This window comes from Chiloscyllium punctatum, chromosome 10 (genome assembly GCF_047496795.1).
Source record: "Chiloscyllium punctatum isolate Juve2018m chromosome 10, sChiPun1.3, whole genome shotgun sequence".
NCBI classification, from domain to species: domain Eukaryota; kingdom Metazoa; phylum Chordata; class Chondrichthyes; order Orectolobiformes; family Hemiscylliidae; genus Chiloscyllium; species Chiloscyllium punctatum.
Genome location: NC_092748.1, coordinates 83,340,087 through 83,471,214, shown reverse-complemented (window position 1 = coordinate 83,471,214; position 131,128 = coordinate 83,340,087). Strand labels below are relative to the sequence as shown.

The window sequence follows — 131,128 nt, the reverse complement described above, 5'->3', positions numbered from 1 at the left end:
AGAACTAACACCTGGTGACTTATGTTGCAGGTAAATACATACAATCAATCAGAGCTCAAAGTTAGGCAGCTTGCCAGCAGCCAGACAGTGAGCTCTGTCAGGCTGAATACTAGCATTCAATCATGGCCAAAAGGATTCAGAACTCAAATCTTAATTAATCTGCAAAGCTAAGGATTGTGAAACTGATCGGTAATGATATAGCTGGATCACAGGTGGGAGTGATGCCGACTGTGGGTAAAAACCCAATAGAAAATCAGACAAATGAGATGTTATAGAACATACATCCTGGGAGTTCTCTTGACTATGTGGCAACAAGATCACAAAGCCGGAGAAGGAACAGGAGGAGAAATCAAGCAGTAAAGATAAGGAAGTTGAAACTCAAATACTGTTAGGGTTGCCCATGACAGAACAGCATAAAAAAATCCAATGAAAACCACAATTAACTTTGCAGTACATGTTTAACAGAAATTAGAAAGTGTATGAAAAACTAATGTTCTAAGCACAGAGAACAATAGCTGTCTGTAAGATTGGATGTGCAACATGAAACTGCTATCCTAAGATTAGAACATTTCACACCATTTTTTTTTCTTAATTTCTCTCTTATCATCAGTTATAATACTACAAATAGGTTTTAACTAAGATTCTTCAAGATAATCATAGATATTGTTTCCAAATAAATTATAGATTTAACACGTAAATGTCACTAAAAAAAAATTAGAAAGAAAATTGGTTAGAATCCTGCCATGGCAGATGGTGGAATTTGAATTCAATTTTAAAAATTAGGAATTAAGAGTAGACTGAAACTATTGTCAATTGTCAGAAAAATCTATCTGGTTCACTAATGTCCTTTAGGGAAGGTAATCTGCCATCCTTACCTGGTCTGGCCTACATGTGACTCCAGAACAACAGCGGTTGACTCTCACCTGCCCTCTGAAATGGCCTAGCAAGCCACTCAGCTGTATCAGTCACTAGAAAGTCACAACAGAGTAATGAAACCAGACGGACCACCTGGCATCGACCTTAGAGCTGGAAAAAGCAACAAAAAAAAACACAAACAGCCCTATTGACCATCCATCATCCTCCTTACCAACATCTGGGGGTTAGTGCTGAAATTGGAAGAGCTGTCTCACAGACTAGTCAAGCAACAGCCTGTCATAGTTGTTCTTACAGATAACACTCCAGACACCACTATTACCATCCCTGGATAGGTCCTGTCCCACGAGCAGGACAGACCCAGCAGAGGTCGTGGCAAAATGGTGGGGGAGGGAGTTGCCCCCGGAGTCCTTGACATCGACTCGGACCCCATGACGTCTCATGGCTTCAGGTTAAACATGGGCAAGGAAACCTCTTAGTGGTTACCACATATCGTCCTCCACATACCAGCTGATGAATCAGTACTCTTCCATGTTGAACAACACTTGGAGGAAGCACTGAGGGTGGCAATGGCACAAAATGTACTCTGGGTGGGGGATTTCACTGTCCACCACCAAGAGTGGCTTGGCAGCAGCATTACTGATTGAGCTGGTCCAGTCCTAAAGGATTTTGGCAGGTGGTGAAGGAACCAACAAGAGGAAGAAACATACTTGACCTCATCCTGACTAATTTGCTGGCTGCAGAAGCATCTGTCCATGACAGTATAGGTAAAAGTGACCACCACACTGTCATTATGGAGATGAAGTCCCGCCTTCACATTGACAATAACTTACATCATGTTGTGTGGCACTATCACAGTGCTAAATGGGACAGAGTTCAAACTGATCTCGCAGCTCCAGACTGGGCATCCATAAGGCATTGTGAGCCATCAACGGCAGCAGAACTGTACTCCAGCATAATCTGTAACCTCATGGCCTGGCAAATCCCCCACTCAACCATTACTATCAAGCTAGAGATCAACCCTGGTTCAATGTACAGCGCATGAGGGCATGCCAGGAACAGCACCAGGCATAGCTAAAAATGAGGTGTCAACCTGGTGAAGCTACCAAACAGGCCTACTTGCATGCCAAATGGCATAAACAGCAAGTGATAGACAGAGCTAAGCGATCCCACAACCAATGGATCAGATCGAGGCTCTGCAGTCCTTTCACATCCAATCATGAATGGTGGTGGACAATTAAACGACTCACTGGAGGAGGATGTTCCACAATTATCCCCATCCACAATGATGGAGGAGCCCAGCACATCTGTGCAAAGGATAAGACTGATGCATTCGCAACAATCTTCAGTCAGAAGTGCTGAGTGGATGATCCATCTCGAGCTCCAGTGGTCCCCAGCATCACAGATACTAGTCTCTAACCAATTCAACTCACTCCATGTGATGTAAAGAAATGGCTGGAGGCACTGAACATTGCAAAGGCAATGGGCCCTGATAACATTCCGGCAATAGTACTGAAGACGTGTGCTCCAGAACTTGTCACCTCCCTAGCTAAGCTCTTCCAGAACAGTTACAACACTGGCATCTACCCTACAGTGTGAAAAGTTGCCCAGGTATGTCCTGTGCACAAAATGCAGTGATGCTCAGTTTGGGTTCCGCTCCTGACCTCATTATAGCCTTGTTTCAAACACAGGCAAAAGAGCTGAATTCCAGAGATGAGGTGAGAGTGACAGCCCTTGACATCAAGTCCGCATTTGACTGAGTATGGCTTCAAGGAGCCCTGGCAAAACTGGAATCAATGAGTATCAGGGGCAAACACTCCACTGGTTCGAGTCATCACTGGGACAAAGGAAGGTGGTTGTGGTTGTGGGGGGTCAATCATCTCAGCTCCAGGACATTTCTGCAGGAGTCCCTCAGGGTAGTGTCCTGGGCCCAACAGTCTCCATCTGCTTCATCAATGACCTTCCCTCTGTCATAAGGTCAGAAGTGGGGATATTTGCTGTTGATTGCACAATGTTCAGCACGATTTGTGACTCCTCAGATACTGAAGCAGTCCGTGTTCAAATACAACAAGATCTTGGCAATATTCAGGCTTGAGCCAACAAGTGGCAAGTAACATTAGTGCCACACAAATGCCAGACAATGACCATCACCAATAACAGACACTCTAACCACAACCTCTTGACATTCAACTCTATTACCTTCACAGAATCTCCCACTGTCAACATCCTTGGGATTACCATTGACCAGAAACTCAACTGGACTCACCGCATAAACATAGTAGCTACAGGAGCAGGTGAGAGACTAGGGATACTGTGGCGAATAACACACTTCCTGGCACCCCAAAATCTATTGACCATTTCCACACTGTAAGTAATCTAATCTAATCTAATCTACAAGGCACAAGTCAGGAGTGTGATGGAATACTCCCCATTTGCCTGGATGGATGCAGATCCAACAACAGTCAAGAAGCTTGACACCATCCAGGACAAAGCAACCCACTTGATTGACACCACAACTACAAACATTCAATCTCTTCTCCACCTGCACTCAGTAGTAGCAGTGTGTACTATCTACAAGATGCACTGCAGAAATTCACCAAAGATCCTTAGACAGCACCTTCTAAACCCACACCCACTTCCATCTCGAAGGACAAGGGCAGCAGGTTCTTGGGAACACTACCACCTGGAAGTTCCCCTCCAAGCCACTCACCACCCTGACTTGAAAATACATCACCGTTCCTTCACGTCTGTCAGGTCAAAATCCTAGAATTCCTTCCCTAGTGGCATTATGGGTCAATCCACAGCAAGTTCACTGCAACAATTCAAGAAGGCAGCTCACTACCACCTTCTCAAGGGCAATGCCCAAGTCCCACAAATGAATAAAATAAAACTACAAGATATGGAAGGACTCTCCCTTATCTCTGAACAAGGACAACACTTAGAAGAATAAGCAGACACACACGTCATAGTTGAGAGATAAGGATCACTAGTAACCATTGTGATGATGCTGCTCCTTTAATAAGGTTTTGGCATTCTTGACTTTTTTTGTTCAGGAGGTCATAAAAGCCACAGACTCCAAAAAGTCTGGGCTTGGAAGAGTTTTAGGGCCATTTTGATTATAGCTAACAGATACACTTGTACAATGAAAGAGGAGTAGCCAATTCTCCTGGCTCAGCTTTTCTCTGGTTTGGTTTGGTTTCAGCAGAAGAGATTTTGAAGCTGCTGAACCCAAAGAAGCAGGTCCATGCTGATACTCTCTCACCCATCTCTCCTCTAAAGCCAAGTGTCTGATTTTTCCTTTTGTGCCAAGGGGCATTTATGGGGATTATTGCAAGTATTGAGAACAGCATCATTAAGTTGGGATAATCTGTTGGGGTTTTGGATTGGTTCAGTTATTCAGTATTCTGGTCTCTTTTGTTTGTGTTTCATTCAGTAATCTTGTAAATAAATTCTATTTTGTTTAAAACTAAGTGGGTTGACCAGCTACATCCCCTCCTGGAATATCTGCATTACACGTGCTTAAAACTAGCAAAGTTAGGATTTGGGACACTTTCTCAAAATGTTTTGAGGGGGTCTGGCTTGGTCCACAACACCATGAAAACTTCAACTTCTCACATCCTAAGATGACCCAATCAGATCACAGCCACAAGCAATTACTACTATAGACTGATGTACTAAAAGTCCAATATAGTTAGACAACCCAACACCAATTAACCAACAGTATACAGGGGAAAGAAGAATGTGCCTCCATTGTTAAAGTAACAAAAAAATGTATAAAATACAACTTGCTTGTATTAGAGTCAGAGAATCATTGATTTTCCTTCTGATCTGAGCCAAACATTAAGGAGGTGACTGAGACCTCAGGTGAAGGCCAGATTCAGGATGGTCTTTGACCTCTCCCTGCATTATACCAATGAATGCTTGAATTAATGACCACGTGTCTGAACTTTGCTGTCTCCTTAACTTTATTGATTACAAAAGGTCGGGTTCCTAAAATTATCAGAAATTATGAATGATCAAGTGATTAGGAAGAAAACAAGAAAGGTGAAGAGAAAATTGGATATTTTCAGTTCAGAGAAAGTAGCTGAATTACAACAGAAAGATGAAAAACTAAAGCAGTTATGTCAAAAAGCAAACACAGAAGAAGAATCCGAGTGTATTCCAGAATGTTACTATCTTAAAAATGAAGTCTTGATGAGAAAATGGAGTTCATCACATGTTCAGGTGGATGAATAATGGGCAGATGTTCATCAAGTTGTATTAATGGTGGGTTATAGAAAGGAGGTGTTGTGGGTAACATATCAATTACCAATAGGAATTTGGAAATAAGGAAAACTCAAGCCAAAATACAAAAACATTTTCATTGCCTAGACTGCATAAGAACAAAGAAAAAAGAACATTACAGCACAGGAACAGGCCTTCAGCCCTCCAAACCTGCACCAATCCAGATCGTCTATCTGAACCTGTCGTCTATTTTCTAAAGGCCTGTATCCCCATGCTCCCTGCCCATTCATGTATCTGTCGAGATACATCTTAAATGACATTATCCTGCCCGCCTCTACCACCTCTGCTAGCAATGCATTCCAGGCACCCACTACCCTCTGTGTAAAGAACTTTCCACGCATATCTCCCTTAAACTTTTCCCCTCTCACTTTGAACTTGTGACCACGAGTAATTGAGTTTCGCACTCTGTGAAAAAGCTTCTTGCTATCCACCCTGTCTATATCTCTCATGATTTTGTAGACCTCAATCAGGTCCCCTCTCAACCTCTGTCTTTCTAATCCTAATCTACTCAACCTCTCTTTATAGCTAGCACCCTCCATGCCAGGCAACATCCTGGTGAACCTCCTCTGCACCGTCTCCAAAGCATCCACATCCTTTTGGTAATGTAGCGACCAGAACTGTATGCACTATTCCAAATATTGCTGAACCAAAGTCCTATACAACTGTAACATGACCTGCCAACTCTTGTACTCAATACTCCATCAGATGAAGGAAAGCATGCCGTATGCCTTCTTGACCACTCTACTGACCTGCATCACCACCTTCAGGGAACAATGGACCTGAAAACCCGGATCCGTCAGTACATCAAATTTCTCCAGGGAGTTTCCATGTACTGTATACTTCACTCTTGAACTGGATCTTCCAATGTTCATCATCTCGCATTTGCCAGGATTGAATTCCATCTGCCATTTCTCTGCCCAACTCTCCACTCTATCTATATTCTGCTGCATTCTCTGACAGTCCCCTTCACAAACTGCTATTTCACTAATCTTGGTGTCATTTGCAAACTTGCTAATCAGACCACCTATACCTTCCTCCAGATCATTTATGTATATCATAAACAACAGTGGTACCAGTATAGATTCCTGTAGAATGCCACTGGTCACAGGTCTCCATTTTGAGAAACTCCCTTCCACCACTACTCTCTGTATCCTGTTGCCCATCCAGTTCTCTATCCATCTAGCTGGTACACCATAGACCCCATGCAACTTCACCTTTTCCATCAACATGGAGAACCTTATCAAACACTTTACTAAAGTCCATGTATATGACATTTACAGCCCTTCCCTTATCAATCAACTTTGTTACTTCCTCAAATGATTCTATTAAGTTGGTAAGACACAACCTTCTCTGCACAAAACCATGCTGCCTATCTCTGATAAGCCCATTTTTTTCCAAATTGGAATGGATCCTATCCCTCAGTATCTTGTCCAGCAGCTTCCCTACCACTGACGTCAGGCTCACAGGACTATAATAACCTGGATTATCCCTGCTACCTTTCTTAAACAAGGGGACAACGTTAACAATGTTCCAGTCCTGTGGGAACTCACCTGTGTTCAAGGATGCTGCAAAGGTATTTGTTAAGGCCCCAGCTATTACCTTTCTCACTTCTCTCAGTAATCTGGGATAAATCCCATCCAGACCTGGGGACTTGCTCACCCTAATGCCTTTTAGAATTCCTAACACTTCCTCCCTCCTTATGCCGACTTGACCTAAAGCAATCAAGCATCCATCCCTAACCTCAACATCTGTTATGTCTCTCTCTTTGTTGAATACCAATGCAAAGTACTCATTAAGAATTTCACCTATTTTCTCTGACTCCACGCCTAACTTCTCTCTTTTGTCCTTGAGTGGGCCAATCCTTTCTCTAGTTATCCACTTGCTGCTAATATATGAATAAAAGGCTTTGGGATTTTCCTTAACCCTGTTTGCTAAAGATATCTCATGACCCCTTTTAGCCCTCTTAATTCCTCATTTCAGATTGGTCCTATGTTTCCACTATTCTTCCAAAGCTTCATACGTCTTCAGTCACCTAGACCTTATGTACACTTCCTTTTTCCTCTTAGCTCATCTCACAATTTCACTTAAGGATTTGGTTTACCTTTGCTGGACATGTGTAAGTATCAGGTAACAGGAAAACTTCAGGCAGTGATAAAACCAGCAACTTTAATACCCTTTCCCGCATTTGATGAACCCTTTTACAATTACCTTTTAATTGACTGCTTAGGATCTTTAGATAGAACAAATGGTGGGAATCAGTATTTGCTGGCCACAGTGGATGTATCTACTTGATTTCCAGAGTGTGGAGGTGTTTTTGGCTCTGGCACCATTTTATATTTGATTTGTGTAATTATTTCTATGTCTTAAATAATAGAATCATACGTCATCTCTTCACTCGTTAATAAGCTGTCTAATACTTTTGATCAACTGCAAAGGCTTGTTATTCAGCCTGTTGACACTCCACTCACACCATTTGTACTATCTTTTGACACTCTTAATTACCTAGAAATATCTTGCAATGATCTCCCCGCCTATAAATTCTGTGCACGTGCACTTCCCTGTACTTCACCTGATGAAGGAGCAGCACTCCAGAAGAAATGTAACCTGGTGTCTTGTGGCTTTGACGGATTTTCAGAGACCATTCCATCATGGCCAAAAAGGATTGTAGAAGAGTTACTTAAAATTGTTACTAGATACAGATTACCCACAGGAGAAAGTAAGAACTGTAGATACTGGAGGTTAGATTTAAAAGTGTGATACTTTCTTGATGAAGGGCTTACGCCTGAAACGTCAATTCTCCTGCTCCTCCATGCTACTCAACCTGCTGTGCTTTTCCAGCACCATGCTCATCATGCAGATTACCTACAGAAATACAGTCAGACAAAGGGTAAATTTTACATCAAAGTTATTCAAAGAAGTTTTGGATAGTTTAGGAATAAAACAATTCAAATTCATTGTGTAGTGTCCAGAATTGCAGGAAGCATTACAATGATGACATCAAACTTTAAAGACCACACTGGGGACTTATAGTCAAGACTATCCTGAGGATTGAGATAAAGGAATTCCATTTGTAATTTTTACAATTAGGGATACACCTAATGAATCTATGAAATTCAGTCCATTTGAATTAGTTTTGGGCATGAGATGAGAGAACCACTGAAATTAGTTAAGGAGAAATTGGTGAATCAGAGTTCAGAGATTACATATTTGAACTATGTGTTAAATTTTAGAGAGAGACTAAATAGAGCAGGTGAGCTGGCTAGAGAGTAAAAGTAACAAAGCATGAGATGAAACAAGAAGCAGATAAGAAATCAAAAATTAACAATTTTGTTCTTAATGATAAAGTGTTAGTGTACATTAATCTTTGTAGGCAAGTTTAGTAGGCTTTATCAAATCAAAAGGAAATTGAGTGAGCTGAATTATTTGGTAAGAACACCAGATAGAAAGAAATTTCATAGTGTATCATTTGAATATGTTCAACATATATTTTGGTAGAGAAGGAGAGTAAAAGAAAATTGTGTTACTAGTTACAACACAGAGTGAAGAACCAAATTCTAAATTTCTAAATTTGGGGAATCCTCAAGTTAAATTGGACAATGTAGAAGTTCTCAAAAATTAAGATAAATTATTGAGTTACCTTTCAGATAAAATTGAATTGACCTGAAAGATGTGGGAATACATTGGGAAGTTCTAATCTAATTATGCATGATATCAATGTAGAAAACGTGGTTCTACTTAAGCAACATCCTTATACACTTAATCCTCTCAAGTTTGCACAGGTTCAAAAGCCATGAAATGAAATGACCATGGAAATAGTGGATGCATTGGTTGTCATCTTCCTAAATTCTGTAGATTCTGGAACAAATTCAGGAGTTTGGAGAGTGGAAAATTTAACCTCATTAACTAAAAAAGAGGAGGGAGAGAAGTAAACAGAATTACATGCCAGGTAGCCACTATCGATGTTAGCTTCTATAGGAAAGGATGTGATTCAAGGCACTTAGAAAATATCAAAAGGATTAAACAAAGCCAACATGGATATACGTAAAGAAAGTCATGATAGACAAGGATAGAACCTTTTGAGAATGTAAATAATGAATAGATAATGGACAGCCAATGGATACAGTATATTTGGATCTTCCCAAAAGCTTTTCCAAACTTGCTGATGACACAAAACTAGATGGGATTGTGAGTGGGTGAGGAGAATTAAAGAGGTTTCATGGTGATTAAGACAAGATGAGTGAATGGCCAAATTTGTGGCAGTTGCAGTGTAATGTGGATCTGTCTGAAGTTATCGAATTTGGTCAGAAAAAGAGAATGACAGTCTATTATTTAAATAACAATTGACTGGGAAATGTTGATGTACAAAGAAAGCGGGGTGCCCTTGTACACCAGTGACTAAAAGTAAGTGTAAAGATGCAGCAAATCCTTAGGAAGGCAAATAGTATATTGGTTTTTCTTGCAAAATGGCTTGAGTACAGGAAGTCCATTCAGTAAGGAAGTCTTACTGAAGCTGTGCAGGGCCTTAATGAGGATACATTGTGCACAGTTTTAGTTTCCATACCTAAGAACGAATATAATTACCATACGGGCAATATAGCAAAGTTTCACCAGATGATTCCTGAGAAGGCAGAATTTTCATATGAGGACAGACTTCAATCAACTAGAGTTGTATTCATTGGAGTTTAGAAGAATGAGAGGGGATCTCATGTATAACATACTGACAGGGTTGGTCAGATTGGGTGCAGGGATGATGTATCCCCTGGCTGGGATGCCTACAATATAAGGATGCCTACAATATCAGGTTAAGGAATTTTTTTACTCAGAGATTGGCAAATAAGTAGAATTGTCTATTGCATAAAGCTATGGAAAGTGAATCACTGAAAACAATTAAGAAAGATTTAGATAGATCTCTAGTCACTAAAAGGTGCACATGGGTATGGGGAGAGAGCATTGAGAATGCAACATGGCCTGATAGAGGATAGATGGATTTTTGAGTCCGGTGAGAAATGGAGGTTGAATGGGTCCTGAGCAAAGAAGGAGAATAGGAACACCTGGGGACCACAATGTTCCTCTAAGGTGCATGTACTACCACAACACAGTAATGTGTAATATTAAACACTGAAATCAACAAATTGCCCTTAACTTTGTGAAAGTTGACTTTTGAAATGTAACTTGTCCATGAACAGGAAAATAATGCTCTTTCAGAGGTTTGTAGTCCCAGGAAACTTAGAACAATGCTGGGTGGTACAACAATCACCTTTAAATAGGTTTCCAGAAGCAACTACCCAGCTTGTTAAAGCCTATGCATTTGGCCATGCTTTTGATCACCAAAGACCTGCTTTTTTTCGGTAAGTTGAGCCACTGAGAAGTGCTTTGGGATATTTTTCAGTTTGCTGCGCATACTCACTGAAACAATTATTGCCTGTTATAATTACTTCTATTGGTATTATACAGTATATTACAATTGTCAACAAGCAAAATGAAGTATTAGTTTTTTTAAAAGTCTGCCACAAATTGTTCATATGCTTAACTTAAGTGCATATCATTAAATTTTATCCTTGATCAGCATTTAAACTGAAAAGTACAACCCACAAATAATAATGGTCCATCAGATTAAGGTAATATAAAACATTCGAACTTTGTTCTTGCTTATTTAGGAATTGTAACATTAAAATAATTTCAAAGTAAACTTTGGAATATACAATTAACCCCATAACTACTTGTTAGTAGAGATTTTAAATATTGCTGAAAGAGACAAGAAGTCAAGATTTTCGTCTTGTCTCATCATCCCAAGAAACACACTTGAAGAAAGGGAAACTAGTTTATATAGCATGTCAAGTGGGTGCTCGATTAATAGGGGTGACACAGTGGCTCAGTGGTTGGACCTGCTGCCTCAGCGCCAGGCACCTGGGTTCAAATCCCACCTTGGGTGACTGTCTGTGTGGAGTTTGCACATTCTCCCCCACACCTGCGTGGGTTTCCTCCGAGTGCTCTGATTTCCTCCCACAATCCAAATGATGTGCAGGTTAGGTGAATTGGCCATGCTAAATTGCCCATAGTGATCAGGGATGTGTAGGTTAGGCGCATTAGTCAGGGGTAAATGTAGAGTAATAGGGTAGGGTGTGGGTGGGCTACTCTTCAGAGGATTGGTATGGGCTTGTTGGGCTGAATGGGCTGTTTCCACACTGTAATGATCACTCAGTCTATCACTGACATGGAGATACAACAAAAACAGTTAAATGTCAATCTTAAATCTCAGACAAGGTAGTCAGACTCTGATTGGTCAGCATGCTAATCTTGTGAATCTAGGTTCCCTCTAAACTGAGCATACACAGAACCACTGTTACATTCCACACTCTATGATCAGCACTCCAACATGGATAGCACCATTGACTTCTAGCTCTACAAGTAGCTGCCATGTGTGGACTTTTGGATGTTCACAGAGAAAGAAAAGTAGTTAGAAGGATTGCTATCCATGATCCCTTTTATGTTTCATGAAAAATTAATCATTTATGTACACATTCCTACCTACATAAATCAAGGAGTCTGTGTATTAAAATCCATAGCATCTAGCATGCAATTGTATATTATACTGCAAGCCCAACTGATGATCTGAAATTGGTCTCTTGTGTAATTTGTTGCGCAGTCCAGATTATTTAATGAATGATTTCCAATAGTAGAATCACATCTAATGGTGAAAATAATTTTCTGAGGCTTGCTAGTATGGGTTAGTTGAGCACATTCGGATTTCTGCTCACTATGGACAGTAAATGGAATGTCATTTGATGTGGCCAGCCAATTATGGGACATGTTGCCCCTATATGTGACATCACACTGGCACCAAAACTCATATCACAGATGGTTGGGCCAAATCACAAGGTTGCTAATAATGTTGATCTTGTAATGCATGAAGCTGAATTCCAATGCTATGTTGATGGGGAAACGTATTCTTTCAGCAGATAACAGCTTGATAAATATAGATTTAGATACCAATATTGCCCTGATATGCCATACAGTGCAAATGTCAGTGTGTTTGTCTTCTGAGAAATCTGCCACTTGGTTTTCTACTATTATGTATCAAAGCCTACATTGTCTGGTCAATGTACACTGAGATTCCTACCATTCCACAAGCAACACAATCAATCCTATTGACAACCTCATGAAGGGGCCTATGACCCCAACTCTTGATCCTGAATGGTACCAGTCTATCTCAGATGACCCTGAACGGGGAAGCATCTCAGAAATTTGACCAACAGGTGAAACTAGCCATCTTTCATCACTGCTTTGCAATAAACCCAAGTGGTTTTCTCCACTAAAGGAATAGTTCCATGAAATGGGAAAGGTATTTTTTTCTACAACAGTTGGGAAATGTGATATGTGAGTTTTAGTGCTAGTGTTATGTCAGGCATGTAGAGCACACATCCCAACAACTGGCAGGCAGCATCAAACAGCACGTTGTAGATCGGAAACAAAAATCAGAAAGTGGTGGAGAAACATAGCAGATCTGGCATCATTTGTGGAGAGAAACAGAGTTAACATTTTGAATCCAGTGACCCTTCATCCACGTGGTGTAAGTACTAACCTAAAATTTAATGGGTAAAGCAAAATGAAGTTAAACAAAATTAAGTGAATTGAGGAAAAACATATGGAGGCTGGTGATGAACTATTTGTTTGAAACATCAATGGTTTTAAAATGATTCTAAGTTTTGCTGAAGAAATGTGTACGTTTAGATTGAGTGCTGGAGCTCAGCAATAATGGATTGTCACAGTAACTCTGAAAAAGTTGAAGCTCTATTTAAAACGTACATGTGAATTAGATGTGATAATGTGAACTATTTAGTAACTGAGTTTGTGAGTGCTATAAAATGGTGCTGCGTAAATATAATGTAGACAATTGGATAACAAAGGTGGTATGCAGCCTGAACGAGTTGGCCTGAGGTTAAAGTTTGTTAAGTCCAAGAGATAAGCTTCTTTCCAGGGAGACACAAGCAGTTAATTGTTCTTGCTGCATCTCTATGTCAATGGTGGCTCAATCAATCACTACACCTTCTCATGCTGTATAAATGTGTGTTTCTTTTCACAAGTCTTGTGACCTAGTCCTGTGGAGTGCAAGCTGAGAAGCTTCAATTTCTTGTCTCCTTTTAGCAATTAATTCCATAATTGCAACATGCAAAATACACTTGCTATGCTTGTTTGTTAACATGGGAGTTGATTCATGGTTTTACTTGTCATAGCATTTTATAGAGTTTTTTAATCAATGTCACTCTCTAGCTATCAAAGTTTTGACAGTCCTCCCTAATGTCATTGCCCAAATCTTCCAGATTAGTTGATTGCAAGACAACGTTTCTATTTAATTATGTTATAGTTGATCTTCCATGACACTTCTCGCGATCAGTTGAAGGTTTAAAAGAACAAGAACATGTTAAATATTACCATCAGGAGCTGCCCTTGAATTTGGAAGTAGTGCGTAATCTGATAGGTTCAATTATTATAAAACTTTGTAGCACTGGGGACAGAGGGGAATTGAGAAGTTTTAGACAGAAACTGTCCTGACCCTTTTTAATTATTTAAGTCCAACATCCCTCCCTATGTTAACTTAATCAGTATTTTTTTATCCTGGCTGTCCTGCAGTTTCATTTTATCTCTCTGATAATGCTTCTTTATCTCCAGTCCCACTATGTATTATCTGTTGCTAGCTGGTTCCAATGTTTAGACATAGCGTCAGAGCGTCATGCAGCACGGAAACAGACCCTTCAGTCCAATCAGTCCATGCCGATCATATTCCCAAACTGAACTAGTGCCACCTGCCTGCACTTGGCTCATATCCTTTCAAACCTTTCCTACTCATGTACCTATCTAAATGTATTTTAAACATTGTAACTGTACTTGCATCCATCACTTTCTCAGGCAGTTTATTCGAGACGCAAACTATTTTTTGTGTAAAACAAGTTGCTGCTCATGTCCTTTTTAAACTTTTCTCCTCTCACCTTAAAAATATCCGCCCTGGTTTCTCCCCCACCCTAGGGAAAAGAACCTAGTCAATCACTTTACCTATACTCTTCATGAATGAAAACTACTTAAGTTTCTAAACAGTGCACATGTGTTTGGAGTAACAAATCCCTGCCACTAGATAGACTGAAAGACAAAGTCAAGTACTTGAGTATTCATACAGTTCACTTCCCTTACAGGATTGTATCATACAGGTAAAGGCGGGAAATGTTTCAGCAAGTTTTTGGGCTCCTAGTAAATAGGTATTTTATGATAAATACAGTGTAGAGAGTCCTAGGTTTAATATTCTTTCTATGGTCAATTAATCAAAATCTAACAAGACAGCAGTAGCAATATTAATTAAATTAATGGCACTTGGCTTTCATTTCAGATCATTGGAAAAATTTGAAGCTGTAAATTATAGGTAAAGTATCACAAGTTTGATTTTACCCCCACCAATGTTAACTAGGCGCATTGTTAATCACTATCACATGGAGAATACGTACTACTACTACTGGGCAGCATTGGAGAAAATAGCCCCTTTTCAATGGAGGAGGAGACCACACTGAGGAATAAAAATATTTGCTATGTGATGTTTAGACTTAGCTTCAGGTGGGGCCCTTTTTCTGTTAGGTAACTTTTATGATTTAGAATGTTATCACATAATATGTTGTAAACAGTCTAATTTAGATTGGCTGTCTTTTAACAGCTGAGGAGTTACAAAGTACCAATTTATACCCTGATATTTATGGTATAAATGCCTATCCCTTAAACACCACACACAACCTGTAAAATGGAATTATACAGGAGTACTGTATTCTTCATATTTTGTATAGGTTTGTCTGGTGCAGAAATAGAATTACCATCTGATTTTATGGTAATCGCTGGTCCATTGACAAATGTTCTGGTGAAGACTTTAGCAGAAGATGAAAAGAAGGATCAGAAGAACAACTTCAGTGTGGAAGACAAGACACATTATTCTTGCCAGGACCCTCTTTCAAGGCACCTAAAAGATTATCTTTCTATTCTGCATCGGAAAGGAGTTTCCCATTACAAAGTAATCCTTCCTTGGACTAGCATTCTGCCTGAAGGTACACCTGATAAGGTGAATCATGATTTAGTAAAATGCTATTCAAATCTCCTAAATGAGATAATAATCGCAAATCTCAAACCTTTGCTGGTTCTACATGACATTGGCATGCCGCAAGGACTGATTGAAAAGTATGGTGGCTGGGACAATGAAGCACTTGTTGATTCATTTGTGGACTATGTGCGGTTTGCATTTGCAACCTTTGGAGATAAAGTTGAAACCTGGATAACATTTGATAACCCTTCAGAAGTAATAAAATCCAAACATAAGCTACAGCACACTGGATCTTTGGCAATCAAGAATATAATCCGTGCCCATGAAAAGGCTTATAGAATTTATCACAATGAGATGCAGTACAGAGGTAAGGTTTTCTAAAATAAGAATTAGAAAAACAAAAATTCTGCTTTCTGCATGAAATAGATAATTCAAATAATGCAATCATTTAGTTTGTCATTTTGCTACTTATAAATATAGAGCTATTAAAACCAACCTCATTATCATTGTAGAAAGCATTCCACTTGATCAGTCTCACATCCATCAGCCTAGACATCTACAACCTATCCTAAAGAGCACAACTTGGTGTAGTGTGCATTCACTGGTAATTTATAGACACAAGGAGCCTCTCAGAAAGAATAACTACAAAACAATTGACCTCTATATTATGTTAGAAAGTGACATGGTTCAATTCAAAATTAGAGTCTTAAAATCTGGATGAAGGAAACTACAAAGGTATCGGGGTAAAGTGGCTGTAGTTGAATAGGAAACTACATTAAAAGACATGATATTCAAAGACATTCAAAGAATTCTAGCCATTTGGCAAATAGAATTAAGGAGAATCCAAAGGGTGTTTATAAATACATTAAGGACAAAAGGGTAACTACAGAGAGAATAGGACACTTCAAACATTAGCAAGGCAGCCTATATGTGGAGCCACAGGAGATGGGGAGATACTAACCGAGTATTTTGCATCAGTGTTTACTGTGCAGAAGAACATGGAAGATATAGAATTTGAAGAAAGAGATGGTGACATCTTGAAAAATGTCCATATTACAGAGGAGAGAGTGCTGGATGTCTTGAAACCCATAAAAGTGGATAAATTCCCAGGACTTGATCAGGTGTAACCTAGAACTCCGTGGGAAGGTAGGGAAGTGATTTCTAGGCCCCTTGCTGAGATATTTGTATCATCAATAGTCATAGGGGAGGTGACAGAAGACTGGTGTTTGGCTAATGGAGTGCCATTATTTAGGAAAGTTGTTAAGGAAAAGCCAGGGAACTATAGATCAGTGAACCTAACATCAGTGGTGGGCAGGTTGTTGGAAGGAATCCTGAGGGACCGAATTTACATGTATCGGGAAAGGTAGGGGCTGATCGCCAGCATGTCTTTGTGCATGGGAAATCATGTCTCACAAATTTGATTGAGTTTTAGGGGTGGCACGGTGGCTCAATGGTTAGCACTGCTGCCTCACAGCGCCAGGGTCCAAAGTTCGATTCCAGCCTCAGGCAACTGTCTGTGTGGAGTTTGCACATTCTCCCCATGTGGGTTTCCTCTGGATGCTCTGGTTTCCTCCCACAGTCCAAAGATGTGCAGATCAGGTGTATTGGCCATGCTAAATTGCCCATAGCAATAGGTGCATTAGTCAGAGGGTAGTGGATCTGGGAGGGTCGGTGTGGACTTGTTGGGCTGAAGGGCCTGTTTCCATACTGCAGGGAATCTAATCTAAAGTAACAAAGAGAATTGATAAGGGCCAGAATGGTAGATGTGATCTGTATGGACTTCAGTAAGGCATTTGACAAAGTTCCCCATGGGAGACTGGTTAGAAAGATTAGATCTCATGGAATACAGGGAGAACTAGCCATTTGGATACAGAACTGGCTCGAAGGTAGAAGACAGAGGGAAGTGGTGGAGGGTTTCTTTTCAATCTGGAGGCCTGTGACCAGTGGAACACCACAGAACCACTACTGTTTGTCATTTATATAAATGATTTGGATGTGAACATAGGAGGTATAGTTAGTAAGTTTGCAGATGACACCAAAATTGAAGGTGTAGTGGACAGCGAAGAAAGTAACTCAGAGTATAATAGGATCTTGATCAGATGGACTGATGGGCTGAGGGGTGGCAGATGGAGTTTAATTTAGATAAATGCAAGGTGCTACATTTTGGAAAGGCAAATCAGAGCAAGACTTATATCCTTAATGGTAAGGTCCTAGGGAGTAATGCTGAACAAAGAGACCTTGGTGTGCAGGTTCATAGTTCCTTGAAAGTAGAGTTGCAGGTAGATAGGATAGTGAAGAAGGCCTTTGGTATGCTTTCCTTAATTGGTCAGAGCATTGAGTGTAGGAGTTGGGAGGTCATGTTGCGGCTGTGCAGGACATTGGTTAGGCAACTTTTGACATATTGTGTGCAATTCTGCACTCTATCCAATTGGAATGATGTTGTGAAACTTGAAAGTGTTCAGAAAAGATTTACAAGATTCTGCCAGCGTTAGAGGATTTGAGCTATAGGGAGAGGCTGAATAGACAGGGGCTGTGTTCCTTGGAATGGCGGAGGCTGAGGGGTGATCTTACAGAGGTTTATAAAATCATGAGGGATTTATAGATAAATAGACAAAGTCTTTTCCCTGGGTTGGGGAGTCCAGAACTAGAGGGCATAGATTTAGGCTAAGAGGGTAAAGATATAAAAGGCATCTAAGGGGCAACATCTTCTTGAGTATTTTTTTAAATTAGTTTTTGGCTCTCCATTGCAAAATTCTAGAATGTTCCCAATCCTCAGATTTGGCAATTTTATAAGCTTCTTCCTTTAATCTAGATAAGGGATGTCAGCTTGCAAAATTCTAGATTTTGGACTGGTTACTGTGGTTTGGAGAGTAGCAAAGAAAACTTCACCATTTAAGGAAGGAGGAAGAGAGAAAATGAGGAACTACGGACTTGTTAGCTTCACATCAATAGAAGCGAAAATGCTACAATCAGTTGTAAAGAATGTGGAGGCTAGGCTCTTAGAAATTAGTAGTGGGATTTGGCAGAATCAGCATTGACAAATGAGGGGAAAATCTTGTTTGGCACAGGAACTGGAACGTTTTGAGGATGTAACTACAGAATAGATATAGGGAAACCAATAAGTATTTGAATTTTCAAATGCTTTTGATAAGATCCTACACCAGAGGTTAGTAAGCAAAATTAGAGCAGATGGATTGTGGGTAATATCTAGGCTATCCTCATTTAAAGTCAAGGTTGTGTTCCTACAAATTGCGACTTTAAGTTAAAAGATTAAGTGAAACTTTGATTTCCATAAGAATCAAAGCTAAGTCAGGAGTTAGAAAATTGTGAGCGTAACTCAAAAAGGGAGGGAGAAAGAAAACAGAAAACTATAGGGCAATTAGCTTACCATGTTATAGTTAAAATTTTTGAAGCTGTTATTAGGGACATTAACATTAGGGATATGGTAAGTAATAGGTAATCAGGCAGAATCAACATGGTTTTGGGAAATGGAAATCATATTTTACCAATTTATTGGAGACCTTTGAGAAAGTGACATGTGTTGTCAATAAAGGAAAACCAATTGGTATACTGTGTTTAGATTTCCAGAAGGCATTTAGTAACATGCCACACTAAAAGCATTCATGGATAATAAAATATTATGGTGTAAGGTATAGCATATGAGTCTGGATAGAATACGTCCAAGCTAACAGGAAGTAAGAATTAGTAAAACTGGGTCATTTTCTGTTGGCAAGATATGTTGAGTGGTTTGGCATATGGATCAGTGATGGGGCTTTGAAATCTTACAATTTATACACATAATTGAATAGCAGGATCAAAGATATGGTTATCAAATTTGCTGATGATCCAAAAATATATAAAGAAGTCAGTTTGAAGAAGACATAAAGGAGGTTACAAAAGGGTATAGATAGTTTAGGTGAGTGAGCAAAGATCTTACACATAGAGTATAATGCAGAAAACTGTGAAATTGCCCATTTTGGCAGGATGAATAAAAAGAAGCTCATTATCTGCATGGTGAGAGAATGCAGAGCTCTTACAATTCAGAAAGATCTGGCAGTCCTACTGCAAGAATGGAAAATTGTTAGTATGCAGATATAACTAGCAATTAGGAAAAGTAATAGAATGCTATTACTCATTGTGAGGAAAATAGACTAAAAAAGTAAGGAGGTTAAGCTTCAATTATATAGAATATTGATAAGACCACATCTGGAGCTGGAGACTCATATGCTATCCCTTATACCATAACATTTTATTATCCATGAATGCTTTTAGTGTGGCATGTCACTAAATGCCTTCTGGAAATCTAAATACAGCATGATCTTATTGAATGGTGGAGTAGGCTTGAGGTAGACAAGCAGGAGGCTGGAGGACCACAGCAAGCCAAGCAGCATTAGGAGGTGGAGAAGTTGATGTTTAAGGGTTATATCTGAAACGTTGACTTCTCTACCTCCAGGTGCTGGTTTGCAGTGTTCCTCCAGCCTCCTACCTCTCTACGTTGGATTCCAGCATCTGCAGTTTTTTTTTGTATCAGTGTAGGCTCAAGGGGCCAAGTCACTTACCTTTCCTAATTCATATGCCCTTATGTCAGTCTTCTGTCCTCCCCGTCCATCCCAAATGCATGTAACATTTTGCTTGTGGATTGGTGTTGGATGCTTCAAAACTTTGACCCAGGCAGAAGTACTACCAACTGACCCAAGTGAACATTATAATGTCAAGAAGCTGTTCAGGAAAAATGACCAATGCATGGAATTAAATATTAATTAACTGAAACCTTGGAATTATGCAGGATATAAAAAGTAAAAGCAAAACGCTGAATACTGTGTGTGCTGGAAGTCTGAAATGAAAACAGAAAATGCTGCAAATGCTCAACAGAAAGCGAAATAGAGTAAACACTTTAGTTGGGTTAAGAAATCTTTGCTCTCTCCTCAGATGTTGCCTGACCTGCTCAGTGTTCTTTGCATTTTCTATTTTTATTTAAGAAGTTATAGTTCTTCAAGATGGGAGAGATAGAACTAGCCAAATGATGTCCTTATCCATACATATCTTATCTTTTTGTGAAGGATCATAGCTGCAATACCTAATCCTGTTCATGACTATGGTCACGCAAATACAAGGCAATAATGATCACAGTCTGTATTGTCAAAGTCTAAGGTCAAGAATTCTGAAATATGGTAGTTTATTAAAGTTCAACAAAATAAAACTCCTTGTTCCTTCCACGATTCAGGCATGACAAAAGGTTTAGTTTTATGATTGATTAAAAGTGTACATTCTGAAATGTTTCTTGGGGCATTTTATTACAGTAAACTTAGAGTGGAAATGCAAGTTGTTGTAGAGCTGTATTAACAGCAATTTTGTTCTATCTTGTGGAAATTGTGAATGGTAAACTAGAAACAAATGTAAAATCCTTTACAGAATTGAATCCGGATTCACTGTTATTTTTATTTACAGAAGGAACATTGTCTATTGTTTTGAACATTAATGACGTCATTTCTACAGATGATATGTTCCAGCCATTTCGGCAAGTTATTGATAAGGTAAATTATCAAATCTAAAAGCTTATTTCTTTAGAAACCGCATCTATCAAAAATTGACCGTGTTACAATACATTTGTCAATGTCTTCCTGTTCCCAATGAATAATTGTCAACTGTAACAAGCAAAGTGAATAATGGGGATGCTGTAGATGTAGTTTATCTGGACTTCCAGAAGGCATTTGATAAAGTGCCACACAAAAGGTTAATTCACAAGGTTGGATCATATGGAATTGGGGGTAAATTATTAACTTGGTTGATGGACAGAAGACAGAGAGTGGGGATAAATGTTTTTTTTTCTGGATGACAAGATGTAACTAGTGGGGTTCCATGGTGTTCAGTCCTTGGACCCGAACAATTTGTAAACTACATTAATGACTTGGATACAGGGATTAAAGACTCAATAGCCAAATTTGCAGACAACACAAAAAGATGGGATGTTAAATTGCAATGAGGAAAAACAAATCTTCTAAATGGATATAGATTGGTTAGGGGAGTGGGCCAAAATGTGGCAGGTGGAGTTCAATGTTGACAAGTGCAGGGTTGTGCATTTGGGTCAAGAAAATGGGAAGGCGACCTATTATCTTATTGGGGAGAGACACCAGGGTGGGTTTCAGTGCAGTGGAATCTAGGTGTACTTGTTCATGAGTTACAGAAAACTAGCATGCAGGAACAGCAGATAACAAAGAAAGTGAATGGAATGTTTACTTTCATGGCTAAAGAAATAGAATATAAAGGTAAGGAAATATTGTAGCAACTATACAAGGTATTAGTGAGTCTGCATCTGGAGTATCGTGCACAGTTTTGGTCCCCTTATTTGAGGAAAGATGTAGTGGCATTGGAGGTAATTCAGAGGATGTTCAATAAATTCATCAGTTATCCATTTGTTAGATTTGGATGCTGTTGAAATATGATTTGCAATTAATGTAATTTCCACTTAAAATTCTTTGATTGTTTCTTCTTCTTTTGCTGATTTCAGCAAATCACACTTAAGAAAATATGCGAGCCAATGGAAACCCATGGCCTAGATTGAGAACGTCAATCAGTAAGGTGATGGTGAGGGAACAATCTATAACAGAATAATCATGCAAGGATGATGAATGATGCAGAACTTTTCAATCAAGTAATGTTTGCTTGCTCTGGGCTTGATAATGATTATTTCATTATCACTCTTTTTGGAAGAAGTTATAAAAAGTGTAGATGAGAGCTTCAGAAAGAGTTAAGTACATTTAGAAATTGGATAGTAACTTGCTTTGTTTCCACTTACAGGGAATAGTGGATTTGATTGCTGTTGCTGTATTAGATGATTGCTTATCAAATCATAAGGTAAGACGTAACGTGTCAGGCAGTACAAAAACTTATTGATACCTGAATATTTATTTAAAGGTAAAATGCCTTCTAAGGTAACAAATATATATTTCTATTTACAAATACTTGGATATTCATTAAGATGTAAAGAAGAATTAAAATTCATTTAAGATGTAATGAAGAAAATGACCTTATGGCAAATTTTATATAAATTTAGAATATGAGGATTATTTTAATTGAAAATAATTACAGCAATTTTTATTTCTCAAAAAGACAGGCTTCCAACTTTGGTCAAATATGTAGGGTGCTTCATATCATTGGCATTAACAGTAGGCATCAGTGTGGCTCCACTAAGCTAACTAGATGATTGTGTGATTCTGCATATGGCATTGACTGTGTTAGATTTTACATTCTTCCAAATGCAGTCAACCAGTCAAGCACCTCTCTCTATGCTCAAAGTCAGGCAAGAGTCACATAATGTTATGATCCCAGTTGATGGTTCTACCAGACAAATCAGATTATAGAATAAAATCTGTTTTTTTTATTCTAGTTAACGTGGTGAACAACCACGAAAACATGGTCACACAAAGTTGAAGAGACTTGTTAACAACAAAGCAGATGTTAACTACACAAAAGGGAAACCAAAAATAATCAAAATAACAAATTATAGAAATGAAATAATATGAGAAGGCTTAAAAACATATACCCAAACAAAGTTTCTTCCTGTTTTGCAACATTATTCATTAGAATTGAGATACTCAAATCCAAAGAAATTACTACTTTATAACAATATTTAGGTTTAATGTAATTGATTCTCACCAACCAATCCTTTTTTGTAAACTGTTAAGTTTTCCTAAATGGATGCCCACAAAGCTAAGAGCTTAGATGCTGTGTGCTTTTCATAAGCTAGATATTTCTAAGGAATACTCCTAGTTTGGAAGTTTCACAAAACAAAACTTTTACTGAGGTATTGTACTTTCCCTGAATTATCCTCTCCTCCTTTATCGGAGAGACTCCACTAAGGTCTCCTCCAAACTAAAAGACTTTCATTCTCCAAGTGTTCTAAGCTATAGCCAATTCTTGATTATAATAAATTTAAAAGAAAGATTGCCAATATTTACCCCACCTAACATAAACCATCATTAGTAAAAATAATTCTCCATTATCATGCCAGAATGTCCCTCTCTCTAACACATACTGAATTAGAGCACTATTCCAGAAGGATTGTCTGATCTTGTTTATTTGTAAAAAACCTTCACAAACATAACTCATCCATACGCCACTGTTATAAAATCCATGCATTATTAATTATACTTACATGTAAAAACACACCATTCTCATCACAGTGGAAATAAAAGAATCCAAAATCAGTTGAAATTTAGCTTTAAATTATAACCTTGAGATTTGAGATTATAAATTTGAGATTTGTAGTGTCTATCAAAACAAACTGTAAAAATAAATGGGTAGAACATTTTCTGCACATGGATCACACAAATTCTTGATACCTGGTGATTTTGCAATAGGACTTTTGGCTCCGTAACTGATCAGAAATCTTTGTTCTTTCAGATTGACTCCTTAGTGGATGAAATCTCAAAAGCAAATAAGGATTCCATACAGGAAAAGCTGACAAAAGTGAAGGTACTGTCCATTTGAAATAAAATATTGTTACGATGAGGTGAGGAGGGCTCACTGCTTTTTGATCACTTTGACTGGCTGTGAGAAAGATTGCACATTCGTTCCAGCACGCAGCTATACCTCTTTCTAATAAAAATGATGTTACTCAAAGTTTATTATATCAGGAAGAGCCAATTTCAAGATCTTGTTGAGTGAAAGGAAGAGTTATTTTATTATCTGCTAACCTTGACTGTATAAGTGGTTTAACTCAGACCGCTGTTGCTTAATTAATGTCTGCTATCTTCAGAAATAGCAAACATTGCAGATCTCGCTACTTTCTGAATGTCTGAATTATTTTCTAAGCTATGTCCTCAACACGTGCTTTATCCTCTAAGAGGCAGAGAGTGACAAAGAGGGAGTGCATGAAAAAAACAGAGAGATACATCTCCAGTTCTTCTGTCACAAATCTATCTTCCGAGCTCTACCAAAAAGCGACTCCATGACATGCAAACTGATGTGTGAATTTCTATGTCTGAGTTCAATGTTGATGATATCTTTCATCTTCAATTTGTGAAACTTATCATACAAGTTTAAATCAAAACAGCAGAAAGAGGGTTTCTTCATGAATTACTAATAGACCAGTTTTGGTATCTTCGAATACAATGTTAATCTCAGTTCAGATGATTTTCCTTATTCAACATTGATTTCCTGTATCGTGGCTTCTGTATAACCAGTAATTTGCTGTGGTCGTATTAAGTTAGCATTTGATCCTTTTTAAAAACCATTTAAGTCCATGAAAGCTTCAGATATTAAAATTAGATAATGGAATTCAAAAACGGTTATTCCATATTTTATCTCTGACAATATATGATTTCTTGTAAAGAAAGATATGCTAACGTTCTTGTAATCATTCTTAACATCAAATACACAATGGGTGATACTTGGAGAGTTGCAAAACAGCAGCTAAAAATTTGCAAAACTGAATATTTGATTTGAGTGCTCAATGTTCTTTTAAATGTGGCCCCAGTACTTGGTATAGCTAGTTTCTCTCAGGAAACCCTGGCAGAGTTGAGTCCTTCTGGCTACAGCAAGCAGAAGAATTGGTCTAGTATCTGATGAGAGGGCTACCATGAGGCTGTGGCAGCTGGTTAATAAGGTCAATTCAGGATGATAGTGCTAGAAAACAGATTAGGTCTCGCAAACAAACAATCCATGAAACTCAACAAGAATGACACTTTGCCAAAATATGGGAAGATTCAGCTGTTGGTATAAAAAAGCCTTGGAGCATTTTCCTGAAATGGGAAAGTATTTTTCATCACAAATAACATCACTTTATTAGTGGAAATTGATAAAAATTGGTTGTATGCATTCTAAGTGTACGAATATAAAACAAAAAGTACCGTCCAAACAAAATAATGTTCACAATCTATATTCTAAATTTAATCATATTAAATAAAATAACCAACTGCAAATTCTGAAGATCTGAAACAAAAACTAAAATTGCTGGTGAAACTCAACAGGTCTGGCAGCATTTATGAAAGAAAGCAGAGTTAACTTTTCCGTATCACAATACTTCTAAAGAAGGGTCAGTGGACTCAAAACATTAACTCTGCTTTCTCTCTATAGATATGGCCAGATCTGCTGAGTTTGTCCAGGAATTTCTGTTTTTGCTGTCTATATTTTAAAACGTAGTCTTCTTCATATAATATTTTAATCTCAAGGAACTAGGTAATCCAATTTATTTGAAGATCTCAACCAATTTCACTCAATACTACCCAATGATTTCAGTTGGTTAACCTACTCCTCTGAGAGGTTTTAAGGCTTTTGAGTTTAGTACCTGGTGCACCTAACTGAGCCAGTCACAGAGCAGATAGCTGTTGAAATTCTCTCAACTCTCATTCAAGCATTAGTGACCACTGGTAAAACCTTGCAGTAGTTGTGAATAAACCTGGGGGACATTTCTGGCTGTAATTGTTTTTTCAATCTCCACAGTCTTTGAATTTCCAAAGATTTCACCTGCTCAGAATAGCCATGATGTTTTGGTTCTGCATACCTATGTTTGCAGCCTGACTCTAATTGTGACCCCGGCCCATATTCCAAGATAATGATAGGACAATATTTTGGCAGGTGCCCATGCCATCTATGGTGCAACTGTCTGTTTCAGCATGGGCTAGGCACCAGTGCCAGTCCAAACGTTTTACAGAATTAGGAAGATTGTCAATTTTAAATTTCGTATTTCCCTGTTGCTATCCATCACTCTAGCAGAGATTGCAAAAGGCAACAATACACTCAGTTAAAACATAAACTGTATTCCCCTACTTAAGGCATTCAAAATTGCTGGTTGTTGGCAGCTGGAAGTTGCCCTGGCACTAATGCATCATAGAGACAGGTTTTACATAATGCAGGATATCTGACCCTTGTTAGTGGTGTCATAATGGATCTAACAAAATGTGGATAAATGCATTCAGCACTTCTTCACACTTTAAGTTGAAATTGTGATGTGCAGGAAATCTCTCATCACCATGAAGACGTTCTGTCCCTCTGACTGACAGATGTTCTGTCATAACTGTCCTGTTATACTGGCATTGATATCCCAGATAACATAACTTAAAATAGAACATAGAACATTACAGCGCAGCACAGGCCTTTCGGCCATCGATGTTGCACCACTCTGTGAAACCAATCCGAAGCCCATTTAACCTACACTATTCCATTCTCGTCCATATGCCTATCCAATGACCATTTAAAGGCCTGTAAAGTTGGTGAGTCTACAACTGTTGCAGGCAGTGTAATCCATGCCGCTACTGCTCTCTGAGTAAAGAAACTATCTCTGACATCTGTCCGATATCTATCACCCCTCAATTTGAAGCTGTACCCCCTCATGCTCGCCATCCAAGGAAAAAGGCTGTCACTCTCCACCTGATCTAACCCTCTGATTATCTTATATGTCTCAATTAAGTCACCTCTCAACCTTCTTCTCTCCAACAAAAACAGCCTCAAGTCCCTTCTTGTAAGACTTTCTGTCCATACCAGACAACATCCTAGTAAATCTCCTCTGCACCCTTTCCAAAGCTTCAAGCATTCCTTCTGATAATGCATGACCAGAATTGCACACAATACCCAAAGTCTGGCCACATCAGAGTTTTGTTCAGCTGCAGTATGACCTCATGGTTCTGAAACTTGATCCCTCTGCCAATAAAACCTAACACATTGTATGCCTTCTTAACAGCCCTTTCAACCTAGGTGGCAACTTTCAGGGATCTCTGTACCTGGATACCGAGGTCTCTCTGCTCAACTACACTACCAAGAATCTTACCATTTACCCAAGTACTCTGCATTCCTGTTACATCTTCCAAAGTGAATCACCTCACACTTTTTTCCATTTGCCACCTCTCAGCCCAGCTCTGCAGCTTATCTATGTTCCTCTGTAACCAACAACATCCTTTGGCATTATCCACAACTGTACCGACCTTAATGCCATCCGTACATTTACTAACCCATCCTTCTGCACCCTCATCCAGGTAATTTATAAAAATGACAAACAACAGTGGCCCCAAAACAGATCCTTGCAGTACACCATTAATAACTGAACTCCAGGATGAACATTTCCCACCAACCACCACCCACTTCAGCTTTCAGCTAGCCAATTTCTGATCCAAACCCTGAATCACCCTCAATCCTATGCCTCTGTGTTTTGTGCAGTAGCCTACCATGGGGAACCTTATCAAATGTCTTACTGAAATCCATATACACCACATCAATGGCTTTACCCTCATCCATCTGTTTGATCACTTTCTCTAAGAACTCAATAAGGTTTGTGAGGCATGAACTACCCTTCACAAAACTATGCAGACTATCCCTAATCAACTTGTTCCTATTGAGGTGATTATAAATCCTATCTCTTTTCAAACACTTTACTCACAACCGAAGTAAGGCTCACGGGTCTATAATTACCAGGATTGTCTCTGCTCCCCTTCTTGAACAAGGGAACAACATTTGCTATCCTCCAGTCTTCTGGTACTCTTCCTATAGATAATGACAATATAACGATCAAAGCCAAAGGCTCAGCAATCTCCTTCCTGGCTTCCCAGACAATCCTCGGATAAATCCCATCCGGCCCAGAGGATTTATCTATTTTCACACTTCCCAGAATTTCTAACACCTCCTCCTTGTGAACCTCAATCCCATCTAGTCTCGTAGCCTGTTTCTCAGTATTCTCCTCGACAACATTGTCTTTTTTCAGTGTGAATACTGACAAAAAATATTCATTTAGTGCTTCCCCTATCTCCTCTGACTCCACGCACAACTTCCCACTACTGTCCTTGATTGGCCCTAATCTTACTGTAGTCATTCTTTTATCCCTTATACACCTATAGAGAGTTTTAGGGTTTTCCTTGATCCTATCCGCCAACAAATTCTCATGGCCCTTCCTCGCTCACCTTCGCTCTCTCTTTAGGTCTTTCCTGGCTACCTTCTAACTCTCAAGCATCCAACTGAGCCTTTACATCTCATCCTAACACAAACCTTCTTCTTCCTCTCGACAACAGATTCAACTTCCTTAGTAAACCACAGCTCCTGCACTCGACAACTTCCTCCCTGTCTGACAGGTACATACTTAATAAGGTCACACAGTAGCTATTCCTTGAATAAGCTCCACATTTCTATTGTGCCCATCCCCTGCAGTTTCCTTCCCCATCCTATGCATCCTATATCTTGTCTAATCGCATCATCCCCCAGCTATAGCTCTTGCCCTCTGATGTATACCTATCCCTTTCCATTGCTAAAGTAAACATAACTGAATTGTGCTCACTATCACCAAAGTGCTCACCTACCTCCAAGTCTAACACCTGGCCGGGTTCATTACCCAGTACCAAATCTAATGTGGCTTCATCCCTTGTTGACCTGTCTATATACTGTGTCAGAAAACCCTCCTGCACACACTGGACAAAAACTGACCCATCTATAGTACTTGAACTATAGTATTCCAAATCAATATTTGGGAAGTTGAAGTCCCTCATGCCAACTACCCTGTCACTCTCGCTTCTATCAAGAATCATCTTCCTTCTAAATCTCTGGAACTATTCAGAGGCCTATATAAAACTCCCAACAGGGTGACCTCTCCTTTACTGTTTCTAACCTCAGCCCATAATACCTCAGTTGACAAGTCCTCAAATATCCTTTCTGCAGCCGTAATATTGTCCTTGACTAATAATGCCACACCCCCACCTCTTTTACCATCTTCTCTGTTCTTACTGAAACATCTAAACCCTGGAACTTGCAACAACCATTTATGTCCCTGCTCTACCCATGTCTCTGAAATGGCCACAACATCAAAATCCCAGGGACCGACCCATGCTGTAAGTTCATCCACCTTATTCTGGATGCTTCTGGTGTTGAAGTAGAAACACTTCAAACCAATGTTTTGCTTGCTGGTGCCCTCTTGCGATTGAATCCTTATTTTGAACCTCCCTACGCTCAATCTCCTCTACACTCGAACGACAATTTTGGTTCTCATCCTCCTGTTGAATTAATTTAAACCTACCCAAACAGCATTAGCAAATATTCCCCCCCCACCACCCCAGGATATTGGCACCCTCCGGTTCAGGTGAAGACCATCCTATTCGCAGAGGTCCCACCTACCCCAGAAAGAGTCCCAATTATCCAGGAATCCAAAACCCTCCGTCCTACACCATCCCTGTAGCCAACATGTTCAACTCCTCTCACTCCCTATTCCTTGCCTCATTAGCACATGGCACAGGCATCAAACCAGAAATATCAACTCTGTTTGTTCTAGCTCCCTAGCTCCCTGAATTTCTGCCTTAAATCCACATCTCTCTTCTTACCTATGTCATTGGTGCTTATGTGGACCACAACTTGGGGCTGCTCCCCTTCCCCTGCAAAGCTCCTGAAACCACGATCAGAGACATCATGAACCCTGGCACCTGGGAGGTAACACACCAACTGTGTGTGTCTCATTCCCACAGAACCTCCTGTCTGTCCCCCTAACTATGGAGTCCCCAATGACTAATGCTCTGCTCTTCTTCCCACTTCCCTTCTGAACAACAATGACAGACTCTGTGCCAGAGCCCTGTGCCCCATTGCTTACCCACTTGTAAGTCATACCCCACAACAGTATCTAAAACGGTATATTTATTGTTGAGGGGAACGACCACAGGAGATCCCTGCATTGCCTGCTGGTTCCCTTTCCATCCCCTGACGGCAACCCATCTACCTTCTTCCTGTACCTGAGGTGTGACTACCTACCTGTAACTCCTCTCAATAATCCCTTCCACCTCCCGAATGATCCAAAGTTCATCCAGCTCCAGCTCCAGTTCCCTAATACGGTTTGTAAGGAGCTGGAGTTGGGTGCACTTCCCACAGATGCAGTCAGCAGGGAGACTAGTGGTGACCCTTACCTCCCACATTCTGCAGGAGGAACATTTAACTGCCCTATCCTCCATTCCCACTATTCTAAATTCCCAACGAGCATACTGAAAACTAAAAGAGAGGGAGTAAAAGACTAGTTACCTTATCTATCCGGCACACAGAACTTTTTGTTTTGGTTAGAGGAGGAGGATGGGTGGGAGACACTGCTGAGTAGTGTTTTGGGCAAAGCAGTTGCCCAAATATGAAGCCTCATTTATCCAGCTCACTGAAATCTCCTGAGTTTAGAGCCTTTTATATACCTTGTGACCAAGTCCAGTCAGACTTAACAGTCAGATGAGTTTATATTGACACAAGTATCCATCATGAAATTTATTGTACACGGTGGCTCAGTGGTTAGCACTGCTGCCTCACAGCACCAGGGTCCCAGGTTCAATTCCAGCCTCGGGCAACTGTCTGTGTGGAGGTTGCACATTCTCCCCGTGTCTGCATGGGTTTCCTCCGGTTTCCTCCCACATCCAAAGTTGTGCAAGTCAGGTGAATTGGTCGTACTAAATTGCCCATAGTGTTAGGTACATTAGTCAGAGGGGAAATGGGTCTAGGTGGGTTACCCTTCAGAGGGTTGGTGTGGACTGGTTGCCATGAAGGGCCTATTTCCACGCTGTAGGGAATCTAATCTAATAATAATTGCTATTGACTTCTTGAAAAATATTTGGCAATTCAGATTTCAGTGGATCAGTTGCTAAGCAATGGGAAAGTAAATACAGTAATTGTAATTTTTTTTTACTTTTCAGAGCATCAACAAACATTTACAGATTTTGGTCTTTAGCTTAGACTTTTCACAATGTGCTGTGTCAGACGTAGGCAGCACAGTGTATTACAGAGCTACATTCATGAAAATTGCAAAAGGTAGGTGAAGATTCTTCAACTTCCTGGACATGATGGAAACTCAAGTCTCTTTTGCAACTATGCACAACCTGTACACCCCAACACCACTGCCTGCTCCACCCCGATTTACTTTAAGAAAGTAAATCATATCATATTGCTGTGGGCATACATTTAAATGCTTGTGCACACTTTTGTTGCTTTAAGGTGAGTTTTACTGGGGTCCTCTGGGCATGGGCATTTGACCTTTTGTGCACTAATGAGAATCCAATAAATAGAGTTATATAAAGTCCTAAACAGAGTTTTATTTTTGGCTTAGTAAGTATTGCGTATCACATTGTTCAAAGTGTTGAATGTTCAATTCTTAACTTTTTTTTCTCTCATTGACAGCTCTAAACAATAATGAAATGTCAATGATTGGCTGTGATGCCAAACACTTTCTGGACATTTTGCCATGTCATTACCAAAGAAGCAACTCAGATAATGAAAGGTAATTAAATTATAAAATACTTCAAGATCCCCATGATTGTAGTGGGAATTTATTTGTAAACGTGAAATAAGTTCATGAAATTGTGAAAAATCTTGTCGATGCTAATTGAAAATGTATTTAATTGTGCTTCGTACCTTAGCTAGGGGAAAGGTTTCTGTGACTGATTCATAGCATTCTAAGGAAATAAATTCTAGTTTTAAAAACGTATTTAAAAAGTGGTTGTTATAGAAATTGGTATATGCTTGAGTTAGTCCTTTTATCCCTATTTCAATCTTTCTGCAACTGAAACCCAAACCTCTGTCTTTGCGGCCTCTGGAGTTTCTGAATGTAGGTTTGCTCGCTGAGCTGAAAGGTTCATTTTCAGATGTTTCGTCACCATACTAGGTAACATCTTCAGGTGAGCCTCTGGATGAAATGCTGCTGATGTTTCCTGCTTTCCATTTATATGTTTGGGTTTCCTTTGGTTGGTGATTTCATATCCTGTGGTGATGCCATTTCCTATGGTAATGTTATTTCCTGTTCTTTTTCTCAGGGGGTGGTAAATGGGGTCCAAGTCAAGGTGTTTATTGATAGAGTTCCGGTTGGAATGTCATGCTTCTAGGAATTCTCCCCTTAACACCCCACTAGCCAAAAGAATAGCAGAGCAAAACAGCCACAGAATGCTTAGAGAAATGATTAATGATGCCCACAACAGACTCTATAAATACAAACAGGAAATTTGCACCAAAAATCTTTACTCACTCATGCAACAGACCATGAATAGACAGACACACTACAACAAGCCATAGATATTAGACAGCGACAAACACAGAAAAAGAACAAAACTAGACCTGCAGAAAAAAATTGATAAACTTACACAAAATAACAACACTGACAACACAGAAGCATGGATAAAACACTCATCTGAACGACCCTTAACAGACACTGAAAAAGGATTAAGAGGATTAAATTACAACTTCCAGGATGCAGATAAGAAAGATTTCTTAGCAGCATTAGAAACAACACTGAAAGACAACCAACTCACAGAAGAAACCCAACAAACTATCAGACAGGTAGTCACACCAATACTAAGCAGGAAAATGGAAGGAAACACACACAATACACAAGAAAGGAAAGCACTAGAAAGGCTAAAAAAGGATAAAAGCATTGTTAGGCAGCAGCCGAGGAGCAGGAAAGTCGACATTTTGGGCAAAAGCCCTTCATCAGAAATGGAGCTCTTTCATTCCTGATGAAGGGCTTTTGCCCAAAACGTCAATTTTCCTGCTCCTCAGATGCTGCCTGACTTGCTGTGTTTTTCAGCACAACTCTAATCTAGACTCTGGTTTCCAGCACTTGCAGCACTCACTTTCGCCTAAAAGCATTGTTATCCTACCTGCAAAGGATGCTTGATGGTCATTTTAAATCAAAGAGACTACATTGAAAAAGCGAATGCAGAACTTGCAGATACCAGCACTTACCAACGAGTGGCAATAGACCTGACCCCACAACTAGAGAACCAAATTACAGCCCTACTCAAAAAAACTTCAGAAATCTGGAGAAATAAATAAAACCGACTTCCAAAAAATATGAAACCAGACAGATCCAACACAACACGTTTCTATGGATTGCCCAAAGTTCACAGACCCATAATCTCACTACCTGGAACACAGATTGGAAAGGAGCTACACCAAAGATTAAAACACTTAGTAGAAGACTCACTCCAGTCCATCCACTCCACCCAAGAATTCCTGAGGACCATCAAAGACACTAAGATAGAAGAGGATGAAATAATGGTAACAGTCCTGTTCACATCAATCAGCATTAACCTGGTCAAGGAAACACTGACTACACTATTAGAAAACCCAGACACATATATCAGACACCATCAACTTCATCAGCAAGGACAGTACTGCCAATCTAGTGGACCTATGCCTTACCACCCACTTCACCTTCACCACCAAAACCTACAGACTAACCAATGGAACAGTCATGAGATCTCCAATATCAGGGTTCTTAGCAGAGGCAGTAATGCAGAGACTCGAACAAACAGCTCTGCCAACCATCCAACCCAAACTTTGGATCCGCTACGTGGATGACACTTTTGTCATCACTAAATGAAACAAATTAGGGGAAACCTTCAAGACCATCAATAATACCTTTACTGGCATAAAATTCACTAAAAAGGAGGAAAAAAACAACAAACTGCCATTCCTAGATGTCACAGTAGAGCGAACAGCCAATGGGCAACTTCAGACCAAATATTGAACTACAGAAGCAGTCATCCCAACATCCACAAATGAAGCTGCATCAGAACATCATTTCGATGAGCCACCACACACTGCAGCACAGAGGAACTATGCAGAGCAGAGGAAAATCACTTACACAGTGTATTGACAAAGAACGGGCACCCATTGAATACAGTTTGCTGATTACTCAGCAACAAACCCAAACAAGCAGACAAAACCTGTCCAAAAACCCTAGCCACTCTCTCCTATATCAAAGACATCTCGGAAATGACTGCCAGACTACTCAGACCCCTTGGCATCATGGTAGCCCATTAACCCAGCAACACATAAAACAGCAGCTAATGACCTATACAGACAACAAGCAAAACTAATCTCATTTACAAAATACTGTAATGTACTGCAACAAACACAACATTGGACAAAAGGCAGAAAATTAGCCACCATGATACATGAACATCAACTAGCCACAAAATAACATGATCCTCTCTCACGAGTGTCCTTATATACAGATAACGAAGGACACCACTTCGACTGGGACAACACATCCATCCTAGGATTGGCTAAACAGAGATATGCATGAGAATTCCTAGAAGCATGGCATTCCAACTGGAACTCTATCAACAACCACATTGACTTGGACCCCAGTTACCACCCCCTGAGAAAACAAACAGGAAATTACATTACCATAGGAAATGGCAACACCACAGGAAATTACATCATCAACCCAAAGAAACCCAGACATATAAATAGAAAGCAAGAAACATCAGCAATGCTTTGTCCGGAGGCTCACTGAAGATGTTACCTAGTGTGGTGATGAAACATCTAAAAATTAACCTTTCAGCTCAGTGAGCAAACCCACATCCAGAGCCTCAACCTGAGCTACAAATCTTCTCAAAATTCATTAACAATTTCTGTGTTCTCTTTCCACCACCTCATTCCCTAGTCTCCATAAACATTAGGCTATGTAAAACATTGATGTTCATATCTTAAGCCATAACACGTTTCACTCACATATCCCTCTTTCTGCTTTAGCTCAGCACACCAGCACTTAATGTTCAAAATCTCATCCTTACATTTAAGTCTTTCTGTACCCTCTTTGGTCCCTATCTCCATAAGCTCCTGCAACCCTACAACCATTCTACCAACTCTCATTTGATTTTGTCAACTTGGACTTCTTTCCTGACCTTCATCAGCTTTGGTGCAACTTCAACTTGATGTCACTTTTAACCCCCAGATGCTCTTCCAAGTACACTTTTGCAGCACCTATTTCCTGTTGTCCAATATTGTCCCTGCCTCAGTAACTGAATCCTTTATCTATCCCTTTGTTTCCCTGAGTCTTGAATATTCCAATGCACTCCTGACTAGCTTCCCACATTCTACTCGACAAAAATGTAAGGTCATCCAAGTTTCTGCTGCCTGTGTCTTAACTCATACAAATTCCAAATCACCCATCAATGCCTTAATTTTCAAAAATTCTCAATCTTATCTTCACATCGTTCTACAGTACCCTCCATACCCCTACCCACGATCCCCCCACGCCACCTTTTTAAAAATTTCTCAGTCTCACTACCCTAACTTCCAAAGAGTTTTGTTCCCGTAATTCTGGCTTCTTACTAAAGATAGCATGATGGCTCAGTGCTTAGAACTACTGTCTTACAGCACCAGGGATCCAGGTTCAATTCCAGCCTCAGGTGACTGTGTGGTGTTTGTACGTTCTCTCTGGGTCTGCATGGGTCCCCTCTGGTTTCCTCCCATAGTCCAAAGATGTGCAGGTTAGGTAGGTTGGCCAAGTTAAATTGCCGATAGTGTTAGGTGTGTTAGTCAGAGGGAAATGGGTCTGGTTGGGTTACTCTTCAGAGAGTTGGTGTGGACTTGTTGGGCTGAAGGGCCTGTTTCCACACTGTAGGATATCTAATCTTGAGCATTCCTAATTTTAATCATACTATCTTCAGTGACTTTGCCTTCAGCTGCTCAGGTCAATAACCTGCTAAACACCTTTGTTTTTCTTCACCTTATATTCCTCCTTTAAAACACATCTTAAAACCTATCTCTTTTATCAAACCTTTGACCATCTACCCTAATATTCTAAATGTGAGTCATGATCAAGTTTTCTTTATAATTCACCTGTGAAGCTAATGGTGAAATATTATTACATTCAAAATAGTATATAAACGAAATTTTCATTTGCTTGTTGTTGCTATATAGGCCCAAACCCATGTACTGGGGTTCCTTCACAAAAAAACCATCAGTTATCTATCTCTGAGTGCTGAGTAATTTCCTTCAAGCAACTCTGTTCTAACCTTTGGTCATTCTAATGGCTTGGTATTCATTTTTGTTATTGTACACCTCAGTAAATGATCTAGGGATCTTCTCTGTGACAAAGACACTTTATAAATTAAAGCTGTTGTTGCAAGAATCCTACCTATTAAGGACCTCCAACTTCCATCCTCAGATCTGCAGATTGAGTTCTGACTTTTCTGATGAGCAGTTGGGGCAGGATAACTGATATATTTGCCACTGGCTGCCCACTCAAACATTTAAATGTCACCTGCCCCTATCCCACTTGTGATTTGGGTTGCACAATGCTCCTACTTCTAATTGGGCAGTTATATAAAGAGGAGCCAATAGCTAAGTAAGTTGGGGTTGAAGTCTTTCATTCCTTCTGTTCCAAGTGTAGACATTATCTTCACTTTACTAAAGTAGTGAAGCTCAGTGCTTTGAGTTAACAGGATTTCTCAAGTGGTTTAACTTTTCTTTTATTTCACACTTTCAGCTATTTTTCTCCAATGGAAGAAACAAGTGAAGATGAGCTTGCAGAACCTAACCGTGAAATCCACCTTCATAGAGCATCTCAACTTTCATCTTATCAGACTGTATGGGAGAAGTTTTCTGTACAATCAGATGCACAGAGGGATGCCTTTCTGATTGGCACTTTCCCTAGTACTTTTCTATGGAGCACAGCAACTGCCTCATTTAAAATTGAGGGAGGCTGGGCAGAACAGGGGAAAGGAGAAAATATTTGGGACAGGTTTGCTCATGAGGGAAAAGTAGAAAAAAACCAGACGGCAGATATTGCCTGTGATAGCTTCCATAAGATTGATTATGATGTTTATTTAATGAGAGGTTTACAAACTAACTCTTATAAGTTCTCCTTATCATGGTCTAGAATTTTTCCTACAGGCAATCGGACTAAACAGAAACAAGATGGAATAGACTATTACAACAAATTAATTGACAATCTGCTGGAGTCCAACATTCAGCCAATGGTAACTCTATACCATTGGGATCTTCCCCAAGCTCTGCAAGATATTGGTGGATGGCAGAATGAGGACATCATACAAGCATTTAGTGATTATGCAGATTTTTGTTTTGCTACCTTTGGAGACCGTGTGAAGTACTGGATCACATTTAATGAGCCCTGGGTGGTTAGTTATGCTGGCTATGGCACAGGACAGCATGCACCTGGAATCAGTGATCCAGCTATTGCATCCTATAAGGTGGCCCATTCTATAATCAAGGCCCATGCCAATGCTTGGCACATTTATGACAAGAACTACCGTGCTCAGCAGCATGGTCAAGTAGGAATAGCATTGAATTCTGACTGGGCTGAACCTAGCTCCCCTAATAAGCCAGAAGATGTTCTAACAGCTGACCGATATCTGCAGTTTATGTTGGGCTGGTTTGCACATCCTATCTTCGTTAATGGTGACTATCCAGAAACCTTAAAAGCTCAGATAAAAAAATATAATCAGGAATGCCCTTCTGCTCCTGTCCATCTTCCATCATTTACAGAAAAAGAAAAACAATACATAAATGGAACTTCAGATTTTTTTGGACTCAGTCACTACACCTCTCGACTAATTAATTCTAGCACAAATAAAATATGTGTTTCAGATTACAACCGTTTTGGAGATTTTTCTCCACAGGTTGATAATTCATGGCCCTCAACTGTATCTCCATGGATATATATCGTGCCTTGGGGCTTACGAAGGTTATTAAATTTTGTTACCCATGAGTATACAGGTACCAACATTCCAATTTACATAACAGGACATGGAATTCCAACAGAATATGCTGGCCTTGATACCATAAATGATACCATTAGGATAGAAAGTATTGCTGCCTATATTAATGAGGCACTGAAGGGTAAGTTTATATTACTTCTATCATTATAGATAATTTAGAAATAAAGATATAAATAATATATAATGCTAAATGTCCATAAATTGCTCAACAAGTCATGTCTGACTATTGTATCACAAAATACCATCAACAATATATCATATTTTCTTAAATTAAAAAATGACGTTGTATTGCAATTACAGATTCAATATTGACATATGATATGTACAAAAAAAAATCTACTGGTACCTATTTATCTGTTTGTTCAGTATGAAAGCAGAATGTTCTCACTCATTGCAAAGGTATCATAAACCTAAAATATTATTCAATTAACCTGCTACCTTCCACATTATGGTGCATTGATCTCATGATCAACACTGCAACCTATAATCTCATCTACCCCAGTTCTTTGTCTGTTGTCTGGTCAGGCAAAGTTCAACTATCGTGCCCTGGTACACTTATCACGGTACCACGGCATAGCCAAAGGAAAAACAGCCACCCATGGCCTTCTTAATGTGCCCTCAATCAAAATGCTAAATCTGACATAATTTAATAATTTTACTGCTAATGCCAATTGAAGATTCCATTCAGTCTCTATTATGTTTCATATTATATTGATAAATACTCAAAAAGTCTACATTGTGGTTTGTTGATTTGATATTTATCCTGTTACACACCTTAGCTACTATTCCTACCATAATACAATTTTGTTAAGCTCTTTTAATTAATGTAAAAAAATTTATACTTTAAGCACACTAAAGCTGAAGCAAATAGGAAATTGCTACATCTAATACATATTGAGAGAAATTGCTGAAAACACATTTTATTAGCTGTACTGCAGAAATGCTGTATGATTACATATTTTTGCATAATTAATGAAGAATATAAAGGTAAAACGTGTTGATAGTGTCACATGATTTGCTGGTTGTATATATTTGCTGCAAACATATTTAACATCACTTTAATTTTGCATCCCACCAGCTTCCATCATAGATAACGTCAATGTGAAAGCATTTACACTTTGGTCACTAATGGATAACTTTGAAGGTCCACAAGGATACAACCATAGATTTGGACTCCATTATGTGAATTTTGAAGATTCTAATAGACCCAGAACTCCAAAGGAATCAGCATATCTTTATACACAAATAATCAAGAATAATGGTTTTGTTACTAATTCTTCAAACAACTTAATTCAGACCCTTATCCCCAAAAATGATGTCAAAAGATTAACTGATTTACCAGCATCTGAAGTGCCTTCTAAGGCTAAGGTTGTGTGGAAGAAGTTTTCAGGCCAAGGGGACATGGAAAGGGATACATTCTTATATGACACATTCCCAGAAGGATTTGTATGGAGTGCATCCTCTTCAGCTTATCAGATCGAAGGAGGGTGGAATGCTGATGAAAAAGGACCTAGTATATGGGACAATTTCACACATACACCAAATATGATCTTGAACAAACATACAGGAGATGTTGCATGTGATAGTTACAACAAAATTGATGAAGATCTTTACATGCTTCGAGCATTGAGAGTTCAAACCTACCATTTTTCTATTTCATGGTCTCGTATTTTTTCTAATGGGCGTATTGAATCATTGAACTTAGCCGGTGTCAATTACTACAACAAGCTAATTGATGGCCTTCTTGCCAATAACATAACACCAAGGGTAACACTTTACCACTGGGATCTACCTCAGGCTCTTCAAGATGTTGGAGGCTGGGAAAAAGAAGAACTGATTGACCTGTTTAATACATATGCCGATTATTGCTTCAAAACATTTGGCAATAGGGTTAAGTTCTGGATAACATTTAATGAACCCTCTGTATTCAGTTGGGAAGGATATGGCACAAATTTCTTTCCCCCTGCTATAAATGAACCAGGTCATCTTCCATACAGAGTTGCACATGTAGTACTGAAAGCTCATGCCAAGGTCTTTCACACATATGATGATAAATACAGGAGTACTCAGAAAGGTTTAATTTCCATCAGCTTTAATGCAGATTGGGCAGAACCCAAGATATTTACTAACCTCCGTGACATAGCTGCAGCTGATCGCTACCTGCAGTTTACTTTGGGCTGGTTTGCACACCCCATTTTTAAAAATGGTGATTACCCCGAGGCAATGAAATGGCAGGTTGGAAACAAGAGTGATCTGCAACATCTGTCAACTTCAAGGCTTCCTCAGTTTACTGAACAGGAGAAAAGTTTTATCCGTGGAACTGCGGATGTTTTTTGTCTCACTACGTACACCACAAAAATTGTAAGTCATAATATTGCCAAACTGAAATCACTTTCTTGTGAATATGATCGAGATACAGCTGAAGAATTTGACCCAGGATGGCCAACTTCAGCTGCTAAGAAGTTCAGGGCTGTTGCCTGGGGCCTCAGAAGACTTCTGAACTGGATCAAAGAAGAGTACAGTAATCCCCCTATTTATATAACTGGAAATGGGGTGGCTACAAAACCAACTTCCACTGTGGATGATACCGACAGAATATTCTACTACAAAACATACATTAACGAGGCTCTAAAAGGTTATTTGTTTCTATTTTTCATGTACAAATAGTACCAGAAGTGTTTACCAAGGGCACTTGTATCAAGGCAATCTTTTCAACTAGTGCTCTTATCCAAAACAAAATACAGAAATATCTGGATTTCTTTAGGAAGCAGAGATTTCTAGTTAGTTTTGCTCATGCTTAGGTTAATTTGAAGTATCTTAATTAAAACACATATGATAAAGAAATTATGGAAATGGAAAGTGAGCACTGAGAAAAAGAAAAGATTAGAAGGGTCACAGCAGGAATAATATTGATGAGAGATTGGTGAAATTAGATATGATTCAGAGATGCCGGTGTTGGACTGGATATACAAAGTTAAAAATCACACAACACCAGGTTATAGTCCAACAGGTTTAATTGGAAGCACATTAGCTTTCGGAGTGATGCTCCTTCATCAGGTGGTTGTCAGGTAAAAATTAAAAGTTACTGTCTCTGCTCCCCAAAAGGTTTTCTTTGAATGTTATTAATGTTTTAGTTATATGCTGCTTTAGCTGCATCCTCATTTATGGAAATATCATACTGAAAGTACAGTCAAAGGTCAAATACTTATTGTACTATTTAACAATTTATATAATGAAATATAACAATTTTGAACCAAGTAACCTGGAATTCTTGGTTTTCTATTTTTAAAAATTGCAGCTTACAAGTTGGATAATGTTAACCTTAAAGGATACACAGCTACATCTCTCTTGGACAGTTTTGAATGGGTCAAAGGATATACTTTAAAATATGGACTGCATCATGTAAACTTCGAAGATCCTAACAGGCAAAGAACCCCCAAGAGGTCAGCACATTATTATACAGAAATAATTCATGACAATGGCTTCCCACCTCGGAAAGAAGATGAATTCATTTACGGAGAATTTCCAAAGGACTTTGCATGGAGTGCAGCAACTGCTGCCTATCAGGTTAGCTTTTAAAGTAACGGCATACTTAGAGTCTTACAGACCTGTGCCACACAATTGATATCTTACCATAATCATTGGGTTTATGCACAGAAATAATAAACATTTATTTTCTCAGTTTTAATCAGAAATTGGCCACTATTTCTATTAACCACGCTGTGAAATAAAATATCTGAACAGTAAGAATAATACATTTACAAAGAGAAGAAAATTTGGGGGAAAAAAAATGACCTGGATTTTGCTGTCATCAGTGATTTCAAAAGGGACCTCCAAACATTCAGCAACAGTGATGGCTAGTAACACGCACATTGAAGTCTTCTCACAGACAGCAGCCAGGAATGTAAAGGCACTGGAAACCATCACTTTCAAGATAAACTTGCAGGCAAAGGTGTAACTAATTGATTTGATTAAGATAGATGTCAAAATGTTAAAACAAACTTATAAAGAATTATATGCTGTACTGTACGGAAATGTTCAACACAATACAGAAATTTTCACCTTTGAATATAAAGTCAGTTTTACAGACTGAGTAAATATGTTTAAATATGAAGTTTGTGTTCTGTTAAGAACTGGTTACATTTCATTCAACAAGGTGTAACTTTTTCAAACATTTTTACAACAATATTAACAGTGTAAGAAGGGAAGTTGTTTTGGGATTTCACATTGGGGGATCTCAACATTACACTTTCTGGAAAAATGTGGGATCAACAACAGCAATATCTAGATTCCTGCATTACTTGTGCACGAATGTGCTGATTCTGAAAACTGTTGGCCACCACAACATTGGGGGCAGAAGACCTTTTCCTGTGCTGTGCTGCTATGTTCTATGTTTCAGTGGAAGAATGACTGTTAACACCAACAATATTGGTTTCATTACTACTGAACTAATATATACAAAACTATCCTAATTCCTATATTGTGAACCAGATGATTCTTCAATCTGACTTCCCAAATATCACACCATTGTTATTATAAATTTGTAAGATCATAAGAAATATAAGCAGACATAGGCCATTCAGCCCCTTGAACCCCCTCTGCTATTCAATAAGGTCATGGGTGATTTGATTGCAGCCTTAAGACTACTTCTTTGTTAACTATGCCTTGATGCCCATGTCAATTAAAAATATGTCCAATTCAGCCTTCAATATATTCAAAAAACCAATCTCTACTATTCTCTGAGGTAAAGACTTCTAATGATTATTGAGCCCTTGAGAAAAGAAATTCCTCCTCATTTTCAGCTGAAAAGATATGGAGGTGCTGGTGCTGAACTCAGGTCGTCAAGCGTCGATTCTCCTGCTCCTCGGATGCTGCCTAACCTGCTGTGCTTTTCCAGTGCCACACCTTTCAACTCTGATCTCCAGCATCTGCAGTCCTCACTTTCTCAAAGTTAAAAACCAAGCAACACCAGGTTATAGCCCAACAGATTTATTTGGAAGTATAAACTTTCAGAATGCTGCTTCTTCATCAGGTAGCTAGTGCAATGCTCCAAAAGCTTGTACTTCCAAATAAACCTGTGGGACTACAACTTGGTGTTGTGTGATTTTTCATCTGAAATGGGAGATCTCTTGTCTACTATATAACATTTTCTATAAAGTCAGTTCTGATATAAAATGATAGTTCCATTCTAGTGTGATCTCACGTTATGAGAAGATCATGCAATAGCCATGCCATTTAAACTAATGGGGCCGGAATTGCCAATACAGGTGAGGAAAGTTTGTGTTTTTCAAATAACATTCTAAATTCTTCAAGCACGTTAACACCAACTCGTGTTGAAGAAACATGCATTATAGAAGAATCAACTGTACTTTTAAAAGAAGTAGTTTGTTTTTCCCAATCAAATTATATCAATTCACCTGAACTCAGCAATTGCTTGGCAATTCTGAGTTGTTGCATTTATGAATAAATGCAGGTTATAACAGAAGCAATAGAAAGTAGTAAGGACAACAGTGGTGCCATATCATATCATTTTATTAAGAATTTCTTGCATAATTCAGAGCACCACCATACAAAGAATGCTATTAGCAGTTACCTATCGTATATAATAAATGTTTTTCCATGAGCATTGCTGTGGAATTGATAAGTAATGTAATGTTGCAAAATATAATTTCTACCACTAGGTGATGCTAGTGCGCTATACTCGAAATAGAAACCAATCAATAACAACAAATTCACCCTCTAGTAATTTTTAATCAACTATATATGAGACATACTTCCAGCATGGATGGAACGTGATCCTAAACTTCCTGGTTCAGAGGCACGACCATTGTGGCCCAGGAGTCCTCTGAATTTGCTCTCAATATTTGTGAAGGAAATACACAGGACAAAGAATATTACAATGTTCAATATTTTGTGGAAAGCATAATATTAAGAAAATGTTTAAGGATACAATAATTCGTATTTAACTTATTTAATTGACTATAGATCGAAGGAGCTTGGAGAGCTGACGGAAAAGGACTTAGCATATGGGACACCTTCAGCCATACACCCTTGAAAGTCGGCAATGATGATACTGGAGACATAGCCTGTGATAGCTATCACAAGATTGATGAAGATTTGGCTATTCTGAAACAACTGAAAGTCAACCACTACCGCTTTTCCCTATCCTGGTCTCGTATTCTTCCAAATGGAACCACTGAATATGTAAATGAAATTGGATTAAATTATTATATCAAGTTTATAGATGATCTTCTTGCAGCCAACATTAAACCTCAGGTACGGTACAACTAACTAACAAAAATGTACTTGTTAGTAAACAATGCATAATCAATCACTTGAACTAAACACAAAATATAGCTGTTTATACTCAAAGCATTAACAAGTTTACATATATCATTAGCTTGGCAATTTTATTTTAACATTCCTCAGTTTACACTGTATATTAAAAGCTGTTGAAAAATAAATATTTTTATGCATTCTTAAAGACCCATCTTCTTAAGGTAATGAATAGTTAAATCAGTCCAGGCACTATGTTTATTCCTAGTCTACTCAAAATGAATGAACCTTGGTTGGAGCAATCATCTGTTAGTAAGAAGTGAGTCACATATGGTTCCTGTTCCTGTTGGAGAGTATCTGTGTGTAGCTAGCGTATGAGGACTAGCGTTTTAAAGATCCATAGTGCATGAAGGTTACTTTATAGAAAGCAGTAAAACACATCACAAATTGTGAAGCTGACATCACAGCAAGCCAACTGATTTCTGTGAATGCAGTTTGCAGACACACAGCAGACTAACTGCCAGGCAGGTTCATATCACTGCATACACACAGCAGCTGGAGTCCTTAAAAGCGAACTCACTCAAAAGCAAGGTACACAATATAGCCAGGGCAGCAGTAGGACCAGAAGTCATGAACTGCATACAAGAATAGCCCAACAGCTGTTACAGTTTACACAAGGAACATGGCAATTCCTAGTAAAGGAGTAGGAGTGGACATTGATGTCTCAGAACCAGAGCCCAACAAGAACCCCTTCAGAAAAGTAGGAACAAAGGGAAGAACATTAAAAAGAGTGAAGCAAAGAAGTTAATTCTTAGATAAGCACATATTAGCCAAGGATACATTATTTTTTAATGAATTTTAAAAGACTGTAGAACTTCCTTAAACTTTTGTGGTTATTAAAAATGATGAATTTTATAATACATTTGTTGACAGATGCATTTTTTGACATTTGCTGGATTTTGAAACCTGTGGCTGTATTTTACTAAAATAAGTTTGTCAATGGGTATATAGATAGGAAGGGTTTGGAGGGATATGGGCCGGGTGCTGGCAGGTGGGACTATATTGGGTTGGGATATCTGGTTGGCATGGACGGGTTAGACCGAAGGGTCTGTTTCCATGCTGTACATCTCTATGACTCTATGACTCTAAGTGTTTTGAGCAAACAAATTGAGGTATCAAATGTTCGCTTAAACATCTGTGGTCACTTTATCAAGTGCATACTCTAGTTTATGCTTATTATTTTATGGTCATCTACAGGTCACCCTTTATCATTGGGATCTACCTCAAGCTCTGCAAGATGTCGGTGGCTGGGAAAATAGTAGTACCATTGACAGATTTGTGGAATATGCTAACTTCTGCTTTCAAAGATTAGGTGACAAGGTCAAGTTCTGGATAACCTTGAATGAGCCTTACAATACAGCACTTCTTGGTTATGGCTATGGCACTGCAGCACCAGGTATTATACATGTACAGGTGCTCTTTTTCAGTCCTTATGCTTGTGTATCCTGCAATTACAAACACTTTGAAGCAAGCCCAGTCGATTTTCATTTATCACCTGACAGAGGCACATAAACAATGATTTTTGCAAAATATGATTTTTGCAAGTTGTCTTTGAACCCCACCTCTGTTCGTCCACATGATTTTGTGATCACAGAGACTTGGTTGAAGAAAGGGTGTGATTGGCAACTAAATTTTCCAGGATATAGATGTTTCAGACAGGACAAGGGAGGAAGCAAAAGGAGAGGGGGAGGAGTTGCATTGCTGGTCAGGGATTATATCACAACTGTGCTAAAGGAGGACACTATAGAGGGCTTGAGCAGTGAGGCATTATGGGTAGAGCTGAGAAATAAGAAGGGTGAAGTTACATTGTCGATGCTCTATTATCGGCCTCCCAACAGTGACCGTGAGGTAGAAGAACAAATAGGTAAACAGATCATGGAAAAATGTAGAGGCAACAGGTGGTGGTGATGGGTGATTTTAATTTTCCCAACATTGACTGGGATACACTTAGTGTCAGAGATCTGGATGGGGCAGAGTTTGTAAGGAGCGTCCAGGAAAGCTTTCTAGAGTAGTATGTCAATAGTTCGATGAGGGAAGGGGCCATATTGGACCTGGTGTTGGGGAATGAGCCAGGCCAGGTGGTAGAAGTTGCAGTGGAGGATTTCTTTGGGAACAGTGACCACAATTCTGTAAGCTTTAAATTACTCATAGACAAAGATGAGAGTGGTCCTAAGGGAAGAGTACTAAACTGGGCCAAGGCCAATTAGATCAAAATTAGGCAGGAACTGGGAAATGTGGATTTAAAGAGAAGTCCATAGTTGAGATGTGGGAAGGGTTCAAAGATTGGTTGAAGATAGTGCAGGATAGGCATGTCCCTTTGAAAACAAGCGATAGGAAAGGCAAGATTCGTGAACCATGGATGACAGGAGAAATCGCGCGACTAGCCAAGAGGAAAAGGGAAGCATACATAAGGTCCAGACTGCTAAAATCAGAATGGGCCCTGGGGGAATATCGCGAGAGTAGGATCAATCTTAAATGAGGAATCAAGCGGGCTAAAAGGGTTCATGAAATAACTTTAGCGAGCAGAATTAAGGAGAATCCCAAGGCCTTTTATTCATATATAAGAAGCAAGAGGGTAATAAGAGAAAGGGTTGGTCCACTAAAGGATAAGAAAGAAAGGTTGTGTGTCGAACCTGAGAAAATGGGTGAGATTCTGAATAATTACTTTGCATCAGTGTCCACTGTGGAGAGGGACATGATGAATGTTGAGATTAGAGATAGAAATTTGATAACTCAGGATCACGTTGTCATAAGGAGGGAAGATGTGTAGGCTAAAGGATATTAAGATGGACAAATCCCCAGAACCGGATGAGATCTATCCCAGGTTGCTGAGGGAGGCAAGAAAGGAAATAGCTGGGGCTCTGACAGATATCTTTGTAACATCCTTAAATACAGGTGAAGTGCCAGAGAACTGGAGGGTTGCTAATGTTGTCCCCCTGTACAAGCAGGGTAGTAGGGATATTCCTGGTAACTACAGACCAGTCAGCCTGCTGTCAGTGGTGGGAAAGTTGCTGGAGAAGGTACTGAGGGATAAAATTTATTTATAGTTTGAAAAGAATGGGCTTATTAGTGATTGGCAACATGGTTTTGTGCGGGTGAGACCATGCCTTACGAACTTAATAGAGTTATTTGAAGAAGCGACCAAATTGATAGATGAAGGAAGGGTTGTAGATGTCATATACATAAACTTTAGTAAGGCGTATGATAAGGTTTCCCATGGTAAACTAATGGAGAAAGTGAAGTCACACGTTGCGCAGGTGAATAAAGAATTGGTTAAGCAATAGGAAACAGAGAGTAGTAGTTGAAGGGAGTTTCTTGAAATGGAGAAAGGTGACCAGTGGTGTCCCGCAGGGGTCAGCGCTGGGACCACTTGTTGTTTATGATATAAATAAATGATCTAGAAGAGAGCATTGTTGGTATGATCAGTAAGTTTGCAGATGACATGAAAATTGGTGGAGTAGCAGAAAGCATAGGGGACTGCCAAAGAATACAGGAGAATATATATAGACTGGAGAGTTGGGCAGAGAAGTGGCAGATTGAGTTCAATGCAGGCAAATGTGAGGTGATGCATTTTGGGAAGTCGGATTCTAGAGCGAACTGCACAGTAAACAGCAGAGCCTTGGGAAATGTTGATGAGCAGAGAGATCTGGAAGTTCAGGTCCATTGCACCCTGAAGGTGGCTACACAGGTGGATAGAGTGGTCAAGAAGGCATATGGCATGCTTGCCGTCATTGGACAGGATATTAAGAACTGGCAGGTCATGTTAAAATTGTACAAGACTTTGGTTCGGCCGCATTTAGAACACTGTAGAGTTCTGGTCACATTACCAAAAGGATGTGGATGCTTTGGAGAGGATGCAGAGAAGGTTTATGAGGATGTTGCCTGGTATGGAAGGTGCTAGCTATGAATAGAGGTTGAGTAGGTTAGGATTGTTTTCAGTTGTAAAAAGGATATTGAGGGGGGAACCTGATTGTGGTCTACAAAATCATGAAGGTTATTGATAGGGTGGATAGAGATACCTTTTTCCCAGGGTGAGTGATTCAATAACGAGAGGTCATACATTCAAGGCAAGAGGTGAAAAGTTTAAGGGGGAATACACATGGAAATTACTTTACAGAGAGGGTGGTAGATGCCTGGAACACATTGCCAGCAGAGGTAATAGAGACAGGCATGGTAGATTCATTTAAAGTGCACCTGGACAGATGCATGAAAAGAAAGATTATCCGGGGAGGGATTAGACAGCCATGGCTGACAAAGGAAGTCAGGAAATCTATCAAAGAAAAAGAGAGATCCTATAAAGTGGCCAAGAGCACTGGGAAATCAGAAGATTGGGAAGGCTACAAAAACAAACAGAGGAGAACAAAGAGAGAAATAAGGAAGGAGAGGATCAAATATGAAGGTAGGCTAGCCAGTAATATTAGAAATGATAGTAAAAGTTTCTTTCAATACATGAGAAACAAACGACAGGCAAAAGTAGACATTGGGCCACTTCAAACTGATGCTGGAAGGCTAGTGATGGGAGATAAGGAAATAGCTGGAGAACTTAATAAGTACTTTGCATCAGTCTTCACAGTGGAAGACATGAGTATTATCCCAACAATTAAAGGGATTCGGGGGCTGAGTTGAGTATGGTTGCCATTACAAAAGAGATAGTGCTAGAAAAGCTAAAAGATCTTAAAATTGACAAATCTCCTGGCCCTGATGGGCTACATCCTAGAGTTCTGAGGGAGGTGGCTGAGGAAATAGTGGAGGCATTGGTTGAGATCTTTCAAAAGTCACCGGAGTCAGGGAAAGTCCCGGATGGTTGGAAGACCGCTGTTGTAACCCCATTGTTCAAGAAAGGATCAAGACAAAAGATGGAAAATTATAGGCCAATTAGCCTAACCTCAGTTGTTGGTAAAATTCTAGAATCCATCATTAAGGATGAGGTTTCTAAATTCTTGGAAGAGCAGGGTCGGATTAGAACAAGTCAACATGGATTTACTAAGGGGAGGTTGTGCCTGACAAACCTGTTGGTATTCTTGAAGAGGTAACAAGTAGGTAAGATCAGGGAAACCCAGTGGATGTGGTCTATCTAGACTTCCAAAAGGCCTTTGATAAGGTGCCACACGGGAGGCTGCTGAGCAAGGTGAAGGCCCATGGTGTTCGAGGTGAGCTACTGGGATGGATTGAGGATTGGCTGTCTGACAGAAGGCAGAGAGTTGGGATAAGAGGTTCGTTTTCGGAATGGCAGCCGGTGACAAGCAGTGTCCCACAGGGTTCAGTGTTGGGGCCACAGCTATTCACGTTATATATTAATGATCTGGATGAAGGGACTGGGGGCATTCTAGTGAAGTTTGCCGATGAAACAAAGATAGGTGGACAGGCAGGTAGTACTGAGGAAGTGGGGAGGCTGCAGAAGGATCTAGACAGTTTGGGAGAGTGGTCCAGGAAATGGCTGATGAAGTTCAATGTGAGCAAATGCGAGGTCTTGCACTTTGGAAAAAAGAATACAAGTATGGACTACTTTCTAAACGGTGAGAAAATTCATAAAGCCAAAGTACAAAGGGATCTGGGAGTGCTAGTCGAGGATTCTCTAAAGATAAACATGCAGGTTGAGTCCGTGATTAAGAAAGCGAATGCAATGTTGTCATTTATCTCAAGAGGGTTGGAATATAAAAGCAGCGATGTACTACTGAGACTTTATAAAGCTCTGGTTAGGTCCCATTTGGAGCACTGTGTCCAGCTTTGGGGCCTACACCTCAGGAGGGACATACTGGCACTGGAGTGTGTCCAGCGGAGATTCACATGGATGATCCCTGGAATGGTAGGTCTAACATACGAGGAATGGCTGAGGATCCTGAGATTGTACTCATTGGAGTTTAGAAGGTTAAGGGAAGATCTAATAGAAACTTACAAGATAATACATGGCTTGGAAAGTGTGGACGCTAGGAAATTGTTTCTGTTAGGCGGGGAGACTAGGACCCGTGGGCACAGGCTTAAAATTAGAGGGGGTCCATTCAGAACAGAAATGCGGAGACATTTCTTCAGCCAGAGAGTGGTGGGCCTGTGGAATTCATTGCCGCAGAGTGCAGTGGAGGCCGGGACGTTAAATGTCTTCAAGGCAGAGATTGATAAATTCTTGATGTCACAAGGAATTAAGGGCTACAGGGAGAATGCGGGTAAGTGGAGTTGAAACGTCCATCAGCCATGATTAAATGGCAGAATGGACTCGATGGGCTGAATGGCCTTACTTCCACTCCTATGTCTTATGGTCTTATGAGTAGGTGGGGAGCAGAGGGATACAGATGCTTAGGAATTGGGCAATAGGTTTAGACAGTGGATTTGGATCGGCACAGGCTTGGAGGGCCGAAGGGCCTGTTCCTGGGCTGTAAATTTTCTTTGTTCTTTGTTCTATTTCATTGACCTCAAGCTAATAGAATGGTGAAATCCAGCAATTTTGCTGGATCATTCAGGCTCACATACGTAAACCTGTGGCCAAACAAAAAAGTCAAACATCTGATTGAATAATTCATATAGGGATTATGGTTATATATTAGAAATGAGAATATTGTAAAGTTTAGGCTACATATGTCAATTCAATGACAGAGTCTGTTCGATATGATAAGGTATGTAGACGGAGCTAGTTAGCTCAGTTGTCCATCATGTGATTCAGAATCGTGCCTACTGTGCAGGATTCAATCCATTCGAACTCTGGTAGATTAAGGGCCTCCTTCTCTGCCCTTTTAGAAATTCACAGCATAACCTGTGGTTCTGTGACTGTTGAATAATCAAGGATATTACCTGGAGAAGGTAAAATCTTGATGTACTACATGGGTTTGAATAAAAAGAATGCCCTCAAATCCATAACCATCTGATTCAAACATCCATGTCACCCAGCCAAATGTTTTGTAATTTACATAGAATCTTCCTGGGAAAATAGTAGGACTCAGAACAACCAACAAAATTCTGATAGAAGTCTTTATAAGAACATAAGATTATAAGAACCAGGAGCAGGAGTAGGCCCTGTGACTCCACTCTCATGCAATACAATCATGGCTGATCTTTTCACGACCTCAGCTCGACTTACCTGCCCTCTCATCATAACCCTTAATTCCTTTACTGTTTTAGCTTTAAAAACATTAACTGAGGAAGCCTCAACTATTTCATTGGGCAGGGAATTCCACAGATTCACAACTCTCTGGGTGAAGAATTCCTTCTCAATTCAGTCCTAAATCTGGTCCCCTTAATTTTGAGGCCTAGTTTCACCTGCCAGCGGAAACATCCTCTCTACTTCTATCTTATCTGTTTCCTTCATAATTTTACATGTTTCTATAAGAACCCTCCATATTCTTCTAAATGCTAGTGAATACAATTCCAGTCTACTCAGTCTTTCCTCATAAGTCAACCCCCTCAACTTCAGAATCAATCCAGTGAATGTCCTCTTCATCTCCTCTACTGCCAGTACATCCTTTCTTAAGTAAGGAGACCAAAAGTGCATGCCATACTCCAGAGTGGCCTCACCAGGACCTGATACAGCTGTAACATAACCTCCTTGCTTTTAAATTCAATCCCTTTAGCAATGGAGGACAAAACTCCATTTGCCTTTTTAATTACTTGTTGTACCTGCAGACCAACCTTCTGTGATTCATGCACAAGGACACCCAGGTCCCTCTGCCCTGTTGCATGCTGCCATTTTTTACCATTCAAATAATAATTCTTTTTACTGTTACTCCCACCAAAATGGGTGACTTCACACTTATTAACATTGTACTCCATCTACCAGACGTTTGTCCAGTAAGTTAAACTATCTATGTCCATCCACAAAGTTTGACAATCCAATGTATACTTCAGTCTACCACTCATCTTAGTGTCATCTGCAAATTGTGACACACTGCACATGATCTCCAACTCCAAATCATCTATATAAACTGTTAATAATTGTGGTTCCAACACTGATCCCTGAGGCTCATGGAAGGTCTGAATAAAGTAGAAAGTGAGAGACTGTTCCCATTGGTATGAGATACAAGGAGAGGGCACAGATTTCAAGTGGTTTGCAAAATAAGCAAATGCAATTTAAGTGACTCTTCAGAAGCCAGCATCCCATCACCAATCACTTTTATGTACAAATGCGCAGCCTTTCACAATAGCACTGCCTGTCACTGAGTCAGGCATTCAGGGCTCCATGATCCCTTTACGTCAGTGAGGTCTTCTTGACTGGACCAGGTTAACAGCCCAAATCAGGGAACTCATATTCTATGAGATCCAGCTGGCTGACCTCATTTACAATCACTATCATAATCTGATTGAAAGCTTTTTCATGTAACAAGTGGTTCTGGTCTGGAAAGCAGTGCTTGCAAGTGTGATGGAAACAGGCTTAATTGGGACATTCAAGAGGACATTGGATAATTACTTGAATAGGAACCAGGTTCAATGGTATGGGGAAAAGGCAGGTGGGAGGCACTAGGTAATGGCACTCATTTAACAAACTGGTGCAGGCATGAATGGTTTCTTTCTATGCTGCTACGCTGTCATTAGATACATCACAGAATAACATCAATTTTAGCCCTTCAGGTGGGCATCTCATGGGATTGGATGGAATCTTACACACTATGCAATGCTAATGTTCATTGAGTTCAATACAGAGTAAAACCTGGCTAGTGTAAAACTATTATTGCAGGCCAATCCCACATGTTTTTTCCCATGAGCAAGCTAAATATATTTGATCCCAATAATTTCCAATACTGTGAGGAAACATTAATTTTTGTTTCAGACTTCTAGCATCTTTATTTTATTTTTATTTTCTGTCAGTGGTTTTATTAACAGCCTTAATTACTATCCTGATAAAAATTAAAATAATTGATGTGGAAGTGTTATTGATTCATCATATAGTTAATCACTGTGATTCTGACTACCCCACTCTGTTTTATTCTAAAAAAGTATAATTTTTTAAATTAATGAACCATTTTGTGTATTTTAAGGTATTGGCACAAGATTAGGCAGTGCACCTTATATTGTTGGTCACAATCTAATCAAAGCCCATGCTGAAGTTTGGCACTTGTACAATGAAACTTATAGGCCACAACAGGGAGGACTAATTTCCATCACTATCAACTCTGACTGGGTTGAACCAAGGAACCCATATAAACAGGAAGATATAGATGCTGCAAAAAGGCATTTAATGGTAAGAAGTGATTCATTTTGCTTTATATCTTATTTTGTTAATAAGTTGGACTCCATTAAAAAAGGAAGAATGTAAATAAACCCCTTTCTGCTCCTGACTGTTGTTAAGTGACATGCTTTGGAGGGTGTGTGTGAACAATGAGTTAGATCTTATGGTCATAGAGAGTCATAGGGATGTACAGCATGGAAACAGACCCTTCAGTCCAACTCATCCATACCGACCAGATATTCCAACCCAAAGTAGTCCCCCTTGCTAGCGCCCGGCCCATATCCCTCCAAACCCTTCCTATTCATATACTCACCCAGATGCCTTTTAAATGTTGCAATTGTACTAGCCTCCATCACTTCCTCTTGTAGCTCATTCCATACACATACCACCCTCTGTGTGAAAAAGTTGCCCTGTAGTTCTCTTCTATATCTTTCCCTTCTCACCTTAAACCTATGCCCTCTAGTTCTGCACTCCCCCACCCAGGGAAAAGAACCATTACATATGCACTGTCCCTGGACTTTATTTGGACATTGGAAAGTGAGATCCTTGTCAGTTAACTGTCCAGAAAGTGTGACATCCTGTATTGAACATCTAGAACCTGGAAAGAAGGTAATTAACTATGTAACTTCTTAATCTGTCCACATGGGGGCCAATTGATCCACTTAGATGATTGAAGTTGACCATACCAGAGTGTTTCGATTCACTTTTATACAAGACTTTAATATAAAATAGGACACATTAAATGATTTTGAAGAAATGGGGCACTGCCTATATAATAAAAGCACATTGTACAGTTACTTAAACATTGGACAGGAATATTTCCCATTTTCCGTTTGTAAATTAGTGACTTAATTTCTTTTGATATGAATTGCATAACACTGGAAGAAACGCAATAAAGTTAGGACATAGTTGATGTGTAATTTTATATTTTTTGTCCGAATAGTTTTATGGTGGTTGGTTTGCCTATCCAATTTTCAAAAATGGTGACTACAATGAAGTGATGAAAGCACGTGTAAGAGAGAAGAGTTTGGCTCAAGGTTTACTGAAATCTCGGTAAGAAATATAAACCTTCTAATGACTGAAACATTTAAAGAAGTTGTGCACATCTAGATTACAGCAAATGACTTTGATTTGTCTATTAGCCAGAAGAGTAAACAGAAAGTGTTGTTACGGACTTATTGAGCTGAGTGGCCTGTTTTTGAGCTCAAGGAACTTGGAAATACATTGACATTTCCATTTAAATGCAGCGAGCATATGTATTCTTAGCCTTCCATAATATCCATAATAGATTAACTATCCACTTCCACTCAGAAACAGTGCATTTTGGATGCTATCTGTTTGTCATCTTCTGGGCACCCACAGTGGAAGATCTCCCCAGTATTTCACAAAACATATCAAAGCAGCAATGAACTACCAAAGCTACTGAAATTAAAATGATCAATATAATAAAAATACAAGAACTATTATCCCTTAGGGTTATTTGAGACAGAGATTACTTAGATTAGATTAGATTACTTACAGTGTGGAAACAGGCCCTTCAGCCCAACAAGTCCACACCGACCCGCCAAAGCACAACCCACCCAGAGCCATTCCCCTATATTTACCCCTTCACCTAACACTACGGGCAATTTAGCATGGCCAATTCACCTAACCTGCACATTTTTGGACTGTGGGAGGAAACCGGAGCACTGGAGGAAGCCCGCACAGACACGGGGAGAATTTTGTGACAGATACATGTTTCTCCTTTGTCCATAAACTAAATGCTAGCATTTACTAAGATAGTTGTGAATATATTTCTGTCCAACTGTGTCTTCTCTGCAAAATCTTGCATTCAACCTCAAATAAAAATACCAAAGTGTGGATATCCAATAAAATAGTTTAACCTGTGAAACAATGCCACTGAGTATTTATTTGACTATCTATTACTATCATCTTTTCAGACTCCCTGAATTCACTGAATCTGAAAAACAGAGAATTAAGGGAACATACGACTTTATGGGATTCAATCACTACACCACAGTCTTGGCATTTAATGCCAATTTAGGAAATGTTATCCCAATGTATGATGCTGACAGGTAAGAGTTTTAATAAAGAAAATGGTAAATTTATCAAACTTAAATGTTGGTCAGACAATTGAGGTTTACAAAACGTAACATTCTCCACCCCAATTCCTTTCCTCTGCCGTCCAGCTCCATTGAATTTTCCTTATATGGTTCCATCTGTCATATCCAAATCTTTCTAAGACATCTTTAGCAATGTCTTCTTCTACTGACCCCACAATTTAACCCCAATGACCCACATAATCTATTGTTGTCCATCTGGATAGGGTAAATAAGCAAAGTCTTTTCCCTGGAGTCGGGAGTCCAGAACTAGAGGGCATAGGTTTAGGGTGAGAGGGGGAAGATATAAAAGAGACCTAAGGCTCAACCTTTTCACAAAGAGGGTGGTACGTATATGGAATGAGCTGCCAGAGGAAGTGGTGGAGGCTGGTACAATTGCAACATTTAAGAGGCATTTGGATGGGTATATAAATAGGAAGGGTTTGGAGGGATATGGGCCAGGTGTTGGCAGGTGGGACTAGATTGGGTTGGGTTATCTGGAAGGGTTGGATTAAAGGTTCTGTTTCCATGCTGTACATCTCTATGACTCTATGCTTCTCTTTATCCACAATTTATCTGCACTTTGTCACACATCACACTGGTTGTCAAATGTATGCTGATGGCCATAAATTTTAACTACTTCTGTCTTGCATATCAGACTGTTGGTCTAACATCAAATTCTTAATGAACCATGACATCCTACAGTACTACAGAAAAAACACCAACAATGCCTGCAGTGGCATCATAAACTCCACTCACTTGTTACTAATTCCATCCTTGCCAAGCTTAGGTCTTAGCTTCAACCAAACTAGCCATAATCTTGCTGTCATCTTGGGCCTCACATATTCAATTTCCTCCCTATCACCAACACATTAGAGATTTACCTACTTATTTTTAAAGCCCACCACAGACTTTGCCAACCCTATTTCTACAGCCTGTTCCCATCTTATTTTCCTCAATACTATATTTACCAGACTCTAGCCTTTTGTGTATCCTTTCCCTTCGGGTCTCTTCACCTGTATTGATGTCACAACATCCAACCTTGGAATTATTTTTTGGAATGCTCTTCCCAAACCTCCCAGGTGTTTCATTTCTTTTTCTATTTTTCAAAACTCCAAATAGCCTCTCTTATGATTGAGCCTTTGGTCACTGACCCCTCCTAATTCTCATGGTGGCTTGACTCTTAACTTTGCCCGTTCCTATTTCAGAACCAGGATATTCTTCAGATTAAAATCACTGCATAAATGTGCATGATCAGATTAAATCCACTAATCCATTGGGTGTAGCATTGCATTAACATTTTAGATTAGGATTCGATTAGTTTGCTGCTGTAACTGTAGTGGGTGACTGGTGAAAATTCTTAAGAAACAATGTAAACGACGATTAATAGCGTGCTTCATTTGCAAAAGAATGGCAGTATTTCTTATAGATTTTGTTCAGAATACAATACAGGAATATTTATGAAAATTGTGGTTCAATTTCAATTTACTAGAATCACGATTAATGGGGCAATTGCAACCTCAAAACACAGCTGGCAGACAATTAGCTCTATTAGCAACAGCAGCAATCCTGTCACTGTCAGAAACACCATCTAAAAGGTGGTCAAAATGTTTCAGGCAGTGGCCCCTTTTAAGATGCAATTCTAATGTAGACAGAATCCTTGAGCGCAATTTCAGGATAGACTGCTTGAAACTTGCTTTACTTCAATACAGCCAAAGAATATATGAAAGGCTAAATTTGAAATAATTTTTGTGTGTTGCATATCCACCATCAGTATTTGTGATAGCTCTCTGTACTGAGCTTGTAGCTATCCCACTGCCCATTAGACTCACTGATAATTGCTGAGGCTGAAGCAGGCAAGCTTCATCATGAGTCTAGATTAGAGTGGTACTGGAAATGCACAGCAGGTCAGGCAGCATTCAAGGAGCAGGAAAATCAGTGTTTCAGGCAGGAGCCCTTCATCAGGAATGGAGGGCTCCTGCACGAAACGTCAATTTTCCTGTTCCTCAGATGCTGCCTGACCTGCTGTGTTTTTCCAGCACCATTCTAATCTTGACTCTAATCTGCAGTCCTCACTTTCGTCAAGCTTCATCATGACACCTCTTTGATGCCTGTATCTTGCTGTTACTATTTAAATGAAGCCAGGCCCACAAAGTAACTCCAACATGTTAATGCTGGATGAAAAAGTTAAAACTGAGGCTTATTAAATCTTCAGCACTCTGATTATAAATATAGTAGAAAATCCTGTGGAAGATTTTTCAATTCCAACAAAACTCAGGACAGCTGTCTGTTGAGTGATTCATTCTTTATTTCTAGAGGAACAGGGACCACAGTAGACCGCAGCTGGCTGAGCTCTGGATCGTTCTGGCTGAAAGTTACTCCGTGGGGTTTTAGGAGAATTCTTAACTGGATTAAGAAAGAGTTCAACAACCCTCCTATTTATCTAACGGAAAATGGAGTTTCAGAGCATGGTGACAAAGGACTCAATGATACCTGGAGGATCAATTATCATAAAAGTTATATAAATGAGGTTTTAAAAGGTAGAGTACATTGTGACTATCATTTTTACTTGGGTCTGTTAATTTTGTGGACTCCTTACATGTGTATATATAGGCAACTAAATGAAAATGATCTTTGTTATACATCAACCCAATCATTTACCATTGTAAATATTTTACAACACAGGGACTGTTGGTTTCTCTAGGTTGTGCTGTTTCTTTTATAGCCATTACAACCAGAAATGGGCAAACCAGTGAAAAATATAACAATTTTCAGGGCAAATGTGTTTATTTTTGTTACAGGGACAAAATCTGGATACTGTTATATGTCATCTCTTTATCTCTTAAGACAACTTGTTGATACAATAAGTTCAAATATCATATTTAAAAATAGAAACTGAGATTTAAATCCAACCCACACTAATGGCATTGCATTCCAACTGTGACAGCTGTAGTCAATTTGATGAAAACCTAATTAGGAACATTGGAGCTAGGGACAGGTGGAGGCAATTCAGCCCCTCCAGCCTGTTCCACCCTTCAATAAGGACATGACTGACCTGCAATTTAGCTCCACATACCTGCTTTTAGCCCATATCCCTTAATATCTTTGCTTAATGGAAATTTATCTATCTCAGATTTAAAATGAACACCTGTTCCTGCATCCACTGCTATTTGTGAATGAGAGTTTCAAACCTTTACCATCCTTTGTGGCACTTTTCATTTTCTAACATCTTTCCTGAACAGTCTGGCCCTAATTCTCAGACTATGTCCCCTAGTTCTACAATCTTCAACCAGTGGGAGTAGTTTATCTTTATCTACCCTGTCTTTTCCTGTTAATATCTTGAAGGTGTTGATCAGATCACTCCTCAATCTTATAAATTTGAGAGAAAATGAACCTAATTTGTATAATCACTCCTCATAATTTAATTCCTGAAGCTAAGATATCATTCTTATAAAGCTACATTGTATCCCATCCAAGTCCAATATATCCTTCCTGAGGTCTAACTAGGGTTTTGTGTAACTGCAGCAAGTCTTAATAATTATATTCCAGTTCTCAAGATATAAAGGCCAGCATTCCATTAGCTTTTTTGATAATTTTCTGCACTTGTTTGTGACATTTTAAAGATCTATGTGCCTGAATGCCAAAGTCTCTTTGAACATCCACTGTATTTATTTTAATGCCATGCAGAATGTACCCTGATCTATCGTTTCTCAGTCCAAAATGGATAATCTCTCACTTGCTTACAGTGAATTACATCTGCCACAGTTTTGTCCATTCACTTAGTCTATGAATATCCCTTTGCAACTTTATGCTATCATCCATGCTATTTACAATGCCGCCTAACTTTGTGTTATCAATTAATTAACATTATAAAAAGAAGGGTCAGACAAATGCTATCAAGCCATTAAATTTCATTCATCCATTGGAACACCCTCATCAACAATTCACGATATGAACTTCTAGAGGATGCAAACTGAGAAGAAAACTAGTTTACAGTCTTGTAAAGAGAACTTCAAAAACTCTATTGCTCTGCTTTTTTTAAAGCAAATTCTGCATCTGAAACTCTTCATGTGCAGATATTTTGTTTTCTCACCCAAAATCATAGAATGGTTGCAGCACAGATTCAGCCCACTGAATCTTTTTGGCCTCTTGAAGGACCCATTGACCTACCTTTCCATGTTGCACTACAACTTTTTTGCCTTTTTAAATTTTGATTTATCCTTTCAGGGGACATGCTCTTTGCTGGCGGGGCAATATTTGTGTCCCATCCTAATTTGACCTTGAGAAGGTGATGGTGATAGTGATTCAATTCCTTTTGAAATCAATCTCCACCATACTGTCAGGAGGTGCATTCTAGATTCTAACTAGGGGCAGCATGGAAAAGGTTTTCCTCATGTTGCTCTCACTACTTTTTGCATCAATGCCCTGTAGTTCTTAATTGTGCAACCAACAGGAACAGTATCTCCCTATTTACTGTGACGCCTTGTTATTTTGATTACCTCTGCAAAATCTCTTCCCAACCTTCTATTCCATAGACCTCAATACTAACTTCTACATGTGACTAAGTGTTTGCTCTTCTAATACATCTCTCTGTAATTTTCACATTCTTTCTAAAGTGTGTTGCCCAGACTTGGACACAGTTAACGATAGAGTCATAGAGATGTACAGCACGGAAACAGACCCTTCGGTCCAACTCAGCTATGCCGACCAGATATCCCAACCCAATCTAGTCCCACCTACCAGCACCTGGTCCACACCCCTCCAAACCCTTCCTATTCATATACCCATCCAAATGTCTTTTAAATGCTGCAATTGAGGCTGAATCATACATGTTTAATACTGGGAGGTAATACTCATGAGCTCATCACCAATATTCTTTGTTTCCTTACACTCAGCCAATTTTGCATTCATGTTTGTTACTGTTCCTTTTATTCCACGAGCACCAACGTTCCTCAAAATCACAAACTTTATCAAATGTCACACATTCCATTCACAATGTCAACCTCACCAACTTTCTCTGCTACTTCATTTAAAAACTTAAGCAAGTTGGGGTAATCATAATTTGTCTTTAGCAAATCCATGCTGGCTTTCCAGTAATAAACCCACAATTGTCCAAATGGTATTTAATTTTGTATCATATTGCAGTTTCTAAAACCTTCCCCACACTGAGGTTAAACTGTATGTAGGTGTTGGGCTTATTGTTGCATCCTTTTTTGAAGAAGGTTGATCATGAGGAAAGCGGCCACTTGGCCTGATTGCCTGTTTCAAACTCCTCTTCGGCTACAACCAGATAAAGGTTAAATTTTAAAAATCTTTTCTTAAGGCTTACTGTGGAACCAGAAGGAACATCGGGTCACAGCAATTATTCCAACCCCTTCTCTCAACCTACCACCATGCCCTCTTTATTCTCTCTAAACCCCTTCCCTCGACCTGCCTTTGAGCAGCTGTCAACAAGGCAAGTTGGTCAAGATTTGTATTTGCAATGCTCAAACTACCTGTCCTGAGCTCACAGTAGAACCAGTCAGACATTTACGCCCATCCCTGCATCTTCCTTGGTTTGAGTATAAAATATCAGCCTACATTCCATGTCCCATTTAATGGCCTGTAGTTAGAAGCTTTGGTGGCATTTGTTGTGTCTTTTTTAAAATAATTTGTTCAATTATAATGTTATAAAATTCAGACTATTTTTTTTTGTATATGCATACAGCTATTAAACTCGACGGAATTGACATCCGTGGCTACACAGCATGGTCACTGATGGATAACTTTGAATGGGCTATGGGATATGCAGACAGATTTGGCTTATTTTATGTCAATTATTCCGACCCTTCTTTACCTCGTATTCCTAAAGCTTCGAGTAAATATTATTCTACAATTATTCGTTGTAATGGCTTTCCTGATCCTGCTTTAGGACCTCACGAGTGTCTCCAAGTAGAAGGTAAATGAATAAAACTGAGTATAGATCTTAATATTTTAAGATCATATATTCTAATTAAATATTTTGACCAAATAAATTTCTTAGCCTATCTTTGTATTTTTCGTCATCAGCTAGCCACTTTGTTCTAAGGGTTATTTTATAGTACAGGTACAGGAATCACACCAACTGAAATGTTTTACTCATGTTTATTGTAAAGTAGAAGTTGCTCTGCTGAGGTTAGAACTGAGTACATATTCCTGGAAAATTTGTTGGCTGGAGCCATGAACTGTACCAGGTGGTACCTAAATTACATAGGAACATAAGCATAGGCATAGCCATTCAACCCCACAAGCCCGTTTCACCATTCAATGAGACAAATAGAGATATTGTTAATCTTCAACACCGTAATCATTCATTTTAATGAACACAGATGTCACCCGTTAATCTGGCTGATGTAGGCAAGGATATGTTTCTTGTTTTCCTTTAGTTTTCTCTAAAGGTAGTGAGCCTTGTCATTATGTTGATATAGTCCTTGTGATTATACTATTCTAACATGAATCTAAAATATAGGAGCGGGGGAGGCAATATTGCACCTTGACTTGCTCGACCATTCAGTAAAAATCATGGGAAGCTATGACGTCAACTTACTGTCATATTCAAAATGTAGAATATTCTAGGATTTTGTCCCATGATGGTGAAGCAGTAAATATGCTCATGTCAGGCCTGGAGAGGATATGGGTTACTTCCATAATATTATTATGTCAGATGTGTCCATTCAATAGTGGAATATCGACTGACAGATTTGATTCTGAGGACAATAATACCAGGCTGTTGCTTGATGAGTCAGTGGAACAGCTCTCTGATTTTAGGGACCAACTCCACCAGATGATAAACATTTTGCAGGATCAATTAGTTAAGCTTGTCTTAATCTTCACTGTATCCATTATTTATTACAGGATTACACTGTGTCCAGGTGTACTTATAGCATTAAAACTTATTCAAGGAGCATAGGACAAGATTCACTCAAGCCAATTGAATTAATCAGTTGAAGGTTTATGAATATCTAGCAAATCAGGTTTATTTTTCTGGTGCTAGGTCACAGATATTATTTTCAATTAGATAATTTCATTAATGTTCTAGTTCATGAGCTTAACAGTTGCAGATACAATTTATATTTTCTTTGTGATTTTCCAGTTAATATTTCCACTTCGCTAATCACATGATAATATTGCCAGTGTATATTCTATAATGAAAAGAGAAATTTCTGGAAAAGCTCAGCAGGTCTGGCAGCATCTGTGGAGAGAAATCAGAATTGATGTTTCAGGTTTAGTGACCTTTTCTCAGAAATGTTAACTTTGATTTCTCTCCACAGATACTGCCAGACCTGCTAAGCTTTTCTAGAATTTTCTCTTTTTGTTATAGGATATCCAGCACCCACAGTTATTCTGGATTTTATACATATATCCTATGTTTCATGAAAGCTTCAGAATCAAACAAGCACATGCAGCAAGCCAGTATCACACTACATGCCTGTGATGAGGCTTATCAATTCAATTGGAATTATGTGATCACACTGATTACCTCAACTGAATTAAAAGCTGCAGTTCTGAAACTGGGGGAGGCTATCCATCAGGGCGTTCCCAGAGAACAAAAAAATGGAACAACTGTAGGAACCACAGAGGGATGATATGAACAACTGATTATGCCATTTCTGAGGTTTCCACCAAAGTTACAGCAGGTGATTTAGAAAATTAACCCACCCCTCTCACCAACTAAATTTAAAATTATTGAGTTTTTTTCTTTTTCATTGTAAATGATTGTGAGTAGGGAAATGCAATATTTTTGGTATCGATGAATAAGTAACAACCTATGGAATATTTTTTCACTAAATATCTGTTCGATTTTCCAGCTACCACCATGAAAACCCTACCAACCACCATGAAAACCCTACCAACCACCATGTCAACAACCACACCAACAAACATTGGAAGGGTTCATTTTCTGGGATTACAGATGTCAAGTGTGAATGCCACAAGTGCTTTATATACTTTGTTTGCCATTTTAATAGCTGCTGTTGTTTTGTTGGCTCTCTTTTCATATAAAATTTGGAAAAGAAAAGCAAATGTAATTAAATCAACTTCAGACACAAATGAATTAGCAATAAATCAGAACACTAACTTTTGAATTTAGAATTATTATTAAAGGAAGGAGTTGTGGGAAGAAATGCTAAAACATCTTAGGAGACTGGGAAAACCCTCAAATTCCAGACAGAATTTCATGTTATTTGAATTTCCAATTACCTTCAACTTATTGGTTTTGTATGTTATTACTGTGATCAACATGCAGATTGCCAAACTTTCAGGATAATCCTTGGTGTGTTCAGGAGAAGCACTGTAGAAAATTCATAGGGCCATTAAACAATGTTTTATTTTAATTTTCTTTGAACACTTTCCAATTACTATAAATATGGATAATAAAAGGATGATTGTTAATTAACAGCCAGTCAGACAACTGAATCTATTAACTGGATGTAGGTTTACTCGCTGAGCTGGAAGGTTAGTTTTTAGACATTTTGTCTCCATACAAGGTAACATCTTCAGTGAGCCTCCAAACGAAGCACTGGTGGTGTAGCCCGCTTTCTATTTACATGTTTGAGTTTCCTAGGGTTGGTGACGTCATTTCCAATGGTGATGCAATTTCCTGTTCTTTCTTTCAGAGTGTGGTAAATTGGTCCAAGTCAATGTATTTGTTGATCTACTTTGGCCAAACATGCAGAAAACTAGCCCCCAGGATATGAATATTAACTAGGCACAAAACGACATGACCCTCTCTCACTAGTATCCTTACATATAGAAAAGGACGGACACCACTTCGACTGGGACAACACATCCATCCTAGAACAAGCTAAACAGAGACATGTCCGAGAGTTCCTAGAAGCATGGCATTCCAACCGGAATTCTATTAACAAATACATTGACTTGGATCCCATTTACCCATCCCTGGAGAAAAAGAACAGGAAATGACATCACCAACCCTAGGAAACTCAAACACAAATAGAAAGCAGGCTACACAACCAGTGCTTCATTCGGAGGCTCACTGAAGATGTTACCTAGTATGGTAATGAAATGTCTGAAAACAAACCTTCCAGCTCAGCGAGCAAGCCTACATCCAGAACCTCAATCTGAACTACAAATCTTCTCAAAATCTATTAACTTTCCTATTTGCTTGAGAAGGTAATGTACCACAACTGAATAGAGGCACCTTGGTGTCTTTGTATGGAAAAAGTTAAAGCTCTCAATTGATAGGTGATTATGAAGAAGTTACTTGGGTTTGTAAATACAAACAGTGATAGAAAATCCGTGAAGCTAGAACTTTATGAATCTGGTTTAGCTCCAGCTGGAAAACCGTGGATATCTCCAAGTACTTCATTTCAATAAAAGATGCAACAATCTTCAAATAACACACAGAATATTACAGGGATGAGGGTATTGAGTGCTGAGGAGTTAGGAAATTTTAAATGAGTTGGGGTTGAGGTGATTTAATAGAAGGCTTCAAAATGATGGAATGTTATGATAGAGAAAGATTACTCCGTCTGCCAAATGGTGATTCAAAATTTTTGGAAAAATCTAGAAGGGAATTTGAGAATTGTTAGAACCCTTGCTGATTTTTCATTATTTTTATTTTATTCTTTTGTCAATTTTGTTTGGACCTTTGAACTGAGAACTGTGAGCTAAAGTTGACCTCTGGAATGTTGGCCTGAAGAAGGGCTCATGCCTGAAACGTCAATTCTCCTGCTCCTTGACCTGCTGCGCTTTTCCAGCAACACATTTTCAGCTCTGACCTCCAGTCTTCGCTTTCTTCTCCCAGTAAATTGTGTTAAGTAAAGGAAAAGTCAGACCACGCCTGGAAGTCAATTGCAGGTTAATTCTTGATCAAAAGGATTGCGTTGTTACTTTGACACCAGGGGAGAGTACTATATTTAATTAGACAGAAGATTTTGGCCTTTAACAAAATTAGTACCTGGGAATTGGTTCCAGCAAGTCTGGGAAAGACCTTATGCCCAAGCAGGTGGCAGATGTTAAATGATAAGTGGGATATCATGGGGAGATGGTCAGTTGGAAAGGGAGAAGCAAGTTTTTTGGACTGGGTTTTCTGTTAAACAAGGAATTTGGCAGTTATTTCTGCAGCATGAAGATTTGAAAAATCTCTCACTATTCTTTATCAGCTATTACAAGTTCAGAGAATAGAAACTAAGTGTTACTGACTTCCTGTGAGTGAGCGAGCTAAAAAGGTGGCCATGATTGACATTTTCAAAAAATTAACCATGAAACCAATCAAATATGCCAGTAGAACAAGGCTTCATGAAAACCACTAAAGCAACCTGACCAGTTTTATTATTTTCATTTATTTATCATGTGTTTATTTGTCTCTTTCATGTAAATGAGGCTGAAAACACATTATTGTATTTTAAATCATAGACATGCATTGATTATTTTGATATTTAATTTTGCTCTGTTAATTACAGTATTGTTAATAAATTGCTAAATCTTTTGCATAAGCTACAGACCTAGTGTTGAGAATTGATTTTTTTTCCAGAGTTTTGGTTTGGTCATTCAGAAAGTCTGGTTAAGGTCAATTTTGAAGTTTTTTGAAGGTATTAATTTTACTGTTTTCCAAACACAGAGGTAGAAAGACTGATTTGATTCATAATAGAATTGTTCACTCAGTTTGTGCCACAAACAAACAACAATTTAGAAAGTTTCTGGCGAACTAAATAGCATGTAAACTGGAGTACAATCTTTGTTAAGATTGGAGAGGAACAGGATTAACAAGACAGCAGAGGAAAAAAATTAGGATCTGCAGGCACAAACATAAATCACCATAAAACTAGGTAGCACTTAGCTGCTTCTTTGAAGTGTTCGAGGGGCTGCTGTAAGATGCTTATCAGGACCATTCCACAGATCAGCAATGTTGCCACATTTGAAGCCACAGCAGACAACTTCTGTCTCTGCTTGAGTGCAAACTCTGCAGAATCAATGGAGATGGCAAACTTGATGTATCTTCTAACGGAGAAAAGGAAGGTTCCCATAATCATTCACAGTGGAGTTTTCCATTACTTGAGGAAATTACAAGTAAGTGATACTTACTCCTCATCATGCTTCTTTCTTCCAATAGATGCATAATATGACATAGTGACAGGAATGATTCAGAAGAATATATGATATAGATAGGTTTTTGCGCCTTATTTTGACGTAACCAGGCTCAAGAGGTTGGGGCCGTTTGCCCTGGAGCGTTGGAGGCTCGGGGTGACCTTATAGAGGTTTATAAAATCATGAGGAGCATGGATAGCGTAAATAGACAAAGTCTTTTCCTTGTAGTGGGGGAGTCCAGACCTAGAGGGCATACGTTTAGGGTGAGAGGGTAAAAATCTAAAAGGGACCTAAGGGGCAACTTTTTCATGCAGAGGGTGGTGCATGTATAGAATGAGTTGCCAGAGGAAGCAGTGGAAACTGACAATTACAATATTCAAAAGGCAACTGAATTGGTATAGGAGTAGGAAGGGCTTAGAGGGATATGGGCAAAGTGCTAGCAAATAACATGAGATTAGTTTAGAATATCTGGTCAGCGTGGATGAGTTGGATCGAAGGGTCTGTTTCTGTTCTGTACATCTCTATGACTGTGACTGCTTGCACAGGTGTCAAGATAAAGAGGTTCACCATTTCCCAAAATGTTTGATGTCCTCTGCGATACCTTATATGAGTTAAAGCTTAACTGCTGATTTGACTATTGCCAGCAAACCTGGGTACAAAAAATTCACTCCCCTCATTTAGATATTTTCTTAGTTAATCTGTTCAGAGATGTCATTACTCACCTTTGGAGCAAATGGGACTTGAACCCAGGCCTCCTGGCCCAAAAAGGGGCACTACCCCTGCACAAGAGCCCTAGGTGTCCTATTCTTTCCTTATCAATTCCTAGGATGTTGGTGTTTGTTGCCCATCCATAATTTTCCAAATGGCAGGCTGTGATTAGTGTGCTACAGCAGGGATAAGTACTGGGACCCCAGTATTCACAATATTTATTAATCATTCAAATAAGGAAACTAAATGTAATATATCCAAATATGCAGATGACACAAAGCCAGTTGGGAGGCTGACCTGGGGAGGTTGCAATATGAGTGCAGGAGTGGCCAAATGGGCAGGTGCAATATAATGTGGATAAATATTATTTGGGTACCAAAAACCAAAACGTCAATCATCTGATGGCTATAAATTGAGAGAAGGGAACATATGACAACACATGGGGCCCTCATACACCAGTCAGTGAAGGTAAGCATGCACATTCAGCAGACAGTCATGACAGCAAATGGTACGTTGGCCTTCATAATATTTAAATCCAGGAACAGGGATATCTTGCTGCAATTACACAGGGCCTTGACGAGACAAAATTGGGATATTTGAGGGGGTTCTTCTGAAGGGGGAATGCGTTGACAGTTTACCAGGCTGTTTCCTGGTATGGCAGGACTGACCCATGAGGTCAAGTCGTTTAGGGTTATATTCGCTGTGGTCCACATAAGTGTGTCTAGAGCCTAATTACTTGTAATAATTCCATCAACCTGGGTCTAAATAATATGTAAATTTTGTACTCCTATAAAACCTTTAACTTGTGAGCTGATTCTAGGAAGAGAGAGCGAGGTATAACAACAGGTTCAGGTATGTTGCTGCACGAGACATCTTTGGACTCAAGGTGATAATAAACCACTTTTTGTTCCCATGTTTCATAATATTATCTCAACTGTAATATTTGTTTACTGCATCATTTGATTTAATTTGATCTGATCTGCTGAGGAGAGCTCGCAAAGTCACCACGCTCTGGCACCATCATAAGTAATGTACAGATATGCTACCATACATTAATTATTCTAATTAGAACATCCTGAGGAAGAGGAAAACCATTACAAACCCATCAATAAATCTTTTTTTTTTGAAAACTTTAAACATTTTATTATCAGTTTTAAATTAATAGGATCAGAAACCAGATGGTGTCCAGAGTTGTCAGCTAACGTGTCATACAGGCAGGGAATGGATAAACTTGAAACATAGGCTTTAAAATACATATTACTGCAAAAGGTGTTCAGAAACATAATTTGGAATTTGCTTAAAATGATTTTTCTGCACATTTGCATTGCAGCAATTATTGCTCCCCCCACCCCAGAATTAGAATAATCATAGAAATCCATGCAGCACAGCAGGAAATTAATGGTACAAAACACACCCTCTTTCCAGTTTCTCTTTTTTAAAATGGAAGTATACATGTATAACTTTAAAGCAAAATAAAGTACAACTGTTTCTACTTTAATAAGGGATATGAGCTACATTTGTTGGGTAGAATTGCCGTTCCAAGTATTGTTATCATCATCAGCATCATCCTCTGTTCGCAGTCTGTAAATCCTTCCCTCCCTCTTAAAGTCCTCCCCGCGTCTTTCAAGTAATCGCCTTCTTCTTACTTCCCTGAAAATGCAATAAAAATCAGTGAAACTTGTACAGAAGGACCTCTCAAATAGGTTGATGAGTCTAAAAAAAAATCCACATTATAATAGAGTAACCTCGATTATCTGAATACCAATTAACCGAAAATCAGATTATCTGAAGGAGATCTCAAGGTTCCAAAAGAAACATTAGAAAGTCGTGTTTCCAACACTGATCGCATCTTTTGTTTACAGTGATTAAACAGGCACAGTCTCCAAATGACTGACCTCTCTTTCCCCACACTTTCCCCGGAGTTCTACACAGGGGTGTACCGTAAACCTCCCTTCCCCAGATAATCTCTCCAACATTGTCCATTACAGGGTAAACATGGAAGCTGTCAAAAAGTTGCAGTAATAAGTTGTGTGTGTGTGTTTGCGCGCACGCGTGCTATTTGGAGATTCCCCTCACAAAGACAGCAGCAGCAGTCTTGTTGTTGGTGTACAGTCCGGCTGCCCCAGAAAGGGGGCAGGAGTGGAAGAGGGTGCAGTGTTAGGTGGGGTTGGGGGCAGTGTTGGACGGGTTTGGGGTAGGGGTGGTGGGGGCAGAGTTGGACGGCGTTGGAGGGCTGGCGGGAGTGGAGTTGGATAGGGTTTGGGGTGGGACGGAGTTGGGCTGGGGCTTGTGCACCGTGTTGCTGCAGTCTCTTGAACGGGGAGCAGACTTTAAAAACTCCGAGCCCCTGAGGAAAGGCATTTAATTGATTAACTGAATAATCGATTATCCGAATGAAATAGTGCCCGCCCATATCGATCGGATAATTGAGGTTCCCTTATAGATGCAAACTGGCCCTTGAAACCAAAGATACTATGAAATTGCAAGTTGTTTGTTTAGAACTGAACATAAGGCAAGAGTGGCAGCAGACAGAAGGAAATGCCTCATATAATGGAAATTTCTTTATCCAGCACAGTTGGTGGAGAGATATTGTTTTATGACTGGGATATTGGCCTGCATATTTCCATCACAAGAAGAGATATTTTTCTGCCACAATGGATACTGGATAGAGAGATCATTTTTACACAAAAACTAAAAATTACAGGTTGGATGGGTGCGGAGTCGAAAATGATGGCTGAGGGGGACAAAATTGCTGGTGTGGGCAATAGTGTCATAGGGTCATACACAGCACAGAAATAGACCCTTCAATCTAACCAGTCCATACTGACCATAATTCCAAACTAAACTAGTCTCACCTGCCAGCGCTTGGCCCGTAACCCTCCAAACAGTTTTTTATTCAAGTACTTATTTAAATGTCTTTTAAATGTTGTAACTGTACTATTATTCATCACTTCCTCTGGAAGTTCACTACACACAAGAACCATTGTGTTAAAAAAAAATTGCCCCCATGTCTTTTTAATTAAATTTTTCTCTTCTCACCCTAAAAATAAGCCCCCAGTCTTGAAATCCATCACACAAGGAAAAGACACCGGTCATTCACCTTGTTTATACCCCTCATTATTTGAAACGTCTATAAGGTCATCTCTCAGCCATCTATGCTCTAGTGAAAAGAGTTCCAGCCAATCCTTGTAACTCAAAACCATCCATTCCTGGAAACATACTGGTAAACCTATCCTGAACTCTCTCCAGCTTAATATCCTTCCTGTAACAGGGAGACCAGAACTATACACTATACTTAGTCCTGAACAATCTCAATATAATGTTCCAATTCTATATACAAAAAGGTCTGAGCAACGAAGGCAAGCGTGCAAAATGCCTTCCTAACCACCTTATCAATATGCGATGCAAACTTCAAAGAATTATGCACCTGAATCCCAAGGTCTCTGTTCTACAACACTGCCCAAGTCCCTACTTTTAGTTGTATAAGACTTGTCTTTGTTTGTTCTACCAAAATGCAATAAATACCTCACATTTCCAAATTAAACTCCATTTGCCACTCTAAAGGCCAGTGTCCCATTTGATCAAAATCCTTTTAACCTTCAATTATCTTCTTCACTGCCCACTATACTGCCAATCTTGGCGTCATTACTAACCATGCTTCTTATATTCGCATATAAATCATTTATATAAATTACAAACAAAAGTGGACCCAGCAATGATCTTTGTGGAACGCTGCTGGTTACAGGCATCCAGACCAAAAAACAACCCTCTGTCATCATTCTCTTTCTCCTAACATTAAGCCAATTTTGTATCTAACTGGCAAGCTCACCCCAAATCTTGTGTGATCTAACTTTCCTAATTAGTCTCAGGTCCTTAAAAATTGGGTTAGTTTCAGACTCAAGAGGAAGGGAAGAAATGGTTTGTCTTTTTTTCCTATATATACCTGAACTTGAGTAGTATCCTAGTTCTTGGAACTTCTCACATAACAGTTGCAAATTTGAAACCACTAATAAAAATTCTGAACCACTGAGCCAAACTTAAAAAGGCAAGTAAAACATTTGATTATTGCTGGGGGGATAAAAAAGACACTTTTTCAAAGCTTTCTGCCTTCCAGTCATGAAGACAATCTGAGAGAATACAATTCAACAGAACAGGTGGCAACTATACTCTTAAATAAAGCCAGGCAATTAAGGGCCAATTACCATTAATCAGTACATTCTCTATGGTAATGCCTCTCTACCTGTCAGAATCCACTTAGCAATAGAAGAGCCAAATGTTATTTAAATGGAAAATACTACAGAAAGCTGTAGCAGAGTGCGATTTGGGGTCTTAGTGCATTAATCACAAAAAACTAGCATCCAGTTTCAGCAGTTAATAGGGAAGGATAATGAAATGCTGACAACAAAGTCAGAAATTGCTGGAAAAACTCAGCAGGTCAGCATCAAATTGTAGGTGCAGTGGACAGCCAAGAAGGTTGCTGCAGTAAAACAGGATCTTGATCAGATGGGTCAAAGGGCCAAGGTGTGGCAGTTGGTGCTTAATTTAGATAATTGTGAGGTGCCACATTTTAGAAAAGGTAAATCAGGGCAGAACTTATACACTTAATGGTCAGGTCTTGGGGAGTGTTGCTGAACAAAGGTTCATAGTTCCTCGAAAGTAGAGTCACATGCAGACAGGATAGTGAAGGTGGTGTTTGGTATGCTTGCCTTTATTGGTCAGTGCATCGAGTATATAAGCTGGGAGGTCATTTTGCGGCTCTACAGGATATTGGTTAGGTTACTTTTGGAATACGGTGTGTAATTCTGGCCTTCCTGCTATAGGAAGGATGCTGTTGAATTGCTTTTTGCATCAAAGGGAATGGAATATAAAAATAGTAAGGGTGTGTTATAATGATACAAGACATTAGTCAGACCATAGCTGGAATACTACGAACAGCTTTTGTCCACTTACCTAATGAATAGTATATGAGAACTGGAGGCAGTGTAGAATGAGAGATGCTGGAAAAGCACAGCAGGTCAGGCAGCATGCGGAGCAGGAGAATTGACGTTTCGGGCATACGCCCTTCATCAGGGAGCAGGAGGCAGTCTGGAGAAGGTTCACAAGGTTGATCCTTGGATGGAGGAACTGAGTAGGTTCCTTATGAGGAGATATTGAGTAGGTTCTTCATAATAATTAGGGATGGAAAATAACGCTATCAAACAGGTACAGCAAGTAATAAGCAAGACCTTGAGTTAGCTTTTAATGGAAGAGGATTCCAATACAAGATTAAAGGAGTCTCTGCTATACTATAGTGCTTGGGTCTTAAGTACTGAGCTGATTTTAGTTGCCTTATACAAGGAAATATATACCGCCTTAGACCATAGGACAGAGCAGCAGAAATTAGGCCATTCAGTCCATCAGGTCTGCTCCACCATTCAGTCGGGCTGATAGGTTTTTCAACCTCATTCTCCCACTTTCTTACAGTGGATGCCCGAAAAGTTCATGAGATTGCATCGCAAGATTAAAGGGCTATCCTAAGGAGAGACTGAGCAGAACTGGCCAATTTGGAGTTTAGCATTATAGTCTCAACAAAACAGAAAATTCTGAGAGCCTGTAAATGTAGATGCTGAGAATTTATTTCCCCTGATTTATTGCATCTAGAAGTAGGGGCCCCAGAATAATGGGTCAATCATTTTTGTCTCAAGAATTTTTGAAGTTCTCTCTTCCATAAGGCTGTGGACATGTAGACATGGGACTGCAATCAAGACTAAGCATTTAGATTTTTGGGCACTAAGGAAAGCAATGTATGGGAAAGGGCAGAAAACTGGAGTTAATGTAGAAGGTCATTCATGATTGGAAGAGGTTTGGCAGGATTTATGTTCTACTCCTGATACAGGAATATATTTTTACTTCGTGTCACTAAAATAGTAAAAATCCCAAGGCACTTCACTGTAGTAATTATCAATTAAAATTTACACTAAGTGACATAAGAAACAGTATTTCACTTGAGCAAAAGCTTGGCTGAAGAGGTAAGTTTTGAAGGACGGTCATAAAGTGGAGAGATTAAAAAGAAATTCCAGAACTTAAGGCTGAGGCAGACGAACTCAGCTGAGATCAGCAATACAAAAAACAATTGGGAATGCATAAGAGGCAAGAACTGGAGGATTTTTGTCAGGTTTTGGGTTGGAGGTGGTTAACAGAGTTAGGGAAGGTCCATGACATGTAGGTTATTCAAAAACAAGGGTGGGAATCTTAACACCATAACCAAGCCCAAAGATATCACATAAATAAGTGGTACAGCATCAGCCAAAGCAGAGGGGGAAGGACAGATCATTTTAAAAAAAAACTTGACTGCCCCAACAAATAGGGTCAAAATAGGAAAAATGGGTAAACAGGTAAAATTAAAGATTCTATCTGAATACATGCTGCAGTTATAACCAAGCAAATGAATCTGGCAGCACAAAGAAATGAATAGTTGGGATCTCAAAACCATTACATGAGGCATGGCTGCGAGGTTCCCAAGGCTAGGACTGAATACCTAGGGGTGTCTGACATTTCATAAGGATATACAAAAAGGAAAAAATATTGAGATTGCTCTATTAGATAAGGAGATGGGAGTTGTAAGAAATAATCTTGGCTCAGAGGAGAAAGAAGTCAAATCAGTTTGGGTGGAGAAGAGAAATGGTCTATAGGATTCCTAACAGTAGCAATACCATCGGACAGTTAAAATAAAGAAACAATGGGAGCTTGTAAAGAAAACACTACAATTATCGTCAACAAATTTACGATTCACAGACTGGAAATATCAAATTGACAAAGCCTTGAGGACAAGCTCATGAAGTGAATTTGGAGCTTCTTAAAACAATGTGTGTGGAAACAACTAGAGAAGAGGCTATTTTAGATTTAGTAATGCTCAATGACTCAGGATTAATGGTCTCATTTTGCTATTTACCAGCCCTGCGACCTTCAGGGGATCTGTGAACATGGGCTTTCTCTAACCAGTATTTTGCCATTAACGTGGATTTTTTTGCCTTGTTTGACTTCAAATGTATCACTACATTCTTTGCAGGATTAAATTCCATTTCCTTATTGCCTGTGCACCTGATCAGTCCATTATATTTTCTTGCAACCTTCAACTATCCTTCTTGCTGTCAAACGGGTGATCAATCTTTGTGTCATCTGCAAATTTAATATATATGCAGGAGACCTAGTACTGAGCCTTGCAGAACCTCACTGGAAACAGCCTTCCAGTGACAAATGGTAAACAACCTTGGGTTTCCTGCCACTGAACCAATTTTGTATCCAGCTTGCCACATTCTCCTAGAATCTATGGGCTTTAAATTTTTTTTTTAAAAAAAAGGTCCGTCACATGGAACCTTGTCAAAAGCCATGTTAAAATGGAATTCTCTGCCACAGAAAGAAACCGAGACCAAATCATTGAATGATTTAGCATTAGAGAAAGCCCATGTCCACAGATCCCCTGAAAGTAGCAGGACTGGTCAATAGATGGTTAAGAAAACATAAGAAATCCTTCCCTATAGCCAAGAAATACAATGTGAAGGAAAGGATGTTATACTGGAACTATATAAATCATTAACTAAACCACAGCTTGAGATATGTATGCAGTCCTGGTCACCTAACTGCAGAAACATGGGCAGCACGGTTGCTCAATGGTTAGCACTGCCTCAAAGCACCAGGGACCCGGGTTCGATTCCTGCCTCGGGCAACTGTCTGTGTGGAGTTTGCACATTCTCCCAGTGTCTTTGTGGGTTTCCTCCAACTGCTCCAGTTTCCTCCCACAATCCAAAAATGTGCAGGTCAGGTGAATTGGCTGTGCTAAATTGCCATAGTGTAGGTACGTTGGTCAGAGGGAAATATAGGGGTGGGGGAAGGGGTCTGGGTTGGTTAATCATCAAAGGGCCGGTGTAGGTTCGTTGAGCTGAAGGGCCTGTTTCCATACTGTCGGGAATCTAATCTTAAAAAAAATCACTGTAGACCACTTTAACCGCACTAGCCTCAAATCTATTTGAATTTTTTTGAGAAGTTAAAGTTAGACAAGTACAGTATCCCCTTAATAAATCTATGCTGACTATCCACGTTTAATCTTTCTAAGTGGCAGTTTACCCTGATGTCTCAGAATTTGTTCCAATAATTTGTCGACTACTGAGGTTGGACTGACTGGTCTGTAATTAATCAGTTTATCACTCCCTCCATTTTTTCAAAGGCACAACGTTAGTAGTCCCCCACTCCTCTAGCATTACACCCTTACCTACTCAGAATTAGAAACTATGATTAGACCTTCTGCTATTCCCATCTTGGAGTTTTTAAAACAGCCTTGAGTATATTTTATCTGGTCCTAGCGATTTACCCACTTTCACGGCTACTAATTTCACTAATGTTAGTTTTTCCAACATTTATCACATCCAATAGCTCACCAGCTCCTCCTCCTCTTTAATTATAATATTTACATTGCATTGTCTTCTCAGAAGAGGGTACAGTATACATTCAGAACCATAACATTTTCTCCCTTGAGGGAGACAAGAGTAATTTAAATCAGGAACCTTTCGAATGTATAGACATAATGATCCAATGGTGCAATATTATTTTCATTCTGGCTATATTTGAAGCTACGTTACACATTTAGTTGCAGTGTTAAATATTACTATTAAATGTAATATCTATTTCAAATGAAGTGAATAGTCCAAAGATCAATACAATATTTTACAGACGATACTATTTCTCAGAACATAAGCTGAAGATAAATTCGACATTTATCAAGAAGAATAACATCACACAGGTACCTGTCTGTGTCGGACGTATTAGAAGGTGCCACTCTCAAACTTTCTGGGTGCGGTGGAGAGGTATTTACTCTGGGTGACCGATGTGTGGAATCACTGGCAAACAAATAATTGCTGAGAAACCTCCAAACTGCAATAACTGGATAAAATAATGTATTCAAGATAGCCCACAATCCTCCTTCTGAGGATCGTATCATCAATGAAGTTGACCGTCCACCCTACAAATGTAAGGATAACCTCAGGGTTACTGAATGCATCTAAATCAAAGCTTTTTAGTATTTAGTAGTCTATTTTAGCTAGTGAGTTGCCTGCACCGATTATAAAGGATTGTCAATTAAACCATCTCTGGTGCTGCAGATTGCAAAATTACTGCCAAATTGAAGTATTCCAAACACGGTTCATTGATATTGCTCACTTCAGATCATAGCTGCTTGATAATGATACTGCCTTTTCTGATTTACACATTATTTAGACAACCTTTTCTTTATTTATCTTGCTTTGCTTTGCAAGATGTGTCTAATGTATCCTTCCCTCTACCCTATCACAGACCTCTCTTGCTTTCTACCTTCTTGCCCCCTTCTGACCCTGCTGTTGTACGTGCTTTAACCTGTTCAACTTCCATTCTGATGGATCATTACTGGTTTCTTTCTCCAGAGGTGCTCTGCAGATGACCTCCAAAGCATTCACAGCCTTCTCTGCTTTTAAGTTATAATTTCCCATCAATCTATTCATGAAGTAAGTTTGACTTGGTTTCTAAATATAACTACTCAAAACTCTTTACTGCAACATTCCTGCATAGTACAGGAACATAAAAACATAGGAAAGGTAGTAGGTCAATCAGTAGGCCTTTAGTCTGTTCTACCATTCAATGAGACTATGACTGATCTGTGCCTAACTCCACATGCCTGCTTTTGTCCCTTAATACCTTTTGCTTACCAAAGGTTTACCTATCTCAGATTTAAAAATCAACAATTGACCTAGCTTCCATTGCTGTTTGCGGAAGTGCATTCCAAACAGCTACCATTGTGTGTCAAAGTGCTTCCTAACATCTCTCCTGAACTACCTGGCCCTAAATTTTAGAACATACCCCATCTAGAATCTCAACTTGTGTTGTTTTATCGATCCTGTCGTTACATTTTCACAAACATAATGACAAGTTAGGATTCTAAATTTAATTTTAGTTAATTCTCCAGTGTGTTCACAACAGAACAAACTGACATCACTCTCAGGAAGAGCAACATTAATACTTTACCGGAGTATTTAACTTAAATTGATCATTTACTCAAGTTAATGTTGAGTCCAGTGACCTTCATCAAATCTGAAAATATCTGGGAAATGCTGATGATGGAGTGCCAGGGGTAGGGACTACTCACTGCATCCGGAGATCCTCTCTCTCTAAAATCCTATCCCATTGCTATTCTTCCCTCCAGTTCCACTTCATTCTTTGGCTCATTTCAAATTTTAACAAGAAACTTTTGCTCTTACTTTCAGGTATTAAGGAATGCAAGCTGCAACAACTCAAAGGTACACATTCCCGACTGGAACGTTCCATCCCTCTCCTTTCCAAACTCGAACCTCACCTCGTCAGGTACTTAATACATCTGCTGACCTTCCACTCCGAATCTGAGTAATCTGTACTCAAAGGACTTAGCTCTATTTCCCTATGACCCACCTCAATAAATTTTGGACACGACATGACGTCAAACTCTTTTTCCATGACCTGCTGCCTATTTACATAGAACATTTCTATGAACAGGAGTCCTCTCCCTATCCTATAGATACCTTCATCCAATTCTTTCTTCTGGACCCCTCCCTCTGGTTTATCTGCACTCAACCGGTTAATTGACAACTGACGACATGACACCGGTTGTCTTTGCTTTTCTGCTCCAGCTACCATGCGAAGCCATCTCCATCTGAGCTGACTGCACTCCGGATCCAACCTTGATTTTGTAATCAAACCCAAGAGGGTGGTGCTGTTATTGTCTGGCACACTGAGCTTGCAGAGGTGGAGCACCAGCTCTCAGGCACCCCCTATATCCCCCTGGACCATGACCACACCATTGAACATTAAGTTCTTGTTTTCTATACAGTCACTAATCTCATCTCACCTGGGGATCTCCCCTACACAGCACCATAATTCATTTCTCCAACTCTTTTCTACATTTTCCCAAACGAACGACAGCATGGTGGCTCAGTCAATAGCACCAGGGACTTGGGTTCAATTCATTCATTGGGCAACTGTGTGTGGAGTTTGCACATTCTCCCCTTGTCTGCATAGGTTTCCTCCTATAGTCCAAAGATGCATAGGCTTGGTGGATTGGCCATACTAAATTACCCATAGTGTCCAGGGATGTGTTGGCTAGATGAAATATTCATGGGATAGGGTAGGGGGTGGGTCTCGGTGGGATGTTTTTCAGGGGGTCAGTATGGACTCAATGGGCCAAATTGCCTGCTTCCACACTAAGAATTCTATGATGCTATAAAATCCACAAACAGGACTGCCCAGGCAGACCCATTGTTTCAGTCAGTTTCTGCTCCACGAAAATGATTTCTTCTTACTTTGGCTCAATTTTAAAAAAGAATAGATTTTCGAATCAGACACGTTATTACATCTCTGAATCTCCTGGCTCAAAGGTATGGACACTGCCACTGTTTCACAAGAAACCCAAATATGTTAATTATATATTTGCGAATCTCCTGATGTTATTACACACCAAGACCTCCGGGGCTCAAAGGTAGGGTTGACTCAATTTTCTTCCTTCACTTATCCAGTTTTCTCCCCCTTATATCCATGACTCTTTATATTGGTTTCGAAATTTCCAATTTGCTGGCATCAGCTGCCGCTTCCTCACCATAGACGGGCAAACTCTTGACACATCCATCCCTCGTCAAAATGGCCTGTCTTCCTTATAAGGCGACCTGAATCCGTCTCCATCCACCACTGCCACCACCATCTTTCTCTGCATGGCTGAGCTTGTATTCACTTTGAACAACTCATCCTTTAAAAGCTCTCACTTCTTTCAAGTCAAACATGGGCCCCAGTACTCCTGTCTTAGTGTGGGGCACATAGAACATTCCTTGTTCCAAACAAAGTCATATAGCATGGAAACAGACCCTTCGGTCCAATTAGTCCGTGCCATGTTCGCAAACATGGAAACTAATCCCACCTGCCTGTACTCACCCCATATCCCTCCAAATCTTTCTTATTCATTGACTCATCTAAATATTAACTATATCTGCATTCACCACTTTCTCTGGCAGTTCATTTCACATAAACAATTCTGTTAAATAAAAAGGTTGATCCTCCGAGGACTTCTAAAAATCTTTCCCTTTCACCTTAAAAACATACACCCTATTTTTGAACTCCCCTACCATAGGGAAAAGACCATCGTCATTCACCTTATCTATGCTCCTCACGACTTTAAAAGCCTCCCTTCCCCAAAGGTCTCCCCTAAACCTCCTTTCCTCCTGTGGAAAAAAAAAATCCAGCCTTTCCAGTTTAATTTTAGATCTCAAACACTCCATTCCTAGCAACATCCTGGTAAATCTTTTCTGAAACCGCTCCAGTTTATTAATCTTCTTCCGATAGCAGGGTGGCCAGACTACATGCACAGTACTCCAGAAGAGGCCTCATCAACGTCCTGGACAACTTCAACATGACATTCCAACTCCTGTAGTCAAACGCCTGAGCAATGAAGACAAGCTTGCTAAACACTTTCTTAACCACCCTATCTATCTGTGATGCAAACTTCAAAGAAGCATGTACTTGAACCCCCGAGGTCTCTGTTCTACACCACCACCCAGGGCCCAACCAATAATTGTACAAGTCCTCATTTGTATTACAAAAATGCAATATCTCACATTTATCCAAATCAAACTCCATCTGCCACTCTTCAGCTCATTGACCTAATTGACCAAGGTCTCTTTGTAATTTTAGATAACCTTCATCACTGTCGACTACATCATCTATTTTGGCGTTACCTACAAATGTACTAACCATAACTCTTATATTCTCATCCAAATCATTTATATAAATGACAAAACAGAAGTGGGCCAAATACTGATCCCTTGGAACACCACTGTCACAGACCGAAAAACAACGCTCCACTACCGCCCTCTGTCTCCCACTAGAAAGCTAATTTTGTGTCTAATTGGCAAGCTCGCCCTGAATCCCATGTGATCTAGCTTTACTAATTCATCTACCATGCGGAACCTTGCCAAAAGCTTTACTAAAGTCCAAGTAAACATTATCACTGTGCCCTCAATAATCTTGGTTACTTCATTGAAAACCTCAATCAAGTGTGAGGGACATGGTTCTGTGCAAAGAAATCATGCTGACTATCCCTAACACTCCTTGCCTCTCCCAATGCATGAAAATCCTACCTCTCAGAATCACCCCTAACTATTTACTCACCACCAATGTCAGACTCTCAGGCCTAAATGTTCTAGGCTTCTCTTTACAGCCTCTTACACAATTGCACAACACTAACCATCCTCCAGTCCTCTGGTGTTTATAGATGATAAAAATATGCCTGCAAGGGACCTGCAGTTTCCTCCCTAACTTCCCACAAAGTCCTGAGATACACTTGATCAGGTCTGGAGATTTATCTACCTTACTGTTTTCCAAGACCTCCAGCACTTCCTCTTTGGTAATGTGAACTGTTTTCAAAACATCAATATTTATTTCCCCGAGTTCTCTAGCCTCCATTTCTTTCTCAACAGTAAAAACTGACAAAATATTCATTTCATATCTCTCCCATCTTCTGAGGTTCAACATAAAGACAACCTTGTTGATCTTTAAGGAGTCCTACTCTCTCTAGCTGCTCTCTTGCTATTAATGTAACTGTAGAATCGTTTTGGATTATCTTTATCTACCAAGGCTCTCACATTTCCCCTCTTTGCCTTCCTGATTTCTTTCTTAAGAATGCCCGTACACTCTTGAAGAGATTAGGTTGATCCCAGTTATCTACATAGAGTCATAGAGATATACAGCATGGAAACAGACCCTTCGGTCCAACTTGTCCATACCAACCAGGTATCCCAAACCAATCTAGTCCTACCTGCCAGCACCTGGCCCATATCCCTCCGAACCCTTCCTATTCATATACCCATCCAAATGCCTCTTAAATGTTGCAGTTGTACTAGCCTCCACCACTTCCTCTGGCAGCCCATTCCACACACGCACCATCCTCTGAGAAAAGGTTGAGTCTCTTGGGTCTCTTTTATATCTTTCCCCTCTCACCCTAAACCTAAGCCCTCTAGTTCTGGACTCTCCAATCCCAGGGAAAAGGCAGTCTATTTATCCTATCCGTGTCCCTCATGATTTTATAAACCTCAAAGGTCACCCCTCAGCCTCCCTCACTCCAGGGAAAACAGCTCCAGCCTGTTCAGCCTCTCCCTGTAGCTCAAATCCTCCAACCCTGGCAAAATCCTTGAAAAATCTTTTCTGAACCCTTTCAAGTTTCACAACATCTTTCCAAAAGAAATGAGACCACAATTGCACACAATATTCCAACAGTGGCCTTAGCAATGTCCCTGTACAGCCACAACATGACTTCCCAACTCCTGTACTCAATACTCTGACCGATAAAGGAAAGCATACCAAACACCTTCTTCACTATCCTATTTACCTGCACTCCAAGGTCCCTTTGTTCAGCAACATTCCCTAGGACCTTCCCATTAAATGTACAAGTCCTGCTAAGATTTGCTTTCCCAAAAATGCAGCACCTCCCATTTACCTCAATTAAACTCCATCTGCCACTTCTCAGTCCATTGCCCAATCTGATCAAGATCCTGTTGTAATCTGAGGCAACCGTCTTCGCTGTCCACTATACCTATCTAATTTCTTTTTTATTCTTGATTAGAACCTCAATATCTTTATTCATCCATCCTACTCAAGCCCCTGCCAACAATTCATGCTCTGGTACATTGATGATACAATTGGTACTGCTCCAGTCTCTTGCCTAGAATTGGAAAAGTCAATCTTGCTTCCAATCTCCATCCCGTTTTCATCTTCACCTGGTCAATTTCGGAATCCTCCCCTCCTTGACATGTTTCTATTTTTGGGGATAGGCTGGGCACCTGTATCCAGTAAAAACCCAACAACTCTCACAGTTATCCTGACTATACATCTTTACCCCTGCTTCCCATAAGGACTTCATTCAATTCTCCCAGTTTCTTAGCCTCATCTGTTCTGATGATGTCACTTTTATTTGGGGGGGGGGCAGGGGAGGAGAAGGGGGGGGGGGAAGAAGAATGTGACATGTCCACCTTCTACCTCAACTGAGGATTCCCTGCCACCATGGTTGACAGGGCCCTCAGCCATTTCCCACACTTCTGCTTTTACTCCTATCCTTCCATCCCACAACAATGATCCGCTTTGCCCTCACTTTTCACTCCAAAAGCCTCCATGTTCATAAAATCATAAGGTGCCATTTCTGCAATCTCCAGTAGGCATATTCCTCTTCCCTCCCTTAATAGCATTCCTCACAGATTTTTCTCTCTCTGACACCATGATCCACTCCTCCTTTACATCCAAGGTCACCTCACGGCACCTTCCCAACCATCACAGAAGGTGCAATATTTGCTTATTTACCTCATCCCTTCTTATTATCCAAGGTCTCAGAAATATTTCCCAGGTAAAGCAATGATCTACCTGAACTTCATTCAATCGGTCTACAGTATTTACTGCTCACAATGTGAGCTTCCCTACATTGGAGAGATGAAATGTAGACTTGGTGACAACTTTGCAGAAGACTTCTCTCAGTACATAAAAGTGACCCTGAACTTCACGTTGCCTGCCTGCCACTTTAACACACCTGTGTTCCCACGTTGACATTTCTGCAACAGGTCTGTTCCAGTGCTCTGGCTAGGCTCAACACAAGCTGGAGGAACAACTCATCTTTCTATACGGAAGATGCCATCAGAACTCAGAGTTTATCAATTTCAGAGTGTGTACATCTATTTGACTCACTGCAACGCTGCATCCCATGCCTCCAACATGCGCACCCCATCATCAGGGCAAATACCATTTCCCAGTTCTGATTAAGGTCACTGGACAAGAAATGGTAACTGTTTTTCTCTCCACATATCCTGCCAGACCTAAGTATCTCCAGCACTTTGTGTTTGCTTCAGCTCTCCAGCACTCGCAGTTCTTTGCTTTATTTTATCATTTATTAGAGATAGTTTGTGTTGGCAAGGTTTCCCTGAATATTAAACAGACTCATGCCGTACTACAAGTTTTTAAAATTCTGATCTTTGCTAATCTATTTGATCTAAACTGTGTCTTGTAACGCATTCAAACTTATGTTTTACCTGTATAATTCAGACCAGTAAACTCAAAGGCAACCAAGTTCAGAATTCCACAAAAATACAGCTTGAAAATAATCACAAATGACATGTTGAAACATTCAATATACTTGAAAGTTAACTATGTTTTAAAATGCAATGTAGTAGAATTGGGTACTGATGTATGGAATTTTCAAAAAATGAAGCTTTAAAATTTACTTCAATGATGTTTGCTTTCATTCTAAGGTCAAGGAAGCTCCATTTAGTTTGTGCTGTTTTGAAATTCAGAAATATTAAATTACTTTTCAAGCAAATTTCAGGTCTTTTGGTGATGTTACATGAAGTCAGATGGAGAAAATTGTAATACATGCTTATCCCTTGATGTGCCAAGTCCCATTATTTACTTACTGTTAATCTATTTGTTATCCATGGAGTTTAACTCAATGGGCTATTTTACACACACAAGTTGCGTATCTTTCCAGTAACAAATTACTTTGTTCTGGCGATGACTGCAAAGAAATTTGTGTGTTTTTAACACAGTTCCTAATACCTGTCCTGAGTTTTTTCCCTTAGTTTCAATATTCCTTTCTATTTTGGTTTTAATATGCTCCATGAATATAAATATTCTAAATTGTGCTTTACAGGGATGGAGGGAGTAAGAATTGGAGAGAAAAACATTTTCAAAAACATACTGGGACTAGGATGATTGAGGCACTTGGTACCAACTCCAGCTCAGTCAGCGTTTTGCTGTAATCGTCCTTCGTAAATTGCTTCCTTGGAAATGTTATTGCCAATTCAAAGTGCCCATATACACCGCCAACTTGCTGCGAGAAAGGAATTTAAAACAGATAGTGAATTTTTCATAAAATCATTCAGTTGTGCAAATGTTAGGTGTATACATTGGATGATAAATTGCTGAAAACAGTCAATAAATGAAAATAAATATTTTCCTAGCAAGATCTATTGAAATAGTCTTCAAACACTTAAAAATAAACAGTAATTTAATAAAATTGCTGGAGAAACATTGCGGGTCTGGCAACATCTGTTGTGAGAAAGCTGTGTTCTGAAGGTTAGTGGATTTGAAACATTAACTCTGCTCGCTCTCCATTGATGCTGCCAGATTGGAGTTTCTCCAGCAATTTGTTTTTCTTTCAGATCTCCAGCATCTGTAGTTCTTGGTTTTATTTTACTACAAATTTATATCTCTATAATGCACTTAACATAACAAGACATCATGCGGCAATTCAGATCAGCATTAAGTGATTCATTTTAGTACCAAACAAATGAGGAAAGGTATTATAAAATGAAGGACACAATTCTAAAGAGAACACTAGAGCAGAGGGACCTGGGTGCATAAGCACAAATCATTAAAGATTGCAGGACTGAGTGATTATTAAAGCATACAGAATCCCAGGATTTATAATTTCTGATCCAGAAAAGATGATCATAATAAACTTGAATAAAACACAATAAAACTATAATTCAGCTGTAATTGGAGTACAACCTCCAGTGTTGGAAAGATGTAAAGGCATTATAGTGAGTGGAGAAAGGATGCAGGTGAATGACTTCAGATATTACAAATATATTGGTAAAGAGAGAAGATGGTGGTTTTCCTTGAAGAAATACAGATCAAGAGTTTTTTTAAAAAGTCACTCAGAGGACGTGGGCACCTCTGGCTAGGCCAGCATTTATCGATAATCCCTAATTATCCAAAGGGCAGTAAATAGTCAACCACATGGCTGTGGGTCTGGAGTCACATGTGGATTTCCTTCTCCAAAGGTATTAGAGGTCTTCAAAATAATTAAATATTGTGACAGAATAGCTAAAAAGAAGCTGCTTCCATTGACGGAATTAATGATAATTGGCAGACACCAACATATGGTGATTGAAAAAAGGAGCAGCACAAATGAGGAAAGTACTTTTACGCAAAATGCAGTTAGGATCAAGAATGTACTGCCAGAATGTGTGATGGAGGCAGAGTCAATTATGGCTTTGAAAATGGAATTGAATAATTCCTAATTATATTTAAAAATCTGAAGAGAAAATATTTGCAGGCTATGAGGCAAAGGCAGGGAGTGGGAGTAGGTGAGTGACTCTTGTTGATGGTCATTCTTTGCAGTAACCATTGTATGACTATCAAAGTAAAACATGACAACCAAATAGACAGTCAAAACTTTGGTTAAAGTGTTAGGTTTTGGGAATTGCCTGAAAGGAGGCAGAGGGGTGGAGAGGAAGTGCCAGAGTTTAAAGGTGCAGACAGGTAAACATAAAGCCAGACACAGATGGTGAATTTAAAATCAATGATAGTGAAGTGGCACAATCAACAGAGTGCACATATTGCAGAGGGTTGAGAGGTTGGAAGAGAGGTTACAGATAGAGAAAAGTTGGGTCATAAAATGACTAAAGGTTTTGCTTAACTGGGAGCCAGTTGACATCATGAGAATCTTTTTCCTGTGACAGACGTGTGTAAGACTAGAAGACAAAAGTTTAAGATCAGGAGGAAGTGGTTCAGAGAGGATCTGAAGAAAGAAATCTTTTCACCCAGGGGGTAATAGAAAAATGAAACATGCTGCCTGAGGGTGGAGGAGGAAAGTACTCTAAACATTTAAGTAGTTAAAAATCACACAACACCAGGTTATAGTCCAACAGGTTTATTTGAAAGCACTAGCTTTCAAAGTATGGCTCCTTCAGGTGGTTGTAGAGAATAAGATCATAAGACACAGAATTTAGAGCAAAAGTTTACATCTGTCTGTGTAATGCAGTGGGGTAACCTGTAGTGTGACATGAGCCCAAGGTTCGTTCTCTCACTCGGTCTGTCTGTCTGTCTCTCTCACACACACACACACACACACACACACACACACACACGTTTGTGGGGTGAATCCGTACTTGCAGAATTCAATTTTATTTTGCTCAAAAACTGCACGATCCATGTAAAATTCTGTATATCCATTTTTTAGATTATAATCTGTCTGAACATTGTGGCGCAGACAATCTCACTCAGGCACTTTACACCTTCAATGAATTATCTTGGCTGACATGACACCAATTGTTAAAGTTCACTTGAGCATGTAATGTTAAAAAAACTTCTGTGATTTACATATGAAAGAACTAAAACCCAACATGTTCATTCTAAAAGATGAGAGATTTAAACAATCCAAGTCTTTTTCAATATATAATTTCAGTTACATCACACTGTAAACTTTTGCTATAAATCCTGTGTCTTATGATCTTATATACTCCACAACCACCTGAGAGCAGCTGTCCAAAAGCTAGTGCTTCCAAATAAACCTGTTGGACTATTACCTGGTGTTGTGTGATTTTTAACTTTGTACACCCCAGTCCCACACAGAGTACTGTGCGCAGTTTTGGGCCCCACATCTCAAGGAGGATGCATTGCCTCTGGAGTGAGTTCAGAGGAGGTGGTTCATGAGAATGGACCCAGGAATGAAACACATGGGGAACATTTGAGGACTCTGGATCTGTAGTCTATGGGAGTTTAGAAGAATGGGGGGGGGGGGGGGGGGGGGGGGGGGAGGAAAGAGAGAAGGGGGGTCTAATTGAAACTTACAGAATACTGAATGGCCAGGACAGAGTGGTTATTGGGAAGATGTTTCTATTGGTAGCCGAGACGAAGAACTGAAAACAGCTTTAGAGTGATGGGGAGACCTTTTAGAATGGAGGTAAGGAGACACTTCTTCAACCAGAGTAGTGAATATAAGGAACTCACTGGCACAGAAGGCTGTGGAAGTCAGGTCATTGAGTATATTTAAGACAGAGGTAGATGATCGAATGGCAGAGCAAACTCGAACTGAATAACCTAATTTCTGTTCCTATTTCTTATGGTCTAATAGGCAATGGGTGAACAGAATTTGTGGTGTTAGGATCTTGGCAGAAGTGTTTCGAATAAAAACATTATAATAATCCTTTAAATTTTTGCTTTAGTGGAAACATTTGAGTTTAATTAGCTATATTTTCACTGACCCAAGGTTCCAAATGGATTGCTAAATATTAACTTGAAAACTTCAATCAACTTTAATGTTTTGAATCAACAATTCAGTTAATTTTGATTTGCTGTTTGAAAACTTGCTCTTTGGATCCAAAGTTTGAAACCTGCTAACAATCAGCATTTGAATTTTACTCTTGGTTCTAGTGAAAATATTTGCACAACAAAATAAAACATAAAATGTATTAATGACGCCATACTAAGGGCACCTCTAAACAAAGGTGATCATGTTCGAATTTCACAAGTTCAAGGGTGAGAAATATGGAAATAAGATTAGATTAGATTAGATGATTTAGTATGGAAACAGGCCCTTCAGTCCAACAAGTCCACATCGACCCTCCAAAGAGCAACCCACCCAGACTCATTGCCCTACATTTACCCCTTCACCTAACACTATGGGCAATTTAGCATGGCCAATTCACCTAACCTGCACATCTTTGGACTGTGGGAGGAAACCGGAGCACCCGGAGGATATCCACGCAGACACGAGGAGAATGTGCAAACTCCACACAGACAGTTGCTTGAGGTGGGAATTGAACACGGGTCTCTGGTGCTGTGAGGCAGTAGTGCTAAGCACTGTGCCACCATGCTGCCCTTAGCAATAAAACTTAACATGAAACAGAATGAAGGTAAGGCAGCCTAAAACAGTGGCAGTAATACAAGCTGCTATTTCATAATTCTCAACAAAATTCTAATCTGTGGCTAATAGAAGTAGTTAAGTACTCTATCACGTAAAAACAAATGGCTCACAATTCTGCAAAGAGGAAATGGTAGGTCCGAGGACTCTACAAGTTTTAGAAATCAGCAATTACTTTAAGAAGTGCGAACACTGATTATGACAGAGAGCTAGCTAGAAATAAGGATAACATAGCAAGAGTTTCTACAAACGTAAAAATGAAAACTAAAGTAACTGCTGACCCTGTACAGGATGACAACAGGGAACTAATAATGAGAAGCAAGGAATAGGTGGGAATGTTGACAAGGCGGCATCTACTGAAAGAATCCTAAAAAAGCTGAAAATCAAAAGGAAAAAGGGAAGAAGAAATATCACAATTATAACGGACAGATTGGAGTCAATCTTCCCAAATTCACTGGATTTTAAAAACTCCTATCATAATCAAAAACCACAAATACAACATTTAGATTAAAGAAGGCAGGAAATTACAGGCTATTTCGTGTAATATTTGTCTTAAGGAAAATGCTTAAAATCATTAAAGAAATATGAACAGGACATTTAGAAAATCACAATAGAATCCAACAGAGTCAGAATGGCATTGTGAAAGGGAATTTATGTTTCACTAATTTATTAGAATTCTTTTGAGCAAGAAACAAGCAGGGTGGATGATGAGGAACCAAAAGATGTAGTGTATTTGAATTTCCAAAAGGTATTCAAAAAAAATGCCATATAAATGATTACCAAACAACATAGGAGTTGTGTTGTAGGTATTAAAAATTAGTATGAAGAGTGCATTGATTAACTAACAGAAAGCAGAACTACGATAAAGAGCCTTCTTTCAGATTGGTGAACTGTAACTAATGGAGTGCCATAAAGATCAGTGCTGTGATCCTAGCTATTTAAAATCTGTATTAACCATTTGTATTTCAGGACCGTGCGTATGCTAGCTAAACTTGCGGATGACATAAAGTTGATATGAAAGCTAACAATGAGAAGGACACAAAAAGTCATTTGTTGAGTGTGTGCAGGAAAGTAGAAAATGGGAGTATAACATGAAAAAAATGACAGCGTTTTCATTTTGGTGAGAAGCAGAATTTTTAAAACAACATTTATTGGAGAGGGTCTGCAGTAGTTTTATGAAATGGGGGATCAGTGTCCTGGTATATAAATCTCAAAACGTCAGCATACCAGTATCACAAGTGATAAGGTAGACAAATAAAATGATTATAAAAAGGGAACAGTGTATAAAAGCAGGAAAGTGTTGGTGAGCTGTACAGGGCAATATCTTGAATTTTGGCCTCCTTACCTCAGGAGGAATGTATCTTATTGCAAGCAATTCAGGTTTGCGCAACTAATTCATGGGATCAAAGATTTGTTCTTTGAGGAAGGCTTCAGAGGTTAGCCCTATACACAGTTGAATGAAAGAAAGTTAATCTCATTGAAACATATAAGATTCTGAGGGGGCTGAACGGGTGATAGCTGGGAAAATTTTCTACATGGGAATGAACCTGGAACTGGGGGTAGGCACAGTTTAAAAAGTCAGAGAGATGAGTTTCCTCTCAGAGTTGTTAGACTTTGTAATCTCTTTCCCAAAGGATAGTTTTCAAGGTTGAGGTAGAAAACATCATGGTCAACAAATTAAATGTAATGGGGACAGGAAGGAAAGTTGAGTTAAGCCCACAATCAGATCAGCTATTTCAGTGAATAGTGGAGCAGCCTCAAGAATGCTAATGGTCTACTTCTGCTCCTATTTCTAGTGGTCTATGATCATTAAGTGTATCTGGTGCTGTTACTTTGTCCCAAAGTGCTTGGGGATTAAAAACAGTAGTAATAGGTTAGGGAAGTTTAATTATCATCAGTCAGTAGGAAGATTTAGAAAATGTCAGTGCAATGAGGGATAAGATAATAAAAATGTAAAGCATGGGTACAGTTTCAAATGAGGATCCATACAATTCAAGAATGAAACACCAATTTTATCATTTTGTTTTTACCGATTCTGCAAACTGCCTCGCTTCTAATAAAGTGGCATCTGCTGAGAATTGGTTTGTAAAGGAAGATCCATCAGGAAGTCTAAACTGGATTCGGCACATATTACTACAAAACAAAAGACAGCATTTTAACCAGCTTGTCGTAAACATAGTATTGGATGATGTAACTCCAAGTTTGAACTCACCACATTGAAAACACAAATATCTTAAAGGCTGATCAATACCTGATGAGGTTCTCATGATTTTACAAATGGGATCAATGGAAACCCAATTTTACACTCCAGAAAGCCTGATGAAGAATGATAAAACAGGAGGCAACCTTTATTCGGAGATAAAAAATCAAAATGCGAACCACAAACTCCAAATATCGTTGCAGCCCAATACTATTTATACAAGTTCGTGTTGACCATCTGCATCCAACCAATGTAAAATATTATCTTTGACAGTTTATCCAAAGATATTAATTTAGTACTCATTGCAACACTTTGAATTTTTTTTTGCATTTTGAATGTTTAATTTATAAATTCAAATACAGCAATACCTGAACATATGATATTAAAAATGTTGCAAAATATGCTCTGTAGACTTTACAATACCAGCAGTTCAATTCCGGATACTGACAGTGATACAGATCTTTATGTACTGCATTGCTTTTGACTTCTCAGAAATTCTGTTTTTTTAAAAAACTAAATAATGCTGACTCCTCAAATGCCTCAGATAAAAACAACGAGATTTGAGGCCTGGTTTCTAATCAGGGCTCAAATCTTTTCTCTTTGGGATTCCATGTTCGCTGAAAGATGACGATAACTTGACACCAATTCATTTACATTTTGGTTTATCTGAATATGGGATGTTTTTACAATGTATCTATGCTGAATAATTGAAAAATAAATTAATTATTTTTCCTGGATAAATTCTGTCACTTAAGTTTAACCTCCCCTCAAGTTTATCCTGCCCCTTGGGTCTAGCAAAGCCCACAGCTTCCTTGGTACTAATACTTAGTACTTTGTTCTTGCCACATTACATTGCTGTATTCTTGAAGGTCATGAGTTTAGGAACCAAGATGAGCTGTTGTGTAATGCTGCTACAGAGCTATTTTTCATGAGGCTAGATTGGGTGAGACAACAGCCATCCATGGCTTGCAGTTACCCATATGCAACTGCAGAAGCATTTTTGTTGCCTGAACACTTCCTCCTAGTGATAGGCTGGGAATGGAAAGGAGGAATCCAGGTAACCTTGAGATCTTCCCTTTGCGCCCACCACCTCTCCAAATGCCTATCTGGTTATAACTGTAACCACAACATCCTCTGGCGGGACTCCTCACCACAATGGTGGTCCAGTACCTCTGCTCCTTTTTATTTCAAATACAGAAGTGTTGACCCCAACATGAAGGTGTCTCCTATCCCTGCTTGATGCAACAGCAAATTACAGTACCTTCAAGAATAAAAGGCTACAAATTATCCCTATAGTTTTGACAGCAGACCCACCATTGCTAATTGGTGGCAATTGCAACAATTGGCCATTCATTAGTAAATCCTGCTTAAATCTATATTGTGACTGATCCCAAAATGCATGAGATCAGAATGTACATCTGAACTGTTGAAGTCCCAATCCAGAACAGAAAATCTGCTCTGAGCAGAACTACATTTGTGAAATGGAGTGGGAAATGGGAAGCAAAGGAATAAAACCTACGTCCCTTAACTACTAATTAAGAGACCTTAGAGGAAGCGTGCCAAGTAAATATCCTCAGTAGAAATCAGCAAAAGAATTTGATTCATGAAGTACGTTAAATGAATGGGAAACAGAGTTAAAAAAAATTCAGAGGAACTGGACATGTGCAGGTTAGCCCAGTATTGTGTCACCCATTCACAAAAAACCCTCAAGGTAGCAGTGGTGAACTATTTTGTCACGATAGTGTGGGGGTTGGTGGGGAAGCTACAGGCATCAAATAATCAGAAATTTATCTGCAGCCCTTGCTCTTCTCAGTAGTAGAGATTACTGATTTGGAAGGTGCAGTCAAAGGAGCTCTGTTGAGTTTCTGGCTGTGCAAAGCCTTAGGGCCCCTGAAAATGTTCCGACATTAGCAGAAAATAAAAAGGTGAACTCCAGAACTACCTGTGCACCTAGGCAAGTCGCTCCAGTAGAGCTGCAACATTGGTATCTACTGGATAATGCAGAAAAATTCAAACTGGCCAATTACAGTAAAGTTAACGCTACTCCACACCAGTGGCCAAGTGATTGAAGGGGTTGATGACAGTGCTGTTACATGGTAATAACCTACTCAGTGACCTCTTCAGTTTGGGTTTTGTCAGGACCACTCAGCTCCTGCCCTTATCATGACCTTGACATGGATAAAAGAGCTGCATTCCAAAAGTGAGGTGAGGTGACTGCCCTTGAAATTATGGCTGCATTTAAGAGTGTCTGGCACCAAGCAGCTCGAAAACTGAAGTCGAAAGGAAAATAAAAATCAGTAAGAACTCTCCAGTGGCTCAGTCATATCCAGAAAAACAGAAGATGGCTATAGTTGGCGGAGATCAATCATGTTAATCCAAGACATTGTTGCAGAAGTTAACCTTCAAGCCTTTTAGAAATACAAGTTGGGTAACCAAAATATTTTCTCTCAATCTCTCGTGCAAAGACTGAATTCAGCCAAAAAGTGAATACCAGATATTAAAATGTACATACAAAAACATAAATTACTGGAAAAGCTCAGTCAGTCTGGCAGCCATCTGTGGCGATTAATCAGTCAACGTATCTGGTCCAGTGACCATTCCTCAGATCTGGTCAAAATGTCCTCAGTTCTGAGGAAGGGTCATTGGACTTGAAACGTTAACTCTGATTTCTCTCCACAGATGCTGCCAGACTTGCTGAGCTTTTCCGGCATTTTCGGTCTGATTTCCAGCATTTGCAGTTCTTTTGGTTTTGATTAAATATACACATTTTGATATGTTTTGTTGAATGCTATACCTTCTTTCTTTTTTGTTCCTTGCTTCTTCAGTGGCCTGCCTCTGCAGCTCCGCTGCTTTTTTGGCTGCTTCAGCTTCCTCCTTTGTCTTTGCATAGCGTGCAGCTCTCTCTGCACGGTCCTAATAAGAAAATTCTTTCCAGTTATTACTGGACATTGTTGTTCATTTCATCGAATCATTTATGTTTGCATAAAACATAATATAACACTCAAGCTTCTTCATATCAAAGCTTTAGATATTTAACAATTTAATCTTTAACAAAGAGTATCCTAAACATTCTAACGTTGTCATCCAAGTAGGAACGAAGTCCATGTAAACTTAAATTGAAAAATAAATGATTTGACTTTATGACTTTATAACTGCTGATTCTAGTTTTGATAAATTGAAGGAAAAGACAGTATAGTTCCAAAACAAACTTGCGTATGATTTTAGATAAAGGGTGCAGAAATAAGCAGAGATGGCAGATTTTATGGATGCACTCAGTCATATTTTTAAAAATCCATTTCCTTACAATATTTACATGATTAAATTAATTGGCACATCACTCTGAACAACTAGTAGTTTTAGAACACAGACTATTCCAGGTCTGAATTCTAGTTTCAGCTGTTGTGGATAAAAGTGTCGACATAACAGCAGAAAATTGGATTACACTTCAGTTAAATGCATCTTTAGATATGCTGATTGTAACACTGGGATAATGCTATCCAAAAACATAACTACTGATTAGATCATCTTACCTTAAATAGTTAAGGCGACTTTCGCTGCACTGAAGCTGTGAGATAAATGGACTATAATGTGTTCTCCTAAACAGTGATATTTGGCTTTTATGCAGGGTGGAATTTCAAAACTTAGTTAAGGAATTAAACAAGATACTTAATGGTCAAAGCACAAACCAATGCAATCTGTTGTCTTATCCTTTCTCGTGCTAAACGCTCTTCTTCTTTATCTCGGCTTCGTTCCTCAAGCATTCTTTTTGTCCTGTCTTCCTCTTGCTTTCTTTTGAATTCCACCATTTCCTTTCCAACCTTCCTACGCTCAATTTCAACCTTAATTTCATTCTGAAAAGAACATATTTTTGAAATGGTTATAAAATGAGAGAGTCATTAATTTAACAAGTTAATATATTTTAACTTTAATTTTCTCTTGGACAAAGTCAAATAAAGCCTACTCAGTTTAAAAGAGCACTTAGATGGTGGTGTCCTTCATAACTACTGCTGTGTAATTGTTGAAATTTATCATTAAACGGGGTACTTTCCTGCTCTGTACGAAATAAGAAGGCTCAACTATCGACAATATCCAAAACTATTGCTTATCCTCTGTTCTACAGGTTTGGGAACATATAATGCTGCTTTTGTGCCCTTGTCCTGCCTACCAGCTTTCTTTAAATTTTGGACTTAAATTTAGAAAGAGGAAATACACAGGTATCTAAATGCTATAACCCAAAGCATTGCCAAACATTTCTATGACAAGGTAGGCGTAATCATTAATTTGAAGTTGTTTGATCAACACTTCCCTAAGATACTTGACAAAAACAGTTTCAGAAGTAGTCTTGATACACTGTATTATAAATGAATACATCAAAAATAGCTCAAGCAATGCCACAGCAGTTCAGTAAATATGAACATCTTCAAATCCACCACACACAAGTGTAGGATAATAAAATGTAATACTCTATGCTTTAGTACAGCTGGCTCCAGAGATGTTAAAATTATAATTCTATATATTTTGCTTCATGACAGATGTTCCTACTTTTTAAGAATGAACTCAAGATTGCCACATAATGTACTCTGACAGCAAATAAACAATAGCTATCCTTCTCTATACTCTATGGGTGAAACACTTATTTCAAGCCACAATACTCCCTAACACACATCTTTCAGATGATAGAACTGAATTATGCAGCATTTCTTTACTTGTAGATTTTAATGTAACAAGAATTAGAATATCCAAAACACAAGGCAACATATACTTGTTATGTAACTTTTCAGGGCTGTGGCAATTATTTCATTTAGGTAGATAACCATGAAAAGCAAACTTCCTAAAAGCCAAGAGTAGTTTTTTTTTTATTTTTAAGGCAGTTGGGTGCCAGGATCAGGGAAACATTCATCACTGATGTTGTCAGGTTAATAACTACCCTTTGTGAAGGTGTGAAAATTTATTCAGGTATCTGTCGGACCATTTCAAGAGAAATTTTTGTGCAATTCCCAACTGAAATGAACTCCAAACTCTTGCAGAGAAAGCGAGGCTGAACTGATAAGAAACAAACAATTAAAAGCTGGTGATGGATGACTTTGCTCTTGCAGTATAGACCACATTATCCATGCTTTTCAAAAATAACTACGATTTCGCTCTGCCTTTTTTTAAGCCCGATTATATTTTAAATCTGAACTCAAATTTGCAAACCACAATAAACAGCATTTCTTTTTGTAAGTGTATCTGTTCATGGGTTGGGTACCTCTACTATCTAGGCCAGTGCTTATCTTGAGAAAGTAGCAGTCAGCTGCAGTCCTTGGCACGTAGGTACGCCCATAGTGCTGTTAAGGAGGGAGTTCAAGGATTTTGACCCTACCTCAGTGAAGGTATGGCGATATAGCAACAAGAAAGGAATGTGTATGGCTTAGAGGGGAACACGTGATGTAGGTGATGGTGCTCCCACTAATTTGCTTGTCCGTCTTGGTGGCAGAAACTTTATGTTGAGGAAGTGTCAAAAGGAGCCATAGATAGTTGTCATGGCACATCACATGGATGATATACAATGCAGCCACTGAGAGTTGGTGGTGAATGGGGTGCCAATTATGAAGTCTGCTTTGCCCTGGATGGTGCTGAACTTCAAGAATATTGTTTTGAGTTGTTCTCATCCAGAAGAGTGGACAGTACTCCATCACACTCTTGATGTGCCTTGTAGTTGATTGACAGACTTTCCTAGTCTCCAACTTTCTCTTCTGGCTGGTGTTTACATGGCTGGTCCAGTTCAGTTTCTGGGTGACTGCAATCCCCAGGTTGTTTATGAAAGGGATCCGGTGAGCCAAATAGTTAGATTCTCTCTTGTGGGAAATGGTCATCCTCTGGTATTTGTGCGGCTGGAACGTTACTTTCCACTCGTCAGCCCAAGCTTGGATCTCGTCCAGGTCTTGCCGCATTTGTACACGAACATACCTGAGAAGTCATGAATGCTGAACAATACTCAATCAGTAGCAAACATTCTTATTCCTGACCTTATGGAGGGGAGTTCATTGATGAAACACTTGAAGGTGATTTGACTTGACAATCTGCCCAATTTCCATTCAGTTTGGTCAGGACCTTGGGGCCAGTCAAGGATAGTTACTGTTATGTCCTCTCAAGTTTGGCTATTTTCTCCATTTCTGGAACAAAACTGCAAAGAGGTCAAGAGCTTGAAAACAAACTGTCAATGCACAGGTCATTGCTGACTAATTGTTATATATTAGCACCGTCATCGATCCTTTCCACCATTTTGTTGATGTTTACCAGTTGCATTAGCACTGTTTCTTTTGTTGACAGAATGTATCTGGGCAATTGCCCATATTTTTGGATGGATGCCAGTGTGCAGCTGCACTGGAACAGGTTGATAAGGAATTTCTGGAGTATGTCTTTTGTACCATTGCTGGGATGTATCAAGGTCCTTTGCAACATTCAGTGTCTTCAGCAGTGTCTTGATATCATTTGGAATGAATCGAATTAACTAAAGACTGGCATCTGTGATGCTCAGGAGGCAGAGATGGATCATCGATTTGATACTTCTGCTGAAGGTGGATGTAAGCGATTCAGCTTTGTCTTTTGTGCCAATGCGCTGGGCTACTCCATTATTGAGGACGGGAATACCTACAGACCCTCCATCTTGTTCATGATTTTTAATTATCCATCACCATCATGACTAGATGCAGCATGGCTAGAGAGCTCAGACCTGATTCCTTTGTATTCATTCATGGGATATGGGCAATGCTGACTGGCTGGCAGTTATTGCCGTCCCATAGATGACCTCAAGAAAGTGGTGGTGAGCTGCCTCTTGAACCGTTGCAGTCCACATTATCTGTTAGGGGTGTCATTCCAGAATTTTGACCTACTGACACTAAAAGAATGTCAATATATTTCCAAGTCAGGATGGTGAATGACTTGGAGGGGAACTTGCTGATGATGGTGCTCCCAGATATCTGTTGTCTTTATCCTTTGAAACGCAAGTGTTTGGGTTTAGAAGGTGCAGTCTAAGGATCTTAGGTGAATATTTGCACTGCATCTTATCATACACACTGCTAGTGAACATCAGTGGTGAAGGGAGTGGATATAGTGCAAATCAAGTGGGCTGCTTTGTCCGAGATAGTCTCAAGCATATTGAGTGTTGTCGGAGCTGCACCAACCCAGGCAAGTGGGAAGTATTCACACTCTCCAGACTTAATGTTTTGTAGATGAAGAACAGGTGTTGGGGAATCAGGAATCAGTTAGTCGCTGCAGTATTCAGAGCCTCTGATTGTGCTCCTGTAGCCAGTACTTATGTTGTGAGCCCAGTTGAGTTTTTGGTCAATGGTAACCCCAAAGATGTTAACAGTGGGAGATTCAGTGATGTTCACACTATTGAATGTCAAGAAGCGGTGGTTAGAATGTCTATTATTGGAAATGGTCTTTGCCTGGCATTTATGGGGTACAAATGTTACTTGCCATTTGTCAGCCCAAGCTGGACATTGTCCAGATCTTGTGGCATTTGAACAGACTGCTTCAGTACCTGAAGACTTGTGAATTGTGGTGAACATGGTGCAATCATCAGGGATTATTCCCACTCCGTCCTCATCATGGGGCGGGGCGGGGGGGGATAGGAAGGTCATCGATGAAGCAGCTAAGGATAGGAAGGTCATCGATGAAGCAGCTGAAGCTGAAGGTGGTTGATCCTCTGACACTATCTTGAGCAGAGATAGTAGTAACTCCTGTAGAGATATCCTGGAGCTGAAACGGCTGACCTCCACAACCATGGTCTTCCTATATGTCAGGTATATTTCCAACCAGTGGAGAGTATGTCCCCGAATGCCCATCGGTTTGCTAGGACTCCTTGATACCACACTTGGTGGAATGTGGATTTGATGTCAAGGACTGTCACTCTCACCACATTACTGGAATTCAGTTGTTTTGTCCATGTTTGAACAGAGGCTATAATGAGGTCAGGAGCATGGCCCTGGCAGACCCAAATTAGATGCCAGTCATTGCTGACTAGGTGCTGCTTGATAACACTGTTGATGTCACCTTCCATCACTTGATTGACGATCAATAGTCTGACGGGGCTCTAACTGGCCAGGTTGGATTTGTTCTGCTTTCTGTATACAGAACATATCTGTGCAATTAGACCATAAGATTTAGGAGCACAATTCAGCCATTCCACCCATTGAGTCTGCCCTGTGATTACATCATGGCTGATACATTTTTCTATCCTATTCTGTCTTCTCCCCTTAACTCTTCACTCCCTTACCAATCAAGAACCTATCTATTCCTGACCTAAATACATTGAATAACTAGGCTTCACAGCCTTCTGCGACAACAAGTTCCACAGATTAACTGTTTTCTGACTGAAGGAATTCCTCCTCCTCTCAGCTCTGTACAGGCATCCCTTTACTCTGGGACTGTGCCCTTGGGTCCTTGTCTCCCCTCCTAGTGAAACATCTTCTCCACGTCCACTCTATCCAGGCCTCTCAGTATTCTCTAAGTTTCAAATCAGATCACCCTGCCCCCATCCTTCTTAACTCCATCGTGTACATCAACAGCTCCTCATATGATAAGCCCCAGGGTCATTCTTCTAAACCTCCTCAGCACCCATTCAATGCTAGCACATCCTTCCTTATAAATGTGGCCCAAAACAGCTCTCAATATTCCAAATGTGGTCTGGCCAGAGCCTTATACAGCCTCAGCAGTAGATTTCAGCTCTTGTATTCTACCCCTCATGAAGTTTATGCTAACATTGCACGGTGTACTAACTGCATGTTCACCTTTTCCAAATTGGTCAGGTAGCTGCCAGGATTGCAACTATACTGGAAGAGCTTGGCCAGAGGTGCAGCAAGTTCAGAAGCAGAAGTCTTCAGTGCTATTGCTGGAATGTTGAGAGGTTCCAAAGCCTTTCAGGTATCCATGCTTCCAACTGTTTCTTGATATTATGTGGAGTGATTCAAATTAGCTGACGATTGGTATCTGTAATGCTTGAGACTATTGGAGGAGGTAGAGATTGATCATTCACTTGGTATTTGTGGATGAAGACTGCTGCGAATGCTTCAGCCTTATCTTTTGCATTTATATGTTGGGACAGTATATTTGGGGAGCCTCCTCTTCCAGTGAATTGTTCAACTGTCCACGACCATTCAAGTCTGGGTGTACCAGGACTGTAGAACTTAGATTAGAACTAGCATTTGCTGCTTATGCTCTTTGGCATGCAAGTTGTCCTGATTGGTAGCTTCACTAGGTTGAAACTTCATTTTTAGGAATGTCTGATGCTCCTTCTGGCATGCCCTTCTGCACACTCCATTGAACCAGATTTCCTTTCCTGAATAACCTTAATGAGCCAGATGGGTTTTTCCAACAATTGACAATTTTTCATGTTCATCTATAGATTCTCAATTCCAAAACATATTTTATTGAACTCAAATCCAACCATCTGCCGTGTCAGGATTCAAACCCAGGTAACCAGAACATGAGCTGAGCTTCTGGATTAACAGTCCAGCGATAATACCATTAGGCCATTGTCTCCTCTTAATTTGTGTGGTTGCTTCACTTTACTGCATGCTGCTTGCCTGTTTGCCATGCAAGTAATCTTCCACTGCAGCTTCACCAGGTTGACAACTCATTTTAGGTATGCCTGATATTGCTCCTGCCATGCCCTCTTATACTCTTCATTGAACCACCGTTGGTCTCTTGCCTCGATGGTCATGATGGAGTGGAGATATATACATTTGAATTCATTTTCTCCAAGATCAAAGCCACAGCATCTGGAATACTAATCCATTAATGCTATTTAAATACAAAAATATTCGAATGTGCCATTAAGCTGTATGCTTAAGGAAGAAAAAAACCATAAATTGCAATGTTTACCGTTAACTCATCCTCTTTTTTCTGTTCTCTCCGCTCTTCTAGTTTCTTAGTGAGCCTAGATGTAAATAATAAGACGGAAAGCAGATTAAAAACCAGAACTGGCATATGTCGCTGACACTGACCACATGAAAACTGCTTAAAGAATTTCAGCAGATTCCATATTTAGCCATTTTACATCCATCTTAATTTGGTATCATTTAATGTGCTTTTTTTAATTGAAAAGGTGAAAAAAATATATTGATGGCAGCAGCGCAGTTGATGTGGCTTACATGCAAAGCCTTTGACAAGGTCTCGCATGGAAGCTGGTCCAAAAGCTAAGAGACCATGGGCTCTGAGGCAAGTTGACAAACCAGATCCAAAACTGGTTAACAAATAGGAGACAAAGGATAATGCTAGAAGGCTAGTTTTGTGTTTGAATTGAATTGAATTAGCATTATAGTCACATGTACTCAAATGTGTACAGTGAAAAGTTTATAGTCGCCCCTTACAGCACCATTTAGGTCCAAAGATACCTAGGGACAGCTTCTTCAGTTACAAGATTTGGAAGCAAGTAACCATCGTTCTACCACAGGGACTGCTGCTGGGACCATTGCTATTTCTTATCTACAATAACGACTTGGATGTGAATGTAGAAGGTATATTTATTAAGTTTGCAGATAACAAAAAATGGCATTGTTGATGGTAAGGATATAGTCACAGGCTACAGTCTGATATTCATCAGCTATAAACTGGGTAGAACAATGACAGGTGGAATTTAATCCTGATAAGTGAGAGATGATGCATTAGGTGAAGCTTAATAAGGGAAAGATTTACACAATGAATAGTAGGTCCCTAGGGAGTACCGACGAGCAAAGGTACTGTAGTGTTCAAGTCCATAGATCCCTGAAGGTGGCAGTGCAGATAGACAGGGTGGTGAAGAAGTTTTTTTTTTAGAATGCTTACCTTCATTAGTTGGGCTGTAGAATATAGAAACAGGGAAGTCTTGTTGCAACTTTATAAAGCATTGGTTAGGCCGCAAATGAAAGTGTGTGTAGTTCTAGTCGCCACACTATTAGAAGGATGTGACTGCACTGGAGAGGCTGCAGAGGAAACTCACTCGGATGCCGCCCAGATGGAAAGTTTTTGTTATGAGGAGAGACTGGATAGGCTGGGCCTGTTTTCCTTGGAGCAGAGGCGGCTGAGGGTGAATCTAATTGAAATACACAAAACTACGAGAGGCACAGATACAGCTGATCATGAGAATCTCTTCTCCATGTCTAAGTTCAAGGTGAGAAATAAGTGCTTTAGAGGGAATAGAAGAGGGTGGTGGAAATATGGAACATGCTGCCTGAGTGTGTGGTGGAGGCAGGCACTCTTGCAACATTTGAGAAGCAGCTGGGTGAGTACTTATAATGACAGGTTACAGCTGGCTATGGACCAAGTGCTGGTAAATGGGATTAGTATAGTTGGCATTTGTTCATTGGCATAGACATGGTGGACTGAAGGAGAAAGTGATGATTGCAGATGCTGGAGACCAGAGTTGAAAAATGTGGTGCTGGAAAACACAGCAGGCCAGGCAGCATCCGAGGAGCAGGAGAATCGACGTTTCGGGCATAATTTCTGAAGAAGGGTGGGCTGAAGGGCCTGTTTCCCTGTTATGACATTATGACCTAAAGCATCTAATAATGGGGCAAGGAGGAAACAGCCTATTGGATTGAAAGACAACAGAGTAATTAAAATAAATTGCGCTCATATCATTTTACTGAACACAAAATAAGGAATAGTAAGGTCACGAGGAGTGCTGCTGAACAACGACCTTGGAGTGCAGGTTCATAGTTCCTTCAAAGTGGTGTCTCACACAGATAGGATAGAATGCGGCGTTTGGTATGCTTACCTTTATTGCTCAGAGTATTGAGTATAGGAGTTGGGAAGTCATGTTGCACTACACAGGATATTGATCAGACCACTTTTGGAGTAGTGTGTGCAATTCTGGTCTCCCTCCTATGGGAAGGATGTTGAGAAACTGGAAAGGGTTCAGAAAAGATTTACAAGGATGTTGCCAGGGTTGGAGGATTTGAGCTAGAGGGAGTGGTTGAATAGGCTAGAGCTATTTTACTTGGAGTATTAGAGGCTGAGGGGTGACCTTATAGAAGTTTATAAGGTCATGAGGGGCATGGACAGAATAAATAGACAAGGACTTTTTCCTGGGGTGGAGGAGTACAGAACTCGAGGGCATAGGTTGAGGGTGAGAGGGGCAAGATATAAATGAGACCTAAGGGGTAACTTTTCCACGCAAAGGGTGATGAAGGTATGGAATGGGCTGCCAGAGGAAGTGGTGAAGGCACGTACAATTGCAACACGTAAAAGACATCTGGATGGGTATATGAATAGGAAGGGTTTGGAGGGATATCATCCAAGTGCTGGCAGGAGGGACTAGATTAGGTTGGGATATCTGGTCAGTATGGACGAGTTGGACCAAAGAGTCTGTTTCTGTGCTATATATCTTCATAACTGACTGGGGTCAGAAAGAGCTTGATGGGCCCAGAAAGAGTTGACTCAAAATAAAGAATTAAACTTCTGAGGTTCATCTAATTGTAAAATTATGAAAAATAAAATCAAACTAACACAAGTACTAACAACAATGTTACAAGTCCAGGAAGTAAGAATATTCCAAATGCTTATTTCGCATTAAGACTCCATTAACAAAACATTATCAAAATAAATATTTTAGGACATTTTCAAGTGACTTGCAATTCAGACAAAAGTTAGTTGGAAATACCTTTCAACTCTGGCGTTAAGGTCTTCTTCGGTTTGAGAGGGAACAGAATATTCATCAACACAGCATCTTCCAGGCGAGTCAGCATGATCGGAATGGTCTGAACATGCAGACATTTTAGAAGGTGATTCTGGGAAAGCAGTAAAAACAAATGGAGAAATTTATCTTCAAACATTAGTAATTGCACAAAATGAATATAGCATAACCAAGTTTGTAACTTGAATAGTTTTTAAAATGATTTTTCCTTACACCAGATTCTCCCAAGACTCTTACTTACTGAGGTCTTGAAATCTTAAGAAATGCTCAGTACATCCTTCTCCTCTACAAGCGTAATACACGTAAGTTGTTTTTAAGAGCCTTGCAAAAAGAAAATGCCGTTTTCGTACAAGATCACATAGGAAGTGTTCACAGACTAAATCTCAGTTGACATGAAACCATAACTGGTCTCACCTGAATTCACAACAGTTACTGGACAGGGATCAACTGCAAAAAAAAAATTCATCAGTTCTACAAGCCAAAATATATGCAGGCCAGTTCTAATTTCTCTGGAATAGTCCTTCCAGGATTTGTTAATTTAAAGCAAAGTGAGGATCAAATTCATGTGCTTTACAAAATATGTTACGTAAAGAAGTCCCTTTGGTTTAATAATACGGCCAGCACTGCCAGCATCTACAAATCTTGACCCCAATATTATCACAAACTGGATAATTTCACCTTCCACTGTATTTGAAAATCCAATTTCCTTCTCCAAGCACCAAATTTCAAGGTTCTCCACGTTCATAGTTCTTACCGGTGATTCACGATGATCAGTGATAAGACAGTCAAAACTAACCAATGATCAAAAGTATGCCATCACATACTTTCACAGTAATGTTTTTTAAAAACGTAGACAACTTTGGGTCATTCTTTCTACAAAATTACATCTCAGATATGCTTTTGCTGTAAGAATTCTGGCCCCACATAATCATGAGAGGGCACACACGTCAATCTTCTGCCCCAGCAGGAAGTATCCTGTGATGAAACTGAATGTGGACTCAAGGAGAAAACTTGCCCTGTCATGTGGTATTACTTGTAGAGCTGCTATCTGATTGACAGTTCTTGGTAGGGGAATAGAATTTCTGGTGCTGATAGGCACTTAACTGACTCTTTTATAGAGTCAGAGAGATGTACAGCACGAATATAGACCTTTTGGTCCAACTCATCCATACCAACCAGATATCTTAAATTAATCTAGTCCCATTTGTCAGCACTTGGCCCATAGACCTATCCAGAAGCCTTTTATATGTTGTAATTGTACTAGCCTCTGCCACTTCCTTTGGCAGCTCATCCATACACGCACCATGAAAACTTTGCATGAAACTTGCCCCTTCGGTCCCTTTTCAATCTTTCTCCTATCATCCTCAACCTATGCCCTCGAGTTCTGGACTCCCCTACCCCAGGGGAAAAGACCACATCTTTTTTATCCAGTCCATGCCCCTCAGGATTTTACAAACCTCTAAAGTCATCCCTCAGCCTCTGACCGCTCCAGGAAAAACAGCTCCAGCTTGTTCAGCCTCTTCCTATAGTTCAAACCCTCCAACTCTGACAACATCCTTATAAGTCTTTTCTGAACCTTTCAAGTTTCACAACCTCCTTCATCTCGGAAGGAGACCAGAATTGCACACAATATTCCAAAAGTGGCCTAAACAATGTCCTGTACAGCTGCAACATGAACTCCCAACTCCTATACTTGATGCTCTGACGAATTTCCATCAGATATTTCGCTCAGTGTCGTTATGGAGTAGAAAGAGGCCACTTGGCCCATACTGGAAGACAAGCAAAGCTTAAACTTTTAAAATTATTTGACAATTATAATATTTTACTTTCTGCTATTTGCACTTGTCACCCCTTCTTAACAAGTTCAAAATAATATTAAAATGATGTATTTCAACACACTTCTAGAGTATAAATGCTTTACACCTTCACAAATTTAGTGCTGTTAAACATGGCTACTATGTAAAAAAACTAACATTAAATGATAAAGTCAAGAAAGATTTTATGGATTTTGAGTTCAAGGCACATATAACTATATTATTTTTGTATTGCATAATATCCTTGTTCTTACTAAAAAAAAAGAGCCTTATCTGATTTAGTATGGACTGTTCCTTAGAAGATTCATTATTTAAAGTATACACAAATATTGAAAACTCTTTACTTGTCAGTTCTCTTTCTCAAAATAAAAGCAGGGGATTATATTAAAGTTTTAAATTCGTAAATATTGTACTTTACAGCACCACCATTTGTTGTGCCCAATTAACATCATTTGTTTTGTACTTGAAGGTGTTGGCCACACATAAGCTTGAATGAAGAGCAGACATATCATTAATTCCTGTTCAAGACTTAAATGTGTCTGCATATAATTTGTAGGCTTCAACAGTTAAAATGTGTGCAATATGAAGAATTGGTCAAAACTTATCAATACAATTTTGTTAGTACAATAATTGAAGTGCACATTTTATCTGTCTGCAATATTACTAAAGAACTGAAAGAGAAACAACTGAGTAAGAGAAAGAATGCAATGGATGATGGGATCTTTGTTTATAATAAGAATTATAACAAGGAAAGTATAAAACTCAAATCAATAGCATCATTTGAAAGCTTAACAGCATATATGGATCTCTATTCTTTTCCAAATGACTGGAAAACTAAATGAAAAATGAGTTGCGAAGCAGAGTACCTGCAGTTCTTTATGTTAAGAATTCAAGTATCAATGTTTACATAGAAATTCACTTACTACTTAAAAGTATAACTACATAGCTTTTTACTCAGCTGTAGTAACAGAAACATATTATCCTTGCTTCTGGAACTAAGCAGTTTGAGACTTTCATCCAAATTTAACTGTTGAAAGCAATACGTTGTTAAAAAAATTAGGAAGACAGTAGATAAATTAAATAATCCTCTTATCCTAACATTGCTCCCTATTACACCAATAATGGACAGTTACTGCACAAGTAAATCCAGTGCTTCATAAAGAGAATGTTTGTCTCATGGATCACAAGAGATAATCTGATAATATCATCACAGCTAAGATTTCAATTTTTAATCATAACAGGCAGAGTCAACATGACTGTATTAAAGGGAAAACATATGGACCAAACTCTGGATGAAGGATAACTGGTCAATGTATTATACTTAAATTTCCAGAAGGAATTTGATAAGGAGCAACATCGTAGGTTACTGCAGAAAATAAAATGTTCATAGCATAATGTGCAGTACATTGACATGGATAAAAGAGTGGAGGCTTACAGGAAGCAGAGTAATGGTGAAAATGGTTTTTGTTTTGGGGCTGGCAAAAGCAACATGTGGTGTACCACAGGGATCAATGCTTAGACCTCAGCTCTTTAAAATTTACATAAAAGACTTAAAAGAAGGGACAGAAGGTATGGTTGCCAAATTTGCTTATGACAAAGATAGGTAGGGAAGTAAGATGTGAAGAGGGCACAAAGTTACAAAAAAATATCAATTGTTTCAGTGCGTGGGCAACAATTAAACAAATGGAGCAAAACACAAGAAATTAAATTGTCCATTTTGGTAGAAACAGCAAAACAGATGTATGTTGTCCAAATGGTGAGGGATCAGAGTTCTAAGATCCATAGGAATCTGAGTGCCTAACTGTGCAAATTTCAAATGGTTAGTTTGCAGGTACAGTAAATTAGGCAAGTTAATAGAGTGCAATCATTTGTCGTGAGCGAAGATGAAGACAAAAGTAGAAGTTTATGTTTCAGTTATACAGGATGTGGTGAGGCCATATCTGGAACACAGTGTACAGTACTCGCACCTCTTAAGGACAAATTTAAGTATCACTGGAGGCAGTTCAGAGAATGTTTACTGGTTTAGCTGGAATGGGTGGACTGCCTTTTGAAGATGGGACAGGCTGGAGTTTAAACGAGTAAGAAGCAGCTTGACTGAAAGCTAAAAATCTTGAGTGGTTTTAACAGGACAAATGTCATGAAGAGGTTTCTCTTCTGGCAGAATCTAGAAAGTGATTGATTAAAAATCAGGTCGCTATTTAAATCAGAGACCAAGTGAAATTTATTCTCTCACAGGGTCATGACTATTTGGGACTATTTTCTTGAAACAGTGGAGAAAGTAGAATCCTTCACTTTTTTTAAGTTAGAGGTAGGGACGGCATGGTGGCTCAGTGGTTAGCACTGCTACATCACAGCGCCAGGGACCTGGGCTCAATTCTATCCTCGGGCAACTGTCTGTGTGGAGATTGCACATTCTCCCACTGTCTGCATGGGTTTCCTCAGAGTGCTCCGGTTTCATCCCATAGCACAAAAGATGTGCAGGTAAGGTGAACTGGCTATGCTAAATTGCCCCATAGTTTTCAGGGATGTACAGACTAGGTGCATTATTCAGGGGAAATGCACAGAAATAGGGTAGGGGAATAGATCTGGGTGGGATACTCTTCAGAGGGTCGGTGTGGACTTGCTTGGCCAGATAGCCTGTTTCCACACTGTAGGGATTCTATAATTCAGAAGAGATCCTTTTTAAGTCAGGGTTGAAAGTAGGTAGGGCAGGAAGGCAGATTTGAGGTAACAATCGGTCATGATTGTGTTGCATGGGGAGAGATTTGGATGGGAGCTGAATGACCTACATTTACCAGTGAGCCACAGTTGAGATAATAGAACCAAATCAAAATAGCATGTGATTGTAATCAATGCAATATGGCTGCTACACACGCTCTCACACAACCAGGGATATCACCTATCCATGACAGGGCTGCAGGAAGCGTCTGCAAATGATGTCCCTACATTCCATTCTTCATTAGGGTAAAGAGGTAGAGGTCATTGGGGCAAAAAGTCTTGAGATTTTGGGGGGGGGGGGGGGGGTGTGGGGGCACACGGGGTAGCAGCTACAATCCTACCTAATACCAGGGAGTTTGACTTGGAGACAGATCATTAGAATTATTTTCGGAAATGTCAAGGGAGGCTTTTAGTGTTATTAGTGTTCAAATTTTTCATATCCTAATACAAGCAGACAATCCTTTATCTGAAAAGCTTTGAAATCCGAAGTCTTTTGCGTGAAGTTTTTTTCTCATTAACAAAGTTGTTTGGCGTGCAGTTAACCCAACTCCACACCCACTCAACCACCATCACTCAAATGTGACGTGGGGGCTTGACCCAGCACTGGCAGACTTCAATTCTGTTTCAGGGCCCAAAGTACTCTCAGGTGCACCTGGTGTTCAGTAAAACTTTTCTTAAATTTCACCGTTAAACTGTTACTTATTCAGAAATCCAAAAAAATTCAAGTTCCGAAAACCAGCTGGTCCCAAGGGTTTCAGATAGAGGATTATGTACCTGTACTTGCATTATTTTCCTAGTGCAATACAATTTTGTTTTACTACCAGTGCCAATAGGTATGCATAGTGGTCAACAAGTGGGTGTTATTTGTTTGCAGAATTCATTTACCTCTGGATCTTACTTGGGGGCCCGTTGCTGCCAACGTTTCAGTTGTTTTCAAATCAGATACTTGTGGCTCATTTTGTTGAGTAATTCCTGAAGCTTCACTTGTTGAAGCCTGGTTTTGACCTACATGGTTTTCCTGGTTGTCACCTGCTGCTGCTGCTACATTCTTTTGTCTATGCATCTAACAAAAAGCAAAGTAAATATATATGAACTCACTATGAGACAAATCCATTGAATCCTCAATGTTAACAGATAAAAAAATCTGAAAAATATTGAAGTCATCCAAAATAGACGAGCTTAGGTACATTTCAAGCAGCAGCTACTAAACAGTGGAATTTGAATGAATAAAGTTAAATGCCTAGAGATCATGTGCAGAATAGTAGTATTTGGCTCATGTATAAAAATAATGCAGGTGTCACACTTTCCTCTTAAACAATCTTCTTCCTTCCCTGTGTCATATGGCCTAACCTCCACTCCTGAAACCTGGACCATAGTATAGATCGATATTTCAGGGCTGTGCTGAGTGCTGCACTACTCGAGGTGTTGTCTTTTCCAAGAGGCCAAGTCAGTGCTCTTAGGTAGTCATGAAAGATGCCATGTCACTATTCAAGTGAAAGCAAGGGCATAGCTAGCCAACATTTCTCTCTCAATCTAGATGATATCAGGTTATTTGGCCATTATCTTTCTGCTGCTTGTGATATCCTAATGTGCTGTTGCATTTTTGTAACTTATGATAGTGATTATCTTCCAAAATGACATTCATTGGCTATGAAATGCTTCAGGGAATTCTTAGGTCATGAAAACCACTACATGAAACTAAGTGATGTCTTTCCTTCTTAAAGTTAACACAATACACGAGATATAACTAAAATTATACAGAATTACAAATCACGTATGATTAACTTTTCACATATAAGCATATAAGCACGGATTTGTGAAGGGTAGGTCTTGCCTTACAAGTCTTATTGAATTCTTCGAGGAGGTGACCAAGCATGTGGATGAGGGTAGAGCAGTGGATGTAGTGTACATGGATTTTAGTAAGGCATTTGATAAGGTTCCCCATGGAAGGCTTATGCGGAAAGTCAGGAGGCATGGGATAGAGGGAAATTTGGCCAATTGGATAGAAAACTGGCTAACCGGTCAAAGTCAGAGAGTGGTGGTAGATGGTAAATATTCAGCATGGAGTCCAGTTACAAGTGGAGTTCCGCAGGGATCAGTTCTGGGTCCTCTGCTGTTTGTAATTCTTATTAATGACTTAGAGGAGGGAGTCGAAGGGTGGGTCAGTAAATTTGCAGATGATACAAAGATAGGTGGAGTTGTGGACAGGGAGGAGGGCTGTTGTCGGCTGCAGAGGGACTTAGATATGATGCAGAGCTGGGCTGAGGAGTGGCAGATGGAATTCAACCCTGCGAAGTGTGAGGTTGTCCATTTTGGAAGAACAAATAAGAATGCGGAATACAGGGTTAATGGTAGGGTTCTTGGTCAGGTGGAGGAACAGAGGGATCTTGGGGTCTATGTACACAGATCTTTGAAGGTTGCCACTCAGGTGGATAGAGTTTGTAAGAAGGCCTATGGAGTATTATCGCTCATTAGCAGAGGGATTGAATTCAAGAGTCGTGAGGTGATGTTGCAGCTGTACAGGACTTTGGTTAGGCCACATTTGGAGTACTGTGTGCAGTTCTGGTCGCCTCACTTTAGGAAAGATGTGGAAGCTTTGGAGAGGGTGCAGAGAAGATTTACCAGGATGTTGCCTGGAATGGAGAGTAGGTCGTACGAGGATAGGTTGAGAGTTCTCGGCCTTTTCTCGTTGGAACGGCGAAGGATGAGGGGTGACTTGATAGAGGTTTATAAGATGATCAGAGGAATAGATAGAGTAGACAGTCAGAAACTTTTTCCCCGGGTACAACAGAGTGTTACAAGGGGACATAAATTTAAGGTGAAGGGTGGAAGGTATAGGGGAGATGTCAGGGGTGGGTTCTTTACCCAGAGAGTGGTGGGGGCATGGAATGCGCTGCCCGAGGGAGTGGTAGAGTCAGATTCATTGGCGACCTTTAAGCGGCATTTGGATAGGTACATGGATGGGTGCTTAATCTAGGATAGAAGTTCGGCACAACATCGTGGGCCGAAGGGCCTGTTCTGTGCTGTATTGTTCTATGTTCTATGTTCTACGATATAATGTATTGAAGCTACAAAGTCACAGTGCACATTGTGGGTGAGAATAAGGAGCAGACTCTACCCAAAGACAGCCAAGAATTCAGTAGCATAGCTAATTACAAATTATTTAAAAATTCAGACAAGTTTTCAACCAGACATAAAACAATTTTTGAGCTTGTTACAAGATGAAATACTAACATAATTATGCTGTGATGAATTGAGCTCATAAAATATATAGTAATTAAAGCTGAGTGTATGAATCTTTGTTAAAGTATAGTTTTTACAGCAACTTCTGACACTGTGGAACTGCATACCCATTACGGATTTAAAACAGGAGCAAATAAAAATCTGAGTGCATTCCATTTATCAGTAATTCAGTTCTTTAAATGACGACACTAGGTTTGCAAGGACATTCTGGTTTCCGAACAGTCACACTCTGGTGCTTCCTTAGTTTGCTAGCTTAGTGATTAAAGAATTGTACACAAAGCTCAAGTCCTGACCACATAAAAATGGATAGAATTTCACATTTTTTGAAGGATTTATACAGTTAAAAACTTCCCAATGTTTCAATTTATAATAGATGAATCACAGGAAGCCAAGGGAATTCCCAAAATGGAACAAAGCAAACATTTTAATAGCTGTATCTCTATATTTATTAGGTGATGGTCAGTAGTCTCAGTTTGCTAGTATTATTAAACGATTTGGTCAAGTTTCAAGATTCAAACATGAAAAACAAATACCACAATACCAAGAAACGTCATCACTGCATAAAAGGACAATTTCAAATTGCTTACTTCATTAACTTTCTGAATTCGAGAAACTAGTTCCACTGCAGTCACACTTCCAGCAATAACTTCCAATGGGATTCCATTGTCTCCTATAAAAAAGCTTGATGGAATGCACACCACAGGATCTGGATGTTATTAATTTAGGCTATTATAAAGAGAATGTGTGATAAGTTGGACAACACATATCGATCGAGTTTTTTTTTGTCAACCGTTCTAGATAACAGTTTCAGAAGCTTCAGTTTTGAAAGATTTCAAAATTATAGTACTTGCACTAAATTACTTGCAACAAAATGTATCACTGACAAACAGCTGCTGTTGATTTTCATGCCCGATAAAGCAAGTATTTTGTCCACAATGTAAATCCAATTGACCTTACAAAGCAAACAGCTGCATGAAAAAGCCAACGTCTGTAGCACAAATCGAAAATCTCTGAATGGAATTAATTCCTCTAGTAGTTCTGAATTGTGTGAACAATGCATCCTTTCCTAACATGAAGGAACAAACTGATTTAATCATAATCCATCATGAGGAGCATCTAAAAAAAAAATTGGAAAAAAAATCATTTACATGAATGCGAAAAAAAATCTTAATTAATTTCATTCCTAATCTTAAAATTCACCTTTTCAATAAAAAAAAGAATAATATTTTTGGGTCGCTTCTTTCAACATCATGACTGGGTCTTTTTCACTTATCACAGGAACTCAACAATCTACTGACTCGATTTTTTTAATTTCCCAGTTTTAATTCAGTGACATTAAAGTCTTTTCAAGGAATCTCTGGTAAAGGTTCATTAACTTTGCAGTCTTTAGTTAATCAATGTTTGGAATACTTTCCTCTGCCCTTTGCTAAGGCCAGCTGAAAAAGCAGAGTCCAGCTTACACTCACTATAAAGCACTAAAGCTCAAAAACAAAACACAAAAGATACTGCATTCACAAATATCCAATGGCTTTATCACGACTTACTGCATTTTTAAAAAAATTCTAATTAGATCAAAAAGTTCCTTTGAATCCTAAAAGGCAAAGGCCCAAGAATAAACCTTTCACAGAAATCACAAGATTCAAGTTTAGGCTCATTAAATGGATTGAAGTGATCAACAGATGTAATAGTCTGTCGTCAGACAGAAACTATATTCCACAGTTCCTCAAAATACTTAACATTTTGTAATTCAAACAAAAATAATTGTCATTTTATAAAAATTAAAAATAAATGAAAACCACACTCCTATTCAGACGGCCGGCATTTCTTTTTAAAACTGATGTTCAATAGGGTACAGTACGTGGCTATATTGGACCAAGTAAAGAGAACCTCCTGTTTAGAGAGAGAGAGAGAGAGAGAGAGAGAGAGAGAGAGAGAGAGAGAGAGAGAGAGAGAGGGGGTGGGGCGGGGGGAGGACAGGGGTTGGCACTTCGTGGAACTTAATTTTCATCTGTTTCGGAATCTCACTATCATTGTTTCAAGGTGATTTCAGTGTGTCATTTTTGTATGCAGAGCACTGAGTAAATGCAAACTATCCTTTTCTGTGTTGTAGTTGGCGTCTCCATGTTATTATATGGAGTCCACTCACTGGTATTAACATATTTTTGGACTGCAACTCCAAATGGACATCTTTGAATTTCCATACCGCAAAACAAAGAGTGCTTTAATGCATAATACACTTCAAGAACAGCTTCATTAAACAATAAAAGGATACAGATTTGAGAAAACTGCACACATGTTTCACTGTAGGAAAAAGTAACAAATACTTTTATCAACCATTATAATGGCAATGACTTCTGTGAAAACATTAAATAAAAAATCATAAGCAGCATCCACAACTGAGCATCCTATAATTGAGACACTTGCCTTTTAGCATCTATTTTAATAGCAACAAAAGAGTTTACAGTTGCATCTACTACTTCTTCAGCCTCCCAACTTGCAGCCATCCGTGCTGACTGTTCATCATCCCCTAAAAATAACCAGCATTCAAAATATATTAGTGATGTTCTGTGAAACACATGCAATCTACGTTCATCTTCAAATCACATCAATTATTCTATACTATAATTTTTACAAATTACTTTAGACAATTTGGACATTACTGGCGAGGTCAGCATTCGGTGCCCATCCCTAATTGATGACAAATCACCAACTTGAACCACTGCAATCTATGTACTAATTATGATGTTATGGAACGTCTATTTATGGTGGACTTGAATGGCACATTATATCAATAATTTGCAGTATTTATACATTTTTGGAAGATCTGCAACTAAATGCATCTAAAATGAATAAACCTGCAATCTCTTCCAGAAAATCAGTAAGTAAATTTGAGTGCAATTAATATTTTCTTTCATTTGGTCCTCGAGAACTCTTGTAAGGACTATTTCTGGAACTTGAAACATATCAAAAGATAAATAAAAAGTGGAGAAACTTTAAAATATACTAAAGTATCTTTAGAAAGTGGATCTAAAACAAAATGCTGGAACAATCATTTTCAAAGAAAGAAAAATATTTTAAATCCAAATATTTTTCCTTTTGATACAAGTTTTGCCCACGTATTTCCAGAATTTTCTGCTTTGGTTTACTAATATTAAGAGCTGGTTTTCCTTATTTGTGCAACAGACTGAAAACAGACACTGAAATCCTGATGTTAAATATGTGCTAACAGCAACATAAACATATATCAGGTATCTTGATGATTCATGAGCAAATGAGGGGGCTGCCTTTACACAATGATCAGGCACCAAAAGATTACCATGAGAAACTGAACAGCATTTTTATAAAGCATGCCCCTGCCTTCACCTTTGATGATTTGCATTGCCCATAATGGGTTTTGCACATGAACAAAATCAGAATTATACAGCCTGGATACAGACCCTTCAGTCCAACTCATCCATGCTGACCAGACAGTAAAATTAATCTCGCCCCATTTGTCAGCATTTGGCCTTCCTATTCATATATCAGTCCAGATGCCTTTTAAAATATTGTAATTGTACTTCCTCACCACTTCCTCTGGCAGCTCATTCCATACATGCAGCACCCTCTTCATGAAAAGTTGCCAGTCAGGTCCTTTTCAAATCTTTCACCTTAAAACCCCTGCCCTCTAGTTTGGACTTCCCTACCATGGGAGAAATACCTTGGCTATTCACTTATCCATATCCCACATGATTTTATAAACCTCTACAAGGTCACCCCTCAGCCTCTGATGCTCCAGGGAAAATAGCCCCAACCTAGTCAGCCTCATCCCTGTAGCTTAAACTGCAGCAACATCCTTGTAACTTTTTTCTGCACCCTTTCAAGTTTAACATAGCTTTCCTATAGGAGGCAGACCAGAATTACATGCAGTAATCCAAAAGTGGCCTAACCAATGTACTGTAAAGTTGTAACATGACATCCCAACTCCTACACTCAACACACTGACCAATAAAGGCAAGCATATGAAATGCCTTCTTCACTATCCTATCTACTACCTACAACTCCACTTTCAAGGACTTATCAACCTGCACTCCAAAATCTTTGTTCGGCAACACTCTCCAGGACTCTACGATTAAGTGTACAAGTCCTATTGTGATATGCCTTACAAGTCTTTGGCAAAATAACAAAGCTGACGAAGGAAATACAATGGATATTAAGGAAGTGTTTGATAAAATGGCACTTAAGTATTGTTAACAAAGCTGGGGCTCACAAGAGTCACCAGCTTGGATATAAACTGGCTTAACAAAAACACAGCAAGTTGCTGAATTCTCTCTTGTTGAAGATGTTTTGTAAGAAACAGGACATATGATAAATGATTTCGATACTGGAATAAGGAGTAGAATTTCAACATTTTCTAAAGTTACCAAGATTGGAGGAGTGACAAAAAATGAAGATGATTCCAATCAACAGCATATATATGTATATATATACACTGGCAGAACGGCGGCCTGAAGATAAAATGGAACCAGGGACATGCGGGAAGGAAAAGTGCTGAGGGAGAGCGAATTGTGTCAACATGTCCCATTCCAGAGGGTCATGGTCATTGGGAGTTGGATGTGGAGAGGGAGAGATTCCGCTTGGGCCTCCTCCCAGTGAGGTATCTTATCGGTGAACCTTTACTGTTTATTTAATGGTCCCTCCTTCCTCTCACCCAGCCAGAGGGTGTGTGTTTAAAACTGGAGGATACTGTGAGATGGCGAGCAGCTGGTGAAGGGAGGGGGATGGCTGATCACTGCGATGATGAGGATGGCACCGTTTTATATCAGGCCAGAGCCGCTCCAGACCAGGAGGATCACTGGTGACTGAGCAAAGGAAGAGAACTTGGACAGGCGAAGAGTGAGTGTGTTTGGGATTCTCTTCCTCAAACGATGATCGAAACTAATTCAATTGTTAAATTTAAATCTGAAATAAACATTTAAAAAAAATTAATTCAAGGGCTATGAGGGGGTATGCGCTCAAGGCTAGCAAATGCAATGAGGCCTCAAACCAGCCACCATCTTATCGAGATGCTCAATATGTTCAAGGGGCTGAATGGCCTCCTCTTGTTCCCATGAAACTTAATTACAAATTTAAGAGAACTCTTCAGTAAAATCGAATGGTGATGAATTAATAATGATGGATAATCTATTGCAAGACAGGACTGGTTCTGCTGAAACAGCTGGGATGGGGCTGTGTATTTCTCAGCTTACAGTTACTGCTGATTGAGTCTCCAACATGGCATCGTACACCACATAGAAAAGGACAACACAGGAAGAGACCCTTCGGCCCACCATTTTGTGCTGAACAAAACCCCAAATTAAATGAATACCTTGTGCATGCCCCCTAGTTTTAGACATTTCAATTCTGGGGAAAATATTCCAACTCTCAAGCCTATCTATGCATCTCATGACTTTATAGACTTCTATCAAGTCTCTGCTCAGCCTCTGCTGCTCCAGAGAAACCAAGCCAAGCTTTCTGAGACCTTTTTGAGGGAACATCCTGGTGAACCTCTTCTGCACTCTCTCCAAATCTGCCACATCCTTTCTATAATGTGGTGACCAGAACTGAATGCAGAATCTTAAGTACGGCCAAAGAGTCAGAGAGGTGTACAGCACGGAGGCAGACCCTTTGGTCCGGCTCGTCCGTGCTGACCGGATGTCCTGACCCGGTCTGGTCCCGCCTGTTGGCGCCCGGCCCGTGTCCCTGCAGGCCTTTCCTATTCATAAACTCATCCAGATGCCTTTTGGCCTCCACCACTTCCTCTGGCGGTCCATTTCATACATGCACCACCATCTGCCCCTTAGGTTTCTTTTATGTCTTTGCCTTCTCACCCTAAACTTGTGCTCTTGACTTCCGGGCTCCCCCAACCCCGGCGAAGAGACCTTGCCGATTTGACCTATCCATGTCTCTCACGATTGTATAGGCCTCTGTAAAGTCACCCCTCAGTCTGTCAAACATCTTACTGAAGGCCATATAGATCATGTCCACCGCTCTGCCCTCATCAATCCTCTTTATTACTTCTTCAAAAAACTCAATCAAGTTTGTGAGACATGATTTCCCATGCACAGTCATGTTGACTATCTGTAGTCAGCCCTTGCCTTTCCAAATACATGTACATCCTATCCCTCAGGGTTCCCTCCAACAAAATGCTTACCTTTGAAGTTAGCCTCACTAGTCTATAGTTCCCTGACTTGTCCTTACTACCTTTCTAAAATAGTGGCACCATGTTAGCCAACCTCCAGGCTTCCAGCACCTGTGACTATCAATGATACATATATCTCAGCAAGAGGCCTAGCAATCGCATCATTAGCTCCCCACAGAGTTCTAGGGTACACCTCATCAGGTCCTGGGGATTTATTCACGTTTATGCATATGTCTTATAAAGCTGCAACATGATATCCTCACTCTTGTATTCAAATCTTCGACCAATAAAAGTAAGTGTACCTTATGCTTTCTTTACCATCTTATCTACTTGTGTGGCCACTTTGAGTGAAGTATGAACATGACTCCCAAGATCCCTCTGTCCATCAATGAAGTTCAGAGTCCTGCCATTAACTGGATACTTTACCTTAACATTTAATCTCCCAAAGTGCAGTACCTCGCACTAACCTGGATTAGATGGATTAAACTCCATGTGCCATTTCTCAGCCATTTCTCCACCCACATCTGCAACTGATTACATCATGCTATATCCTGTGAAAACCTTCTACATTATCTGCAGCTCCATTGATCTTTGTTGTCTGTAAATTTGCTAACCTACCCATCCACATTTTCATCCAAGTTATTTGCATATGTCAGGAACAGCAGATTCCCAGTACAGAGCCCTGCAGAACACTACTAGTCATGGATCTCCAGCCTGAAAAACACTTTTCCACCACTCCCCTCTGCCTTCAATGAGCAAACTGATTCTGAATCCACATGGCCAAGTCACCGGGGATCCCGTGCATCTTAATCTTCTGCATGTGCCTATCATGAGGACCTTGTCGAAAGCCTTTCCATGTCGACAACATCCATTGCTCTACCCTCATCGATCACCTTTGTCCTCTGCTCTAAAGATTTAACTAAGTTTGTAAGACATGGCCTGCCCTGCACAACGTCATGCAGACTGTCCCTAATTAGGCCATGCTTTCCCGAGTGTGTATAAATCCTACCCATATGAATTCTTTTCAATAGCTTCCCAACCACCAATGTGAGACTCACTGGTCTATAATTTCCTGAATAATCCCAATTACCCCTCTATTCGCCAGTTCTCTGGGACCTGTCTAATGGCTAGCGAGTATACAAAGGTCTTGATCCAGGTCACAGCAATCTCCTCTCTTGACTCTTTCAATAATCTGTGGTACATACAATTGGACCCTAGAGACTTAACCACTTTAATACACTTCAAGAGACCCAACACCACTTCGTTCTTTATCTCAAAATGCCCTTGCATAATAGCACGCTCCACATGAATTTCCTTATCCTCCATAACCTTCTCCTATGTGAATACTGATACTAAGTACTCAGTTCGGGTCTCACCCACATCCTCTGCCTCCAAGCACAAATTCCCTCCTTTATTCATGAGTGGTCTTACCTCCTCCCTACTTATCCTTTTGTTTTGATAGGTGTATAGACCACTTTATGATCCTCTTTAAGCCTAAATGCCAAAGTCATTTCATGGCACCTGCTTGAGTACTTTAGTGTTTTCTTTATATTAGTCATGGGCCCTGTCTGACTATAGCTTCCGGAACCTTACATATGCTGATTTTGTCTTTTTTTTGGTCAAATTCACAACCTCCCTCGTTATCCAAGCATTCTTTAACTTGCCATCCTTGTCCTTCCTGCTTCCTGGAACATGTTCTTAAATTCTCATTGGTAGGTCTTTAACCAGGTCCCCCCTGTCAAATGTGGACTTGCCTGATAAAAGACCCTCCCAATTAACATTCTCTCGTTCCTGCCTAATACTGATGAAATTTGCTTGGCCCTGATTTAATACCTTCCCACAAGGTCCTGATTATCCTTATTCATATCTCAAGATTTACAAAGACGTTGCCAAGTTGCAGGATTTGAGATTTAAGGAGAGGTTGAATAGACAACGGCTGTTTTTCTTGAAGCATCAAAGACTTAATCGTATGGAGGTTTGTAGAACCGTGAGGGGCATGGATTGGGTAGATGGACGGGGTGTCTTCCCTGAGGTGGGGGAGTCCAGAACTAGCAGGCGTGGGTTTCGGGTGAGAGGGGGAGACCTAAGGGGCAACTTTTTCACGTAAAGAGTGGCGTGTGCCTGGTGTGGGCTGCCGAGGGAAGTGCTGGAGGCTAGTATGATTGCACCCTTTAAACTCTGGATGGGTATATGAGTGGGAGGGGTTCGGGGGGTATGTGGGCCGGGTGCTTGCAGGTGGGGCCGGATTGGGTTGGAGTGTCTGGTCGGTGTGGATGAGTTGGATCAGGGGATCTGTTTCCGTGCTGTATAACTCTGACTCCATGACTCTAAGGCGTGATCATTGTTTACAAAATGCTCTTTTTGCACATGAATATGCAATGAATGGAAGGATGTCAAGGGCAGGCAAAAGGAATTAGTTTCATTCGGTGTCAGGTTTGGCACATGAATGACTGAGATGTGCAGATATAGGGATAGTGTTGCAATGATATCCAAGTCGAACTGAATGCTCTCTAACACAAACATGCACACACCCCATAAGTAACCCTTTGCTGGTCTTTCTCTGTATCATACACATACTCTCACACATAAATCTTGAATAATCTCCTGTCCGCTGAGCACACACACTCCCCACTGACCTTTCATAATCCATCCACCTTCGCTCCAACACCCTCGTGATCCCTCTGTTAATTCTGCATATTTGAGGGAGGGGTTATGTTCATGTTGCTCACTGTTTTGATCTGTCCTTTCAGTGGAGTTCAATTTCATTTCTCTGTCGGTCTGTCTGTCTGTCACTCTCTGAGCCTACTGCTGAGATAGCCACATCTACATTCAATAGCATTGGGTGATTGTATAATTTGCTGTTGACTCAATGGCTTACAGATCAATAACCAACAGAAAATTGATCAAGATCATACCCATTTTATTAAAACAATTTGTCAGAGCAAATCAGTTAGTATGTATGTGAATGTTACGAAGATCAAAAAAACCTGCAGATGCTGGAATTCAAGATGGACAAGCAGAAGACTGGAGGAGCGCAGCGGGCCAGGCGGCATCTGCTGGTGGAGAGGTCAGTGTTTCCCATATGGCCCTCTTTCGGGCTTGGGGGGAGCTGTGGGAAAAGGGGGGATGGGGGTGGTGTTGGGGTGGAGGGCTTTGGGTGGTGAGAGCGGTGAGGTGGTGATAGGTGAACACATGAAGAGGGTACGGCTGGTTGGTCGATGGGAGGATTGAACCTGGTTGGAAGTAAGGGTCGGTCAGGGGAATGGAAGGGAGGAGGAGGGGCTGGAAAAGGAGTCAGGGGACGAGAAGGGAGGTTATTTGAAATTGAAAAACTCAACGTTGAGACCTCCAAGTGAAAGATGAGGTATTGTTCCTCCAATCTGTGGTCTGATTCACTGTGGATATGCAGAGGGATTTTGGAGTCCATGTACATAGATCCTTGAAAGTTGCCACCTAGGTGGATAGTGCTGTTAAGGCGGCATATGCTGTGTTAGGTTTCACGCATAGAGGGATTGAGTTCCGGAGCCGCAATATCATACTGCAAGTATACAAAACATTGGTGTGGCCACACTTGGAATATTGTGTACAGTTCTGGTTGCCATATTTCGGGAAGAATGTGGAAGCATTGGAAAAGGTGCAGAGGAGATTTACCAGGACGTTGCCTGGTCTGGAAGGAAGGTCTTATGAGGAAAAACAGAGACTTGAACCTGTTCTCATTGGCAAGGCAGCGGCTAAGAGGGGATTTGATAGAGACATACAAGATGATCAGAGGATTAGATAGGGTAGACAGTGAAAGTCTTTTTTCCTAGGTCAGCGTGTACGAGGAGTCATAACTAAAAATTGAGCGGTGATAGATTTAAGAGAGATATCAGAGCAGGTTCTTTACACAGAGAGTGGTAAGGGCATGGAATGCCTTGCCAGCTAATGTAGTCAACTCAGCCACATTAGGGAGATTTAAACAATCCTTAGATAAGCACATGGATGATTTTGGGATAGTGTAGGGGGACGAGCTGAGAATAGTTCACAGGTCGGTGCAACATCAAGGGCCGAAGGGCCTGTTCTGCGCTGTACTGTTCTATGTTAACGGCCAAACAAGTGGCAAATAGAGGACAGAGGTGTGAAACATTTTAGCTAAAAGTATTGGGAATGCAATATCTCATGCACAGTTCTAAAGTGCGTGGGGGGCAGGGGGACCTTTGGAGTGCATGTGCCTCGATCCTTGAAGATGGTAGGGCACACAGCGTGGCAAGTACATTGTACTTCATTCAAAACCAGGTAAGTAATTCTGAACATTCATACAGTTCTGGTGAGGTCACATCTCGAGTATTCTCTCCCTTTCTGGTTAGCACACTTTAGCAAGGATATGCTAAAAAAAAGGAGCATTTTTACAAAACAAATGAACTGAAACAAACATCTCAGACCTCAAGGGTAATCATGTCTGGATTACTCCTAGAAAAAGGAAGATAAGGTGTTCGAATGTGTGCCTGAGAAGTTGGTGCAGGGGGCAGAGACTAAAATGTTTGAATCACTGAGATCTCTTCTGGGGCATAGGTATGCTGTACAAGAGGTGCAGGTTGAATTGGAAGGCAACCGATATCCTGGAGGGGAGATTTGTTAGAGCTATTTGGGTGGGGCGGAGGGGTGGTGAGGAGGTTGCGGGGGGTTTAAAACTAATCTGGCACAGGGGTGGGAACCTAAACAACAGTGAGACAAAAGTAAAAGAAACCAAGTTTAAGAGACAAGGCAAGCAAGATCATGAGAGAAGGAACAAATGAAGCTTGATGAGTTAAACTGTAGTTTTTTCGATGTAAGAGACAGGACAGGCAAGGCAGATGAACTCAAGGCATGGATGGGAACATGGGACTGCCATATCATAGATATTTCCAAAACATGGCTGACGAAGCATCAAAGGGGAGGTGAGAGAGGAGGGGAAGTGGTGCTTTTGATTTGGGCAAACATCACAACAGTATTTAGAGATTATATTCCTTGAATTGTCCAGTGAACCTGTAGAGGTGGAAATGAGAAATAAGAAGGGGTGATCACTTTGATGGGATTGTACTCTCAGCTCCCCAGTAGTCAGGAGATTGAGGAACAAACATGAAGGGAAATTGCAGATAGCTGTAAAAATAGTAGAGTTGTAATATTAGGGGATTTTAACTTTCCAAACATAGACTGGCACTGCAATGGTGTTAAGGGCTTGCATGGAGAGGAATTTACTAGGTGTTTTGGAACTTTTAGAAGTTTATAAAATCATGAGGGACACGCATAGGTGAAGGGGAAAGTTTTAAAAGGGACCTAAGGAGCAACTCTTTCATGCAGAGTGTGTATGGAATGAGCTGCCACTGGAAGTGGTGTAGGCTGGCACAATTACAACATTTAAAAAACATTTTGATGGGTATATTAATGGGAAGCATTTAGAGGGATATGGGCCAAATGCTGGCAACTATGACAAGATTTATATATAGGATATCTGCCTGGCATGGATGAATTGGACCAAAGGGTCTATTCCAATGCCGTATATCTCTAGGACTCAGTTTTCTTGGGAACAATCAATATGTAGATGGGCCTATTAGAGAAGGGGCAAAATTCTACCTCCTCGAGGGGAAAAAAGGCAGGATGAGTGACTGACATGTTAGTGGGGGGCACTTTGGGGCCAATGAGCATAATTCACTTAGTTTTAAAATAGTTATGGAAGAAATATCAAAGAACATAGAAAGTTACGGCACACAAACAGACCCTTTGGTCCTCCAAGCCTGCACAAATCCATTTCCTCCATCTAAGCCTGTTGCTTTTATCTATGAGAATCCGTATCTCTCTGTTCCCTGCCCATTCATGTATCGGTCTAGATACATCTAGAATGACACTATCCTGCCCACCTCTACCACCTCCACTGGCAATACATTCCAGGCACCCATCACCCTCTCCGTAAAGAACTTTCCACACATATCTTCCATAAAGTTTTTTCCCTCTCTCATTGAACTCGTGACCCCAGAGTCTCCTACTCTGGGAATAAGCTTCTTGCTATCCTCCCTGTCTATACCTCTCATGATTCAGATCCTCATTCAGGTCCCCCCTCAATCTCTGTCTTTCTAATGAAATTAATCCTAAACTACTCAAGCTGTCTGCATAGTAAGCATCCTCCATATCAGGAAACATCCTGGCAAACCTCCTCTGCACCCTGTCCAAAGGATCCACATCCTTTTGGTAATGTAGTGACCAGAACTGTATGCAGTGCGCCAAAAGTGGCTGAACTAAAGATCAATACAACTGTAACATGACCTGCCAATTCTTGCACTTGTTACGACATGGGGTAAACACCCCCTGTGAATTTAAACCAGTAACAGAAAAAATTTACCCAGTGTGGTAATCTGTTAAAATTCGAGAGGCCAAGAACTATCCTAAAGGTCACTATTTAAAGTTAAAATTGACAGCTTTATTTTCTTCAAAGTCTAACATAAAAATTAACTAACACCTATTTACAATTCCTTCCTCAATCTAACTTTGACTTTTCCTCTACAATACTGGTCCAATAAAACCCCCTATTAAGATTTACAGAAAAATTAAAATTTGAAAACCAACCAGCTGATTAATCTCATGGTATCTTCCTCTGTAGATTTGCTCTCCAGATCAGTGTCAATGTTTTCTCTGGGCAAACTCCTTCTCTGGACAGGTCCCTCTCAGTTTTGACTAGCAGCCTACAACTGTCGGTCTTTTTGCAGTTCTCCCTCAACTGTTTGATTTCTTTAATATTTATACCCCAAAGCATCAGACCGTTTCATTGTTTTAATAGTGTCAAAATACCAAATTTAAACTTGATTTGAGTTCAGAATCTTGGATATACTTTAAACTGATTGGTAGAATTTGAACTTGTTTTTGTCTCATAGCAATCCAAGTACTGCTAGCTGCTGGACCAATGTTATATGTTAAATTCTCCAGCACTGTATGCTTGCTAAGTCCTTCACTCTCAAGGTACAGTACCCCTCTCCACCTTCATTACATACTCAATACCCTGTCCGACGAAGGATAGCATGCCTTCTTAACCACTATCGGCCTGCATTGCCAGCTTCAGGGTACAATGGACCTGAAAACCCAGATCTCTCTGTACATCAATTTTCTCCAGGGCTCTTCCATTTACCATTGCTGCCCCATTTCTGTATTTGAAGCAAACCCTCAGAGACACAGTATGGCTCTACCTTCTTCATCTTTATTCTGAGCCCTGGAGAGAGAATGATCACCAAGTACACAAAGGCATGAATCCTCAGTCTTCTCTTGAACAGCAGATTCTTAAGGAATTGTACAGTCACTTACAGTGTACAGCATCCAAAAAAGATAACATCTATATTGACTGGGTGACCGTTACAATCTGCAAGCATCAATAGTAAAGATTAAGCTATCTGGCATGACACAATAGATGTTCTTCGCCTCGTTAAACTACTACCTTTACCTCTAGCATCTCAGTGTTTACTGCAAGTTCTTATCTGGTCAAAGTCATGTTAGCTGAATCTTTGTCAAGCAACCCTAAATTAACTCTTTCCCTATCTGCTCATCCCTTACACACTTTCTCACCGTTTAGTTCATTCTTGAATTGGATCTTCCAAAATGTATCATCTCGCATTTGCCCAGATTGAAGCCCATCTGCCATTTCTCCTAACTGTCCAATCTATCTGTATATGCTACTCCACCAATCTTAGTGTCACGTGTAAACTTGCTAATCAGACCAACTATACCTTCCTCCAGATTATTTAAGTATATCACAAACAACAGTGGTCCCTATGTTCCCTGCGGAACACCAGTCACAGTTCTCCATTTTGACAAACTCCCTTCCACTACTACTCTGTCTCCTGCTGCTTAGCCAGTTCTCTATCCACCTAACTAGTACACCCTGGACCCTATGCGACTTCACTTTCTCCATCAGCCTATCTTGGGGAACCTAATAAAAACGCCTTATTGAAGTCCATGTATTTACATCTACAGCCCTTCCCTCAATCAACTTAGTCACTTCCTCAAAGAATTCTATTAAGCAGGTAAGACATGACCTTCCCTGATCAAATCCATGTTGCCTATCACTGACAAGCCCTTATCACTGACATTTTCTTCCAAATGTAAATAGATCCCAGCCCTCAGTATCTTCTCCAGCAGCTTCCCTATCACTGAAGTCAGGCTCACCGGTGTATAATTACCTGGATTATCCTTGCTACCCTTCTTAAACAAGGGGACAACGTTAACAATGTTACAGTCCTTTGGGACCTCACCTGTGTTCAAGGATGCTGCAAAGATATCTGATAAGGCCCCAGCTATTTCCTCTCTCACTTCCCTCAGTAAACTGGAATAAATCCCATCGGACCTGGAAACTTGCCCACCTTCATGCCTTTTAGAATACTCAACACTTCCTACCTCCTTATGTCGACTTCACCGAGAGTAATCAAGCATCTATCCTTAACCTCAACATCCGTCATGTCACTCTTCTCAGTGAATACCAATGCAAGTGCTCATTAAGAATCTCACCCATTTTCTCTGACTCCATGCATAACTTCCCTCCTTTGTCCTCGAGTGGGATAACCCTTTCTCTAGTTACCTCTTGCTCCTTATATACGAATAAAAGGCTGAGATTTTCCTGTTTGCTAAAGATATTTCATGACCTCTTTCAGCCCTCTTAATTACTCGTTTCAGATTGGTCCTACATTCCCAATATTCTTCCAAAGCATGGTTTGTTTTCAGTTGCCTGGACCTCATGTATGCTTCCTTTTTCCTCTTAGCTAGTCTCACAAATTCACCTGTCATCCATGGTTCCCTAATCTTGCTATTTCTTTCCCTCATTTCCACAGGAACATGTCTGTCTTGCACTCTAATCAACCTTTCTTTAAAAGCCTCCCACATATCAAATGTGGATTTACCCTCAAATAACTGCTCCCAATCCACATTCCCCAGTTCCTGCTCGAATTTTGCTATAGTTGGCCTTCCCCCAATTTAATACTCTTCTTTTAGGGCCATTCAAGTCTTAACCCATGAGTATTCTAAAACTTTCGGAATTACAATCACAATTCCCAAAGTAATCCCCTATTGAAACTTTAACCACCTGGCTGGCCTCATTCCCCAACAGCAGGTCCAGTATGGCCCTTTCCCAAGTTGGACTATTTACATATCGCTCTATAAAGCCCTCCTGGATGCTCCTTACAAATTCTGCTCCATCCAGACTTCTGACAATAAGTGAATCCCAGTCAATGTTGGGAAAATTAAAATCTCCCATCACCACCACTCTGTTGCTCCTACATCTTTCCATAACCTGTTTATACATTTGTACCTCTATCTCACGCTCTCTATTGGGAGGCCTGTCGTACGGCCCAACTTTGCCACCGTGTCCTTTCTATTTGAGCTCTGCCAATATTGCCTCACTGCTCAAGTCCTCCATCGTGCCCACCTTCAGTACAGATGGGATATCCTCTCTAACCAATAATGCAATTCCTCCACCCCTTTTACTTCCCTCTCTATCCTGCCTGAAGCATCTATATTATAGGATATTTAGTTGTCAATCATGCCCTCCCTTCAACCAAGTCTCAGTAATAACACTATCATCATACTTCCAGGTACTAACTCAAGTCTGAAATTCATCTACCTTAACTACTACACTTCTACAGGTCTAGTACATGAGTTAAAGTTATAAACTGGGGCAAGGCCAATTTTGATGGTATTAAACAGGAACTTTCAAAAGTTGATTGGGGGAGGCTGTTCAAGGTAACAGGAAGATTGGCAAATGGGAGATATTGAAAATCAAGATAAAGGCAAGGCCAGCATGCTCCTGTTTAGTGAGAAAGGCAAGAGAACACTGGATGACTAGCAATTTTGAGATGCAAGTCAAGAAAAAGGAGGCAAATGTCAGGCACAGGTAGCTTGGATCAAGTAAATCCCTCAAGTAGGATTGGGGGTGTAGGAGTATACTTAAGGGGGAAATCAAGAGGGCAAAAAAAGAGACAAGTTGGCTTTTGCAGATAAGGTAAAAGGAGAATCCAGTGAGATTCTACAAATATATTAAGGGCAAAAGAGTAACTAGGGAGAGAGTAGGGCCCTTCAAAGATCAACGAAGTCGCCTGGGTCAAAGGAGTTGGCCAAGAAACTGGCTAATGAGTTTTGAGAAGATTTGTAGCTCAGGTTGAGGTTTTGGACATAGGTTTCCTCGCTGAGCTGAAAGGTTCATTTCCAGGCATTTCATTACCTTACTAGGTAACATCTTCAGTGGACCTCAGGCGAAGCGATACTGAAACTTCCTGCTTTCTATTTATATGTTGGGGTTTCTTTGGGGTGGTGATGTAATTTCCTGTGAAGTCACTTCCTGTTCCTTTTCTCAGGGGATGGTAGATGGGGTCTATGATATCTCTATCAACAAACACATCAAGTTAGACCCCATCTACCATCCCCTGAGAAAAGGAACAGGAAGTGACTTGACCACAGGAAATAACATCACCAACCCAAAGATACCCAAACATAGAAATAGAAAGCAGGAAGTTTCAGCATTGCTTTGCATGAGGTCCATTGAAGATGTTACCGAATAAGGTAATGAAATGTCTGGAAATGAACCTTTCAGCTCAGCTAGCAAAACCTACATCCAAAACTGGCTAATGTTGTGCGATTACTTAAGACAGGAAAAGCCAGGGAACTATAGACCAGGGAGCCTGACATAAGTTGTTGGAGGGGATTCTGCGAGACAGGATTTACACACATTTGGAAAGGAAGGAATGATTAGGGATAGTTACCATGGATGTATGTGGAGGAAACTGTGGTTAACAAACTTGATTAAATTTTTGAAGAAATGACCAAGATGATTGATGAAGGCAGAGCAGTGGACATTGTCTACATGGACTTTAGCAAGGCCTTCAAAAAGATTCCACATGGTAGACTGGTTAGTAAGGTTAAATTCACAGAATCCAGGGACACCTAGTCAAATGGAAGTAAACTTGGCTTGATGATGGGAGACAGCAGATGGTGGTTGAGGGTTGTTGTTCAGACAGGAGGCATGTGAGCAGTGGTGTGCCACAAGGATCCTGTTGTCTGTCATTTCTGTAAACGATTTGGATGAGAATATAGGAGACAAGAAAAGTTAGTTCACGGGTGACACCAAAGAAGGTGATCTAAGAGTGCAATGGAATCTTAATAAACTAGGCCAGTGGACTAAGAAATAGCAGATGGAGTTTAATGCAGATAAGTATGAGGTGCCGCATTTTGATAACACAAACCAAGGCAGGATGTACACAGTTAATGATAGCGCCCTTGAGGAGTGTTGTTGAACAGGACGATCAAGGTACAAATGGTGTCACAGAGAGCCAGGGTGAAACAGATATTTGGCACGAGTGCTTCCATTGATCAGAATACTGAGCACAGGAGTTGGGATGTCTTGCTCTGGCTGTACAAGATATTGGTAAGACCACAACTGGAGCACTGCATACAATCATGATCGCACTGCTGTAAGAATGACATTATTAAACTCGAAAAGGTGCAAAATAAAATTTACAAAGATATTACTGAGGCTGGATAGGCTGAGACATTTTTGTCACCCACTCCTCCCCCAGGACAGAGTACTTTATAGAGATTTATGAAATAATAAGGGGTGTAGATAAGATGCATAGCCAAGGTCTTTTCCCTAGGATAGGGGAGTCAAAATCTAGAGAACACAGGTTTACAGTGAGAGGGGAAAGATTTAAAGAGGACCTGAACTGCAACTTTTCACTGAGGGTGGTGTGTGTATGGAACAAGTGCCAGAGGAAGGGGAGAAGACGGTATGAGTATAACATTTAAAAAGACATTTGGACAGGTACATGGATAGGAAAGGTTTAGAGGGATGCGGGCCAAATGCAAGCAAATGGACTTAGTTCAGTTTAGTAAATCTAGTCAGCATGGACAAGTTGGGCCAAAGAGTCTCTTTCTGTGCTATATAACTCCTATGAGGATGGTGAAGTGGAGACAATAAATAATTCCAAAATGAAACTGGATGGATGCTTGAAAGAAATAACATGCAGGGCTTTGGAGAAGAAATGGGAGAATGGGTACAGATTGCTTTGTGGAAAGTTGACATAAGCTGGGTGGGCTGAACGACTGCGTGGCAAATAAGTTACAAATGTTTAGAAATACACAAATCAGAAGGAAAAAAAGTAATGAACCAGCAACAAAAGATTATGGTTTCACATTGGAGACAACACATGGGAGGTTTGAAGGCGGCAGAAGAATCAAATCACGAGTTAAGTTTATTTTGACAGTATTTATTTCTGAAGCTAAAATTTCTAAACCATTTGACAAATGACAATTTTAGCAGAGTATTATTGTATATAGCCAAGACTTGAAAGTTAATATGTACCTACTGTGCTAACTTTCATGTATCTGCTGTACCAACTTTCATAATAATATTATCTAAGTTTTCTATCTCAAAGGAAATGTTAAATAAAATAAAACTTGTGTTACAATCCATTGCTTAATCTCCAAAGCAAAAGTGAAATGCTTCCTTTGTTCAAGCTATTGGCAGGTATATTTAAATTGTTAGACTGGTTGATTTAATGACAAATAAATTGAGCAAGTTAAATAGAACACAATTTTTAATCATAAACATTCAAATCTCAAATGTATGGATACTTTTGACACCATATGTGGGCAGAATAATCTTCCAAATAATTGATTCCTATGCACACTTGAGTCTAAAAGCTTTTCAGAGTTTAAGACACACAAGTTCCATATCTAAACTTGAAATACAAACCTTAAAAATTATTAACTATAACTGTAGACTGAGCAATCACTGGGCAAAATTATTAAGGGGGGGGTGCAAATATATTTACAATCAATCATGAAGCAACAAGGTATTCATTTGCACACTGCACAATACAATTTAAAAGGAAACATCTTTACTGAATCCCTTTGCTGTGGGTACTGTCCATTACCCTTTGTTGACTACCAAAAAAATCAAATCAGGATAGGCTTCAAAGGCCATGGGATGCATCAAACATGATAAACCAAACAAAGCAAAACTAAAGTGGAAAATAACACTGAAGTACAAACTAGGGCTACAACACAGACAAGTAATATAGATGTTTTTAATTATTTTACTCTAATTATTTGTCAGCCATCTTGGAATTTCATTTCCCCTCCACTCCTACAGACTCCATTCCTGATGTATAGTCCCCAAGACATCAGCATCCTTCTGGTATTTTACTCAAGTAGCAACGTTTCAAACATCAGCCCTTCATACCAGTGCTGGCGCCAATTTCATGACAATGGTATTCACAACTGAGTCAAATTTGGTCTTCATTTGACATCGATAGTGTTCACTCAATAGCAACTGGCTTTTTCTCAACGCAACCCCATCGCCTTTTAACCCTTGATCCTTTTTCATACAATAAATTAAACCCCATCCGATATTCCCATCATTGCCTTGCTGAAATCTGCTACATCTATCTCAGCAACAGGACTTAATTCCTAGGTTTAGGGTAAATTGCTGGGAGACCAACTTACAAGCAGTGCTAAAATCAATGTTCTTGATATATAGGTTCAGGGATAAACAGGATAGTGTTCTGGCCCAATAAGTTTTGAGAATCACATTTACAAGGAAACATCATAATCACACAATAAAATAAAATTTGATATGCTAAATGGGGTGCACAGACCACAGGACCACTGCACTTATTGTCTGTGCACCACACACACAGCCCTTCACATCCATCCAAGCTCTTTCTCGGAAGTTTACCAAACTCGGCCGTTCAAATCCTGCCTCGCCTCTCCGTGCTTTGGGATATCTGTCACGCCACACCATTATAATAATAAAGAACAATCTGCCTCGCAAAACGCCGATAGTAATTCCGTCTAAACATACAGCCAGGCCTCGTACCCAACTTAACCAGCCAGCCGGTTGCTGCAGAGGAGGCTACACAGTCGTAATCAGAATATAAACATTAAACATAAACGGCCTGCACAGAGCTGACGTGTCCGGCCTATCCAAGGGCACGGTGAAGCCGAACCGACAAGGCGGCTAGGCCACGTCCATCTCCTCCCTCCCCTCCGTACCTCGAATAAAAACAATAAAAACCGCGTTCTGTTGCTTGGCGAAGGCAATGGCGTCGGGAATGCTGCCGTTGAACCAGTGCATGGTGGTCGCCCGTCTCTCTCTGCCTAACCGTCCCAGCCCAGCCCAGTCCAGCTCCGCTCAGATTCTCCTCTCCCTTACCCTCCCCCAGCGCCGGCCCCAAAGCCTCCGCCGGTCCCGTTCACAACGGCGATGACGCAGCTCCCACCTTGCACCAGTCACACTCGCCCCAGCGCCGTCAATCACCGGTCCCTCCCGCCTCCCCCCACCGCGAGAGTAGTCAATCACTGGCTCCTCCCGCCCCCTCCCATAGAGCCGTCAATCACCGGCTCCAACTCCCCCCCCGCCGAGAGCCGTCAATCACCGGCTCCTCCCGCCCCTAGAGCCGTCAATCACCGGCTCCGCCCGCCCCTTCCCATAGTGCCGTTAATCACCGGCTCCTCCCCCTACCCCTATAGCCGTCAATCACCGGCTCCTCCCGCCCCCTCCCCGAAAGCCGTCAATCACTACCAAAACTTGGCA

General features: G+C 39.9%; 2 protein-coding genes across 2 annotated transcripts; one reads left to right on the top strand and one right to left on the bottom strand.

Annotated features, from left to right (window-relative positions):
* Positions 1-31,421: 31,421 nt before the first annotated feature.
* On the top strand, positions 31,422-63,709 carry LOC140482353 (lactase/phlorizin hydrolase-like). Its single transcript, XM_072579692.1, has 12 exons — positions 31,422-31,439; positions 36,438-37,810; positions 38,768-40,324; positions 40,988-41,256; positions 43,675-43,965; positions 45,223-45,421; positions 52,986-53,188; positions 54,120-54,229; positions 55,117-55,251; positions 57,592-57,815; positions 60,983-61,213; positions 63,102-63,709. The coding sequence occupies exons 2-12, from the start codon at positions 36,451-36,453 to the stop codon at positions 63,374-63,376; spliced, it is 4,854 nt and encodes a 1,617-aa protein (XP_072435793.1). The 5' UTR covers positions 31,422-31,439; positions 36,438-36,450; the 3' UTR covers positions 63,377-63,709.
* A 4,456-nt stretch (positions 63,710-68,165) lies between these two features.
* On the bottom strand, positions 68,166-130,741 carry ubxn4 (UBX domain protein 4). Its single transcript, XM_072579691.1, has 13 exons — positions 130,588-130,741; positions 112,818-112,920; positions 112,666-112,694; positions 110,981-111,099; positions 108,036-108,213; positions 102,586-102,712; positions 99,828-99,882; positions 93,644-93,808; positions 92,752-92,870; positions 89,788-89,890; positions 83,807-83,938; positions 75,831-76,045; positions 68,166-68,700 (listed from the first exon to the last, which is right to left on the bottom strand). Exons 1-13 carry the CDS (start codon positions 130,667-130,669, stop codon positions 68,562-68,564), a joined length of 1,566 nt encoding a protein of 521 aa, XP_072435792.1. The 5' UTR covers positions 130,670-130,741; the 3' UTR covers positions 68,166-68,561.
* Between the last annotated feature and the right edge of the window lie 387 nt (positions 130,742-131,128).

Excerpts from the sequence above, each read along its gene's own strand:
- LOC140482353 (XM_072579692.1), top strand. The coding sequence starts at position 36,451 with ATGGAAGAAACAAGTGAAGATGAGCTTGCAGAACCTAACCGTGAAATC. Across the intron at positions 37,811-38,767 it reads TATTAATGAGGCACTGAAGG|CTTCCATCATAGATAACGTC; the intron begins GTAAGTTTATAT and ends GCATCCCACCAG. Across the intron at positions 55,252-57,591 it reads CCAATGTATGATGCTGACAG|AGGAACAGGGACCACAGTAG; the intron begins GTAAGAGTTTTA and ends CTTTATTTCTAG.
- ubxn4 (XM_072579691.1), bottom strand. The coding sequence starts at position 130,669 with ATGCACTGGTTCAACGGCAGCATTCCCGACGCCATTGCCTTCGCCAAG. Across the intron at positions 108,214-110,980 it reads GAATTCAGAAAGTTAATGAA|ATGCATAGACAAAAGAATGT; the intron begins GTAAGCAATTTG and ends GCTTTTTGTTAG. Across the intron at positions 99,883-102,585 it reads CTTAACGCCAGAGTTGAAAG|GCTCACTAAGAAACTAGAAG; the intron begins GTATTTCCAACT and ends ATTTACATCTAG.